Below are 143,851 nucleotides of genomic sequence, written 5' to 3' on the forward strand. Positions count from 1 at the left end.
GATATTAAAGTCTCTCACTATCAGTGTGAGAATCAATATGTGATTTAAGCTGTAGTAGTATTTCTTTTATGAACTTGAGTGCCCTTGTGTTTGGTGCATAGATGTTAAGAATTTCAATGTCTTGGATTTTTCCTTTGATGAGTATGTAGTGTCCTTCTCTATCTTCCTTCTCCCTCCCTCTCTCCCTCTCTCTTTTTTAGGTTTATTGAGACAGGGTTCCACAGTGTAGCTCTGGCTGTCCTCGAACTCACTCTGCAGACCAGGCTGGCCTCGAATTCAGAGATCTGCCTGCCTCTGCCTCCCAAATGCTGGGATCAAAGGTATGTGCTACCACCACCCAGTTTCTGTGTGTTTCTTGTAACTTGATAGGCATTTACTTCTTTAGTTAGAGAATTTTTCTTCTGTGATTTCGTTGAATTTTTTTTCTGTGCCTTTGAGCTGAGTTTCTTCTCCTTCCTCTGTTTTTTTCAAGATTTATTTATTTATTATATGTACAGTGTTCTGTCTGCATGTATGCCTGCACACTAGGAGAAGGCACCAGATCTCATTACAGATGGATGGCTGTGAGCCACCATGTGGTTGCTGGGAATTGAAATCAGGCCCTCTGGAAGAGCAGTCAACGACCTCTGAGCCATCTCTTCAGCCCCATTCTTTGTCTATTCTTAGATGATTAGATTTGGTCTTCTTATAGTGTCCCAGATTTCCTGGATGTTTTGTGCCAGACATTTTTTAGGTTTAACATTTTCTTTGACGTCCGTTTCTTCATGTCTTCTTGTCTGAGATTCTCTTTTGCATCTCTTATATTCTGTTGGTGAGGCTTGCCTCCTAGGTTCCTCTTCAATTTCCTAACTTTTTCATTTCCAGATTTCCCTCTGTTTGAGTTTTCTTTCTTTTTTAAATTTATTTTATGTGCAGTTGTGTTTTGCTAGCATATATGTCTGTGTGAGGGTGTCAGATTCTCTGGAACTGGAGTTATAGACAGTTGTGAGCTGCCCAGATGTACGTGCTGGGAACTGAACCCGTGTCCTCCAGAAGAGCAGCCAGTGCTCTTAACCACTGAGCCAGTTCTCTAGCCCGTTTGGGTTTTCTTTATTGATTCTATTTCCACTTTCAGGTCTTGAACCTTTACTCCCTTCCACTCTTTTTTTTTTTTTTTTCCGTACATTTCTTTAAGGGATTTATTTCCTCTTGATGGGCTTCTCTTATATTCATAAAAGCTATTTTAAGGTCTTTGCCTTGTGTTTCAGCTCTGGTGCAAACTGTAGTAGGGTTGCTGGGCTCTAGTGGAGACATATTGTCCTGGCTCTTGTTGTGTTTTTATGCTGGCATCTAGGCATCTGGGTTTGGGAAGATTGTAATTCTAGGTGCTGACATGTGGTTGTCTTTATGAGGTGGGTGTTTTGCGCCTTGGTTACTGTTGCAGTATCTGGTTCTTTGGAGAGTGTAGTGACTGTGTGTTGTCTGGTAGGAAATTCTTCTAGCATTCTGATAGGTGTGGCCACTGGGGGTTCCAGGTAAAACGTGTTTCTAGGTACTGGGAGCGGATACTTAGGAATGGCGATGCACTAGGAGGGGGAAGGCTGGGGGAGTTTCTGGGAGGGAGGAAAACAGATTATTCCACCAGAATTTGCTTAGTCCTCTGGGAATGGGAACAGAGAATGAAGAGAGGCCACAACTGGTAGTCTGCCACAGAGCTCATGGGACTGGGCACTGGATATGGAGGAGAGTGGGGAGAATGGAGATATGAAGATCTTAGCTAACATGCTTTGCTGGCCTGTTTGCTTCTCTGGCAGGCGTGGCTGGCGTGTTCTCGGGGAATGCCTGCTGAAGTTGGGGGCTGGGATAAAGCAAAGATCCAGATTAAAGGCATGTGCCTTCCTGTCTCAAAGATCCAGATTAGAAGTGGATTGACCTACTTCAAATTAAGCAAAAACCCCTCACAGGTGTGTCCTCCACTTTTGGATTTCAATTAATTCCAGATGTAGTCAAGTTGACAAGAATAGCCATCACACTTTCCTTCAGTTTCAAAATCTCAGGCAGGTTTATTGTCCTGGATGGAGAGATAGCTGCTCTTCCAAAGGAACCTGGTTTGATTCCCATTGCCCACATAACCTGCTAACAGCCATATGTAACTCCAGTTCCAAGGGGATCTGAACCCTCTGCTGGCCTCCATGGGTACTGCATGCACATGGTACACAGACACATGCAGCCAAACACATGTACACATAAAAATAAATAAACCTCAAATTTTTAAAAGAAAATTGTGGCCGGGTGGTGGTGGCACATGCCTTTAATCCCAGCACTTGGGAGACAGAGCCAGGCTGATCTCTGTGAGTTCGAGGCCAGCCAGGTCTACAGAGCGAGATCCAGGACAGGCACCAAAACTACACCGAGAAACCCCGTCTCAAAAAACAAAACAAACAAAAAAACTAAATAAAATAAAATGAAATTGTGTTATTTTTAGTATATTACTATTGAGGTTTTGGAGGTTTGTATATATTTTAGATGTTTGCCCTTGTTTAAGGTGTGATTTGTAATTACATTCTCCTGTTCTGTAGGTGGTCTCTTCACTCTGTTGACTGCTTTGCTATCCGGCAGCATTTTTAGCTTTGTTATCCCCGTTCCTCTCTGTTAGCATATTCCCTGGAGAGGAGGATTTTTGCCTTCTCATCATTCACAGGTATTATTCATTTAATTACCATTCATGATGTTCAATGAGTATTGATGGGAAGAAATTCTTCAGTGAGTGAACAAACATGACTTAGTTCTTATAAGCTTAAATGTTTCCTTAAGCTCACATGAATCATTTGATCAAAACACCTTCCTAAGCGGGACTTGGTGCACACCTGTAGTCCTAGCACTTGGGAAGCTAGGGCAAAGAGGACTGTGAGGTAGAGGCAGGGCTTGGCTAGAGAGTTATAGCAAACCCCTGTCTCAAAAAACAAAGAAACAAACATACACTCATAAATCCTGAAGTAGTCACTTACCATTGCCATCTCTGTGACCTTGCTCGTACAAATTCTGCAGTCTGTAGAATACCTCATATCTGCCCCCCCTCCGATAACAACACTTCCCTTTAAGGATAAGACCCACTGTCAGTGTGAGCACTTTCCTACTTCAGTGTGAGCATTTTCCTAATCAACCTTCATGGCCTACTGTCATCTTCTATGATTTTTGGAGTCTGTGCCTATTTACTACATTTTTTAAAATAATAACAACAGGTAACTTGTTTGTGTTTTGAGAAAGGATTCTGAGATGTGGCCCAGTTTGGCCTTGAGTTCATAGGCTGGGAAGACCTTCCTGTGTTAGTCTCTTGAAAGGGGGACTAGAGACTCAAACCACTGTACCACAGAGAAGTCCTGTTTCATGTGTATTTTTCTATCAGCTCCTCATTTTATACTACTAGAAGCCCTCAATAATTTCTACCATTGGTTAGATTTTTAACTTTAAAACCATCATTATCATCATAAAAATGTAAGGCACTCTTTAAAAACTGATTTAGATTGTAATTTAGTTTTTAAAAAAGCAACTAAAATATGAAACCCGGGGCTGGAGAGATAGCTCACAGTTAAGCTCTTGTTAGCTAGGCATGGTGGCACACATCCTTAATCCCTTCACTTGGGAGCAGAAGTAGGCAGATCTTTGTGAGTTCCAGGTTAGCCTGGTCTACACAGAGTTCCAGGATAGCCAGGGCTACACAGAGAGACCCTGTCTGAAAACAACAACAATACTTGTTATTGCTCTTCTGTAGGACCTAGGTTGGCCCCCCAGTACCCACATGAGAGCTCACAACTATCTGTAGCTCTAGTTCCAGGGGACCTGTCACCCTCTTCTGGCACCTGGTGCACAGACTTATGTGCACACAAAACACTCATGTACAGCAAATAAATATTTTTTTAAATGAAAGTAGCATCTCCATCAAATTTAATTGTAGAGTAGCATATATGTTTGTATGTCCCTGTAGAAGTTTTCCAGTGTAAACAAAGCTGTACTTGTGGACGGTGCCTTGTTGTCCTGTAGTGGCTTGGTCTGTTCTCAAAGGCAAATGTCATAGTGCACTCCAGGACACCTGTGTTCACACCATTGGTTCTTTGAAACTATATTTGGATGTTGAAGCTATTAAAAGCTTCACGTACTTAGTGACCTTCCAGGCAGAATTCAGATAGGATGTTCCCATTGCTGCTGCCTATTGCGGAGCGGAAAACCGCAGCTCTCAACCTCCACAGGGTTTTCATCTTGCTTTGTTTCCTTTCCCCTTCCTAAAGAAGATGAACCATGAAAGCACAACCCTGATATCCTTGAAGGAAGCAATGAGAAGGTGGCTCGGGGCTCCAGGGAGGGAACAGGCCAGGGTCTGCTCTTCTCACAAGATGGGGATGAAGAATGAAGAGTAGAAATAAGCAGGGAACAGCAGCCATACGATAAGAACTGTGTTTGCTGAAGTGGTTGGAGTCTTGCAGGTTCAAAAAACATGTAAACTGATAATAAAGAAAAATCTTGGGGGTTGGGATTTAGCTCAGTAGTAGAATGTTTGTGTAGTTGAAAGGCCCTGGTTTTTAAATCCCCTGCATCTGCATGTGCATGCATGTACACACACACACATACACACACACACACACACACACACACACTCACTCACATGCATGGAATCAAGAAAAAAATCTGCTTTATTACGCTATAATTCCATTTAATTCATGCTAGATTCACAGACATAAGTAAAATGTGACTATTTCCCTTGAAGAGCTCATAGCCTACAGGAATAGTAGAATTGTTTTTTAAAATACAGTTTAATACACGTGACCTTATACAAGTGATGTTCCAAAAAGGCCAAAGGAACATGAAGGAGGAATCAATCCATTTGGCCTAAGGAAGCGGCTCTTTACAGAGGGATACTTTGCCGGATCATAGCATCTGAGTGAGTTTATGAGGAAATAAATAGGAGGAATTTTATAGTGAGGAAACTACATTTTGACCTCATAAAAGATTGGAATTACAGATTAGCAACTAGAATGTGTGAGAAGACTCAGAAAGGCATTATGCTTCTTGGTGAGGAGATCCAGTTCGTCTCTTAAAGTCAGGTGGCATAAAAATACATTTTTAGCTGAGTTAAATGATCACAATAGGGCTGGAGAGATGGCTCAGTAGTTAAGAGCACTGGCTGCTCTTCCAGAGGTCCTGAGTTCAATTCCCAGCAGCCACATGGTGGCTTATAACTATCTGTAGTGGGATCTGATGCCTGTTTCTGGCATAAAGACATACATGCAGATAGAGCACTCATATACATAAATAAATAAATCTAAAAATATGATCATAACAGTATTTTAGAGAAATGTGTGAAGGTTGAATTGGAGGCTGGAGCAAGGGCCCAGTAATACTACTGTAGTTCTAGGACCAGGGTAAAGTTGATGGACTTGTTTACTGGGTATGACAAGTGGGAGATGGGTTAAATAGATATCAGTTGTGGGTGAGGGGTTGAGAATTATTTTTAGATTTCTAATTCAAACAATTGAATAAACTGTAAGGCTGTTAACTGAGCTAGGGGATTGTGGTAGGAAACATTACTCTCAGATTTACATTTTTAAATTTAAAAATTCTTTTTAGAATTATTTATTTTATGTAAACCACATTATTTATTTTATGTGTACCACATGTGTGCCTGATTCCCTCAGAGGTCAGAAGAGGGCATTATATCCCCTAGAACTGGAGGTATGAGTCACCATGTGGGGGCTGGGAGTCAAACCCAGGTCTTCAAGAACAAGTACATTTATCTACTAACCCATTTCTCCAGCCCTTTTTTTGTCTGTTTGTTTTTGTTTTTGTTTTTTGAGACAGTTGTGTGTGTGTGTGTGTGTGTGTGTGTGTGTGTGTGTGTGTGTGTAGCCCTAAGTGTCCTGGAACTCGCTCTGAAGACCAGGCTGGCCTTGAACTCACAGAGATCTACCTGCCTCTCCTTCCCGAGTGCTGGGATTAAAGGCATGCCCCCCACCACCGCCCAGCTCTAATATATAATAAATATATTTATTTATTTATGTGGTGGGGAGGGGTTGTGCATGCCACAGGCACCCATGTGGAAGTCAGAGGAAAACTTGAAGAAGTTGGTTTTCTCCTTCCACCATGTGGGGCTAAGGGATGGAAGTTAGGTCACCAGGTCAGCAGTAAGCACCTTAACCTGATGAGCCATCTGTACATTCTTTTTAAACATTTATTAGAGTGGTCTGCATGTCTTTTGGCGGGGTATTCCAAAGAACTTCTGCAATTATAAACTGTTATCAACAAGCTACAGCTCATCTCTAGAGTTCAAACTAGCAATGATCTACAGCACTACAGCTTCAAGTCTAAAGTTAAAGACTGTCAGGTGACATAGTTTTGACTTGAAAACAGAGGTTGCTGCATATAAGCCTCACAGGCTTCATACTCCTATAAAATACACATTTCATACCAACTTTTATCTAGGTGTAAATTGGTACCAAAACTGAGAGAAAATTCCTCCATCACAATTTCTGAAGGTGAAGGAGAGAGTTCATAAAGTTAAGCTGCCGGGCAGTGGTGGCGCACGCCTTTAATCCCAGCACTGGGAGGCAGAGGCAGGCGGATCTCTGTGAGTTCGAGGTCAGCCTGGGCTACAGAGTGAGTTCCAGGAAAGGCGCAAAGCTACACAGAGAAACCCTGTCTCGAAAAACAAAACAAAAAAAATAAATAAATAAAGTTAAGCTTAGGACAGTTGGATTTGATGTCTCCACCTAGGGAGAAATGCACGTAACAGATGAGAATATAAGTCTAAGACAAAATTGGTACCTGAAACTCAGTTACTATTGGGAGAAACTGAGGACCAAGAGAACAGGGTCAGGACATAATCTTGGGCAGCCACAAGTGTTGAGGTCACTGGAGAGATAACTGTATTTTCTTATCCCTTCTTTCATTAAAGACCATGTGGTGTTTTCAGGCCAGTGAGTTGTCACCCTAGCTCTTTGTGGCTCATTTAGGTGCAATCTCAGTGCTATGGTGCCTCTGGTGTTTGGGGCTACTCAGAGGTACTTCAGTCCCCTTGTGACTGCTCAGCAGGTCATTCTTTCTCATCATAGGTGTGAGCTGTATGACTCGGACATAAGTTACCACTTCTCTATAATGCCTCTGCTAGTTATTGGGAGACAGGAATAAAATGTCTAAGAAATGGCCACTCATCTCCTATATAGAATTTATACTTTACTTCATGCAAAGCAAACTGAAGCAAGAAGTATTGCATGATAGAGGCAAGGATTTCCCAGAGAGTGGGTTTAAGAAGAGTATGGAGGGCTGGACATAGTTCAGTGGTAGAACTCTGGCATAGAAGGTATAAAGTCCTAGGTTCAGTCCCCAGCATTACCATCACACATGTGTACACACACACACACACACACACACACACACACACACACACACACACACACACACAGTGGAATTTGAGCTGATCCTTGAAGTAAAAATGGATCTGCAAAGTCCTAACAGGGTAAAGAAAGCCACTTTATTATGTCCACTGGTTCTAGCGCTAGTCACTTAAGTGATTTGGTCTTTTTCAAACTTAATTTCTTTATCTATAAAATGGCAAAATCAGGCTGGGCAGTGGTGGCGCACACCTTTAATCCCAGCACTCGGGAGGCAGAAGCAGCGGATCTTTGTGAGTTCAAGGCCAGCCTGGTCTACAGAGCAAGATCCAGGAAAGGTGCCAAGCTACACAGAGAAACCCTGTCTCGAAAAACAAAACAAAAAACAAACAACAAAAAGAGGCAAAATCAGGACTTTTACAGCTCTAACAAACTTTCCCTCACTAAAAAGTGAAAATGGGGCTGGTGACATGGTTGAGCTGGTAAAGGCACTTGCTGCCCAGGCCTTACCACCTGAGTTCACACCCCAAGACCCACATAGTGGAAGGAGAAAATAACCCCTACAATTACAATTGGTCCTTTGACTCCCACATATGCACCCGACCCCTCCCTCCACACACAAAATAAATCCGTCCTTAAAATGCAACAACTGACAGCTTCACTTCTTAGAGTCATGAGAAGTGATGCTTGTTGATAGTCTGTGAAGTGTAAGTGTCGAACGAGACACAGGAACAACCAATTAGACAGCCAGAAGTCTGCCAACATGAAGAGCAAGGGCAGCAGAGGGCTTGGCAAATGGGAACCCTGGTCACATTTTAACTTTAAGTACCTATCTAAATTTGGCAGGGGTTGTAAATAATCTACTAGTCTTAGGTTTACCCTGGCCTGAACTTACCTTTGATTCTTTAATCCTGTAGAGTAGAGAACAAGCTCCAAGCTCTAGACATTCAATTCAGAGAACTAGACGTCACCAAGGATAACCTGACACAGCAATTTGAACACCACAGCAAGACTTTGGCAAGCCAAGCAGCCCACGATGAGATATGGACAGCAGTTCTGGCCCTCGGGTGAGCAACAGTTGAGAAATCCTGGCTTTTGTGGCTTTGTGAGAGTTTTCGGTGGCCATTCTAAAACTATGTTTAGTATGTCCCAGCGGCATTACTCAGGCTTGGCTTCCTTCATTCAGAAAAGGTTGATCTGAGCACTTGTGTTGATGCCAGGCACCACAGTACCCACCCTGTGAGTCTCTTACCGGCTGGTCTTATGGACGGGGATGAGTAACAGAACTCCCTCACCATGGGACGCTCATCCAATGAGTGGCCTGAGAACTCAGCTACGCAGTTTGGTGCAGGCCGTACTTCTGAAATACATAGCTGGTTTCCTAGTGGGTTTACATTGGGTCAACCTAATCAAATGTAACTTACGTTTGTACACAGACTATTCCATTTAAGGAGCTTTCCACATTTCTCATAGGTTCACCTCAATGGAACTGAATATTTTATATAGCTATGTCATTGAAGTCCTTATCTGTTTGCACACCCGAGTGCTTCAGAAGCTTCCAGACCTGGTGAGAAGTCTCCCAACCTTAGCCTCCGTCCTTAGACGACAAGTCAAGAACAAGCATGTTAGAACTGTGTGGGAGTCTGTCCTGGAGGAATATGGGTTGCAAGAGAGAGATGTCACAGCACTCTGTACCTTCTTCATTGCCCACGGCAACAAAGCAGAACACTATGCTGCTAATGTAAGACGGATGTACATCAAAGATGTCACGTTCATGATCACCAACATGGTAAAGAACCAGGCTCTGCAGGATGGTTTGCTGCGAGCTGTTCAGGTCATCGAGAAGGGGAAAGCAGTGAGGACCCCTGAACACCAAAGGGCATCCCTAAAAGAATTGATACCATCAATCAGAGACAAACCTGTTACCCAATAACTCAGCAATCCCACTTTCAGCCATTTGTATTGCAAAAACAAAAATGAATAATTTAATTACTGTAGGCTTATTTTATAAGCAAGAGTGGAAAGAGCATTAAAGAAATTATGACAAATTGGCACAAGGAATATTTTGTGTGTGTAGCCATATTAAAAAAATAGGCAAATGTTTTATAATGAAATAGTCTGGGGGTGTAGCCAAGAGTACATGCTTTGTATGCAGGAGGTCCTGGTTTCAATCCCTAATACCATAAACATAAAAAATAAAATAAGTTTATATGGAATCATCACTCAGATTTGGTGGTGTTTCATTTAAATATTTATCTAATGGTAAGTACAAAAGGGGGCAAAACCAACTATATATACATATCTATGATATTTTTAAAAGATACTGTATATTAGTGTAGATATCTACACTTCTACAGTGATACTTAGGAAATATTATTTTAGGGGGAAAACAAATAGGTTAAGAGCCAAAAGGAAAGAAATTCTTTTCACTGGATGGTGGAACTTGCTCTCTAGGTGTGACGTGGCATCCCTGTCTTTCATCAGAGAAGCTGGGATCAGCCACAGGACATGGTCATGAGATAGGGCTATTGTCATTTCCTCATTGAAGGGAAAGGGAAATGTTACTTTCCGCTGAGATTCCAGCCCCAGCCACAAGCTGTACATAATCTTGCTCCCCCTGGTCTTAGGGGATGCTAGAGCATACAGGAGGTGGACAGTTGACTGTGGTTGGGAATCTAGTGGTGAAGCTTTTGTGGGTCATCCCCACACTAAGGTGGGAATTGTAGGTGGTGTGGCTTGCCTTTGAGTCAATCCATGCTTCTGTAAGCACTCAGTTCCTGTAAGACTAATGGACTCATTGGTTCCCCAAGCTGAACTGGGATGGAATCTCTTCTTTGGATTATCTTTGGTGTCTGGGTGAAATAGATATTTCTTTAGTTTCTCTAGAAAGAGTCAGAATGTTCATTTCAAACATTGTGAATTTTGAATGCCTATTAAAAGGCAATTACTCAATAAAAAAAAATAACATATTGGGGTGGAGAGATGACTCAGTGGCTAAGAGTTCCATTCCCAGCACCTATGCCAGGTGTCTTACAACCACAGCTCCAGGACAGAAGATAACGACGGCTCTTTCTTTGGTCTGCCAGCTCCCAAATAATGACATGGAGACTTTTTATTAATTCTGAAAGCTTGGCCTTAGCTTGGGCTTGTTCCCAACTAGCTCTTAAAATTTAAATGAACTCATTTATATTAACCTATGTTTTGCCACATGGCTTGTTATCGCTCCTCAGTACCATAAGTCCTATTTCCTCTGATTCTCACTGGTGAATCTCTCACACCTCAGATTCTTTCCCAGAGTTTCCGTCTCTCCCTGGAAATCCTGCTTATCCTTTCTTGCCTAGCTATTGGCTGTTCGCTCTTTATTAAACCAATCAGAAGGTGCCTTAGGCAGGTGAGGAAGGACAGAGACACTTTTTCACACAGTGTACAAAAAAGATTATCCCAACAACAGATAGAGTCTTGATACTTCTTGCCAAGCTTATGGGCCTTAAGTCCTTAGAAAGGAAGGCTGCAGACACCAGGGGGCTGTGCCATAGGAGGAAGTGTAAATGTCAAGTTGTCACAGGTCTGAGGATTCTCTGGCCCAAACTTGCAACTTCCTGGTGAGAGCAGCCTTCTTACAGATTTACAGGAGAGTTGAACCAGAATCTCTTAGACCTAGAACTCTCGGTTTCCCAAATGGACTCCAACTCTAGATCCCCTTGCTTCTTCTGTCTTTGCCTTTACTACCTAAATGCTGGATTACAGGACACGTGTGACCACACCTAACTCATACTTTTTTTTTTTTTTTCTGAAAAAGGGTCTGTTTGAGTAGTACTGGAACCCACTGTGTAGACCAGGTTGACCTCTAACTCACAGAGATTCTCCTGCCTCTGCCTCCGAAGTATTGGGATTAACTGTGCACCACTATGCTTGGCCATAGACACTTTTCTAATATTATATAAAATATAGGCTATTGATGAGGATCCAGTATTGACTGACTGACTGACTGACTGACATTTTTTTTTTTTTGTTTAATGCAGAATGTCATTTATTGAAGGAGGGAGGAGGTCTTAAATACAGGCTTACAGCACAATGGGAGAACCCCGGAGGGCATAAGTTCGATACCGATGTTTTACAATATTACCTCTAAGCTGTTAACGCCCAATATGCAGGAAACACAGACAAAGAATGTCCCTTAAGCATTCAGGAGGGTGAAACCCAGGAGGGAATTAGCATAGGGAGGATATCAAGGTCAAGGTCAGCAAGCAAGGCAACAGTTACCCAAAACAGGGGCCAGGGTCCTACAGGTCCCCATTTTACTAGAAAATGAGCTTCTGACTTAGGTTGTGTGGGACAGACTGATTGACTTCTTGAGGCAGGGTCTCATATAGCCCAGGTTAGCCTGGAACCAGTTACGTAGCAAAGGCTAGTTTATAATAATCCTTTTGTGACTACTTTCCAAGGGCTGGGATTACAGGCATGTGTCTCTTTGCTTAGCTCTTCAGATTCTGATAGCAAACTCAATAGGCATTTACTCATGCTGAAGTTTCAGGGAACAGGGCCCAAGCTAAGCATCCAAAAACCAGGAGGGAGAGAACAGGAACAGACAAATCTCCAAACTGCTGAGCTCCAGCCAGTACCATAAGGATACTTACCCACTTCAACCTTTACAAGGATTCTTAGAAACCATCAGTTCAACTTTTTGTTGCTGTTTTCCTTGAACATTACTTGTCTATAAAGCCAATATCTGCTCGTCCTAAGACACATTCTATAGAACGTCAGTGTTGCAAATAAAAGCCAACAAAAATCTTTCAGCTGAATTTGTTGCGATTTTTTCTTTTGGCACTAAAAACTGTTCCAGAAGACCCGGGTTCAATTCCCAGGCCAGGTGTCTGATCAAGCCAGTTTAAAAAAAAAAAAAAGAAGAACTCACATGGCACTAAAAACTTTGGAAAGCTTTGTTAGGAGAAACAAAAAGTAGTTTAAGTGAATAATTATAAAAAAATCACTGTTTGGAGCTTGTTTAGAGAGTTTAGTTTTTAGCCAGTGACTAGCCAAGTTTCTGTAGCCTACGTTAGCCTCAACTATAGCAGACAGGAGGAGCTGCGACTGGCAGGTGGCACGCGACAACGCGCACAGCTCCCGGAAGTCCCGCCCAAGTGGGCGGTTCCTTGGGTGAGAAGTGCCGTTCTTGGCGGGGAAGTGTGACGTCAGTAGGTCGTGTGTCTCTGCTTCGGCCGCCGCCAATACACTGGCTGGCGGGACTGCGGGTCTGAGCGGCTGGGTCTCGGGCCCCTGGGGAACCGCGAGGCGGCCAGAAGCTGGAGCGCGGGGACGGAGGGCTGCCACCGCCGCAACGGCGAGACGGAAGTCCGGCGGCGGCCCGAGCCCGGCTTCCGGGCGGTACGGGGTACTCTCGGAGCGGCGGACTCCGGGCTTCCGGCCCTGGCAGGCCCGGCGACCTCGCGCAAAGAGGCGGGTCCTCACCAGGTGAGAAGGGGAGCTGGACCCGACTGTCGGCGGCGCGGGGCGCCAGAGCCACTCCCCGCCCCGAGGCCGCCGGGCTCCCGAAGGAACGTTCATTCATTCCCTTGCTGGACGCGGGACATAACTGTTCGCCTGACAGCACAGCGCCTGTGTGCCTCGGGCCCGTGGAAGGTTCGCCTGCCCGGATTCCAGTACGCTGTTGTCTGTCGGAATAAACAAACCGCTCGCTGACTTTCTCCGGACTGCGTCGTTAGCCGAAAGACGAATCTGGTTTCTTCCAGGTGTTGACGTTGAGTAGGCCTCATTAGCATAGGAAGATGGCTGCTTCCAAAGACGCCATCCCTTCCTTAGCCGAATGTCAGTGCGGGATCTGTATGGAAATACTACTAGAGCCGGTAACCCTTCCTTGCAACCACACGCTCTGCAACCCGTGCTTCCAGTCGACTGTTGAAAAGGCCAACCTGTGCTGTCCCTTCTGTCGCCGCCGGGTCTCTTCGTGGACTCGGTACCATACCCGAAGAAATTCTCTTGTCAATACAAAACTGTGGGAGATGATTCAAAAACACTATGCAAAGGAATGTAAGCTTCGAGTTTCTGGACAAGAATCAAAGGAAATCGGTGAGTGAAAGTCAACGTGTTTATTGAGTTAAAAAAAAGAAAAGAAAAGAAAAAAGGCCCAAAAACCTTTAGAGAAGGGACCGTTATTTTTCTATTTTAAAAAGAAGACTAAATAGTTTAAATTGATCTTGATTTGTGGTTTTATGAACCCCGCCCCCAGGTGGGATAAAGTCAAGGGCAAATTTTTTACCGCATGTAGCTCAAGTTGTGTTCACCAGCTGTGATTGAGTTTTTAAAACTGCAACAACCAAAAAAATAGAGTTGTCACTTTCGAGTTGTCTAAAGACTTGCGGTTAAATTCCAAAGTTCTTTGGCTTTGCGCTACTTTCTCTGACCTGTGGTTCTAAGTATGCAGCAAGCCTAAACTAGCTTCCCATTGCCAGTTCCATCTAGTTCAGTCATTTTTGGTTGACCCCTTCCAGTCTGGGGGTGCAAAGAGCTATAAACTGGTCCCTAGTCTTTAGCAGTTTGCCTGTATTACAAACCATTCAGTATTTCCTTTTAAGCCTTGAATGTGGTGTTTGTGGTGTACTTGCCTTTTATGTGTTGAAAAAAAAAAAACAAAACAAAACCAACCCCAAAATGTGGCCAGCCATGCCTTTAATCCCAGAGGCAGAGACAGGTGGATCTCTTGAGTTCAAGACCAGCCTGGTCTACAAAGCTGGTTCCAAGATAGCCAAGGCTATAGGAAGAAACCCTCGGGCTCCTATTTGCTTGCTTGGTCCCCAGTTGATGAACTACTTGGCAGGATTGGGTGTGTCCCTGTTGGGGCCCTGATAAGGAGCTTTGAGGTTTCTACAGTCTGTGACTGGTCCAGTGTCTTGCTTTCTCCTTGCTGCCTGCAAATCAGGATGTAGTACTTACTCAGTTGCTTTCCCAGCATCATACCTGCTTGCCTGCGGCCTCACTCCTTCCCATGATGTGAATGGATCAAATAAGCCTCTTAAACCCTAAGCAAGCCCCAAATGAAATGGCTTCTCTTAGAGTTGCCTTGGTCCTGGTGTCTCTTCACAACATTAGAACAGTAACTGACAGTGGGTTCAAGTATTTGCCACACAAGCCTTGCGACCTGAGTTCCGTCCCTAGAGCTTAGGATGGAGAGAACTGACTTTGAAAATTATCCTCTGTCCTCCACGTGTGTGTGCCAGTCACTGCTCACATTTGTACTCGCCCCACACCCACTGACCCATGTCTTGGGCCCCTAGTTTTGTTTTGAGATAAGGTTTCTTTAGGTAGCCTGGGGTAGCCTTATCCTTAGAAATTCTGGACTTGCAGGTGTGCAGGAGCACACCTGGCTGGAAGCCATCCTTTATTATGTAGTATTAATGAGGGCTGACATACCTTTTCTGTAAAGGTCAGAATAGTGTTTTAAGGACTGTATAGTCTGTTGAAGATAGGTCTGCCGCTGTAAAAACAAAAGCACCATAGACATTACATTAGTTTACATTGCCCTTTGTAAATGAAGGTAGTGCCTGTGTTTTCATAAAATTTCTTTAGGAAAAAAGAAAAGATAAGGGCCAAACTTGGTCAGAGTAGCCCCTGGCTTAGAATATCCCTATTAATATTCTTAAAAATTCTTTATCTGTGGAGGTGGCAGAATTAAGCGATTGCAGATGCTTAGGAAGGGAAAACTTGAGGTTTCTTTTTTGTTTGTTTTTTTCCAAGACAGGCTTGTCTGTGTAGCCCTGGGCTATCCAGGAACTCACCCTGTAGACCAGGCTGGCCTTGAATTTAGATATCCGCCTTCTGAGCCTTAGGATTAAAGAAAGGTGTGACCTGGGTTGTGGTGGCGCATGCCTTTAGTCCCTTTAGAAACCCTGTCTCTAAAAAACAAAAAAAAAACAAAAAAAAAAAAAGAAAGAAAGAAAAAAAAAGAAAGGTGTGAGCCACCACCGCCCAGCTGAGATTTCTTATCTTTTAAATATGTATCTAATTGTGTGTGTGTGTGCGTGTGCGTGTGCGTGTGCGCGCACAGAAGCCCTTTGAGGTCAAAAGAGGCATCAGATCCCCCAGAACTGGAATTACAGATAGTTGTGAGCTGCCACATGGGTACTAAGAACCAACCAAAGATCCAGGTCCTCTGGAAGAGCAGTAAGCATTCTTTTTTGTTTGTTTTGTTTTGTTTTTTTCGAGACAGGGTTTCTCTGTGTAGCTTTGCGCCTTTCCTGGAACTCGCTTTGGAGACCAGGCTGGCCTCGAACTCACCAGATCCACCTGCCTCTGCCTCCCGAGTGCTGGGATTAAAGGCGTGGGCCACCACCGCCTGGCGTAGTAAGCATTCTTAACTACTGAGCCATCTCTCCAACTTTCAGAAATTTGTTATTCTTAAAAAAAAGTCCATTTGATAAATAAAAATAGCAAAGCTATCAAGAGAGCAAAAGACATCTCACAAAATAGAAAATATTTTTAAATCATAGAAAGTAAGATAATACCCAAATATAAGCTGGAGGGTCACTGTAAATTCTAGGCCAGGCAGGGCTATGTTGTGAGACCCTGTTACAAAAATAACTCATCAGGAATCTCTCCATCAAAGAGTCCCAGTCTAACCAGGACTAGTGAGATTCTGTCTCAAAAAACTTAAAAGTACCCAATTCAAAGTGGTAAAAGTGGTCAGGTAAAGTGGTTCATTTCTATAGTCCTAGCACTCAAGAGGCTCGATTCAAGGTAAGCCTGAGCTATGTAGTAGGTTCTGGGACAGCCTGAGTTATAGTGATGTCTCAAAGAAAAGAAAGGGGTTGGGCAAAGAATTTAGATATTACTTCATTAATGATATTTAGGTGTTTAGCTTACCAGTAAGACATCTGAATGTCATTAATGGAGTAATGGTCCATATCACTAGTCATTAGGAAAGTACAAATCAAAACCAAAACCACCGAGATAGAGGCACTACCACTGCTTTCATACTCATTTGGATGACTTGTGGAAAAGAAGCGTTGGGGAAAAGATCATAGAGGGTCAGCAAGAATCCCTAGAAGGAAGTCTGAAGGGAAGGAGACCTGCCTATCCTGGGCCACCCAAAGGAAGAGAGGACAGGTCCAGGGAAGGGAATAAGAGATGGTTGAGGTACAGGACCCATGAGAAGAGCAAGAGATGGAAGAACTGAATCAAAACAAGAGGATGTTGTTGGAGACAGCTAACTTAGTAAAATGAACATTTTTATCTTAGATTTTAAGCTGCCTTTTATTTCTTTTGGTTTTGCAAGACAGTTTCTCTGTGTAGCCCTGTGTAGACCAGGCTTGCCTCGAACTCTGAGATCAGCCTCTCTCTGCCTTCCAAGTGCAGAATTTATCTTTTTGTTTTCCAAATGAAAGTTTTTAAAAAATATATAGTTCTGTTTTCAGATGACTCAAATAGGAAAAGGAAGGTTTTTCCTCTTCATTGCCTTTATAATATGAGACCGTATTAGTAAAAACTTGTAAAACATATAAAAATAATGAAAAAGTAGACAAGCCCAAATGTCCTCAATGGATGGATGAACTAAATGTATATATGTCTGCAACAGAATATACTGTTCACCCATTGAAAGGAATTGTTCAAGTTTAATGTGGGATGAAGACTTTGTTTCAGCTGTCCTTGCTGAGATGATTGTAGCAGGGGAGTACTGGCTTCATCAATGGGTCAGTCCACTGATGAATTCATACTAAATGGGCTGGTAGGAGAAAATACACTGGTCACTGGGGAATGGCTTTGAGAGGTGTGGATTGTTCCTGGTCCCTGCTGGGTTTCTTTGCTTCTTGGCTGCTGTTGAGGTAAGCAACTCTCCCTCAGCAAGTCTTTTCACCACCATGTTTCTACCTTGCACAGGCATAAAAAAAAAAACCCATGGCTGCAAACCTCTGTATGAGCCCAAGGTGAACCTTTCCTCTCTCAAGTTGTTTGAGGCATTTTGTCATAGCAGTGGTGGCTAACAGGAACAAAATTGGCAAATTCTAGAACGTGGAGTTAGAGGCATGCTTTTGTCTTTTTTTCTCACATTCAGGTTATGCCTTCCACACAGTATATAGTAAGTACATGATGCTAGGTTGTCTCATATATCATATTCTGACTCATAATGGCAGACTTCTCAACTGTATCCCTTGGAATTAATGTAACTATGAAATGATACTTTGAGACTGATTCTCCTACAGATTTTCCAGCAAAGGATTTAATACCTATTTATCACTCTTGCCTGCATTGCTTTCTGCAGAATGACAGTTGCAAATAGGAAATTTGGATTTTCTAAGGATGGTTCTTCAATCCTGGAGCAACCTTTTTTTCTAAGAAGTCTGTGTGTAAAACCCACACACTTCTCGCTCTTCATCAATTCCCTTTCAAACCCTTCCTCTTTACCTTGCCTGTGTTACTACTGTCTGAGTGTAGACACCAAAGTGGAGATCAAAGGACAACTTTTGGTTGTCTGTTCTTTCCTTCACCATGTAGGTCTTAGGGATTTAACTCAGGTTGTCACACTTGGTGGCACTAAGTCATCTTGCTGGCTGTCCTGGAACTCACTCTGTAGCCCAGGCTGGCCTCAAACTCACAGAGATCAGCCTGCCTCTGCCTCCTGAGTGCTGGATTTAAAGGTGTGTGCCACCACCCAGCCTAGCTCTTCATTTTTAAAAGCTCTGTGTGTGTGTGTGTGTGTGTGTGTGTGTGTGTTTGCGCACATTCACGAGCACATGTTTGTATATATGTATATCCAAGGCTCTCTGCCACTGACTACATCCCAGGCTAAACCTTGGGAATTTGATGAAGAATTAAAAGTTCAGTAGTAGCGGGGCCGTGGTGGCACACGCCTTTAATCCCAGCACTTGGGAAGCAGAGCCAGGCGGATCTCTGTGAGTTCGAGGCCAGCCTGGGCTACCAAGTGAGTTCCAGGAAAGGCGCAAAGCTACACAGAGAAACCCTGTCTCGAAAAACCCAAAAAAAAAAAAAAAAAAAAAAAAAGTTCAGTAGTAAGGGTTGACTGTCAGGAAAGCCAAGGAAATAGTTGAGTCCTAAGGTGGAGCTAGGCGTGTAGCAAGCATCTCTAGGCATAGCTTGAAGGAAGCAGAGGCAGGCAGGTTTTTGTGGGTTCAGGCCATCCTGGTCTGCATACAAAAAGTTCCAGGAAGGCCTGGTCTACATAGTGAGACCATGTCTTTGGGGAAAAAAATGTGGATGCATTGGGGCCGGTAAGGTGCTCGTTGCCAAGTCTGACAACTGAATGTGATTCCAGGGAACCCTACACGGTAGAAAAGAGGGCAACCTTCTGAAGGTTGTCCTGTGGCCTCCACTCGCAGTCCATGGTGCATGTCCCCTCACCCCAAAGCAATTAAATGTAATAAAAATAATAAAAGCTGGATGCAGACAGCAGACATTTGTAATCCCAACACTTAGAAGGCTGCTGCAAGTTTGAGACAGCCTAGGCTATGTAGCAAGACTGTCTGGAGAAAGCAGAGCAAGGGGCTAAGAGATGGCTCATCAGTTAACAGTACTTCTTCTAGAGCATCTGGGTTCAGTTCCCAGCACCCTCACCAGGCACCTACAACCCCTTCTAACTCCAGTTGCTAAGGATCTGAGGTCCTGCCCTCTTCTGGTCTCCATTGGAACTGCATGCCCATGCTGCACATAAAGTTTACAGGCATACACACATATGGACAAAAATTAAAATTATAAGGAAAAAAACAAGCTGGGGGGGTGGAGTGGGATGGTGACACATGCTTTTAATCCCAGCATTCATTTGGGAGGCAGAGCCAGGCAGATCTCTTAGTTTGAGGCCAGCCTGGTCTAAAGAGTGAGTTCCTGGACAGCCAGGGCTACACAGTGAATGAACGATGTCTCAACACCCCCCCCCCAAAAAAAAAAAAAAAAAACAACCCAGAAAAAGAAAGGAAAGAGAACAAATTTATATATTTGTTTCTTTTTTTTTTTTTTTTTTTGGTTTTTCGAGACAGGGTTTCTCTGTGTAGCTTTGCGCCTTTCCTGGAACTCACTTGGTAGTCCAGGCTGGCCTCGAACTCACAGAGATCCACCTGCCTCTGCCTCCCGAGTGCTGGGATTAAAGGCGTGCACCACCACCGCCCGGCTATATTTGTTTCTTAAGGCAGAAAGACAAAGTACCACAAGCTGGATGAGTTTAAAAAATGAACATTTCCTAATAGTTTTAGAGGCTAGAAGTCAAGATATAACCAGGGCCCTTGACTTTTGAAGTTGGAAGTAGAGCTCTTCCTCACCTCTTTGTAGCTTTTTGAGCTTTTATGTGTATTGGTGTTTTGCCTGCATATGTGTCTGTGCCATGTGCATGCCTGGTGCCTGCAGAGGCCAGAAGACCGTGTTGGCTCTCTTGAAGCTGGAGTTATAGATGGTTGTGAGCCACCATGTGGGTGCTGAGAATCCCAGGTCCTTTACAAGAGCAACAAGTGCTCTTCACCACTGAACCATCTCTCCAGGCCCCCTCTCTGCATGTCTTTTTTTTTTTTTTTTTTTTTTTTTTTTTTGGTTTTTCGAGACAGGGTTTCTCTGTGTAGCTTTGCGCCTTTCCTGGAACTCACTTGGTAGCCCAGGCTGGCCTCGAACTCACAGAGATCCGCCTGGCTCTGCCTCCCGAGTGCTGGGATTAAAGGCGTGCACCACCACCGCCCGGCAAAGATTTATTTATTTATTATGTATACAGTGTTCTGCCTGCATGTATGCCTACAGGCCAGAAGAGGGCACCAGATCTCATTACAGATGGTTGTAAGCCACCATGTGGGTGCTGGGAATTGAACTCAGGACCTCTGGAAGAGCAGTCAGTGCTCTTAACCTCTGAGCCATCTCTCCAGCCCCTCTGCATGTCTTGATACCATCTCCCATCTGTGTTTGTCTTTGTGTCTAAATTTGTCCCATATTTACTAGTCATAATTAAGATTCACCTCAATGACCATACTTTAACTTGCTTACTTCTGAAAGATCCTATTTCCAAATAAGATCCTATCCTGAAGCACTGGAGTTTAGAATTAGAACTCAGCTCAACACAATATCTAATGCTTCCTCTCAGAAAAACTACAAAACATTACTTAGAGAAATCAAAGACTTAGCTGGGCATGCTGGTTCTAATTGCAACACAGGAATCTGAGGCAGGAGGATCTCAAGTTGGAAGCTTGTACTTGTCTCAGTTTTTTTAAATTATTTTTCCCTCTTAATCTCAGTATACTATTGGGGTTACTTTTTTTTCTTTGTACTCTGTTAATGGGCTTTTATGACCCAGGGCCTGGTACATGCTAGATATGAGCTCTGTTACTGAACCACGTCCCTAGCTCTGTCTTTTACAGGTGTTTTGGTTTGGTTTGGTTTTTTGAGACAGGGTTTCTCTGTGTAGCCCTGGCTGTCCTGGAACTCACTCTGTATACCAGGCTGGCCTTGAACTCAGAGATCCACCTGCTTCTGCTTCCCTAGTGCTGGAATTAAAAGCGTGCACCACCACCACCCTGCTTGTTGTAGTTATTTTTTATGGAGTCTAGGAAGTGTATGTGTGTGTGTGTGTGTGTGTGTGTGTGTGTGTTGTGTTCATTGAATTTTAAAGGGAGGCCAAAGTCAGTCATAAAGTTCTGCTGCCCTGATACTGTTTTCTTCCCCATGTGAAACAGTTGATGACTACCAGCCAGTTCGTCTGTTAAGTAAACCTGGGGAGTTGAGAAGAGAATATGAAGAGGAGATAAGCAAGGTAGGTATGAAATAGTTTAGTTTTTGATTTTTTTATTTTGTTGAAAATGTCTTTGCTATGCTTTCAATCTTAGAAATCTCAAATTTATATATAACTATCATGGACTGAAATGTTAGTAACTTTAATGACTTTATAAGCCCTACCCCCACCCTCAATTAAGATAGTATCATGGAACTCAATCTGGCCCAGGATGACCTTGAACTTGACTGATCTTCCTGCCTCCATCTCACAATGATGGGGTTATTCAAATAGTGATGTCACACCTGGTTTTAAAAGTTGTTTTGTTGTTTTTTTTAAGACATGGTCTCACAGAGATCCTATCTCTGCTTCCCAAGTACTGAGATTAAAAGTGTGTGCCACCTAAGCACACCTAGAGGTCCCATTTTTGTTTACTTTTCATTTTTATTTTATTTTATGTATTTGGGTGTTTTGCCTGCATGTGTGTCTGTGCATCACTCATGTGCCTAGTGTCATTCATTAGAGGCCAGAAGAGGGCATACATAGGATTCCCTGAACTATAGTCAACCACCATGTGGGTGCTGGGAAGCAAACCTAGGTCCTCTAGAGAGCAGCCTGTAGTCTTAACCAGTGTGCCATCTGTGTGGCCCAAGGTTTTTAAAGATTTATTATTATGTGTAGAGTGTTCTGTCTGCATGTATACCTGCACTCCAGAAGAGGGCACCAGATCTCATTACAGATGGTTGTGAGCCACCATGTGATTGCTGAGAATGAACTCAGGACCTCTGGAAGAGCAGCCAGTGCTCTTAACCTCTGAGCCCTCTCTCCAGCACCCCAAGGTCCCTTTTTAAATATTCAATAACAACAATAATAATAAATTAGCCTCTATTACATATATATCATCAATGAGGGGTGCTTTTGTTTTTAGATAGGATCTTTCTGTGTAGCAATGGCTACCTTAATACTATGTGATTATTAATTATTATAATGCCTAAGCATTTAAGTGTAAAAATGTCTTTGATTTTTCTGGAGTTTTACCTTAAAAAGGATGATGGTAAAGAAGTGGTAGATTGTGGGTTTAGCGAGGAAAGTGTAAGGGGTGACTGGAAACACAGTGGGCAGAGGTTCGGCTTCCAGTGAGGCATTTGAGCTTCACTAGTATGGCACTATTACTAGGAGGACACTTACATTTCTGAAACAGAGTCTTGCTCTATCCCAGGCTGCCCTGGAACTCACTGTATAGCCTAGGCTGCCCTCCAGCTGATGATCCTCTTGCCATAAGCCTCCTCAGGGCTAGTATTATAGGCGAATAGCTACATTGGAGTTAGTCATTGACCTTTCCTCCACCAAGAAAATAGCTGATTCCCGTGTCCTGGAAGTTCCTTTAGGAGTTTGAATTATGACTAATTGAGAAATAACAAGAGTCCACAGGCCAAGGCCTGGAACTACTCCACAGGCCAAGGCCTGGAACTAAAACACACCAGTTGAAATGAGTGCTTGGGGACACCTTGCTGTCATGGAAGCAAGCCTAGTGCTTCTCTTCGTTACAGGGAAATCTGAATTTCAAGAGTATCACTGGGGGCTGCTTTTCTAACCCCAAATCTGTGGGGGTGACCCAGCTAAATTTAAATTGGGCATGTATTTATATTTAGCTCAGCACCAATCTGCTACAGAGGAGCACAGCAGCTGTGTATACCATCACAAAAGAGGGTGACACTTCAGAAGCAAACAAGCCCTGATAGGGTATTAGCTTTCTAATGAATGAAATGAGGCTGATCTAGCAAATGAAAGAGCTGTTGACCTACAGGAAGCACAGTTCTATGCAGATGACAAGTTGTTATTCATGGAGGCATTATCTAAGACAGGAGTGAAGGAAGGGAGATTCCCAGCGAGCTTAGAGTCAGAGCTGCCAAACAGTGAACCACAGAGTTCAGGAGTAAATTCCTGGCTGCAGAAACTGCTTCCTAAATGCTAATAGAATTGGAACATTTTACTCACCCAGTATGACTTCCAAAAAGATTTCTTATTTGATTTAGGAGAAGTGGGAGAGGTTTGGAGATAGGGTCTCATGATCTAACCCAGACTGGCCTTGAACTTGCAACAGTCCACCTACTTTAGCTCTCAAGTGCTAAGATTACAGGTGTGTATTACCACATCCAGCTAACGTCAAATGTTTGGGTTTTGCTTTTTTTGTTATGTGTATACATGTGTGCCCATGCATGTAGAGTCCAGACATTGACATCTGGTATCTTTCCTGATCATTCTCAACTTTGTCTTTTGAAGCTCAGTCTCTCATGGAACCTGGAGCTTATCAATTCAGCTAGACTGGCTAACCTATGAACACCTGGGATTTAGACGGATGTTGACACACTGACTGTTTTGTTTGTTTGTTTGTTTGTTTGGTTTGTTTTTTCGAGACAGGGTTTCTCTGTGTAGTTTTGGTGCCTGTCCTGGATCTCACTCTGTAGACCAGGCTGGCCTCAAACTCACAGAGAGCCTGCCTCTGCCTCCCAAGTGCTGGGATTAAAGGCGTGTGCCACCGCCGCCGGCTACACACTGACCTTTTATGTGCTGCTGGGAATCCAAACTCAGTTCCTTACGCTTGTGTAGCACGCAGTTTACCACACTGAACCATCTTCACAGCCACCGAATGTCAAGGTTCTGTGTGTTAGTTATAAAGATAGTGTGTGTGCACAGAGGGAGTTGGGTGTCCTCTGTCATTCTCCACCTACTCCTTTTAGGCAAAATGTCTCCTGAACTTGGGACTTGCTTTTTTTTTTCCTAATCAGCTAGTCTGGAAGCCAGCAAGCCCCAATGATCCTGTTTTCACATACAAATAATATTTATAAATTAAACAAACAAATGCCAGGCATGGTAGTGAATGTATTTAGTCCAGCACTCAGGAGGCAGAGGCATGCGGATCTCTGTGAGTTCAAGGCCAGCCTGGTCTACAGAGTAAATTCCAGGACAGCCAGGGCTACATAGTGAGACTCTGTCTTTAAAAAAACAAAAGAGGCAGCAGCAGCTAGCTCTAGGGCATTCCTCCTTTGGCTCCCCTTCTCCTCAGGAGTTCTTTCTCTTTCCCTTAGTAAATCTGTGTGCTCTGCTAAAGAGAGCAGCAGCAGAGGCAGCTAGGTCTACCTTAGTCAGCACATGGCTTTCCGTGAACCGAGGAAGCATTGCGTGTCTGGGTCGTACTGCGGTGGAAACTGGTAAGGACAGAGGGCACGAGGTTGGAGTCTTCAACCAAACCTTTGTTGGGCTGACTGGGGTGGGCTTCTTGAGGTAGGACCTTGAACTGCTGTACACAAGTTTCCCTGTGGAGATTTGAATTTCATGGAGATAAATTCTTGCCAGTTTTCACTTCTTGTGAAAATTACAATTTTTACAATTATTGTGAAATATGAGTATATTAAAAATTTCAGAAAAGGATATCCTTTATTATTTTTAAGGTGGAGGCTGAACGACAAGCCAGCAAGGAAGAAGAAAACAAAGCCAGTGAGGAATACATACAGAGATTGTTGGCGGAAGAGGAGGAGGAGGAGAAAAGACAGACAGAAAAAAGGAGAAGCGAGATGGAAGAGCAGCTGAAAGGCGATGAGGAGCTGGCGCGGAGGCTCAGCATCAGTATTGTAAGTGTGCACGCTTGGGGGTGCCCCATCGCTTTGGCTTTCCTGAAGAAGGCGTCACAACGGTTAGAGGGGTTTTAGGATATCGTTGTTCTACTTAAGGGGAAAAACGACTTTATTTATTTGCTTATTTATTTACTTAGCTATTTATTTATTTATTGTTTTTGTTTTGTTTTTGTTTTTCGAGACAGTTTCTCTGTGGTTTTGGTGCCTGTCCTGGATCTGCTCTGTAGACCAGGCTGGCCTTGAACTCACAGGGAGGCTCTGCCTCCCAAGTGCTGGGATTAAAGGCGTGCACCACCACTCCTAGCCCAACAAACTTTTATGAATGAAACATTTTTGTGTATTGTTACTTATTTCCTGTAGCTGGGGACATACTTATCAATGGTACAGATCAAACCCTGTACCTTGGATATGCTAAACAGGTAAGCTGTACCTTCATCCTGGTCCTGTCTTATTTTAACATTTAGCTTATTTATTTAGTGTGTGGGCACTACATGAGTCACAGTCAAAGGACAGCTTGCAAGAGTTGGTCCTCTCCTTCTATGTGGGTTCTGGGGATCGAACTCAGGTCTCCAGACATGGTGGCAAGTGCATTATTTCTGAGCCATCTCACCGGGCCTCCTAGCCCAATTCTTAAATATATTGAACCTGGATTTCCTTATCTTACTGTTAAATTATTGTTCATAAAGAACAATGAAAGGCAAGATGGTAAAACATACACTAAAACCTAAGGGTTCTGGAACCTGGTGGCTTAAAAGAGCCTGGCAGACTGAAGCCAAAGCCTTAGCACAAGCTATAGCACTGAGCTACATACCTGAGCTCACTTAGGCTTCCTTTAAAGTACAAACTCTCGGGGGCTAGAGTGATGTTTCAGCATTAACAGCACTGGCTGCACTTTTAGAGGACCTAGGTTTGATCCCCAGTACCTTACATACATGTAGTGCATAGACATACACATAGACAAAACAACCATACATGAAGAAATCAATAAAATAATTTTTGTTTTGTTTTTTTTTTTTTTTTTTTTTTTGGTTTTTCAAGACAGGGTTTCTCTGTGTAGTTTTGCACCTTTCCTAGAACTCGCTTTGTAGCTGAGGCTGGTCTAGAACTCACAGAGATCCACCTGCCTCTGCCTCCCAAGTGCTGGGATTATAGGCGTGCGCCACCACCACCCGGTGAATTTAAAATATTTTTAAAATAAAGTGCAAATTCTCGTACCTACTCTAAACCAAACTGACTTGGACTCTCTGGGGATGAGCCTTAGTGAGTACTATCTCCAGTGAGATCTAGGGTGTCTGAAATATTGAGGATACAGAGCCTCTGAGAATTAACTCCCCTACTTTTGAAAAACACATCTGAGAATATATTTCACCAAATGAAGTATACCTAGAATTTTTTTTTTTATGAATCTTACCATTAATAATATAATCTTAAGCTCTGTGATATCCCCCCCCCCCCCCCCCGTTGTATATCCTTTTCTCTGTTTGTGTAGAAATTTTGGAAAGATATACAGTCTGGAAATTTAAAAAAATTAACCAGCTGAGGGTTACCCCTTGCACTTTGGGAGGCTGAGGCAAAAGGGTCACTGCAGTTTCAAGGCCAGCCTGAGCTACATAGTTGGAACACTGTCTGCAAACAGCAGAGAGAGATGAGAGGAAAGGAAGAGGTTGTCCAGTAAAATCAGTGAATAGTGAGTGGAGTCAGATGGAAACGTTGGAAGAGGGGAGTTTGGAGTCACCTGTATCTGACTTTCAGTCACACGAGGTCCGAGTAGAATTACTGAAATTTTAGGGTAATCTTTGGTTTAATGTAAATTTTGGAGATAGTGAACAATTATGGTTTATTTCTGTGTAGGAACTTTTGCTCCAGATATACTTTGTACTTTTAAGTACTTTCCTCACTAGAATAAGGTAGCTGCAATTGCATGAGACTGTCAGGAGCTGGTGAAATAGTTCAGTGGTCAAGAGTACTTTCTATACTTGCAGAGAACCTAGATTTGATTCTCAGCACCTACATGGTGCAGCTTACAACCCTCTATAACTACAGTTCCTCTTCTCAACTCCTGGGGCATCCATATGTGCTGGTAAAATAAGTAAATCTTTTTTAAAAAACAAAAGGATGAAATTATCAGCTAGGAGATTAGTTATCATTTCTTTGAAGGAGTGTATTTGTGTGTATGTGTTTGTGTGTGTGTTATGCTTCATTTTATATATACAAAAATATAGTATAATTAGATGTATATAGTAATGTATTTAATTTAGGCAAACTTGAATGAGCTTAATTTTGTTTATATAGGCATCCCTTGGTATATAAATTAGTTTTGGGATCTTCCATGTATATAAAAATCTAAAGGTAGTCAAATGTTACATAAAATGGCACGGCTTTGCATATAACACAAACATATTCTCCTGTATATTTATTTTTATTGCATTTATGTGTTTGATGAGTGTATATGTGTGTGTATGCACATGTACCACAGCATCTTGTGTGGAGGTCAGTGGACACTTGTGACGGTTGGTTGTTTCTATCATATGGGTCCTGAGATGGAACTCAGGTTGTCAGACTTAGCATGAGCACCTTAGCCACTGAACCATCTCGCCGCCCATGGACTTTAAATCATGTCTTATGATCTGTAATATGATGTAAATGCTATGTGGATGCCTATTGCAAAATAAAGTCTAGGTAATGAGAATGAAGTGTGAACATGCTCAGTATTCTTCAAAGAACTTAAAAGAATTCAATTTCTGAAAAAACGTTAAGGATTTTGAGTTCATAGAATTCAAAGCTTTTTATTTTTTATATAAAGTTCTCTTTAATAATGTCTTTGTATGTTTTTCTTGTGACCGAAGAACAATAACTACGAGAAAAATACCTTGGCTTCTCCTTCGAGTTCCAGAAAGTCAGATGCAGTCACAAACAAGTCACAAAAGAAAAATACAAACAAACAAAAAAACTTTGGAGATATTCAAAAGTAAGTGAACATAACTGCCATTTATCCATTGATCATCTACTGTATGCCTTTGGGTTTTGTTTTTATTGACCACCAATTCTTCAAGTTTGAATGTTTTGCCTGCATGTACATAAGTGCACTGAATGTGTGCCTGGTGTCATAGGCTGCCAGAAGAGGGCATTGAATCCTCTGGAACTAGAGTTATGGATGGTTATGTGTTGTAGTATAGGCGCTGGGAACTGACCCTGGGTTGTAAGCGGAGGTTTCCTGTTCCAGCAGCTGCTTCCAAAATAACCACACAGAGACTTAATATTAATTATAAATGTTCAGCCAGTAGCTCAGGCTTACTACTAACTAGCTCTTACAATGTTAATTAATCTATGTGGTGCCTCACGGCTTTTACCTCTCCTGCATGTCCTGCTTTCTCTCCATCTGGCTTGTGACTCCTCTGACTCTGCCGTTCTTCCTAGCTTTGTCTCTGCCCCAAAAATCCAATCAGCTTTTTATTAACAATGAGAGCAGCACATTTTCACAGTGCATAGAAGGATTATTCCACAGCACTGAGTCTCCATCAGGCCTGGTGACAAGTACCTATACTTCCTGACCCATCTTTACCAAAAAGCTGTTTTAAAAATTAAGAGCTGGAGGGATGGTTTAGTGGTTAAGAGCATTTGTTGCTGTTTCAGAGGACCCAAGTTCAATTCTAGGACTCAAATCAGGTGAAGTGTCTCATAACCTTCTCTGGGGTTACCATTCACCTTTCTGGCCTCTACAGACCATACATATATATAGCATACAATCATGCAGACATATTCATAAGTAAAAATAAAATGACTCTTTTAAACAATGTAGGTTTGCAAAAAAAAGATGTAGAAGGTCTGGAGGTGATGGTGCATGCCTTTAATCCTTGAACTCGGGAGGAAGAGGTAGCTGGATCTCTGTGAGTTCTAGGGCAGCCTGTTCTACAAAGCTAGTTCCAGGATAGCCAAGGTTACACAAAGAAACCCTGTCTCGAAAAACAAAACAACAACAACAAAAAAAAGATAAAGATAAATCTTAAAAATGAAATGAAAGAAATCTCCTTTTTTCGAGACCAGCCTGGTCTACAAGTTCCAGGACAGCTAGAGCTGTTAACACAGAAACCCTGTCTCAAAAAATCAAAAAACAAAAGAAATAGGTTGTTATACCCTGTCCATTGTGTGTTATAGGAAGGAGAGATATAACATTTATGGGTCCAGAAGTCTTTAATAAATCACCACATAAGCAGGGTCACTGCAGGACAAGGACTCAGGAGCCTTGTTTCTCATGGCAGTCCAGAGCAGGGGCAGTAGTGAGGTCTATAAGCACAAAACCAAAACACCTGTGCCAAATTACAGTTACATTTTTCACCAGTCAGGAGTCAGAGAACGGGATCTTTCCTTGTGTGTTCCATCATTGTCAACTGACAGAATATAAGTCTTTCCATCCAACCAATCGGATTCATTTGTTCTTTCTGTTGTTAAGAATAGGCATAATGTCTTAGAGAAATAAGTGGCATGATAGACTGTTTCTGTTCCCTTCAAGGAGATTCACTCCTTCCTTCCTTCCTTCCTTCCTTCCTTCCTTCCTTCCTTCCTTCCTTCCTTCCTTCCTTCCTTCCTTCCTTCCTGTTTTTGGTTTTGATTTTTTGAGACAGGGTTTCTCTGTGTAGCCCTGGCTAGCCTTGAACTCTGAGTGCTGAGATTAAAGGTGTGCACTACCACTCCCAGCCTCAAATGATATTGTCATTAATTTTGAGAAACTTTGTAGTCTTCAATTGTTTGGTCCTATCAGCCTTTTAAACTCTTTTCAAGAGTTGTGAGATATTTAATGTGACCTTTTCTTCTTTTCTATTTTTACACTAAAATACTGTACTGAACACCCCCACATCCACCCCTTGCAGTGCTAGGCAGTAAGCTAGGCCCTCCAGCTGCTGGCCAGGCACTCTCACTTCCTGAAATACTCAAAGTTTCAGGTTGTGTCTTTTTTTTTTAAATTAATTTATTTATTATATATATGGTGTTCTGTCTCCATATATGCCTGCAGGCCAGAAGAAGGCATTCTTCAGATCTCATTACAGATGGTTGTGAGCCACGATGTGGTTGCTGAGAATGAACTCAGGACCTCTGGAAGAGCAGTCAGCGCTCTTAACCTCTGAGCCATCTCTCCAGCCCCCAAGTTGTGTTTTAAAGTTGACCTGAGACTTGGAGATGAAATCTGCTCCAGTGGGTTAAATAGCCACCAGACATACAACCTTTAGGCATAAGTGATTCATCTACTATTAGCATATCGAGGTTTTTCAAAGCATTTGAGTTTTAGTAAACTTAACTTTCGGTGGTTGTTGTTTAAAGGTATTTGTCACCTAAATTGAAGTCTCGGTCAGCATGGCCCTGTGAAGCTGTACCTGGAGAGGATAAAAGCGGAATATCTAAGGTATGTTGGTGCTGAAGAAGCTCTCAGGGGCATTGAATCCTGTTCTGGGTACCTGTGAGTACCTGTGCCGTCCTCAGCTCACTTTTTCTTGAATGGGCCAGGGACAGATACTTTAGTCTTTGTTATCAGAGGGCCTCTGCCATTGCTGCCAGTGGATGCCTCCTTAGTATGTAGGCAAACAAGTTAGCTTATCTGTGTCCAGGGAAACTTTCCCTTTCCCACTCCACCCAACCCACAAACAGGCTCTCTCTGTGTAGCCCTGGCTGTCCTGGAACTTGCTCTGTAGCCCAGGCTGGCTTCAAACTCACAGAGATCCAGCTCTGCCTCCGAGTGCTGGGATTAAAGGTGTGCCCCACCACTCCCAGCTCTAATGATTGATTTATTTTTATGCTCACTGTTGGTTTGGCTGCATGTTTGCCTGCATGAGGGTGCCAGATCCCCTGCAACTGGAGTTACAGACAGCTGTGAGCTGCCATGTGGGGGCTGGGAATTGAACTCAGGTCCTCTGGAAGAGCAGCCAGTACTCTTAACCACTAAGCCACATATATCTAGCCTCTTATATATAAGTGTTTTGCTTGTATGTGTGTATGTACAACGTGTAGATGCCTGGTGTCCAAGAAGGTCATAAGAGGGCATATGGCTCTGGGACTGGAGTTACAGATGGTTGGAAGCTGCCATGTTGGTGCTAGGAGTCAAATCTGAGTCCTCAGCAAGAGCAACAGGTGTCCTGAACCACTGAGCCACCTCTCCAGCCCAAACTGTTTCCAAACATAGGCAGCAGGATGGACTTGGTTTCTGGCCCTCGGTTTCTAATCCCTGACTAACGTGGCATCATTGACACAGCTGAATAGACCACATCTGCACCAGTTTACCTAGAAGACGTTAAGATGGGAAGTCCACGTTAGGAGGGGTCCTCACCACTGAGATCCTCAGCAGTAGCCTAAAAGTAACACCAAGCAACACTGTGCTGGCACTCAAACTCCATGTCAGAGTGGCTTCTGGGCAGGGTGCTGTGGACCTATAATCCTTTCACATAGGAAGATGGAGGCTGTGCCCAGAAGACTGCAAATTGGACTCCATTGCAAGTTCCATGCTAGTCTGGACTGCATAGTAAGACTCTTGTTTCAAAAAAAAGCCAATTCTGGTAACATCTCTAATGTACAGCTCTCAGGGGTATTGGTAAGGAACAAGCCTAGTCAGAGTTATAAGTCACTTCAAGCTTTGGCTTTTTTAAAAAATGTGTTTATTTTGTTAGGTGGTGGTAGTGAATGCCTTTAATCCCAGCACTTGGGAGGCAGAGGCAGGCAGATCTCTTTGAGTTTGAGGCCAGCCTGGTCTACAGAGCAAGTTCCAGGACAGCCAGGACTACACAGAGTAAAACCCTTGCCTAAATAAATAAATAAACAAACAAACAAATTTTAAGGAACTTGTATGTTTTGCCTACAAGTATGTCTGTGTACTTGGTGCCTGTGGAGGCCAGAAGAGGGCGACAGATCCTCTGGAACTGGAGTTATAGGTAGCTGTGAGCTCTCATGTGAGTGTTGGAAGTTGAATTTCAGTCCTCTGGCTTGGGTCCTCTTGCTGTGTAGCCAGTTATCTTAACTACTGACTCATCTCTGCAGCCTTGCAAATTAAGTTCTTTACCTAAGGGCTAAGTAAAAGAGTATGTATTTTTTTCTAATCTCTAATTTAGTGTTTCTTTTCATGTTTAATATAGAAAACAAACCATGGTGCTGGTAATGGTATTTGTGACTGTGTCATTAGAGGAAACACAAGTATTGGATAGGAGTGGTGGCATATGCCAGGGCTTGGAAGACTGAGGCAGGAGGATCTTATGTTTGAGGCCAGCCTGGGCTACATGAGACCTTCTCTCAAACAGACATGTTCATAAAGGATATTAAAATGAATCTGTGTGCCTGTCAAGAGCCTGAGAAACAGAATGGGGCTGGAAGTGTAGATGAGTAGTACAGTGTGCACATAAAGTTAGGCCAGATTTGATCCCCAGAAGCAAGGAGAAAAGGGGTAAGGAAGGGAAACAAGTCTTATACTTTATATACATTTTTTAATAATCATCTCTTCTTTGAGATACAAATGATTCATGTTGCTACTATATCTTAGTTTATCAATAAATATCTTCTGTGGATTAAAAACAAAACAAAACTGGATCTCATGTAGCCTAGGCTAGATTTCAACTTGCTATGTAGCCAAGGATGACCTTGAACTACTGATCTTTTTGTTTCCATCTCCTATGTGTTGGATTTTTGAATATACACCACCATGCCTGGTGTTATATGGTGCTGGGGTTTGAATCCAGGATTTCTTACGTGCTAGGCAATCTTTTTGCCAATTGAGCTACATCCCCAACTCTTACACATTTGTTTTTTGCTTTGAGTTTTTTTGTTTTTAGGCAAGGTCTTACTCTGGCTGTCCTAGAACTCACTATGTAGACCAGGCTAGCCTCGAACTCACAGAGATCCACCTATCTCTGCCTCCCACTTCCTGGGATTAAAGGCGTGTAACACTACTCCCAGCTCACACTTTTGTTTTTTAAATACTATAATAATCTTGTTACAATTCCTCTTGTAAGACCATGTTATCTCAAGTTTTACATTTAAAAATACTTTCTGGCTGAGCAATGGTGGTGCACGTCTTTAATCCCAGCACTCAGGAGGCAGAGCCAGGAGGATTTCTGAGTTCAAGGCCAGCCCAGTCTACAAAGCCAGTTCCAGGACAGCCAGAGCTGTTAGACAGAGAAACCCTGCCTCAAAAAAAAAAAACAAAACAAAACAAGGGTTGGGGATTTAGCTCAGTGGTAGAGCGCTTGCCTAGCAAGCATAAGGCCCTGGGTTTGGTCCTCAGCTCAAAAAAACAAAACAAAAAAAACAAACAAACAAAAAAAACAAAACTTCTGGCTGTCAGTAGTAGAACACTAGCCCAGCATGTGGCAAGGTCCCAAGTTTGATCCCAGCAACACCAAAACCAAACCAAAGGCCTTGAAGCACAGTGCCATATGCCTGTAGTCATGGCCCTTGGAAGGCTGAGGGGGCAGAATCTCTTGTTCTAGAGTTTCAGATCAGATTGTACCAAGGAAGGACTGGAGAGATGGCTCAGTTAGTTCCCAGCATTTCCATCAACTGACTGTAACTCCAGCTGCAGGGATTCAGTGTCTTCTCTGGACTCTGTGAACATTTGCACTCATGTCCATATGTCCCCTGCCCCTCCCACACACATGTATACACATAATTAATTAAAAATAAAATCTTTAAAATGTCAGAGGAGGAAAGGTGGGGGAGCAGAGGTGATGGGAACACACTTATTAGTACTATGTGAAGGAAAGGTGGGGGAGCAGAGGTGATGGGAACACACCTTATTAGTACTATGTGATAGTGTATAGTGGCTGTTCACCTCTGGTGTCAGTGTATCAGGTGGCTTATATAATGTTTTCCCTTTATATAGTCAGTAATTTTGTTCTCTACAGGAAACTGACAGTAGTGACCCAAAGAGCCCTGTGTGGCAAGACACAGAAATTGAAGAAGATATGCCAACACTTTCTCCGCAGATATGCCTAGAAACTCAAGAACAAGGTTCAGAGTCTTTGAGAGAATCACCTGTGCCATGGTTATTTGCCAGGGATGCCAAACAGTGCCTTGAAGGAACAGTTGAAACACTGTCAACCAATCCTGATGATTTATGTGTTGTAAATCATGAGGGACCTAAAGCCAAAGTTTCCTACTCTAACGAAGCTACAGTTAAGCCTTCTGGTAAAATAGAAAATGAAGAGTGCTCTGTGTCAAGTGTGACCCAGTTAGCTGGTGGTAACAGAGTTCCAGAAAGTAGAGTGTATCATCTAGTACTTGGAAAGAAGATTTCTGAAAGAGAAAACCAGGAATCTGTGTTGGAAGCAGTCATGGATCCATGCTTTTCTGCAAAAAGGAGGAAAGTTTTCCTCAAATCCTCAGATCAAGAAGAATCAGAAGGGAATTTTACACAAAAACTGATAGATTTGGAACGTATGCTTTTTGAGAGACATAAGCAAGAAGAACAGGACCGGTTGTTAGCATTGCAACTTCAGAAGGAGGTGGATAAAGAGCAAATGATGCTAAACCGACAGAAAGGGTCCCCAGATCAGTACCAGTTGCGCACATCTTCGCCCCCAGACAGGCTGCTGAATAAACAGAGGAAGAATTCCAGAGATAGGAACTCCGGAAAGCAGACTAATTCAGAGTGTTCGAAATCTCAGAGGAGCACAAAAGATGAATATTGGCAACCCTTTAAAAGCACTTGGAAGGATTCAGTTAATGGAAGAAAGATGCCAGGTCCAGCTAAAGATGATTGTAGTAATGCATCCAAGAGCATTTATTCCCAGCAGCCTAGTAATTCACAGAAAAGTATTATTCAGATGTTTCAGAGATAAACCAAGCAAAGCATGAGTAAAGAGAGTGTTCCGTAATTAGTAAAGCTGTATTATAAAGCTAGCTCTTTTCAGTCATAAAATCTTAAGATGTGCCATTATTTCCGCTCAGCAAGCACACTTACTCTCCTTTTTTTAAGGTATGGTTACACAGGAAGAGTCTACAAATATGTTTCTGCAAAAGTCAGTGATAAGGAAAGGTCCTTAATTGTTTCCGTTGTCAATAACTGCTGTGTTCTAATTGTGACCATCTTTACAGTTAGCTATAAAAATGCCTAGGTCAGGACATCTTCAGGTACCATTCCCTTTCCAAAACTCCCATGTTTTATGGCCTTTCTTTTGTTTTGAATGGGTAAGGAATCCACATGGGTGGCTTCCATAACACTAAAGTAGTTCATTCCCAGACCTGCTTTAATCTAAGCATCCCAGCCTTTCCTTTGATTGAAGATGGATTAGGATCTACGTCAACTAGTTGACTAAAAGGATGCTATGTTGTTAACACAAAAGGGTTTAAGAGTGGGATGGGGCTGAGTGGCGGGCTGGCAGTTAGGGGTCACTGGAACTGTATTAGAAACTGGGTCCAGAATGGGCACTGAATTTCTTGTGGCAGAACATTCTCTTTCATCCCTTCTTTGTTAAGTGACAAAATATTTTAGGTTCACAGCTTTTCACACTGTGGTATCTTTGTAAATATTGGGATATATTTTTACTGATCTCTTCTAGAAAAAGGACTTTACTGTCGGACTGTGCATTCCCATCCTTATTGCCTACTGGCTCAGACTTTTATTTGTGTTTTTGCACAGAGATAGAAAGTGGTATGTGGTGTTTGCCCATGCCTGCCCTGAAAGGTAAATCCAAAGGAAACTGACTTTATCTTGTGAAATTGAACTTGTACTACTATCTTCCCTTTCATTAAGACAAACAACTTTTAGCAAACCATAGTTCCAATAGTATTTCTTCTGGTGTCCTGGCATCCATTTATTGTTAACATAATGAACTATCCTAGTGCAGTGTTTAGCTTGAGCTTTTTCTTCCATTTTTGAGATTGTTTTTATGTTTATCTTGGCATAATTTTTTTCTAAGAGCAATTTACCTTAATGCTTTAAGTGTTGAACTCGAAATTAAAAGTTATCACAGTGAATCTTTCTGGGATAGTTAATGACCAAAGGGAAGAAGAAAAACAGTCCATGAAGTGGTATGTTAGAGTTTATATACTTCTCTACCTGCTTGTCCCTGGGGACCTCATCTTGACTGGAGTTGGTTTTGAAATTTATAGTTTCTCTTTTAGCCTTTCTGTTATTCCTACTGTTTATACCTGTGTGTTAGAGAGTGTTACATTTTCTCATTGGTCATTAGTGAACTGTTTTTTCCTCATTTTTGTGGGAAACATTTAATTTTCTCAGAATATTAAAGCTGTGCAGATGTTTAAAATAAAATTAAAAAGAGGCCGGGCATGGTGGTACATGCCTAACTAATTCCAGTACTTGGGAGGCAGAGGCAGGGGCATCTCTGTGAGTTCTAAAACATATATAATTAATTAATTAAAAGAATGATTAGTAAAAAATTGGCTCTCATGTTTATTTTACTACACTTTAGTAGAAAAAAAAAGGCTACAAACCAGGCATGGTGATACATGCCAATCCTATCGAAGCTAAGGAGGATTTTGATATAGTGGCCAAGCTGGGCTGCATATTAAGACCCTGTTTATGGTACTAGAGAGGAAACCCACAGCCTCACACATGCTAGGTAAGCATTCTCTCACTGAGTTACATTCCCAGCCCAAGTGAAACTCTATCTCAAAAGCCAAAACAAAAATTGGTTACATAAAAATTAGATGCTACGCATTATAACAAAACTCCCATAAAACTTAAGAACATAGTTGCTGGGCATAGTGGCACACGCCTACAATCTGAACACTTGGGAGACAGAGGCAGTCAGATCTCTTCGAGTTTGAGGCCAGCCTGGTCTACATAGTTCCAGGACAGCCAGAGCTACATAGCTACATACAAAAAAATTACTTTGCATTCATTTATTGTGAAGGCTGGCAGCTATGTGCCGCAGCATGCTTGTGGAGGTCAGAGGGCAACTTGGAAGAGTTGGTTCTTAGTATGAAGTTTCTGGAGACTTGTAGTAGGACAGGCCCATAGAGTCGAGGAAATTGGCTCAGACCAATTGCCAAGGCATGCATATAACGTACCCCATATGAGCCAACCTGGAGTCTACCTGAGGGCCTAGCAACAGGAGCTGTCAGAGTTCCTGGTCATGCTGAGTCTGCCTGAGGGCCTAGCAACAGTCACTGTTGGTTCCTGATCAATGTCAGAGTTCCTGATTGTGCCCAGTCAATGTGGGACGACCACACAGAGTGGGTGCTGGGAGGACAGTATATAAGGCCTTCCCTGTTATTGAATAAATGAGTTTGTTATTGCCTTCAATGGACTCCTGGTGTCTGTGTCATTGATGCTGCGCCTTCTCACCCTCTCCCCAGAGGGAGCCACTAGAATCCAAGCAACAGAGACTGGACTACTAAGCCATCTTGCATGTCCTACAAGGCTTTTTTTAATTAAGATTTTAAGCAGGAGAATTAAGAGAAGAAAGGGCACAACAGAGTTTCTCAAAGAGACATCTTTAATACTTTGGAATTCTGAATCATGCTGAAAATAGTCGAAGTAACATTAAATGTTTTTAAAATACTCCATGGTGTTTATAAAGCTCAGTTTGTACTACTACACGTGGCTGCTTTGTCATGTTTAGCATTTTAATTTTGTATTAGAATATACATAATGGTGTAAGACATATGCCATTCTCATATGTGTGTAGTGTATTTTGATCCTGTTCCTAGACCCCTGCTACTCTCTTAACTGTGAGGAATAATCTGGCCTTGAACTTGTGATCCTCATATTTCTGCCTTCTCAGTATATGTGTAACAGCACAAGCCACCACAAACAGCTAGGGTTTTTTTGTTTGTTTTTTTTTGTTTGTTTGTTTCTTGTTTTGGTTTTTTGAGACAGGGTTTATCTGTAGCTTTGGAGCCTGTCCTGGACTAGCTCTGTAGACCAGGCTGACCTTGAACTCACAGAGATCCACCTGCCTCTGCCTCCCGAGTGCTGGGATTACAGGCGTGCGCCACCACCGCCCAGCCTACAGCTAGTTTTTTTTTTTTTTTTTTTTTTGGTTTTGGTTTTGCAAGACAGGGTTTCTCTCTAGTTTTGCGCCTTTCCTGGAACTCACTTTATAGACCAGGCTGGCCTCGAACTCACAGAGATCCGCCTGGCTCTGCCTCCCGAGTGCTGGGATTAAAGGTGTGCGCCACCACCGTTTCAAATTAGGAATTTTTTCAGCAAGGAAGAAATGGAGCATTGAAATTTTTTTTTTGGATTATTTTGTTTTGATGTATTTTTAAATCATTGGAACAAAATTTAGGCTTTCCAGATAGGATAGTGGCAGGCCTACAAACCTGCTGTGAACAAAGAACAGCTGGATCAAAAATGATGCTAGGTGGTGGTGGTGCACACCTTTAATCCCAGCACTCAGGAGGCAGAGGCAGGTGGATCTCTTGAGTTTAAGGCCAGTCTATCTACAGCTCTAGGGCAGCCAGAGCTACACCCAGAAACCATGTTTCAAACCACCCCCTCCAAATAAATAAATAATAGACTTGAAATAGAACAAGTTGAGTACTTGCCTGACAGCCCCAAGGTCTTAGGTTCAATACTCAGTGACACACGCACAGTGGGTGGGGTGGGGAGAGAGTGTATGTGAGACTATTATCCGACCACTTTGAATGGGCAGGAGGATCAGGATCCCTCAGGTACACAGGGAATTAAAAGCTAATCTGAGATTTACAGCTGCTCTGCCCTGGGTTCTCTTTAGACCCTGTCTCAAAAATACAAACTGAACAACCTCCCCAGGGTCATATAAACAGTAACAACTGCTAGAAGAGAAGATTCTTCATGAAACTCCTGCAAGTTGCATGGGGAGTTCCTTGGATGCAGCTTTGGTAAGTGGTACCCATTCTGGAGTGGGCTTTTCAGGAATTCAACAGCTGCCTTGTCACCATGGGCCTGTAAGCAACCTCTCCTCACCCATGCAGCAGGTAGTCTCAGAAAGCGCACTGGTTAACAAAACAACCTACAACAGAGGTCTACAAGAAAAAACATTTTGATATAGCTGGATGTAGTGGCTCATGCATTTAATTCCAGCATTCTGGAGGCAGACGCAGGTACTTCTGAGTTCCAGGTCATCCTTGTCTCCATAGTGCTACAAAGTGGAGACCCTGTTTCAAAGAAGCAAATAAAAGCAGGGGCTGGAGAGATGGCTCAGCAGCTAAGAGCAACTGGCTGCTCTTCCAGAGGACCTGGATTCAATTTTCAGCACCCACACGTTGGCTCACAACCATCTATAACACTTCTGGCCTTCTTGGGCACCAGCCACACATTTGATGCACAGAGACACATGCTGGCAAGACACACTTATAAAAGAAGTCAAAGAAAGTGAACCCGCAAGGACCATTTCAACAGTGGGTACTGAATATGGAGACTGGCTATCCAGGTGATCGTGAAGTGAAGGTGTGTTATAGCTCTGAGGGGGAAAGTATCCTGGCAGTCTGGAGCCAAGGAATATCACAAAGTCACTCTGCACAACTGAAGGAGACCACCCCCCCCCCCCCCCACACACACACACACAGCAGAGGTTCACTCCTGGGTCCTTGGATTAGGCACAAACCACAAACAAGCACCTGTTTTCGCAGAGAGATCCTTTATTAAGTGAGGAAGAAAAATTAAAGTGGCTGCTTTCTGACCTTGCAGGTGTAATTTTTAAGGTGAGAAAATCTACCACCACATCCTAGTCCATGCTTACACAAGGACCAGGATGTGGTGGTATATTTTGATTGGGCATGTTAATTACGTGAACCAAATGGGGCTTTTGATTGCTGGACCTTGGTAGTCCCAGGTAGCCTCAGGAGGAAGAAGTGGGCAAATACGGGACTAGACCTTGATGGCTGGCTTTAGAAGTGTAATCTAATGGTTTTTAGCAAGGCAGAGGGAATGGGGCAGAAGGGCAAGCCAGGCCTGCCAGAGCCACATACTCCAGTGGACACGAGATCTATTGGGAGAGACACAAGAGGTGGCTGCCTCTGCTGGGGCCAGCAGCAGCAGCAGCAGGGAGCTAACTGAGCAGGAGACAGGCTTACACAGGGTTTCTTGGGGGGCAGGATTTTCAAGGGTGGGAATTGGTGTGATTTCAAGTCCTGAGCTTGGGGTGAGCCCCGGGGATTGGTGGGTTTTCAAAACCTGGAAGTGAGCTCAGACTTTTTTTTTTTTTTTGGTTTTTCGAGACAGGGTTTCTCTGTGTAGCTTTGCGCCTTTTCCTGGAACTCACTTGGTAGCCCAGGCTGGCCTCGAACTCAGAGATCCGCCTGGCTCTGCCTCCCGAGTGCTGGGATTAAAGGCGTGCGCCACCACCGCCGCCCGGCGAGCTCAGACTTTTTACCCTACAGGAGAACACTGAAGCAATCGAAGCATAACTGAGGACGTTAGTTAGGACACAAAAGGCCCGAGTGTTCAGGTTGACCAAGACTAGAGCTGCTGATTCAAAAGGATAAGGGGTGTGCCCCACTCCATACACAGGCTGTTAACTGAGTCCTTACAAGTCCCTCCAGCCTGTACAATTCCTCACTCACGAGGGGGCCAACAATTCCTCTTTGAAATTGCCTCCTCATAAAATTAAGCCCTTAGACATAATCATTACATTCCCAGTACTGCTAGCAGGATACACCCTAGAAATAACAGAGTCGGGCTCCTGGATAAGATCAGATGTCTCTCTTAAAAGGAGGGCACATGAACCAGTGGAAATGGAGCCTAGTGAAGTAACTCTCGAGAGTGAGCCTGAATTATAGAGAATAAGGCTAGACTAGGAGTAACACTTAGCAAGAGGCACTGACATCAGATCACCCACACACTTAGAGCAGGCAGCTTGCTTCCCACCACTGGTGAGTGCTTAGCAGGCTTTGTTTTTATAAATCTAAAAATCAATAGTTCTGAACCTGTGGGTTGAGACCCTTTTAGGGTCAAATGTCCCTTTTCACAGGGCTTGACTGTTAATCCTGAAATGCGCCAGAAAACAACAGTTCTACCATTTTGGCTGAATTTAAGCAAGCTTTTATTAAAAATACTAAATACTGACCAAGATGGAATATGGCCAGGATCATCAACTGGAAACTTTCCAGGTAAGTGGCCCCAAGACACTGTTGGTGGAGCTTAATATGGGCAAAACCCACAGGCCACCATACTTTCCCATGAGGCTTTGTTGTCAGTTTCCAAGAACTACAATTCCTAGAATCTCAGGAAGTTACCTGGTCCTTGGGCAGGTGGGGCTTAATTTTGAATCTAACATTGACTAAGACCATCTGAATATCAGATATTTATATTACAATTCATAACAGTAGCAAAATTACAGTTATGAGTAGCAGCGAAAATAATTCTATGGTTGGGGGGTCGCCACACATGAGGAACTGTACTAAGGGTCACAGCATTGGGAAGGTTGGAACCACTGCTCTGAATCATTCCACATACTTCTCCTTGCACTCTCAAATTCATGGCCTCTGTTTTCATTAATATATGTATATATATGTTTTCAATAATATATGTATATACGTACATACTCCTAAATACAACCTACGCAGTCTATAGAGTGTTGTTTGAATTTTTCAGGGCTGACCATTTGGTATTGGATAACCAATTGTTGTGCTCTTCCTTGGGGAGACGATTGGCTCTCAGCATTCCTCAGTTGCCTGTGGTTCTTTGTGAAGGATTGATTATGCCTCCTGGACATAAACACATATTTTTAAAATTGGGTGGCATATGCATTAACTGTCCTTTGATATTGTACCTTAATTTCTGTTTTTGTTTTTTGGTTTTCAAGACAGGGTTTCTCTGTTTAGTCCTTGCTGTCCTGGAACTCACTCTGTAGACGAGGCTGGCCTCGAACTCAGAGATCCGCCTGCCTCTGCCTCCTGAGTGCTGAGATTAAAGGTGTGCACCACCACCGCCCGGCATTGTACCTTAATTTCATGGCTGTGGTTTGTGCTTTTCTGAAGGACCTTGCACATGGTTGTTAAATAAAGCATTAATTTACAAAAGAAGTTGAGAGCCTTTGAGATGTTTCAACGGGTAGAGTTGTTTGCCTGATGACTTGAATTTGATCTCTGGGACCCACAAGATGGAAGGAGAGAATCAACTGGAAGCTGTCCTCTGACCTCCACACCTATGCACATATACATGAGAGACTGCACATTATACATACACTGTATGATATACACAAGACACCACAGTTTACACGAGACACTGTATGATATAGACACTGCACAAGGTCAATTTCAAAACAACGAAGAGGTTGAGGTGCTTCTGTGTTGGTGCTGAGGATGAACCCAGGGCCGTATTCATTCATTCAGCTAACTACCACTGAGCTACCAATGCTCCAGAATAAAGTTAGTTGTTCTTTCAACATTCTGGACCATTTGTATTTATTTTTCTGTTTGAGTTCTTTCTGTTGAGATGTTGGTCTTTTTTTCTCAATTTCCAGAGAATTCTTCATACACTTGGAAAATTGACTTTTTCTCTGTAGCGAGTTACAAAAAAATTCCCCAGGAGAGTAAGACTCCCCATGCTCCTAGGAAAACATTGATTTTTCAGTCTATATCCATGGTAACAAGAACAGGTTATAAACCTAGCTAATCAATCAATGACAGCTTGGTTCATTGAATACACTCTGAAAACTGAATGAAAATTAGGACATGACCACTCCAAGGTGTGTTTGAGGAGAAGGATTTTACTGTAGATATGAGTAGAGGACAGCCAGAGGCATCTGGAGGAGTCTAGACTGAACAGGGCCACGAGTGGAGGGGAGGGAGAGGAGAGGAAGAGAAGAGAGAGAGAAAAGGGGGGTAAAAGAGAACTGAGAGCACATGGCCGCCAAAAGAGCAGGTTTATATAAGAAAGAGAAGCTGGGGGGAGGGAAGGAAAGCCCCTAGGCTGGAGAGGTTTGGGGGGATGGGCAGAATCTACAGGTACTGAGTAAGCCTAGAAGCCAAGCATGCACTTTGGTATGCTAATGGACACCACAGTTAGATGTCAGGTCTTGTAGTTACAGTTATTAGCTGCCATGTGGGTGCTGGGATTTGAACCTGGGTCCTTGGGAAAGCAATCAGTGCCCTTAACCGCTGAACCACCTTTCTAGCCCCACAATAACACAATTTAATGCTTTGCTTTATGAGAGTTGCCTTGGTCATGGTGTGTCTTCACAGTAATAAAACAGTAACTAAGACAGAGAGCCATGAACCTTTGGGGACTAGAGGAGCGATGACAGACTGTGAGACAAACCATTACTCCTTTCATTGCTCAGGTACTTTGGTCATAGCTCTAACCTTTATCCAGGTCTTATCATTACAGGGAGGGACTTCTCAAAACCGAGAAATGTGCTTTGTAATCATGTCCTCTAACATAATCATAGTCAATGGGAAAATGCAGAAATCTGATGTGGGAATCTAATAATATTTGCCCTTTTCCACTTTTTTCCTGCCTTAAATCTTTTAAGTCATGGGATAGATGCTTGTTGTAATAGCTGGAGCTACAAAAGCTATCTTGGAAACATGTGCAAAAGGCAAAGAGATCAGTTCTGACTTCACTGAACAAGTCCATCTCTGCCTACCTTTTGATTAAGAGAAGCAACTCTCTAATACTAAAGCCACTGGGAGTGTGTGTGTGTGTCTGTGTTCTGAAGTAGGTTCTCACTTTGTAGCCCTGGCTGGTGATGAAGCTGGTCTTGAACTCAGATCTGTACACTTCTGCTTCCTGAGTGTTAGGATTAAAGGCATGAGCTACCAAGTTCAGACAAGTTTTTTTGTTTTGGTTTGGTTTTGAGACAAGGTGCCACTATATAGCCTTGCTGGCCTGGTGCACACCTTTAATCTGTGGTCTAGAAGCCAAGTGCCACCTTTCTCCCTGACTTCTGCCTCTTCTCTGGAAATGCTTAGGAAACCAGATCCTGCTAGGTTATGAGCCCTGTGGCAGGGGACAGGGGATGATTTGCAGAGAAGATGGTGACCTGAACACATCGCCACAACATAGGGAGGAAGTCAGTGGTTACTTGGAGACTGTCATTAGACGGCTCCTGTGTCTGTGTGCAGATGCACACGTTTAAGTTCTCTGGGGGAAATTAACTGCAAGTCTCCCTTGGGGGTTCTGGTTCCTGAGGAGATACAAGTATGAAAACAACTATCTAATCAAGTGGCTGATAGCAAGCCTGCTCCCCACTGGAGCTCATGTATGCTAAACTGTGCTGGGCTCCACGGCCAAAGCTCAAGAAACTTCCTGTCGTGACCCTCAAACAGAACGGCCTTCCTTCAGTAGAAATTCAGATACTACCCAGATGAGATAACGGTGTCATCAGTACCCAACACTTACAAGAGTCGTGGTACTTAGTGACTCCACCGTTACCTCACCGAAAGTGAACTTGTTAGAACAAGAAACAGCCATCTCTGCCGTTAGTGCCTGGGGTCTCATCTGTCCCCAGAGTCCCACAAAACCATTCTTCCTCCCTCACAACTCATCTGTTCTGTCCTTGTCCTTGGCAACTGGCTTAGGAAAAGGGGACATTTAACTGTTTACTAAGGGCTCTGCAATAAAACACCCTATTGCTCTCCATGGGAATAAATACTTCAAAAAAAATCATCATTACATTTATGGCGGTTTGAATGAGAATGGCCTCCACAGGCCTGTATATTTGAAAGCTTGGTCCACAGCTGGTGTAACTGTTTGGGAAGGATTAGGAAGTGTAGCCTTGGAGGAGGGGTATCACTGGGGGTGGGCTTTGAGGTTTCAAAAGCTGACTCGCCCGCGCCCACGCCCGCTCCTCTGCCTGGTGGTTCTGTCTCAGGATGTAAGTTCTAGCTGCTGCTTCAGCACCATGCCTGCTTCCACACTCCCCACTATGATGGTCACGGACTCATCCTCTGAATCTGTGAGCCTCCAATAAACTCTTCCACAAGTTGCCTTGTTGTGTGTACGCACTCACACATACCACAGCAGGTGTATGGAGATGACTTGTGGAAAGTGGTTCTCTCCTTCCACCATATGGGGTCAGGGATCTGTCGTCAGGCATGGCAGCAAATGCCTTCACCCACCGAGCCATCTTGTCAGCCTGAGAATAAAATATTTTGATGGTAAAATTAATTAACTATAATAATGTAGGTGATTATTCACCATCCTACTCCATCCATGGTTTTATAACACCTTCCTTGCCTGGAAGTAATAAAAATTGAATTACAGAAAAGTAAAGTTATACTTATTAGTATATGACTTTGTAGGTTAAGAGTTATATTTAATTTTACAACTTGAACTCACCTGTCTTTCGCCTATCTTAGTTAGGGTTTCTACTGCTGCAGTGAAACATCATGACCAAAAAGCAAGTTGGGGATGAAAGGGTTGATTTGGCTTACACTTCCACATCACTGTTCATCATCAAAAAAAGTCAGGACAAGAACTCAAGCAGGGCAGGAACCTGGAGGCAGGAGCTGATGCAGAGGTCATGGAGGGGAGCTGCTTACTGGCTTGCTCCTCATGGCTTGCTCAGACTCCCTTCTTACAGAACCCAGGACCACCAGCCCAGGTATGGAACCACCTACAATGGGTTGGCCTTCCCCATCAATCACTGATTAAGAAAATGGGCTACAGCCAGATCTTATGGAGGCATTTTCTCAATTGAGGTTCCCTCCTTTCCGATAACTCTAGTTTGTGTCAAGTTGACATAAGACTAGCCGGCGCATCACCGTTCCCCCTCCCCAGGGGTGAAGCCTTGAGGCTGCTCTTGACTTTGACCTCTTCTTTAGCCCCTATGTCCCTCTACCTCTGTTTCTTGATTTTCTTTCTTCTCCGGAGCCACATCCTTCCCTCTCTCCTGGAGGGCTTCCACGATCGGAGCTAATGGAGTCTTTAATGCACTATCACCTCACCACAATGCAGCTGCGGCTTCTGCAAAGCTCTTCTGTTGGGAGAGTCACTGGATAAAGACCCCAAACCAGCCTCCATCCTCTTGCATTGGTCTCTCTGTCTAGGCTCACAGACACGTCACCACGCTCAACACAAACTGTTTTAAGTGACCCGGGCAGCTGTCTTGTGACTGCCAATCTTCGGGATTGTCTAGAGGGGTTCCTCTAGCATCTTTTAACTCATCCCCTATCTTCCTGTATTTTTTCTAGTTCGAAAAGTAGAACTCATAAGTTTAACTGGTAACAATTTTGCCAAGAATATGTCATGGGTGCTACTTGGCACTTCCTAACACATATCATTAGGAATACAAAATATTGTCTTTTCTTTTTCTGAGTGTGTGCTATTAGAGATTGAACGAGGGTCTTGCTCATGTGAGGAAAACAATCCATAGCTATCTTTAAAAAACAGCAAAACTATCTTTTTTTTTTTTTTTTTTTTTCCCAGACAGAGTTTCTTTGTGTAGTTTTGGTGCCTGTCCTGGATCTCGCTCTGTAGCCCAGGCTGACCTCAAACTCACAGAGATCCACCTGGCTCTGCCTCCCGAGTGCTGGGATTAAAGGCCTACGCCACCACCACCCGGCTGCAAAACTATCTTAATATAGGCTTTTGCCAGGGGTGTGCCTAAGCCTCCAGAGCACCTGGGATCACAGCTTACACCACCCTGCCAGGCTAAACCGTTCTAACGTTAGTAATGTTAAGTTCTATCAGTTGGTTAAAATGACGACTGCCAATTAGCCTTCTCCAACTGAAATTTAAAACCACAAGGAAGTTTTCTGGGTCCTTTAAAAAAATTTAAAGATTTTGTTTGATGTGTTTGACTGTTTTGCCTGCACATATTTTTGTGTATAACATGTGTGCCTGGTGCCCTCAGAGGTCAGAAGACAGCATCGGATCCCCTGGGACTGGAGTTATGGATGGTTGTGGCCAACCACGTGGGAAATAAACCCAAGTCCTCTGCAAAAGCAGGAAGTGCTCTTAACAACTAAGCCGTCTCTCCAGCCCCATGTTTTCTGGCTTTTTATAAAATCAAACATAAAGTGGCTATATAAACCAATAATTCTATATCTCACTATTTTCCTCCAGAGCAGTAAGACTTGTGGTCATACAGACACAAGTTCTTGTATGTGGCACTATAGTAGCTTTAATTCTTGAAAGACTAATATTTAATTGGCTCTAAGAGCATTGCAATGTACAAATACATGTCACAGTAAAGCACAGTTGTATTCAAAAAGGGTGAGGCAAGGAGAATTTTACTTTTGAATCAGGGTCTTGGTATGTAACTCCAGATTGACATGGAACTAGTAATCCTCCTGTCTCAGCTTCCTGGGATTTCACTTCCCGGGATTTGTGCCACCAAGCTTGCAACAAGAGGAATATATAAACGTGAAATGCAAAGGATTACGTAACGTATTCTGGGGCTATAATCGCTGGCTACAAGTGTCTATTGTATGATGGCTTTGGTCTGAGATTAAACAGACAGGTGCTGGGCTAACATCCGCACTGGGGTATCAGCTGAAAGGTATAATGGCCCTTGTGTACGGCTGTGCTTGCAGAAGTCTTCTGTGAACAAATCCTGCTCTCCAGCCTACGCAAATGGGATTCTCTCCCTCATAACCTCTCAGCTTTGTTTATTCCTTATGAAGGAAGGCTTGACAAAAGCGACTTTAATTCTGACTACTTTTACGATATCATTTTAAACATTTTTAACCTTGATTTTTATTTTTTATGTGTATGAGAATTTTGCCTCTGCCTATTTCTGTGTACCACCTGTATGCAGTGCCTGAGGAAGCCAGGTATTGGATCCCCTGGTATTGGTATTACAGACTGCTGTGAGCTCCCAGTGGGTGCTGGGAATTGAACCTGGGTCTTCTAGAAGAGCAACTAGTGCTCTTAACCGCATAATATCAATGTTTAAATTTCACTTTGAGAGGTGGAAGTTTCTAGTGATTGTTTTCCTGGTATTAAAGAACCTGGAAAACTGTTACTCAGAAGGATTCTGGGTAAAAGGAGAACCAGAATAAAGGGAAGTGGAGGGGAATTTCATCATGTTCACAGGGAAGTTTTATGAATGGAAAAGAGTCCGTTTGTTGCCTAATTAACATCAATGCCTCCTCCTCCTGTCTCCTTTTCAAGTACCACATTCTGGTGCTTTAAAGCACCTTCCTCCACAAAGCCATATGCTATACTAAACCAGTTACGTTTCTCTCCCACCCCCGGCCTAGGGACTGGCTCAGGAAGGGAGCTGGAACTCAGTTCAAACCAATGGACTCTGAAGGAAAGCCTCCAAAGAGACTTCTAGAAAACGGTCCCTTTGTTAGCAGGAAAGATGGTGCTTCTTCCTCTGCCTGAGGGACCTCCATGTGGTGTTGCAAAGTGCAGCAGCCACCTGGCCATGAGCCTGGGACAACACTCACATAGACAGGTGTGTCTGCAGAGTTAGACGTGGAGCTGAAGCCCTGCAGCGCTATGCATAAACTCTCCCCTCACTGTCCCTGCTGTTTGAGCCGGCTGAGATGGGCTTTCCTGATACAACACAGCTGAATGCTGTAAAGGAATGTTTACTCCACATTTTTTTTTCTATGTGCTGGGATCAAACCAAAGTCACAAGGGTCTTGTGAATGCTTCTCCTCCACTGAGTCCTAATATTTGTTTCTGATGGTGGGAACACTGGGTCTACCTAAAAGACTGGCCAAGGGGACTGGACCCAGGCCGGCAGGCTTGGCCACGTGCTTTTATACGGAATCATCTCCCTAGCCTGGCCCCAATAACAGAGATCTTCTTTTATTTCTGGACTTTCTTTTTGCATTTGCTGTATTCCATCCCCCAATCTTGTTCGCTTATTCTTGTCTGGGTTCAAAGCCCAATTTTATTCTTTTTCCTTTCTTCTCTGCCTGCAATTCCCTACGTCTTTTTTCCTTTGAGACAGTCTCACTATGTAGCCTTGGCTGGCCTGAAACTCACTCTGTAGACCAGGCTGTGACATTATAAACTCACAGAGACCTACCTGCCTTCCTCTGCTAGGTTTTAAAGGGATCTTTCTCTTTCTTGATCTGGACTTTTTCTTTCTTTCTTTCTTTTTTTTTTCTTCTGAGACAGAGTTTCTCTGTATAGCCCTAGCTGTCTTGGAACTCACTCTGTAGCCCAGGCTGGCCTCAAACTCAGAGATCTACCTGCCTCTGCCTTCTGAGTGTTGGGATTAAAGGCAGAGCCACCACTGCCCAGCTTTGATCTGGACTTTTTGATCTATAACTTTAGGACCATCCAATTACATTGCGTCCTTTTTTTTTCATTCTACTTTTTATTTTTTTATTTATTTATTTTTTTTTAATTTTTTTTTTCGAGACAGGGTTTCTCTGTGTAGCTTTGCGCCTTTCCTGGAACTCGCTTTGGAGACCAGGCTGGCCTCGAACTCACAGAGATCCGCCTGGCTCTGCCTCCCGAGTGCTGGGATTAAAGGCGTGCGCCACCACCGCCCGGCTCATTCTACTTTTTAAAAAAGATTTATTTATTATGTATACAGTGGTCTGTCTGTCTGTATACCTGAACACCAGAAGAGGGCGCCAGTTCTGATTACAGATGGTTGTGAGCCACCAAGTGGTTGCTGGGAATTGAACTCAGGACCTCTGGAAGAACAGTCAGTGCTCTTAACCTCTGAGCCATCTTTCCAGCCCTTTTTTTCTATTTTTAAAAATAATTTTTTTCGTTTTATTTTATGTGTGTGGGTGTTCTGCTCTGCATGGAATACTTGTGTACCACATGTGTGTGGTGCCCAAGGAGGCTCTCAGATCTGCTGGGACTGGAGTTCAGACAGTTGTGAGCTGCACTGCAGTTGCTGGGAACTAAATCTGAGTCCTCTGCAAAAGCAACAAGTGCTCTTAACAGCTGAGCCATCTTTCCATCGTTTAACTTTTTTGGGGGGTGGGGCGGTGTTGAGACAGGGTTTTTCTGTGTATCCGTTGCTGTCATGGAACTTGCTATGTAGACCAGGTTGGCCTCCAACTCAGGCCTCCACCTGCCTCTGCTTCCCAAGTGCTGAATAAAAGATATTCTTAATAACTGAGACATTAGGTATTTAGAATTGTGCAAGTTACATACTATTATCTTATTTAAAAATAAAGGATAAAAACCAAGCTAGACGTCTCTTTCATCATTGCCTCTTTCTTTTTTAGTTGTAATCATTATCAGTGTTTTCAGGACCATTTTTCAGTGTTCTCCTTATATATTTTATTTATTGTATCTACATATATACCTATCTTTGTTTTAAAAAAAAACCCGACACCTCCTCATTTTTATCTTAAGAAAATAAGAATGACCCTTAGGGGAGACATACTGCGACATTTGTTGAAGGAAAACAGAGTGAACAATCATTTATTAAAGTCTTCTATGGATTGGTTCTTTCTTTCTTTTTTTTTTTTTTCGAGACAGGGTTTCTCTGTGTAGCTTTGGAGCCTCTCCTGGAACTCACTCTGTAGCCCAGGCTGGCCTCGAACTCACAGAGATCCGCCTGGCTCTGCCTCCCGAGTGCTGGGGTTAAAGGCGTGCGCCACCACCGCCCAGCGGACTGGTTCATTTTTGCCTAATTTTTAAATTTACACTTTAGAATTTAAGAAACGCACTAATCTCACAGAACAACAAAATACCTACTTAGATGTGAAACCCTGCGCGTAGCATGAAGGTTTTGGTATTTCAGCTCTGAAGCTTCTTTCGGAATACTGGGCTTCAACACGGTATTGAGGAGGGCATCTTCGGAGCTCGAAGAAGGCGTGCAACGTTTCAAAGACTACGAGGCCAGCAGGGCAGCAGAGCGGGAATCACACCACGGCTGGGCGCGCAGGCGGCGGGCGCAGAGTACGCCTGCGCGAGCCGCGCGCAGGCAGGAGGGGGGCGGAGCCTTGGGCCGGTCAGTGCGCCTGCGCGCAGCACGCAACGGCGTAGGGGCGGGGAGGCCCGTGCGTGTGTATGTGTGTGTGTGCGTGCGTGTGTCTGTGTTGTTGTTCCGCGGCGGCGGCGGCGGCGGCGGTAAGATGGCTGCCCACGGGGGCTCCGCGGCGTCGTCGGCGCTGAAGGGGTTAATCCAGCAGTTCACGGCCATCACCGGTAAGAGATGCGGTTACGGGAAGGTGAAGAGTCGGGGGGGGGGGGGGGACCGGGAGGCTGTCGGGGCTGCCCCCGGCTTCACCTCACCTTCATGCCTTCCTCCCTCGGGCTTTCCCCTCAGCTCCTGTCCTCTCTCCGGAGGAACAGGCGACGACGGCGTCCGGGGTCTGCGGTTCGGGCGGGAGGTTGCTCCCCCCCCCCATCCCGCGATTCCCCCCTGGTCCCTCGGTTCGGTCTCCTCTCAGTTCCTAGACAGGCCCCCACGCCCCCTGCCAGCCCAGATCAGGGGATGGGCCGAGTCCGCGGTCCCCGCGGCCGGGGACCCGCGGGCGGGAGGAGTAGGGGGCCGCACCCGGGCCACCGCCCTCTTCCTCCTTCATCACCTCCTGGGGCGACCGTGCGGCCGGCGGACGAGGGGGTGCCGTGCGTCCCCTCACGCTGTCCTCTCTTCCCGGCCAGGTCATCGTCCCTCCGCCCCTGCCTGCCCTTCCCCTCGCGGGGGCCCCCCCCGGAGCCTTGGCGGTGGCCCTGGCGTGCGAGGGCCTTCTCGCCTTAACGGCGTGGCCGGGGGGGGGTTCTGCCGCGCCTTTGCACATCCCGGGGGACTTGCCGCCAGGAACAAGGGGTGCGGAGGAGTACCTTACGGACGGAGGGTTTAAGATAGGAATGAGGGGGGGGGACCCCTAAGCTTAATGGGGGGCGGGAGGCCTAGAGTAATCCTGGGTGGCCTTTTCCACATCCTCATAATAAAATCAAAGATCGAGACGATGGCGCCTGAGCGTTTGCTGATAAAATAGGGATGGCGGCAGAAACTTCTTGCAGAGAAATCTGTTTCTGGTGTCAGTATCCGCGAGACCTTAGGCCTAGGTTTTTCTTTCCCTCCGTACCCCGACGAAGGGCAGACGCAGGTTCTCTTAGCCCGGAGGAAAGGCTCCAAGCCATTCTATGAATACGCTGTGTCTTGTTTCTCTCCGATGGTGCTCAACTTTTTTTTGCATGAGTTATTAGAGGGCGGAGCAAATGATGAAGTTCTCTGTGGAGTGATTTGAGAGAGGAGTACTCCATGTGCCTGAGTGTGATTTTGCTGTTCTAGTTTGTCATTTTGAAAAGAGGTCAGAAAGTTGGTTCTCGCTCTCAGCAGGGCTTTCTTTTCTTTGGTGATAATTTGTTAGATGTGGAGAATATTTCTGGTTTATGTTTGACGTGTCAGATCTGTAAGACATGGTATTTTAACCAATACACGTTGTTTGCAGTTTTAAAATTGAAGCTAGTTTTATTTTTTGATCTGAAACGATAATTAGATGGTTGATGCATTGTTTTTTGTCTTGTCACATGAAGTATATCAAAGCTGGTAAAATAAGATTTGTAATAAAATTGAGGTGAAAAGTAAGATAACTGAAAATATTGTTAAGCTTTGTGGTCAGATTATTGTAATTATATGTGGATTTTCTAGTGTCCAACATTATGGAAAGAAATTAGATTTCTGTGTATAGAAGTTAATACTGCTGCATTGTTTGCATAGAAAAATAACGAGTCACACAGAGAAATATTACTAATCTTTCTCTGGGTTTCCTAGAGATAGTTTAAGGTATCACTGTTTAATTTTAGGTTATTGGGCAGATTGCTACCATTTCATTTTTCAGAAACTCAATCCCCCCCCCCCCCCCAAAGGGTTTCTCTGTGTAGTTTTGGTGCCTGTACTGGATCTCGCGCTCTGTAGACCAGGCTGGCCTCGAACTCACAGAGATCTGCCTGCCTCTGCCTCCCGAGTGCTGGGATTAAAGGCCTGCACCACCACCGTCCAGCGAGAAACTTAATTGTTTTAACCTCACATTATTTCCTGTGCAACATTTTCAAAACATATACACAGAAACCAGAATGTGCTGAAATAAATAAGACTCAATTGCTTTAATACTATTTTTGTCTGCCAGTCTTGTTTCTGGCCTAAGCCTCTGTGTTGCTGGATCATATTGGAGTCCCCTGGTACATAGTGGTTTCTGAAAATCTACAGAAGAAAAAATTCCTTTTATGGGGCAGGTTCTGACTTTATAGTTCAGACTGGCTTGAATTCTCTTGCCTTGGCCTCTGCTGCATTTACAGGCATAAGCCACTATGCCTGGCTCTTTAGACTATTGTTAATTTCTTTCTTTTTTCTTTTCTTTTTTGTGCTGAGGATTAAATTCAAGGTATTGAATGTGTTAAGTACCCACTCTGCCACTGAGCTGTACTCAAAGCCCCCTAAAAGTTACAAATATTTTGGGGGAGTCATTGGTGGGGAGTGAATGCTGAATGCTGTTAAGCTTCTGAGCTACAATGTCAACCAGACTATACACTAATTTATTTTTTTTTCCTTTTTTCTTTTTTTCTTTTTTTGAGACAGGGTCTCACCATATGACTCCTGACTTAGGTGGATTAGGCTGGCATTCAACAGAGAGATCTGCCTGCTTCTGCCTCTGCTTCACCAGAGCTGTATACCAGCCAGGCTTTGAATTTCTATGGATGAATTTTAGGACTCTTTAGAAGATTGTGATGAACTATTTGAAACTTGATTAAACCTGATGTAGTGATATGCAGTTAGTTCTCCTTAGGTTGAGGCAGGAAATCTTTGTTTTGTTTTGTTTTGTTTTTGAGTCAGTCTCTTTGTCAAGTCCTGGATATCCTGGAACTCACTATGTAGACCAGGCTGGCCTTAAACTCACAGAGATCCTTCTGCCTCTGCCTCCCAAGTGCTGGAGTCGAAGGTTTGTGCCACCATGTCCAGCTTGAGGAAGATTTTGATCGTGTGTGACATAGTGAGACCCCTTCTTACGAAAAAAGAAGGCAGGCAGGCCCACGTGATGACTTACAACCATCTGTAACTCCAGTCTAAGGGGATCCATCACCCTCTTCTGGCCTCTGATGGGACCAGGAATGTATATGTTTTGTGAGCAGACATACATATAGGCAAAACATTCATACACATAAATTAAAAATGACTAAATCTTCAAAAATTATTCAAAAGATGTATGACACTATGAAGTAGTTTTTGGGAAAATGGAAGGCATTACTTCTCCAGTATCACCACAGCAGTATTGTATATTTTACATGTTCTTCCTCATTTGTGTATCCCAGCCTGGCCTGGTACTTATAGTCATCCTGCTTCTTCCTCTCAAGTCTGGGACAAATGCTTTATATACTTTTATATATTTGACGCTGTGCACTATGGATCATGGTATATGTATGTAATACAGATTCCAGACAACTTCACTTAACAATTACATCTTCAATATTTTGGTAGTCTTTGATGTGAACTTATGAGGAGCCTACCTTCATTGTCTAAGGCTAGGTAAGAAACTAGGGTGAGTGAGATGGCTCAGCAGGTAAAGGTGCCTACTCACCTTTCCATTCCCTACATGGTGGATGGGAGAGGAGCTCTCCTTTGTGTACACCACTGCGCGCACACACATAACCCCCCCCACACCCCTTCACATTCTTTCTCTAAATGAGGTAAAAACATTAAAAAAGAGAGAAGTAAGAAAATTAGTCCTACTAAATTTTGTTATTTTTGTTTTGAGACAGGGTTTTGTGTAGCTTAGGCTGGCCTCAAATCCATCACAAGGAGATTATCTTGAACTCCTGCTTTCCCTGTCTTCACTTCCCAAATGTTGGAATTACGGTTGTGTGCTACCACATCTAATTTATGCCATGTTGGTACTTGAACCCAGGGCTTTGTGCATGCTTGGGAATCACTGGCAATTGATCTATATCCTCTGTTCTTTTTTTTTTTTGGTTTTTCGAGGCAGGGTTTCTCTGTGTAGCTTTGCGCCTTTCCTGGATCTCGCTCTGTAGACCAGGCTGGCCTCGAACTCACAAAGATCCGCCTGCCTCTGCCTCCCGAGTGCTGGGATTTAAAGGCGTGCACCACCACCGCCCCGGCTGAGACCTTGTCTTTAAAAAGGCTTGGAGGGCCGGGCTGTGGTGGCGCACGCCTTTAAATCCCAGCGCTCGGGAGGCAGAGGCAGGCGGATCTCTTGTGAGTTCGAGGCCAGCCTGGGCTACCAAGTGAGTTCCAGGAAAGGCGCAAAGCTACACAGAGAAACCCTGTCTCGAAAAACCAAAAAAAAAAAAAAAGGCTTGGAGGGTTCTCTTCCAGAGAACCTAGGTTTTATTCCCACCACTCACCTGTCATTTATGGCTGGCTATCTGTAACTCCAGTTCCACAGGATCTGACACTCTTCTGACCCTTTAAGGCACTAAGCATGCACATGGTACACAGACATGCATACAGGCAAAACACCCATACATACAACTTTTTTTGTTTTTGCTTTTGTTTTTGAGACAGGGTCTCTATATAGCCTTTGCAATCCTGGAACTCACTATGTAGACCAGGCTGTCCTTCAGCATCACAAGGATCTACCTGGCTCTGCCTCTAGAGTGCTGGGATTAAAGTCATGTGTCACCATGCCCAGCCCTGTAATAAACTTAAAAAACTGGAGGCTGAGAAGAATTTAAGAAGCTTTTAAAGTTATTTACTTAAGTATGTTTATGTACATGCCTGTATTTGTGTCTGGAAGGCAGAAGAGGGTGTCAGATTCCCCCGGGGCTCAAGTTACGTGGTTGGGAGACTCATGATATGTATGGGTGGTGGGAACCAAACTCCAGTTCTCTGCAAGAGAGCAATAGTGCCTTACCCTCAAAGCCTTCTCTCCAACCACAGAGATTTTCATAGAGTTTTCTGCATGGTAGGTATTGGTCTAGTTCAAAAAGTTGTAGACTCCCATTGGAGAAGAGATCTTAGTTTACTGTTTCTCTAAAATTTTTGAATGAATGGTTTATTAGCGTTACTATTTGAGATGGGATCTTACCGTGTGGCCCTGGCTGTCCTGTAACTCGCTATTACATCGGACTGGCATTGAACTCAGAGATCTGCCCAAGTGCTGGGAGTACAACATCATACCTGGTCTGGATATTTATTATAACATTAGAAATATTGGTGTGGGGGTTGGGGATTTAGCTCAGTGGTAGAGTGCTTGCTAGGCAAGTGCAAGGCCCTGGGTTCGGTCCTCAGCCCTGGAAAAAAAAAGTATTGGTGTGTGTAGTATTTGGCTTTATGGTCAATTTCCATTTCTATTTTCTGCATATTTCTCTTGGATTGATATTAAACTGTATTTGAGAGCATTAGGTAAGGAAACATTGCCATGATCTAGGTATTAAAGGAAAACCCCTGGAATTTTAGTAACAATTTCAAAAGATGGTAATAAAGTTTAACAAAACAATTCAGGTGCCAGGCATGGTGTCTTATACCTTTAATCTTGACACTTGGGAAGCTGAGGCAAGCGGGTCTGAATTGGTTACAGGGTGACACCTTGTGTCAAAAACAAAAAGAAAATCAACCCAAAAGCTAATGTGAAAACACAGGAGGAGATAAAGAGATTTCCCAGAAGAAAGAATTTTCTATCTGAACCTGGAAGACATTTCTGACAGGAAGAACATATGTAAAGGCTTGGAGATAAGAGGGCGAGCACACAGTGAGAGAAGAGACAGTAGGTCTAGGGAGTTGGTGAGAATTCCAAAAGAATAAGAGAGATGCAGTGAGTGCAGCTAAAAGAGCCATTTCAGGAACCTTGGCTATTATGTGCTTGGGCTTTTTAAAGAAAGAGCTTCTTTGCTACAGTAGAGAAGAGATACTTTAGTCACCTGTTGGATAATGCAAGAAAGTTTGTAGTAAGGAAGCAGAGAAAAGTGAACTTCAAAAGATAAAGAAATCTGGGAGTCAGAATTCAGTTTAAGATCTACTTTGTGCATCTAGATGTATAACAATACTGTTCATGAAGGTATGGGGTTGTAGAAGAGGTTTGGGAGAGGTTAGGTTCAGTTTTGGATAAGTAGGGGCTGCCAGTAGGTATTTCAAATGGAGCTGTTTAGTAAGTCAGTGAATACTTGGATCTGTAGGGAAGACAGTCTGCCATATTGGTTGCTGATGAGGCTCTAAATAAAACAATAAGAAAGACATTTTAAAGGAGAGAAGTGTGTGAGGAAATGTAGGCTCCAGGGCATAAAGCACCTGGGGAAACTACAGAGAAGACTAAACCAGAGATCTGGGAGTGAAGTCAGGAGTGTGGTGGGGTATCAGATGTCAGATAAGCTCTGCAGGAAATGAGAACTCATGGAGTTGTGCTGGAAATGGGTTACATGCCTGGAATCCGGCATTCTGGAGGGCTGGAGTAGGAGGATGGCTGCTGGTTTGTAGCCACTTGGCTCAGTAGCCAGTACCAGGTTATCCGGGATTATATAGTGAGACTTTGGCTCCAATAGAAGAAACAAACAAAGGTTGGGAGATAGCTCATTTTTGAAAAAACTTGCTTCATAAGTATGAGGAGCTGAGTTCCATCCTCAGAATCTAGGACCTAGGCAAAAAGAAAGTGGGCATGCTTGGAATGGGATGGGAAGACAGATAGGCAGATCCCTGGGGCTTGCTGGCCAGCCAGCCTACCCCTCTAAGCTAATCAACGAGTCTAGTGAGAGTCCCTGTTTCAAAAAATAAACAACAAAACCAGGCTCCCACAGAAGATCAAAACCTAAAGTTGACCTCTGGCTTCCACACACATTCATATCACTCCTTTTTTTCCCTCTCTCACTAGAAAAGAAAGAAAATAATAGGTTTTGTTGTTGTTAAGAGTCTGGAAGATAGCCGGGGGGTGGGGGGGGTGGGTGGGGGGGTGGGGGGTGGCGGGTGGCGGCGCATGACTTTAATCCCAGCACTCAGGAGGCAGAGGCAGGTGGATCTCTGAGTTCTAGGCCAGACTGGTATGTTCCAGGACAGGCTCCAAAACTATACAGAGACTCCTGGTCTTGAAAAACCAAAAAAAAAAAAGAAAAAGGTCTGGAAGATCTTAGAAAATCTTGATCCATTTCTACATTATATAAACAAGAAAACTATTCAGAGAAGTGAACTGACTTGGGTTATATATGCCTAGATCAATTTGTTTTTGTTTTTGTTTTTCAAGACAGGGTTTCTCTGTGTAGTTTTGGTGCCTGTCCTGGATCTCATTCTGTAGACCAGGCTGGCCTCGAACTCACAGAGATCTACCTGCCTCTGCCTCATGAGCGCTGGGATTAAAGGCATGTGCCACCACTGCCCGGCACCTAGATCAGTTTTGAGACAGGGTTTTACTGTTTTGCCCAGGCTGGCCTTGAACTTTCTATGTAGTTGAGGCTGGCTTCAAACTTAATCTTCCTGCCTTAGCCTCCTGAATAGCTAGAGTCTAAGTCTGTGCTACCATGCCCAGCTAGTTCTGTAAGTTTGTTTGAGAGGGGTGGGAGAGGGAGGGAGGAGAGGAGAGGAGGTATGTGTGTACATACATTCAAGCATGTGGAGGCCAGAGGCCAGAGGAAGTCAGGTTTCCTTCCACCATGTTGGTTCTAAAGATCAAACTCAGATGACAAGTGCTTTTACCCAGTGAGCCATCTTGCTGGCCTATTCTGTAAGTTTTGGTAAATGCATAAATTCTATAATTATGACCTATCAAAATGCAGAGCAAACCAGCCATGGTGTTATGTACCCACCTACTAGTAGTGTCCCAACTGCTCTGAAGCCTAGGTAGGAAGATTGGTTAAGGCCAAGAGTTCAAAACCAGCCTACACAATAAAGTGAGATTCTTAAGGAGAAAGAAAATTGCAGAATAGTTCCTTTTGCTCCCTCCCTTGTAGTTGCTTCTGTACTTGGAGCCTAATTTATTTCACTCTTGTTTTCAGAATGTCACAAATGGAATTATGTTATTGTAGTGGTGGCGCACGCCTTTAGTCCCAGCACTCGGGAGGCAGAGCCAGGCGGATCTCTGTGAGTTCGAGGCCAGCCTGGGCTACCAAGTGAGTTCCAGGAAAAGGCGCAAAGCTACACAGAGAAACCCTGTCTCGAAAAAACCAAAAAAAAAAGAGTATGGCTTCTTAGCATATTACATTTGAAAATCATATTTTGGAGTATCAGTGGTTCATTCCTTTGTTCCTTCCTTCCTTCCTTTTTTTTTTTTGGACAAGGTTTCTCTGTGTATCCTGGCTGGCCTGAACTCTAGACCAGGCTGGCCTCAAACTCAGAGATCTGCCTGCCTCTGCCTCCCAAGTGCTGGGATTAAAGGTGTGAGCCACCACTACCCGTCTCAGTGGTTCATTTCTATTACTGGTAAATAGTATATCATTTTATGATTCCACGCTTTTGTTTATCTATTTACTAAGAGAAGGACATGTATGCTGCATATGGTGGCACAGGACTGTGGTGGCTGAAATTCTAGTATTTGAGAAGAGTTAAAAGAGGGAGGCACACTTGTTTCCAGTTAGAAAAATTACAAATAAAGCATATGAATACACATTTTCCTTTGTCTTTTTCCTTTCCTCCTTGCTGTGTTGGAATACCTGACCAAAGCAGCTTAAGGGAGGAAGGGTCTGTGCTGGCTCATAACTTGAGGGTACAGCCTATTGGGATGAGTGTAAGTCAGAGCTGGATCCTCAGGACTCTTCGCTTTTTTAATAATTTAGTCCAGGAACTCAGCCCTGGCGTGGTACTACCTACAGTTAGGGTATGTCTTCCTGCTTAGTTAAACTTCTCTGGAAATGCCATCAAAGATACCTAAAAGTATGTCTCCTGGGTAATCTAATCTAGTCAAATTAGCAATGAAGATTAACCATCACACCTTACACTGATTCCTACAGGTTTACTTACTGGCTCATTTAATACATGAATAAATGTAAGATGCTGCCAAATGGTTTCCCAAAAGCTACCGTGCTATTTTGCATTCCCCTGAGCAGTTCAGGAGAGTTCCAGTTCTCTGCATTCTGTGAGCCCTTGTTATTTTAAACTTTCTTTAAAGCCTTTTCTATACGTGTGTATTAAGTGTAATACAGTTGTGGGTTTAATTTGCATCTCCTTAGTGACAGTTGTTACTGACATTTTTACATATAATAATTTACCATTCATAAACCTCTCATGCCCCAACTTTTGTTAGTTTGAAAAGACAATGCGGGCTGGAGAGATGACTCAGGTTAAGAGCACTGACTACTCTTCTAGAGGTCCTGAGTTCAATTCCCAGCAACAACATGGTGGCTCACAACCATCTGTATTGAGATCTGGTGCCCTCTTCTGGCCTGCAGTCATACATGCTTTATACATAATAAATAAATACATTCCAAAAAAAAGAAAAAACATTGCTTTGTCAGACAGCAAAGGCTCTTTCAGCCATTGTTTGTACATTGGGTATCTCTGGTCAAGGTAACTGCAGAACAGGGAACAGAGCTTGAGCTCTTTATTCCTTTATTCTTTAAGTTTCCATGGTGTTACTTTCTAGTCACTGGAGTTGTGCTCCTCAGTGCAGTGAAAGATTGGCTTTTTCTAACCTGATTTGTTTCCTTTCCCTAAACTTACTAAGTGCGATTTTGGTGCATACATTTTTTTTTTTTAACAAAAGCACAAATTCACTTGTTTATTTTTTATTAGTTTAAATCTGAGAGGGGTACAGCATCACACAGATTATTTGTCCATTGGTCTTTGCAAGAAGGTTGCTTCGGAATTTGGTGAGAGCCATGCTACTGTTTCATGGGCCTGAGTTACCTTTCCCAAATTACTCTGCTTCTGTTTGGTTTGCCTCCAGAATGCACTGTATTGTTTGTTTTTTTTCTTTTCTTTATACACATAAGCACATCTCTTGCCCACGTAGAATTCAGTTTTATCTCGGGCATAAACACCTTCAATTTTAAGAAGAGCTGTGTGCTCTGTTTGGTTCCCAAGACTTCATTTATAGCCAGCAAAAATGGCCTTGAACCACAGCCTTCTAGACATACTTTTCCTTTTAGATATTCTCTTCCCAGCAGATCTCCACAGGTGCCAAAATGGTGGAAAGAGCTGGTGTATGCATTTAAAAAAAATTTTTTAGCCAGTATTGTGATGTCATCTATAATCCAGAACTCAGGAGTCTGAGTTAAAAGCTAGTCTGGACTACATAATGAGACCTTGTCTTAAAACAAAGCAATGAACAAAAGCTTTGTACTGAAGTTGAAATACTCCGGGATTGAAGACTTTTGAGGTTAAGGTTTGAATTGTTAAGGTTTCAGTTTCTCACAGCCATCACCCACTTCTTTCATTTTCATTGGTAGATAGTCTGACTTACCTTTTTTTTAAAACTTTTGCTGGGGTGAACTTGGAACCAAAAAGTAACCCCTCTAGGCTGCTGATGGTGGTTTCTCTGTTTAGCCCTGGCTGTCCTGGAACTCACTTTGTAGACTAGGCTGACCTCGAACTCACAGAGATCCATCTGCCTCTGCCTCCTAAGTGCAGGGAGCTGGGATTAAAGTCGTGCACCACCACGCCTATTTTTTTTTTTTTAAGACAGAGTTTCACTGTTATATCCCAGGCTCACCTCAAATTTTCTATCTTCTTTCCTTTGCCTCCTGAGAGCGGAGATTATAGATGTGAACAACCTTGTCCCACAGTTTTCTTCTTCAATATTGTTTGTTCCTCAATGATAGTTAAGTCCTTGTATTGACACTAAAAGTAATACAGCAATTGGCATAAGGACTATACATTCGGAATAACCCTTGATTCTACTAGCTCTGGTGGAGATGTGAACTAGACTGTGTTATAGGTTTGGAGCTGTTTCCTCATAGATGGAGAAAGGGTGTAAACTCAGAGACAGCAAGCATCAAGGAAATCACTTCTCATAAACTGTGTGCCCCAGGCTAGGTTAAGTAGTGCCCTGTTTTGTTACTAGCAACCTTATTGTGGGAAGGAGGAAAAGATAAGGGGATAAATGGGAAAAAGATACACTGGTGACAAGCTGTAGGGTGTAAATTGTACCCTAGATTATATATAGACTCCTGGGTGAGATTAAGCTATTCTGCTGCTATTTATACTACTAGGATCTCAAATAAATGTAAACAAGTTTATAGATGTTTTAAATCCTCAAGTTTATTATATTCGTGTCATTGGAAAGCATGATTTTTGTTGTAAAAATAACAAGAGTGATTTTTTTTTTTTACAGCTGATCCACCAATTATTATTAGGGCTTGAAACTGAAGACTTCACTAAGTGTGTTGCACTATCCTTTATCACGTAGCTCCCCACCATCCATCCCCATCCCCTTTCAGTTAACCTTACTCCCTCCCACTTATTTGGGGAGGAAACTTCTATTGGAATTTGACGGATGAATTTCTAGTGGTGCAGAACTGTTCAATCTATTACAAAAGATTTAACTCTTGTGTTATTGGTTTCCTTTGGGTAACAACCTACTGCAAATATTTCAGTAGTTTAAAATGGTTTAACATGCCTTATTTTTACAGTTCTGTTTTTGTTTTTGTTTTTCCAGACAGTTTCTATATGTAGTCTTGGCTGTCCTGAACTTCACTATGTAGACCAGGCTGGCCTTGAACTCACAAAGATCCACTTGCCTCTGCCTCCTGAGTGCTGGGATTAAAGTAGCCACCAGGCCCAGCATTTCTGTTATTATCTAAATGAGTATATAACATGAGGGAAGTATATATTCATAGTATCAGATAGACAAGAGAAAGAAAACTAAGACCTTACTTGGCCTGTATACTATGTGACAAAATGGTTCTCCTTAAATGGTTTATATAAGTATTTACATTGCATACTCTGTATGTTATTCGTTGGTCATTTGCATATAGCTTTAGGGCCATACAACCTGGACATTACATTTAGTAACAACTAGCTGTTTGTTGGTTAAGAGCTGTGCTGGGCTAGGGAGCCAGCCCAGTCTGTAAAGTGTTTTCTGCCCAAGGAAGAGGAACTTATTTGTCCCCAGAAACTCAAATAGAAAAGGGAGTTGTAGTAGGTCACACTCTTAATACAATGTCAGTGCTGGGGAGGTAGGGCAGGAGAAACCTTCAACCTTCCTGTCTTTGCCGGAGATCAAACGTAGGATTTCATACATGCCAGTCCAGTACTCTGCCACTGACCTATACCCCATACCCTTATGTGCGTTTCCTTTTTCTTTTCTTTAATTTTTGATGATTTACTTTACTTTTATTTGTGTTAGTGTTTGCCTGAATGTATTACTCTGCACTGCATGCATGCCTGGTACCTGTGGAGGTCAGAAGAGAGCACTAGAGCCCCTGGAACTAGAGTTAGGGTTGGTTGTGAGGCACAGTGTAGGTGTGGGGAACTGAACCCAGGTCCTCTACAGGAGCAACAAGTGCTCTTAACCAGCAAGCCATCTTATATCTCCAGCCCCTCAAATGCATTTTCTTAATTCACATAGTCCATGATGTTAGTATTTCCATCTTATAACTGAGAGAACTAAAGCTTAGAGACATGAGTAAGTTACCTAATCATACAACCAGTGGACGACATGACTAGGATTTGGAACCAAATTTATCTGAGGAGTGTCCAGGATCTTTATCTGTGTTGTGTACATTCCTTTGCCTATGTGCAGAAAGGAATGTGCAGAATGTTTTCTCATTATTATTGAGTATAGAGGCTGGGCATGCAGTTTTTATAGATCACTTGTTTGTTTGTTTTGTTTTGTTGAGACAGGGTTTCTCCGTGTAGCCCTGGCTGTCTTGGAACTCACTTTGTAGACCAGGCTGGCTTCAAACTCACAGAGATTACCTGCTTCTGCCTCCCGAGTGCTGGGATTAAGAGCGTACACAACCCCTGCCTGGCTTGTGTCTAACTTTTTTTTTAAATGTGTACTGGTGTTTTGCCTGTGAGAGTGTAGAATTCCCTAGAACTGGAGTTGCAGACAGTTGTGGGCTACCATGTGGGCGCTAGAAATTGAACCCAGGTCCTTTGGAAGAGTAGCCTCTTACCCTCTGAGTCTTCTCTCCAGCCCTGATTCTAACTTTTTTATATCTCTCCATCCCCAGGTACATCAGTTTTTTTTCAGTTTGTTACCAGGGCTTAAATTTTTCACAATGGTTAAACTCCCTCCCCTTTAAAAAATTTATCTTAGATTTATTTTATGTGCGTGAGTGTTTTGCTTGCTTGCATGTATTTATGTGTATATGATCTGCATGTGTGCCTGGTGCTTTTGATCAGAAGAAGACATCTGATCCCCTGGAACTGGAATTCCACAGATGGTTGTGAGCTACCATGTGGATGCAAGTCCTCTGCAATTGTTCTTAACTGCTGAGCTATCTTTCTAGCTCCTGGTGACTCCTTTTAGTTTGACCCTAGGTACATAGGTACCTAAAGTAGTATACATAAAACATTTATTGCTAATAAATCAAATTTATTTATTGAGACAAAAGTCTATATAAATCCATGCTGACTTTGAATCTGATATATAGCAGAGCATGTTCTTGAATTTCTGATCCTCCTGATCTAACCTTCCAGTGCTGGGATTACAGGTTTATGTTACTCTATTAGTTACTTTTCTATTGCTATAATGAGATACCATGACCAAAACAACTTATTTACCATAAATAAACAAAGAAAACATTTATTGGGACTTGAGCTTTAGTTTAGTCCATGACTATCCGGGTGGGGAGCATGGGGGCAGACAGGCATGATGCTAGAGCAGAAGCTAAGAGCTTACTGGGTATGGTATGGGCTTTTGAAACCTCAAAGCTCACCCCCAGTGACATACCTCCTAATCTTTCCCAGACATTTCTACCAACTGGAGACCAAGCATTCAAATATCTGAGCCAGTAGGGGCTACTCTCATTCAAACCATCACAGTTACAATGCCCAGTTTGATGTGGTGCCAGGTATCAAACTCAGGGTTTAGTGCCCGCTAGGATGCTTTCCCCTATGTCTGCAGCCCAAGAATTTTAACTTAATTATTATTTATTCATTTATTCATTCATTTATTCATTTATTTATTTATTTATTTTTGTTTTGTTTTTGTTTTTCAAGACAGGGTTTCTCTGTGTAGCTTTGCGCCTTTCCTGGAACTCACTTGGTAGCCCAGGCTGGCCTCGAACTCACAGAGATCCGCCTGGCTCTGCCTCCCGAGTGCTGGGATTAAAGGCGCGCGCCACCACCGCCTGGCTAATTATTATTTATTATTATTGAGACTTTGTAACCCTGTCTGGCCCTAGGCTTACTGTGTAGATCAGGCGGGTCTCGAACTCACTGCTGAGATTAAAGGTGTGCAACACCTGCCTAGTCTTTGTGTGTCTGTATTGGCGGGGAATTGGTGGTGCATGCAGTGTGCTTGAGGAGGACAGGTGATAATTTTCAAGAATTGGTTTTATCCTTCCATTGTGGGTTCTAGGGTTCTCTCTCCGGCTTGCTTGACAAGTACTTTTACACACTGAGCCATCTTGCTGTGCCAAGACATTTATTTTAAAGCAGTTCTTTGGTATACGTATAATTTTTCTATTATTAAATACAAAAACAAATTTGCATAATAATATGCTTACTTTTTAAATAAAGAACTCTTAGATGAATATTTGATACTATAGGATGTAAACTATCTTCAGTGCTTTTCAGAGTTTGGTCAGTATTTTGATTTTGTAATCAGTGTGCTGCCCAAGTATATCATGATGGCAGAAGTTTGTATAGTGCCACTTTAGAAATTGTTGGAAATTCTGCCAGGCGGTGGTGGACAGCCAGGACTGTTATACAGAGAAATCCTGTCTTGAACACCCCCCCCCCCAAAAAAAAAAAAGGAAGAAGAAAGAAAGAAAAATTTTTGGAAATCTTATCCTGATTTCAGGCCAAATTTTTTTTTGGGGGGTGCGGGATAGGCAATTTGTTAGAGGATTGGCTTAACAACCTCCTCGTTTTGTTTTTTATTGTTTATTTTTTGAGACAGGGTGTCACTGTCTAGCTCAGGCTTGCCTCAAAATGTGTAATCCTTCGTCCTGCCTCCCAGATGTTGGGATTACAGGTGTATGTCACCGTGCTTGCTTACACTATCTTATTTAATTCACAGTTCACAACAGAAGTGTCTTCGGAGTTCTGGTAGGATGAGGTGGTGGGAGATGACAGTAAAGATTTGTGTGCAGTGGTCATATGTCACTTGAACTGCTCTCTTTTTTCCTTTTCTTTTGTGAAGTGGAGTTGCATTCTGTAGTGCAGGTTAGTCTTAATCCTGCTTTAGCCTCCCGGCTAAGGTCTGTCTTATAGATCTTGTATGTAGCTTGCTGTGGGATGTTCTGTATGTCAAATGTGTTGCTGATTGGTCAATAAATAAATCACTGATTGGCCATTGGCTAGGCAGGAAGTGTAGGCGGGACAAGGAGGAGAATAAAGCTGGGAAGTGGAAGGCTGAGTCAGAGAGACACTGCCAGCCCCCACGATGACAAACAGCATGTGAAGATGCCGGTAAGCCACGAGCCATGTGGCAAGGTATAGATTAATGGAAATGGATTAATTTAAGCTGTAAGAACAGTTAGCAAGAAGCCTGCCACGGCCATACAGTTTGTAACCAATATAAGTCTCTGTGTTTACTTGGTCAGGTCTGAGTGGCTGTGAGACTGGCGAGTGATAGAGATTTGTCCTGACTGTGGGCCAGGCAGGAAAACTCTAGCTCCAGTAGCTCAAGAGAGACTGATTGTTTTCAAAAAGGAAATGGAAGAGAATCACATGTTATTTTGCTATGTAAAAAGTGTATCAAGGGTACTGGTGTGATGTTGACTCAGTAGGTAAGGCACTTGTCCTGATGATCTGAGTTCAATCCCTGTGACTCACTTGGAGAGAACTGACTCCTGCAAGTTTGTGACATGCACACACCTCATACACCCAATGTAAGTTTTAAAATGTGAAAAAAAAAATAATAGAGCTAGGCATAAATAAATACAATGTAAAAAAAAAAGCATATCAATGTGTTTTTCCCCGGGAACCCCTCTCTCAGATGTTATTTCTCACTTTTCATTAATAAATCTACATTCACTCATTTAAATGTTTTTTAAAAAGGAGCATGACAGGTCTGTAGTAGGACTTTATTCAACTTGGAAAGAGTTGAGTAGGAGTGATGCTCCTTAAGATGGGACTGTATGACTTGGCTGCTTGATGGTGTTCATAGGTGGGGGAGGTGAAGAGTCTTGGAAAGCTTCTCAGATTTACCAGCCTCTTGTTTCTTAGGCTTAATTGATTTCCTGAGTAATTCTTGATCTTGGAGAAACACTTGTTTTCCAGATTATTACGAAGGATATTACAAAGAATACAGGTAGATGTATAGGATGAGTTCTGGAAGGACATGGAACTTCTAAACTCCCTTTGTAGACATGCCACCCTCCAACAACCTCACATTTGATTTTTGAGCTCTCTGAAGTCTGTCATTTTTATGGAGATTTCATTCCATGTGTGATTGATTAACCTTTAATATTTATACCCTTACTTAATCTGCCTTGGTCTTTCGGTTGATCAGCTTCCATCCTGAACGCCGACATGGGCTTTCAGCCATCAGTCAACCCCAATTGCATGCTTTCAGATACTTTTTGGGCCCACACCTTTAATCCCAGTACTCAAGAGGCAGAGACAGTCCTGGTCTATAAAGTGAGTTCCAGGACAGGCTCCAAAGCTACAGAGAAACCCAGTCTGGAAAAACAAAAGAGTGCCATTTTGAGGATTCCAAGGATTTTTGAAATTGTATGCTAGGAAATAAGACTGAAGACCCACATATTTCATGTCATGCCACATGAAAGATAATTTTATATTCATCCAATTCTCTCCTCCCCCACAAAAGATTAATTGAAATTAATTTCAATAAAAAATTACCCTTTTTTTCCTTTTTAGTTTTTCAGGAGAGGGTTTGTTTGTGCAGCCTTGGCTGGCCTGGAACTGTTGGCCAGGCTGGCCTGGAATTCACATAGATCCGCCTGTCTCTGCCTCCCTAGTACTGGGATTAAAGACATGCACCACCACCACCGGGCAGAAATTACTTTTTAGCTTATTTATTGTGTGTATGTATGTTTGTTTGTTTGTACATCCATGCATCATAGGACGACTTGAGGGAATTGGTTCCCTCATTTTACCATGTGGGTCTCAGGCATCAATCTCAGACCATTAGGCTTGGCCCAGATGCCTTTATCCACTGAGCCATCTCATCGACCCTCATGAAATAATTTTATCCACTTTCTTTTTCATTTATTTATTTTAATTTACTTTTTTGATTTCTCTGTGTAGTTTTGGTGGCTGTCCTGGATCTCGCTCCGTAGACCAGGCTGGTCTTGAACTCACAGAGATCCGCCTGGCTTTGCCGGGATTAAAGGCGTGTGCCACTACCGCCCACTAACTTACTTATTTTTATGTGCATATATGTTTTGCCTGTACGTATGTCTGTGTGAGAATGTCAGATCTTAGAGTTGCAGACAAGTGTGAGCTGCTATGCGGGTGCTGGGAATTGAACCTGGGTCCTCTCTAGAAGAGCAGTCAGTCAGTGCTCTTAACCGCCGAGCCATCTCTCCAGACCCTCTTTTTTCATTTCTATCTTAGATGTTTATCTTCATAAGCTAGGAGAAAGAGCTATAGCTATTCCTTGACATCTGACAGCTTATTGGATAATGATCTTTGCCATTTTTACTTCTTATATTGTTTGAGATACACCCTTTTAAAAATTTGTGTGATTCTCTTTATTGGAAAGTTTTGTCAGATTTATTTAACCCAGTTTTCCACATGCTATTTATTATTTTAGTTTAAGTAAATTGCTTTTATATTAAATTTGAATCAAATACATGCATACAATACAAAATTCAGAAACATCGAAAAGGTTTTTAGTGGTTCTGGTTCCTTTTTCTTTGTTGTAAACAGCTAAAGTGCTGTGAAATAGTTCTGTTTTTTATTTTTTGAAACAGGGTCTCTGTACGTCTTCCTGGCTGTCCTGGAACTTTCTATGTAGGCCTTGAACTCACAGAGATCCACTTGCCTTTACCTCCCAAGGCTACCACGCCTGGCCTCTCTCTCTTTTTTTAAAGATTTTATTTTTATTTATGTGTATGTGTCTCTGTGAGTGTCTGCTACATGTGTGTGGGTTCCCTTGGAAGCCAGGAGAGAGCGTCCGATTCTCTGGAGCTGGAATAACAGGTTGTTAATGAGCTTTGGGATTTAGGTCTTCTGGACGAGCAACAAGTGCGCTTGATGGCTGCGCCCTTTCTCCATTCCTTGCTATGAAACAGTTCTAAGTGAGCTCATCGATAACATGCAAGTACAAATGTGAAGCCACAATTCTTTCACGAAATTTTTACTGGGTAGATTTGGTGGCACACGCCTTTAATCCCAGCACTGGGGAGGCAACAGCAGGCAGATCTCTGAGTTCAAGGTTAGCCTGGTGTACAGAGTTCCAGAGTTCCAGACAGCCAGTGCTACATAAAGTGTACATGTGGATGTGTGGAAATTCCATTTCTCTTTTCCCATAAGACACATACAAAGGCAAACACATGGTGTACAGACATGCATGCAAGCAAAACGTTCATACACATAAAAATAAAAGGTGTAGGATTTTAAAAATCTTTTATATTGATCATTGTGCTGGCGTAAAGGCTAAAAATGAAATTAAATTGGGAATGCCTGTCTTTAAAACAAACAAACAAACAAACAAAAAATTATTTTCATTGTGTTGGAGCAAGAAAATAAACCAGCATTTACTCCTTAGTGATAAGTCTGTGGATAGAATAGACAGATTAACACTTTTGATGATTCTCAGGATGCCTGAACTACATGGGAGAGGTAGATATAATGGCATCCCAAGTATTTAATTTGTTTTTGAGTTTAGTAAATTTTATAGAATGGAGAAGATTGGCAAAGCAAGTAAAATAAACAAACTGAGACCTTATCATGAAAGACTGACTTTGAAGCTTTGGGATTTATCTTGTAGCTGTCAGGAGAAAGCCATTAAGGAAGTCTGGGTGGGTGGTATAATTAGCCTTGTATTTTGGAGCATACTCTAGCAGCAAAACAGAATGATGCTCTTTTAGGGGCCTGTTGTAGTAATTAAGTAAAAAGTGTAAAGGACTTGAGGTAGTAGTAACTGAAGTAGTTATAGAGAAATGTCAGGAGTAGTACACACCTTTAATGATAGCACTTAGGAGGCAGAGGCAGGAGGCTCTCTTTGAGTTCACGGCTAGCCTGTTTTACATAATGGGTTCCAGGCCCTCCAGGGCTACGTATGAGACCCTGTCTTTAAAACATACATGCACGTATGCGTGCGCACACACACACATACACAGTATGGATACACACATAAAAGCCAAGTGTCGTGGCACACACCTTTAATCTCAGGCCTACACAGTGAGTTTCAAGCTATCCAGGGCAACAATAAGAGACTGTTTCAAAACTGTGTGTGGGAGTGAGGAGGAGGGGGGGGGGAGGAGGAGGGGGAGGAGGAGGAGGAGGAGAATGAGAGATATTAGGATAGAGCTAGTACTTCCATTTTTCATAGTTTGTCTAATGTAATATCATGAATGATTCCTCTTCAAAGAAAATTGCTGAATAAAATGTGTGGTATTGGGGACTGGATCCACGGCATATCAATTTCAGAGCATTTAACTGCACTTTTAGAATACCTGGGTTTGGTTCCCAGTATTCATATGTTGGTTGCCTACTGTCTAACTCTAGTTTCAGAGGATAGCAAAGCCCTCTTCTGACCTTTTTGTTACCAAGGCACACATATGGTACATATACATGTATGCAATCAAAATATTCATACGCATAAAATAAAAGTGTATTTTAAAATCTTTTATAGTCCATCATGCTGCCAAAAGGTTAAAAATGAAATTAAATTGGGAATGCAGATGTTAGCTAGCTTCTTGTTGTTTTTGTTTTTTGAGACAGCTTTTTTCTCTGTAACAGTCCTGGCTGTCTTGGAACTTGCTCTGTAGACCAGGCTGGCCTTGAACTCACAGAGATCCACCTGCCTCTGCATCCTCAGTGCTGGGATTAAAGGCATTTGTGACCACCTGGCAATCTTTCATCCTGTGGAATCTGCCCAAATTGTTTTTTGTTTGTTTGTTTGAACTTCTTTTCATAGCATAATGGAGCCCAGCAAACAAAGCCCAAGGTTTGAAAGAATCCAAAAGGACTCCTGCTCAAGGAAGCTGACATTTTGATATCAGTCTTGGCAAGGAGTCCTATGTATGGAGAAGGATACCATAAAGCTCTTGCTGTACAGTCAGAAGACCAGAGCTTTACTCCCACCATCATGTAGCAAGTTGGGCTCCCTGCAAATACCTGGGATTCCAGCTTTAAGAGGTTCGAAGACACCATACAATGGCCTCTGTGCTTTTGGATGTGTGCAACTGCACAAACATGTACATACACTTATGCAGATACACAATACAACTAAATAATGAAAAGAATAAAAATTACAGGGCTAGAGAGATGGCTCAGCAGTTAAGAGCACAAACTGATCTTGCAGAGGACCCAAGCACATGCATTGACTCAAAACTACCAGCTTGAGAGAATCTGATACCCTCTCTGGATTCATGTGTATATACCCACCTCATACACATATATTGAAGTGTTTACTTATATTGTTCTATTATTAAATAAAACTCAGGAGTCAGATATTGGGCTAAAAACCTGATTGATCAGAGAAGTGGCCAGTGACCTCCACCCTCTCTCCTTCCCTGATTCAAAAAGGCCTGCAAATCTTTCTAAATCCCTCCCTACTACTCCTGTCTCTATATATGTATCCTGGGTCCTCTAAAACCTTTATGGCTAATTCTGGTCAGCTAGTTGCTGACTCCTCCCCCGATTCAAGGTTAAATTTATTGGCAGTCTTGGAGTGTCAATGTGAACAAAATCCTGCAACAATATATATACAATGAAAAGATAAAAATTTTAAAATAACACAAAAACATTGGATAATGAGTGAGAACCAGGAAAAAATAAGAGATAGTGATGCATAGATATTACAGGAAGTTTATATTGTAGTGGTATATGTTTTATATTATAGAGGTTATTGAAATTAAAGGTTGAAATAGGAATGTGAATTAAGGCTTTCTTAAAACATGGTCAGATGAAGAACAAAGCAAAAATAGAACTACTTATAAAGGATTAAATCATGTTAAATCAGTTGGTATATCTAAAGAGAAAATATGTGAACTAGAAAATATGTGAACTAGAAGATAGCAGTGAAGATATCACCAAGTCAGGTGAGCTGCCATGTGCCTGTAATTCCAGGGCTGGGAGGCTGAGGCAGGAGGAGGCCAGCCTGGGCTGCAGAGCCAAACCCTATCTCAGAAGGAACAAACAAACAAGATACTGCTAACACTGCAACATGAAGATATAAAGAGGCAGCATTAAAAAAGATTGATGCCAGGCAGTGGTGGCGCACGCCTTTAATCCCAGCACTCAGGAGGCAGAGGCAGGTGGGTTTCTGCGACTTCGAGGCCAGCCTGGTCTTCAAAAGGAGTTCCAGGACAGCCAGGGCTGTTACACAGAGAAATCCTGTTTTGAAAAAACAAAAAGAAAAGAAATCCAGTGAACCCCAAGGAATAAGTAAGATTAACCTTAACAAGTCACGGTGGAACTGCAGGCCAGTGACAGAAACCTTAAAAGCTCTAGAACCAACAGACTGCTATAAAAATAATTTTCTTTAAGCTGACAACTGATTTCCCAGCTGTAGCAACAGAAGCCAGAGGACATTGGAATTCTGTCTTGTGTACTGAGACAAAACAGCTGTCAGCCTTGAAATGGCATACTCAGTAAAATGCTTTCACAATAGACATTTCAAGACAAAAATCTTAGTGCATTTGCTACCAACAGAACGAGATTCCAAGGGATATAATTCAGATGAAGAAAACTTATGCCAAATAGAAAGCTCAAGGTGATTTTCAGTGGCCACATAATATTTAAATCAAATACACACTATGATTCACGTTTACCATTATAGGATGCTTTATGTTTCAAAATTTGCTTCATTAACTGAATCTACTCTGAACATATTTCTGGACATGTTTGTGCATATAGTATTTCATGTTGATTTGATTCTATAAGTCTGTACAACTGTGTAAAAAAGAATTTCTTGGTACATGTAAAATTGTTTTTAAGAGGACTTACCAATTTACATTTCACTCAACAGATTGTGCTGGCTTTATTTACAAATGATTGTTTGGACCAGTTTTAAATAGCAAAGATTGACATTTCTTACCAGATATTTATATCTTAGACAAAAATGTCTCGTTTACTTCTCTTGGTTTGATATTAAAAATGTGTTCTGAGTTTGAGCCCTAGCCCAGCCCCTCCTCAAAAACTTTTTGAATACATAAAAATGTTAATTGAATTGCAATCTTTCTAACAGGAAATATTTCTAACTTTCTAGAATGTAGTCTTTAATTTTTCTTTATCCCATTTTCAGTTTATTATTACTAAAAGATAATATATTTATCCTGTTTTTTTTGTTTTGTTTTTGAGACAGGGTTTTACAGTATAGTCCCAGGCTGGCCTTGAACTCAGAGATCCGCCTGCCTCTGAGTGCCTCTCAGGTGTGCTTGTATGTATTATCACACTGGTTAATTTAGCCATATAAAGAAATTGTAAATAGGGGCTGGAGAGATGGCTCAGAGGTTAAGAGCACTGACTGCTCCTTCAGAGGTCCTAAGTTCAATTCCCAGCACCCACATGGTGGCTCACAGCCATCTGTAATGAGATCTGGTGCCCTCTTCTGGCCTGCAGACATACATGCAAGCAGAACACTGTATACATAATAAATAAATACTTCTTAAAAAAAATTTAAAAAAAAAGGAAATTGTAAATAGAGCTGAGGCTATGCAGGCATGAGGATTTGGATTCAAATCCCCAGAACCTACAGCCAGTTACTGTAGCACACATCTGTAATCCCAGTGCTCCTATATTGAGATGAAAGGCTAGAGAATCTCCTGAAAGCTTGTTAGATAGCTAGCCTAACGTATGTGGTGGCAGATAAGAGACTGACAAGGTAGAAGCAAGGAACAGTACCAGATGTTGTCCTTTGACCTCTGTGCATGTGCCATGGCATACTCACATGTACATACATGCATATACACACATATACGCAAAGAAATGGCAAATAGCCAGGCGTGGTAGTGGCTGATTCTTGTAAGCCTAGTATTTGAGGCTGAGGCAGGAGGATTTCTGAGTTGAACACTTGGCCAAGCTACAGTGTAAGACCTGTCTTAAAAAAAAAAAAAAACCCACACATACACTTAACAAACAAACAAAAAAACAAAAGAAGGAAAAGAAAAAGAAATGCCCATGTATGTATGTATGTATGTATATATCTATATCTATACATACATATTGTTATTATATTACATATACATATTATTGTGAAAGAGTCTGTACTGCTATGGTGCTGTTGTGTTGTTTTCTAGCTCTGTGTATTTATACCAGCCAGCCAGCAGGACAGAAGTAAACAAATGCGTTTTTGTAGAAGTCATTTTAAAGGGGGAAGGACTGTTAATCTGTTTGGAAGTTCTATGTTTTAACGTGAGCTTGAATGTAAGATACCATTTTTAACTTACTTTTCTGTTCCTTTGCTGTTTCAGGTGCAAGTGAAAGTGTAGGAAAACATATGCTTGAAGCTTGTAACAACAACCTGGAGATGGCGGTCACTATGTTTTTGGATGGTGGAGGAATTGCTGAGGAGCCCAGTACCAGTTCTGCAAGTGTCTCTACTGTCAGACCACACACAGAGTATGAATTTATTATTTATTGTAGCAGTTACTCTTTGCCTAAATTAACTAGTTGCATTTTTATCAAAGTTAGGTCAGTTTTCTAATTTTGACAGACATTTAAGGTTGAAAGCCTCTGAAAAATACTATGTGGAAATGTTTGTATTTACTATACCTTAAATTCGCTAGAGCATGCCGTCTTATCTATTTAATCTTCTCTTCTTTTCAGTCCTCAAGAACTGTGTGGGTTAGAGGCGGGCAGGCAGGTGACAGAGTACAGGGTGCAACTGCTTGATTATAACTGGCCTAAGACGGGTTTGTGTGCCTTACAGCCACCAGCTATATGACAAAAAGGATTTTGTTGGCTGAGGATTTAAGCTCAGTTGGTAGAGTATTTGCCTAACATTCCAGAAGTTCTGAGTTTAAGCCCTAACACTGAATAAACCAGACTTAGTGACACATGCTTGGAATCCAGGCACTTAGGTGGAGACAGGAGGATTCAGGCTCATCCTCAGCTACATAGCAAGCTTGAAGCCATTTTGGTTTTGGTTTTGTTCTTTTTAAGAACTTTATAGATTGGTACTATTATTTTGCCTCTGAGGAAACTAGAGTATGGCCATTTTTTCCTAAGCTACACAGCAGTTAAAAAACAGATACAGTTTAATGAAATTCATATTTCCAAACGTAGATTTTCGTAGGAAAATGAGTTATCTTGAAATATTTTTGAAAACTAAGGTTGAATGTATAGTTTAGTGGTAGAATGTGTGATTAACATGCATGGGAGCTGAGTTTAAGATGTAGCACTAAAAAATAAATAAAGTAATAAATATATAAACAAAATTCTAGTTAGGGGCTGGAGAGATGGCTTAGTGGTTAAGAGCACTGGCTACTCTTCCAGAGGACCTGGGTTGAGTTCCCAGCACCCACATAGCAGCTCACAGCTGTCTGTAACTCCAGTTCCAGGGGATCTGACACTCTCACACAGACATACATGTAGGCAAACATCAATGCACATAAAATATATCATTAAAAAAAATTCTAGTCTTTTATTTGTTCGTTACCTACCTAATCACTAAAGACATCCCCACTGTATATAGAACTGTATATATTTGATTTTCTAGTCCTTTATATTTGATTAATGAGAGTTTGCGATAAATACCTAACTCTTGAGCAAAATTTCATCAGGCTTTGGAAAGTATTAGACCTGAACCTTGTTGGGACTACTATAGGCACATGCCTCTGCACTCAGTTGAAAAACAAAACCAACAAAAAAACGCTTAATTTAAAAGTCCTTAAGTAGCCGGGCGGTGGTGGCGCACGCCTTTAATCCCAGCACTTGGGAGGCAGAGGCAGGCGGATCTTTGTGAGTTCGAGGCCAGCCTGGTCTACAGAGCGAGATCCAGGAAAGGCGCAAAGCTGCACAGAGAAACCCTGTCTCGAAAAACCTAAAAAAAAAAAAAAAAAAAGTCCTTAAGTACAACAGGCAAAGGGACAGGGTTTTATTTTTATTAAATCAAACATAATTTAAGAACCAGGTCACTTGCAAGAATAATTGCTCCTTTGTTGAGTTAGTTTCAGATTAATGGAATATTGTTTCTACATGAGTTATGAACTTCAGAAATCCTATTAGTAGCTTACAAAGTTTCTACTTGTTTGTTGTTTGTTTTCTGTTGATCACTTGTCTCAAGTGTGATCCCGTCCCCACATGGCTTAAAGCTTTAATGGGAGTCAGTGCTGAGTCACATACGTTATGCACCTGTAATCCCAGCACTCTGGAGGCAGATAAGTGGGTCTCTGTGAGTTCCTGGGCCATTCTTGTCTACATAGCACATTCCAGGCTAGCCTGTTCCAATAAATAAATAGACAGACTGATAGTTAGATAGATAGATAAATAAATAAATAAATAAATAAATAAATAAATAAATAATAAATAATAAATAAATAAATAAATAAATAATATTGAAAAGTGATTTAGTTGATAAAAACTTTAATAGTAGATATTTGCGGTTGATATGGGGGAGCACATATACATGTAAATGTTTCTATTTATTTGTTTGTTTATTTATTTATTTTTGATTATGCCTGAAATATTAGTTTTTGTTTTGAGACAGGGTCTTAGTGTATATTGCTGGCTATCCTGGAACTCGCTATGTAGATCAGGACGGCCTCAAACTCAGAGATCTGCCTGCCTCTGCCTCCGGGTGCTGGGATTAAAGGGATGTGCCACCAGTTTGGCTTTTTTTTTTGTTTGTTTAATGACTCTGACAGCATTGTGTGTGTGTGTGTGTGTGTGTGTGTGTGTGTGTGTGTGTGTGTGTGTGTGTGTGTGTGTGTAAGATGAATGAAACCCAGGGCCTCACCATTCCTGGGCAAGTACTCTGCCATTGAGTTAAATCCTAGCACTGTAGCATTTATTTTTACCTTTTTGAGATAGGATTTCATTGCTTTGTCTAAGCTAGTCTCAAACACCTAAGCCCCAGAGATTCTTTTTACTGAGCCTTTTAAGTAGCAAATATTTCTCATAAATGAGTATCTTTTCCTACTTAGTTACATCATGATTTGGTTAGATTGTTTATATGCTAACAGATGAACATTTAATAGTATCTCCTAATTCCTTAACTAGAATTTCCCTTCCAATTCACCTTCTCCTTTGTCTTTCCACTCATTGTAGTTAACACTGCCAAGTATCTTCAGATGTACAGTAATTAAGTCTTACCTTATAGGGACATTAAAATTTTTTTTTAAAGATTGTGTATGTTTGTGCTCATACCTGTGTGTGTGTGAGTGCCCATGGAGGCCAGGAGGGAGTGTTGGATCCCTTGGAGCTAGTTACAAATTTTTGTGAATGATGGGACCTTAACTCATGATTGAGTGAGCAGCAAGCCCCCTTAGCCACTGAGCCATCTCTCCATCCCCAAGACTATTAATTTATTCAACTATTAATTTAATTAATTTATTACAGTTTAGTGAGTAAATTGTCTTATATTGAGGCAATTTTACACATACCCTATGAAGTGCAGTATATACCAATTAAGAAAAGATTTATTTGGATAAAAGATATTTTTTAAAGCTTGGCATGATAGTGCACACCTGTAATCCTAACACTTGGGAGGTGGGGACAGAAATATCAAAAGTCTAGGGCAGCTTTGGCTGCATAACAAGTTCAAGGCCAGCTTGGGTTACATGATACTCTATTGTAACAAATTTTTTTTTTTTTTTTTTTTTTTGCTAAATCTTTTAAAGGTACTTCAGGGACCCTTCTTTACCTTCCCCTGCTTACTCTCCCTGAAATGGAGTCTTTCTTTGTTTCCCCTGGCTTGGGCTCAAGTGACTGCCTGCTTCAGCCTTTGAAGTAATTAGCACTATAGGCATGGGTCACCAAAACCAACTGGCTTGTTTCTTTTTGATTGAAGTATTTACTAAACTTCCTTCTACAGATACATTGTCTGTTCCTTCAGGTTATTGAAATCTGCGTATGAGCAGTGACCTATGTCCAGTAGGAAAGAGCAGCTGGGTGTGGTGGCACATTTCTATAACCCCAGCACATGGCAGGTGAGACTTCTACCACTGAACCACCAAGTTAATCCCAGCACTTGGAAGGTTGAGACAGGAGAATCTTGAGCTTGAGGCCAGCCTGGGTTATGTAGTAAGACTTGTAAACAAAAAGTAGGAAAGAATTCTTGACATAGTCTTGAATTATTCTTCAATCATTTGTCTTATTATAGATTTGTCTAACTGGTGGTTCTTTAGTTATAGAATGTTAGTGTTCATCGGCAGATGAATATTCGTAGTTTTTTAAAAATATATAAAGTATGTCTTGGAATTCCAAGTGTTAGATAGCGAAATTCCAAGTGTTAGATAATGAAAAAATAGGGCCCCATTAGATTTGATGACACGTTTGTAATCCCAGCATCCTTTGCTGTATTTTTTTTTTTTTTTGATCTTATGTAGATCAGGCTGGCCTCCTTAGTGCTGGGATTAAAGGCTTACATTAACACGGGCAGTGCATCCCCAGCTCAGTTATGAGGATTGAAGTTTGAAGCCAGCCTAGTTAGACCCTGGCTCAGAAATGGGCTCAGAAAAAATGTGTGGTGGGCACGGGGTTTTGCAGGACATGAGAACACATGCTAGAAATCATTAGGCCTAATTTAAACTGATCTTTATATGTTTATACCCCCCCCACCCCCCACCCCCACCCCCACCCCCCACCCCCACCCCCGGTGTCTGGGTGGCCATATCACTTCTGGGACGGTCGGAGGACAACTTGAGGCCGTCAGTTCCCTCTTCGGAGTATTGGTTCTGGGGAATCCAGTGAGGTGGTCAGGCCTTGGTGGCAAGTGCCTTTACCTGCTGAGTCATCTTAGAAGTCTTATAAGTTACTGCTGTTCTCTATGACAATTAAGCCAAAAAATATTAAGCACTTTTATTATTTGGTTATAACTTTAAATAAACTGATTTTAAAGGTAAAATGCCACTTATTTTTTAATTTTTTGTTTTTTTGAGACAGGGTCTCTGCGTATCCTTCACTGTTCTGAAACTCACTATGTAGACCAAGCTGGCCTTGAACTTGCAGAGATTCACTTGTCTCTGCCTCCAAGTACTGAGACTAAAGGCATTTGACACCATGCCCAGATCCCATTTGTTTGTATTTTTAAGATTGGCGTTACAGATTGTTATGAGCCACCATATCAGTGCTGGAAATCAAACCTGGGGGAACAGCTAACTCTCTTAACCACTGAATTATCAGCCTTGGTATAAACCATTTATCAAAAATGATTTAGGTTTCACCTTCCTAGAAAAAATAAAGCTTATAAAAATAAATATTTTTACTGAGTTATTAGTGAGTAATTATATTGAGTGTATGAAAGTAAACTTTGACAAGAATGTTTTTTGTTTTTATTTTTAATTTATTTCCAGTGCTGGGGATCAAATATAGGACCCCAAATTCCGTTTTCTCCTTCTATCTTGTGCATGCGAATCAAATTCAGGTCATTAGACATGAGGGCAGGCATCTTTCTCCACTGAGCCCTCTGCCTACCACCAGAATAATCTTTTAAAGGATGTGTAATCACTGGGGCTGCAGAGATAGTGCAATGGTCGGAGCACTGGCTGCTTTTCTAGAGAACTAAGTTCCTAGCACCCACATGGCAGCTCCCAACGGTTTGAACTCCAGTCCCAGGGCATCTGAGGACATGCATGCACATGGTGTAAAGACATATATTGAGGCAAACATTCGTACACATTAGAAAATAAAATCTCAATGGGTGATGGTTGCTGCACATGCCTTTAATCCCAGCATTCAGGAGGCAGAGGCAGGCAGATCTCTAAGTTCAAGGCCAGCCTGGTCTACAGAGTGAGTTCCAGGACAGCCAAGGCTGTTATATAGTGAAACCTTGTCTCAAAAAAAAAAAAAAAGAAAGAAAGAAAAAAACAGAAAGAAAAAGAATCTCAAGAAAAGTAAGAGTTTATATTTTATTATATATTTTTATACATTATTATATGTTTATTTTTTATATACAATATTCCTTTTATGTATAGTAGGATCTGTTGAGTAAATACTTTTAAGATTATACCTATGATAGCATAAAATTTATTACCTATTGTTAAAGTTTACTTTAATATATCTTTGTCTTTTAATTATTATGTGATAGAGCAGTAATTATATTGATTCTAGTAAGCCTATATTTTTCCAATCTTTTTTTTTTTTTTTTGGATAAATTCCTTATCTTTAAGAATTCAGGGAGGCTGGGTGCTGGAGAGACAGCTCCACACAGCCTGTAACTCTAGCTCCAGAGGGATATGTTACCTATGGCTTCCAAGGGCCTACAGTCACATACACATAATCCCACACACATAATTAAACTAAAAATAAAATCTTAAAAGAAAAAAAAGAATTCAGGGAGGGTTGGGGGTTGGGGATTTAGCTCAGTGGTAGACAAATTGCCTCACAAGTACAAGGCCCTGGGTTCAGCTTTTAGTTGGCAGTGGGGTGTGAAAGGCCAAAACAATAACTGTAGCCTAGATGTAGTGTAGAACAAGCTTTAATCCCAGCACCTGGGAGGCAGAGGAAGGTGGATCTCTGTGAGTTCCAGGATAAACAGAGCTACATAGTGAGTGAGACTTTGTCTCCAGAGAGAGAGAGAGAGAGATTGATTGAAGTTAGGTTGAGACGCACAGATGGCTCAGTGGTTATGAGCACATACTGCTTTTGGAGAGGACTTAAGTTCCGTTTCCAGCTGTTGGGCGCTCACAGCCACCTGTAATTGCAGCTTCAGGGGAAAATGAAGTTTCAGCTATGCATATCTCTCCCTTATCCCCCATAATTAAAAATTAATGTGTAAGGGACCTGAGATGGAAAGAGATCTTCTTTTCTGTCTGTTCTTTCTTTGTAAACTGTTTTTGCTTTCTGTGCTAGATATTTTATTCTAGTTAATCTCTGTAGAAATCATTTACAACTTCTTTATTCTGATTACTATAGTTTCTAAAATAGCATGCGTTTGTTTCACTTGTTAATTTGAATACATTCACAATTTAGAAGGAAAATAGGTGTCACAAAAAGTTTTCATTTTGATATTTTCGTACTTTTTTCTAACAGAGAAGAAGTTCGTGCCCCAATTCCTCAAAAGCAAGAAATATTGGTGGAGCCAGAACCTTTGTTTGGTGGTAAGTTAACTTTATTTGACTTTGTTATTGTCCAGGATTTTAATAAAATGAACTGGAGATCTGAGGGCTTACTCAAAGATTGTCTCATCATTTATAGAATCAGTTCTTTTCTTACATGTCTATATTTTCCCCCAGGTAAGCTGCATTCCTTAACAGGGAATAATAATGAGGAGGAGGAAGCTTACCAAAAAGAAAGGCTGTCTTTTTTGTAAGGGAGGGTGTCACTGTAGCCTTAGCTGGCCTGGAACTCAGAGACTGCCTGCTCTCCATCCTAAATTCTAGGATTCAAGATGCGCGCTACCATGTCTGCCCCACCACACACATCCTCCCTTTGGAATCACTGCATCTTGTGGAAACCAATGGCATTATATTAAAAAGAACTCTTAATTTTATGCTGTGTCGTCTTCTGGATATACATAGGACGGATAGCTCAATATACACTTGACTTACAGCTCTTTATTGTTTTGTGTGCTTTGCCTTCTCTCATTTTAATTTCTCCAAGTGTTGTTCTTGTTTTGGACAGAAGAGAAAAATAGTTCTTATTCCATGACCCCCCCCCCCCAAAAAAAATTAGCAGTCTGGGTGAATTCAAAATATGCTAAATTATGGGGTATTTAATCAGTTTTTTTTTTTTTTTTTTTTTTTGGTTTTTCGAGACAGGGTTTCTCTGTGTAGCTTTGCGCCTCTTCTGGAACTCACTTGGTAGCCCAGGCTGGCCTCGAACTCACAGAGATCCGCCTGGCTCTGCCTCCATAGTGCTGGGATTAAAGGCGTGCGCCACCACCGCCCGGCTTAATCAGTTTTAAAGAACAGTAATAGTAATAGTTTAATAAGTACCTACTTCCTTTTATGAGGCAAATATTTTTAGGTATTAAAAAATAGGTGAATCTTAACTGTGGTAGGACAAACAGGTGGTGAAATGTATATGAGAACACTAGTACAGAGAACTGGTTTGAAACAGGAGGATAAAAGACCTATTTTTAAGTTTAGTGGAAAAACTAGAATAGGGAAAGAGAAATAATTTTTTAAATTTTTATTTATTTACTTATTTGAGACAGGGTTTCTCTGTGTGTCTTTGGCTAGTCTGGAGCTTCTTATACTCTTAAACTTACATAGATCTGCTTGCCCCTGTCTCCTGAATTCTGAGATTAAAGATGTGTGCCACTATACCAGGCAAGAAGGGGCACTAGTTTTTTGGGGTTTTTTTTGTTTTTTTAAAGGATTAAAAAGTTACCCATTAGGTGTCAATACTTACTTCGTAAGTAGAGCACTTGCCTAGCATGTGTGAGGCACTAGGTTTTACCTCTAGCAGTGCAAAAATTCCATCTGTATTGAACATAGACTTTTTTCTTGTCAGCATTCCCTAAACAACAGAACAGTCATTTAGAAAGCATTTATATTATATTAGGTGTAGTAAGTAATGTAGAGATAGTGTAAATTATAAAGTACATTGAAAAATGTGCCCATGTGTGCATGTGCATGCATGTAAAGGCCAGAGCTTGGGATCGTCCTCGATTGTTCTTCTACCTTATTCATTGGGGAAGGTTTCTGAATCAAACCCAGAGCTCTCTGATGTGGGTTGCCAGCTTGCTCTGGGGATCCCATTTTTGCATTGTATTGTGTGACAAAACTTTTCCTGGGAGGCGCAAAACATACGTAACTCACATCAGATGGGGAACTTATTACAGACCAAAGTAGGGATACCATCAAAGTCCAAGTTGGTGAACTGAGGAGTTTATTGGGTTACTTAGGAATATGGGTGAGGGATCTAAAAGACAGCACTATCACCAAAGCCCACCCAGCATGAGTGACAGCTCACAAAAGCTGGGAATCTGGAGCACAATGCACAGCCTACAGGCATCTCAACAGGTTGGAGAGTGTCCTTTCCAAGTACCTCAATTGGTCTAAACCTTTTCCAGGCAGCTCAGCTAATTTTCTTCCAGACAGTGAGTCTGATCTGAGAGTCTTTGTAGCTTAGCTTTTATTGCTAACTCTTTCAGGGAGTGGCCTAATGAATCTGGTCAGTTTCAGGGACTTCCTGAAGCTGTTTTGAGATGTTTACCTTCCTGCTTAAGGAGCATCCTGCAGGATGGAATATTTTAATCTGAGGAAATTTATACAACACCTTCCAAGGCTGGGATTACAGGTGGGTTGCTGTCTTAGTTAGAGTTTCTGTTGCTGTGAAGAGACATCACAACCACGTCGTGTCAACTCTTACAAAGGAAAACATTTAATTTGGTGACTTACAGTTCAGAGGTTCAGTCCATTATCATTATGGTAGGTTATGGTGGTGTGCAGGCAGACATGGTGCTGGAGAGGTAGCTGAGAGTTGTACATCTTATTCAGGCAGCAGGAAGTGGTCTGTCTCACTGAGTGTGGCTTGAGCATATAAGGACCTCAAAGCCCGCCTCCACAGTGACATACTTCCTCCAACAAGACCACACCTATCTAATAAGGCCACGCCTCCTAATAGTGCCATTCAGTTGCTGAGCCCACTGGGCATTTAACCTAGATTCTGGGGGTCCAGACTTAACTCTTCAGGTCTGTACAGCAAGTGCTTTTGCTGCTAAGATGTCATCCTACCCTGGATATTCACCTACAGGTTGTGGATACTTAGAGATGGGGATGGGTTAGACAGCTTCATGTTATAGTAATAAGATACTTGAGTTAGTTATCTTGAAAAGAGGACACTTTTAGTTCACTTTTGGGGGTTTTAGTTAGTCCCTTTGCTTGTGGCAAGGTAGTGTATATCATAGTGAATGTGTACGGTAGAAGTTGCTCAGTTCTTGGCAGCCAAAAAACAAAGGATAATAAAAGAGACCAGGGTTTCATGCCCTCTTCAAGGGCATAACCCAAAGTGACCAAAGCTTCTCTGTTAGATACTACTTCTCAAGGGCTCACTACCTACTCATAGTGCTATGGCGGGAACCAACCGTTACCACAAGGGCCTTTGGGATGACACCCAAATCATAGGAAGAAGGGTTTCCTTCAAAGCTGTTGGATAGAGATGCTGTATCCTCAGTACAAAGCAAGTGAAAGAGCCAAAGTCTGTGACGCTGCCTAAGACTCAGAACAATGAATGTTATTGAGACGGAATATAAAGAACCAATTAGATTTTAACTTGCACAAACCATTTTCAAAAGATTATTTACTTATTACTTGTTTGTTTGTTTTTTTGGGAGAGGGTTTCTCTGTGTAGCCCTGTCTGTCCTGAACTCACTCTCTAGACCAGGCTGGCCTTGAACTCAGAGATCCGTCTGTCTCTGCCTCCTGAGTGCTGGGATTAAAGGTATGCACTCACTGCTGAGCTCAAGATTCATTTCTTTTTTTAATTTTTAGCTGTGTGTGTGTGTGTGTGTGTGTGTGTGTGTGTGTGTGTGTGTGTTATCTTGGAGCTGGCATTTACAGGTAGGAGTGTGTATATCTGTCCAAGGAGGCAAGAGGTCATTGGATCCCCTGGAACTGGAGTTAGAAGTACTTGTGCACCGACTGATGTGGATGCTGGTGACTAAACTCAGACCCTTTGGAAGAGTGCTACATTCTTTTTAACTGTTGAACCAACTCTTCCAACCCCAGTTTATCACAGATCTTTAAGGAATCACCACTACTTAAATTTTGGAATATCAAAGAATATTCATATTTATCTAAAATGATATTTCTTTACTGCTATATTTCTGTGTGGGGCTGGATTTTAATGTTCTTCCTATACTTGAATTTAAATTAAGCAGTTGATTGTAAATTAATGCAGATGAAATGAAAACCTAGTTGTTTTTCTCTTAAGCTAGATATTAACAGATTTGTGAAAACAGTGCTGCTCTGCTCACTGTATTGTTCTTCTCTGCTAGTCCTTGTCTTCCTCTATGATGTATAGGACTTTACTATGTGTGTGGATTTCTTTTAGCTTTTTGTAGCTTAGTCTTTTTGGCCTTGATGAATATCATACCTACTGAGTGGATAGAAGGATGATTACAGAGGAATGGTGTTTGCTTATAGTAACTGGTTTGCAAGAGAAAGGGGGCACTTGGAGAAAAGGTCCTAGTGCGAGAAGTGCTGTAGCTTGAAAAGAGGCTCTAAGTGAAGGTCTGATAAATGAGGAGGGAGCAAATAGGAGCTGGTGATGAGCCCGAGAATGGATAAGAGCTGGGTAGAGGGCTAGTGATAATGAAGGAGTAGTAAAGGCCTCAAGGTGATGAGCTGCTTCACAAAGGGAGAAAGAGTGGTGACATGAAGTGTGGCGGACTATCGGCGGGCTGCTGTTGGCTAGTTTAGAAGTAAGTAGACTATTGTCTCTGGAACCCCTGGTTGAAGGAGAGGACCAATTCCTGAATGTTGTCCTCTGATCCATACACATGGGCTGTGGCAAAGCACACAATAAAATAAAATGAAAAACCCTATCATGTAACTAGTTTTCAGAAGACATTGTTTGGGGACCAGGTATGGTAGTACATGACTGTAACTCTAGTACTTAGAAGGCTGAGGTAGTAGCAGATGTTGAGCTCCAGGCTAGCCTGGCCTAGATACAAGACCTGTCTATAAAAAACCAAAGCAACAACAAAGGCATTGAGCCTAAAGTATTTTTGCTACAAACATACATTTTAAATAGAAATTCTTGATTAAAAGTAGTTCAAAGATTGAAAAGAATCACAATTCTTCAACTTTTTTTTTAAACATGAAAAGGGAACAGAATGAAAAGAATTAGGTTTAATTTTTTTTCAATTTGGGTTAACTATTTAAAAATTTAATACTAACCATTTTTTTAAAAAAAACTTTTTTCCTGAAGATAATTGTGATTCTTTTGTTTTTGAAACAGTCTTGTAGCAGGAATCTTAAAAGGTCTTACTAATAAAAACAAGCCCGGAGTCAGGTCTTGGGGTGAATGCTGAATGATCAGAAAAGCAGAACAAGCCACAGCTAACTTTACTTTGCCAATTCCTCAGCCGGTCTTGTTTCCTCAGACTGGAAGCCTCTGTGTCTTTATCCAAATGGATCTCAGCTGAACTGCTGCTCAAAAGCCTAAAGGCTCTGCCGGGCGGTGGTGGCGCACACCTTTAATCCCAGCACTTGGGAGGCAGAGGCAGGCGGATCTCTGTGAGTTCGAGGCCAGCCTGATCTCCAAAGCAAGTTCCAGGAAAGGCGCAAAGCTACACAGAGAAACCCTGTCTCGAAAAAACCAAAAAAAAAAAAAAAAAAAGCCTAAAGGCTCTATCTAGTTCCTTGTTTTCACGCCTTATATACCTTTCTGCTTTCTACCATCACTTCCTGGGATTAAAGGCATGTTTCACCATACCTGGATGTTTCCAGTGTGGCTTTGAACTCACAGAGATCCAGATGGATCTCTGCCTCCTGAATGCTAGGATTAAAGGCTGTGCTACCACTGCCTAAGCCTATGTTTAATATAGTGGCTGTTCTGTTCGCTGACCCCCAGATAAGTTTATTGGGGTGAACAATATATCAACCACACAGTCTTATGTAGTCCAGCCTTGAACTTACTATATAGCTCATTGTGACCTTCAACCTCCTGTTCATACTGGGATTCCAGGCATGTAGCACTATGTGTGGCTTTATGATAGTTTAACATAAATATTGGTGGTTGTGTGTGTTTATATGAATGGCATTTAAACATAGTATAAACAGTGAAGTTCTCATGTGGTCTTCATTTATCATGGTCTCTCATTCCTTGTTCTCCCTCTCTGTTGTTGATCCAGCTGGGATCTCCCGCTCCCCTAAGCTCTCTTTCCCTTGACCCTTGCCCTTCATTACCCCCACTCACATCCATGTTGTTCATGTAGATCTCATCCATTTCTCTGTCATTGGGTGACCCCTGTGTCTTTCTTGGGGTCCTGTTTTCTAGGTAGCCTCTCTGGAGTTGTGAGTAGCAGTCTAGTCATCTTTGTTTTACATCTAGTATCCTCCTATGAGTGAGTATATACCATGTTTGTCTTTCTGAGTCTGGGTTACCTCACTCAGGATTTTTTTCTAGATCCATCCATTTGCCTGCAAACCTCATGATGTCATTGTTTTTCTCTGCTGAATTTTCACAATTCTTCCATTGTGAGAATAGGAAGAAGCAAAGTGCTAGAGAGGTCCACAGAAATCCACAAAGATACCTCCACAATAGACTACTGGCAATGGTCGAGAGAAAGCCCGAACTGACCTACTCTGGTGATAGGATGGCCAAACATCCTAATTGTCGTGCTAGAAACCTCATCCAATGACTGAGGGAACCAGATATAGAGATCCACGGCCAGGCCCCAGGTGGAGCTCCAGGAGTCCAGTTGGCGAGAAAGAGGGGGGTTTGTATGAGCGAGAATTGTTGAGACCAAGATTGGAAAAAGCACAGGGACAAATAGCCAAACGAATGGAAACACATGAACTATGAACCAATAGCTGAGGAGCCCCCAACTGGATCAGGCCCTCTGGATAAGTGAGACAGCTGATTAGCTTGAACTGTTTGGGAGGCATCCAGGCAGTGGGACCGGGACCTGTCCTTAGTGCATGAGCTGGCTGTTTGGAACCTGGGGCTTATACAGGGACACTTGGCTCAGCCTGGGAGGAGGGGACTGGACCTGCCTGGACTGAATCTACCAAGTTGAACTCAATCCTCAGGGGAGTCTTTGCCATGGAGGAGATGGGAATGGGGGGTGGGCTGGGGGGATCGTGTGGGGGGGGGGGCAGGAGGGGGGGAGAACAAGGGAATCCGTGGCTGATATGTAAAATTAAATTAAATTATAAAATAAAATTAAAAAGAAACATCCTTAAAACAAAACAAAACAACAACAACAACAAAAACAGTGAAGTTCATTTTGGGTTCTTATTTTTTGAGACATGGCCTTGTGTAGCCAGCTCAGGTTGGCTTTAAACTCATGTAGTCAAAGATGACTTTAAATTTCTGCTGATTATAGGCATGTGTTAACCACACCGGGACTATGAGGTGCTGGGGATGGAAGCCAGGGCTTCTTGCATGCTGGGCAAGCTCTACGAACTGAGTTTTACTATGAGCCCTGAGTTTTTAAGTTTTGGTTTAGATGGCTCAGAGGTGGTTCTTCCAGAGGTCCTGAGTTCAATTCCCAGCAACCACATGGTGGCTCACAACCATCTGTAATGAGATCTGGTGCCCTCTTCTGGCCTGCAAGGATACATGCCAGAACACTGTATACATGATAAATAAATCTTTAAAAAGACTTAATTTGTGGTGTGTGTGTGTGTGTGTGTGTGTGTGTGTGTGTGTGTGTGTGTGTGTACACGTGTGTACGCGCGATCATGCAGAGAAGGAGCGTGGATCCCATGGAGCTGGAGTTGGAGTGGCTATGAGCTGACCCATGCGGTGCTGGAACTGAACAAAGCAGCACTTGCTTCCAACTGCTGGGCTGTCTGTTTTGTAGTTTCGTTTTCCTTTTAACTTAGTACTTTCTTTTTTTCTTTTCTTTCTTTTTTGTTTTTTTTGAGACAGGCTTTCTCTGTGTAGCCCTGGCTGATCCTGCTCTGTAGACCAGGATCACAGAGATCCGCCTGCCTTTGCCTCCTGAGTACTGGGATTAAAGGTGTGCGCCACCACTGCCGGCTGACTTAGTGATAGCATAGTTTGTAGAAAGTTGCTTTGATGTGGGGTAAGAGACTTTTGGACTCTCTATCTTATCTTCTAATCATTAATGTGGGACATTGTTTTGGTTATATGCTGGACAGGCTCACCATATATAAGTCAGTTTAAACTGTTACACTGAAAGAATTATTTAAAATCTCCATTTTCAGTTGGCCATGGTGATACATGTCTTTAAATCCCAGCTCTAAGACAGGTTGATCTGGTGGTCAGCCTAGTCTACATAGTGAGTTCTAGGACAGCCACGGCTGTATAGAGAGACCATGTCTCAAAAAGCAAAACAACATCAACAAAATTCCATTCTCTATGATGTGCATGAGTAATTTGGTACATTTTTTTTTTAAAGTTTGAGAACATTTTTCTAAGAGAAGGTAACATTTCATTTAATGCATTCTAAATCTTATGTACAATATTTACAAATTGAATATAGGCTCTCTACAAGGGTAGCAGAAGAACTTTGTCCTGTGTAATCATGGGAACACTTCAGAAATTTACAGTGTATGTTTAGTGTTTATTATTCTTTGTGTGCATCCATTAAGATAGAATTTTTAAATCCTAGGTTGTAGAACTTATGTAGGGGCTGGGGCTGTAGGTAGATAGAGCACTTGCCTAGCATTTTTTTCCTCCCAAGACATGGTCTCACTATATAGCTGTGGCTGTCCTGGAACTCACTATGTGGAACTCACTATGTGGATCAGTCTGGTCTTGAACTCACAGAGATGTGTCCACTTCTGCCTCACAAATACTGAGATAAAAGGTATGTAACAACATGAGGACCTTTCTACAAAGAGAAGAATTTACAGCCAGGCAGTGGTGGCTTACACCATTAACCCCAGCACTCATAGGCAGGTGGATCTCTGAGTTCAAGGCCAGCCTGGTCTACAGAGCGAGTTCCAGGACAACCAGGGCTACACAGAGAAACCCTATAAATCTTCATCTGGTCTCTCTTACCTAGTTCTGATTTTCTTATTTGTATGATAAGATGATTGGGTCATAACTTGAAAGACTTGACTTTTTTGTTTGTTTATTTTGAGAGCAGAACATGGACTTTACTGACTGAGCTATTTTGTTTTTTGAGATGAGGGCTCTTGCTTTGTAGCTCAGGCTGGCCAAGAACTTGCAGTGATCCTCATGCTGCAGGTGCTGGGATTACAAGGGTGCTGCTATCACACCAAGCCTTGACTTAAAAATGTAAATATATATATATATATATTCTTCCCTCTTTCTTTCTTTCTTCTTTTTCTTTTTTTCTTTTCTTTTCTTTTTTTTTTGACAGTGTTTATCTGTAGCGTTGGAGTCTGTCCTGGAACTCACTCTGTAGACCAGACTGGCCTTGAACTCACAGAGAACCACCTGGCTCTGCCTCCTGAGTACTGGAATTAAAGGCGTGCGCCACCACTGCCAGGCTTCTTTTTTTTTTAAGTGATTTTTTTTTTGGTTTTGTTTTTCGATACAGGGTTTCTCTGTGTAGCTCTGGCTGTCCTGGAATTTAGTAATTTATTTTTATTTTATGTGCATTGATGTTTTTGCCTTCATGTATGCCTGTGTGAGGGTGTCAGATCACCTGGAACTGGAGTCACAGACAGTTATGACCTGCCACGTGGGTGCTGGGAATTGAACTCAGTTCTTCTGGAAGAGCAGTCAGTACTCTTTAACTACCAAGCCGTCTCTCCAGCTCTTTTTTCTTTACTTTTTTTTTTTTTTCTGAGAGAAGGCACTGTTAGGAATATGAGCGTTCTAAAATACATATGGGGCTGGAGAGATGGCTCAGTTAAGAGCACTGACTGCTTTTTGAAAGGACATGGGTTCAATTCCCAGCACCCATGTAGTGGCTCATAACTGTCTATAACTCCAATTTCAAGGCATCTGACACTCCTCTGGTCACATGGTGCACAAACTTACATTGTAGGGAAAATATACATACACATAAAAGAAAACAAAATAAAAAAAAGAAATGCTTATGTGAGGAATATCTTGAGAATTTTCAGAATTAATGTTTTAATTTTTTAACCAATTCTGTTTTTCTTCTACAGCCCCTAAAAGACGAAGGCCTGCACGTTCAATATTTGATGGTTTCCGAGATTTTCAAACTGAAACTAGTAGGTATTTGTGAACCAGTCTGACACCTCCCTCTTCCACTTCCTTTCTGTTAAAAAGAAAAAGATGATTAGTATTAGTTCTAATTACTGTGAGGATTCACCGGGTTTAAAAGGTGATATTATAGAGACATTAAGATTTGGGTAAAGATACTGGCTGTGAAGCCTGAGTTTGATCCCTCAGACCCACGTGATGAGAAGAGGGAAACTGACTCCACATGTGTACCCTGACATATGTGTACACACACACTGCCCTCATTTGGTTACTATCACTGTGACGAAACACCATGACCAAAAGCAACTTGGGGAGGAAAGGAAGTCAGGACAGGAACTCAAACAGGGCTGGAACCTGGGGGTAGGAGCTGATGCAGAGGCCACGTTGTGGTGCTGCTTACTGGCTTGCTCCTCATGGCTTGTTCAGCCTGCTTTCTTACTGCACCCAGGACCACCCCAGCCCAAGGGTGGCACCACCCACAATGGGCTAGGCCATCCCCCATCAATCACTAATTAAGAAAACGCCCTACAGCAGTGTTTCTCAAGATGAGGGACACAACTGTTTTTCTTTCAGGGGTGGTCAAGTGACGCTTTCACTGGGGTCACATATCAGATCTCCTGTTTATCAGATATTTGCATTACAATTCATAACAATAGTAAATAATGGTTATGAAGAAGCAGTGAAATAATTGTATAGTTTGGGGGTCACCACTACATGAGGAACTGTATTAAAGGGTCACAGCATTAGGAAGGTTGAGAACCACTGCCCTACAGGCCTGCCTGTAGCCAGCCTAGTGGTTATGGAGTCATTTTCTTAATTGAGTCTCCTTCATCTTTGATGACTCTAGCTTGTCAAGTTGACATACTAGTCAGCACAGTTCATACCTTTCTGTGGTGCAGCTCAGAAGTATCTTGGCCTCACACTTTTAAAGAGTTCTAAAGAAAGGACATTTTTTGTTTATTTTGGGGGGGTGGTGTATAAGCCATGATGTTCATGTGTCCTCTATCAAGAGGACAGCTTATTGGAATTGATTCTGTCCTTCCATATACAAGTGCCCTGACTTACTGAGCCATCTAGTTGGCCCAGGACAGTTACTTTTAGATAATACATAGGAAATGCTTTGGTCTGTGTCTAGTTTTGTAACTTATTTTTCTGTGCCCCTTCAGGATACAGGTCCTGTAACTTTGGAAAAAGTTGAAAGAGAAGGCTTGAGTTTTCAAAGGAATCTGTGCTCTTCTAGTAGATGGGTGTCCATACCCTCTATTTCAAGAGTCATTAAAAATGGGAGCTAGCTACAATAGATTGGTTAGAGTCACTTTTAGAACTAGAGAAATGATTCTGAAAGCTTTCTTCTTTGTTGCTTATGAATACGTGAAGGAATTTATTTTGGTGAGTGAGTGAGTGTGTGTGTGTGTGTGTGTGTGTGTGTGTGTGTGTGTGTGTGTGTGTGTGTGTGTGTGTTTTGCTGGGGACAGACAGGGCCTTGAATATTCTATACATGACTATTGTAACTAATTTAATTTTCTACTGTTATCCTTTGGCTAGTAACCACCACCAAATCCTAAAATGTTTTTTTTTTCTTGCTTCTTTGTATTTTTTTCAGTCATTAACTTTTTGTGTTTGAGACCAAGCAATAATTCTTTCAGTCAGTATAAGGCCTTTTGTTTTATTATGTAATTTAACACTTCTATTCTATGGCTAATTAAAACTTTTCCATCCTTCTGTATTGTAGTTAGGCAAGAACAGGAATTAAGAAATGGAGGAGCAATAGATAAGAAACTAACAACCCTTGCAGATCTGTTCCGGCCCCCAATCGACTTGATGCACAAAGGCAGCTTTGAAACAGTAAGTTGTTGAAGATTCTGTACTGTAACTATAAACGGGTTTACAATTTGTGTCTCCTCCCCACCCCCTTTTTGAGACAAGGCCTTACCATGTGGCCTGGACATATTATATAGACCATGCTGGCCTCAAAAATCACAGAGATGGGTCTGCCTCTGCCTCCTCTGTGTCCTCTATGCCTTTCATTTTTTTTTGAAAGATTTATTTATTACATATACAGAAGAGGGTGCCAGATCTCCTTACAGATGGTTGTGAGCCACTATGTGAGTGCTGGGAATTGAACTCAGGACCTCTGGAAGAACCACTGACTTATATTTTTACTGGCAGTAAATGAAGTATATTTTTAACAACAGTGTATGAGATTGGTTATTTTGAGAGCCTTTGATTAGCCTTGTGTGGCATCAGTGTAAAATCTTTACCACTTTGAAAGCTTCTTTTCAAAAACTTAGTTTTGAAATTGCCAGGTGGCGGTGGCACACGCCTTTAATCCCAGCACTTGGGAGGCAGAGCCAGGCGGATTTCTGTGAGTTCAAGGCCAGTCTGGGATACAGAGTAAGTTCCAGGACAGGCACCAAAACTACACAGAGAAACCAAAAAAAAATTTAGTTTTGAAAATGTGTGTATCTTTTACTACTGCTGGGTATGTAGTGTTATATTTATTAACCATTTATAAATTATTTGTATTCATCTTTTGCCTATGTTGTTGTCTCCTCATTTGCAGTTTTGCTTAGGTTTAATTTATATGAAGTCTCGCCGGGTGTTTGGTGGCTCACGCCTTTAATCCCAGCACTCGGGAGGCAGAGGCAGGCGGATCTTTGTGAGTTCGAGGCCAGCCTGGTGTACAGAGCGAGTTCCAGGAACGGCGCAAAGCTACACAGAGAAACCCTGTCTCAAAAAACAAAAAAAAAAATATATATGAAGTCTCAAAATATTAAATGGAAAGTTCCAGAAATAAAAATTGATATGTTTCAAGTTATGCACTGTTCTAAGTAGCGTGATGAAATCTCACCATCCACTCAGGACAGTATATCTATATAATATCTATTACCTACCTGTTTATTTATTTTTATTTTATTTTTTTAAAGATTTATTTATTTATTATGTATAGTGTTCTGCCTGCATGTATCCCTGCAGGCCAGAAGAGGGCACCAGATCTCATTATGGATGGTTGTGAGTCACCATGTGATTGCTGGGAATTGAACTCAGGACCTCTGGAAGAGTAGCCAGTGCTGTTAACAGCTGAGCCATCTCTCCAGCCCTACCTACCTGTTTATTATTTAGTTAACTGATCTGGGGTAATATAAATTGATCAACTTGCTGGGGTGGTGGTAGTGCACACCTAGCACTAGGAAGGAGGAGGCAGGTGGATCTCTGAGTTCAAGGCCAGCCTGATTTACAGAGTGAGTTCCAGGTCACCTGGTGCTACACAGTGAAACCTTGTCTTGGAAAAACAAAAAGAAAAAACATTGATCAACTTATAATATCTTCATTTTACTTATTTAGTTTTTTTTGGTTTTGAGACGGGGTCTCACTATGTAGCTCTGGCTGTTCTGGAACTCATTATATAGACCAGACTGACTCTGAGATTAAAGGTGTACACCACCACACCCAACTCAATTTTTTAACGTCTTAAATGCTTGTGCTTAATGCTTTATGTTTCCTTCATTGTGACCCCAAATTTAGCTAGTGATATTGGTAATTGGGTATATCACAGGAAGACTGTGAAGTGTTTCCTTTAAGTAAAAGAGTGGTAAGTCTTGGTCTGTAGTAAGAATGAATTATCCATGAAATTGTGAAGAAGGAAAAAGAATTTTTTACTAGTTTTGCTGTCATATCTGACGTTGTAAAAGTTCAGTCTTGGTGGGGCAGTGCTTGGTTAGAGTGGACAATACATTAAATTTGTGTATATTTGTTACTTGTGGTTTCAGACATGTCCTGGGAATATTGGAAATAGGTCTGAATCAAATTGCAGAATATATTCTCCCCCTAGTTCTTCCCAGCTTTATCTTTCCTAAACCCAGAGGGAAACTTCCTGGGGCAGGTTTACCTGACCGTCTGTTAACTTTTAAGCAAAGCAAGGGGAATGTGTTCCCTTCTCACCACAGCAAAAACAACTGTCATCAAGAAAACAGCAATAGGGGCTGGAGAGATGGCTTAGCAGTTAAGAGTGTTTGCCGCTTGTGGGGCGTTTACCCACCACCCCCACAGTTCCCCAGAGTTTTCTTGAGTTCGAGCAGCAGGAAATATTAGATAGAAGGATTTATTGCGGAGAATATCGCGGAGATAAACAGATAGAAAATAAAGGATAGCCTTGAGAGGGCCTGGAACCTATTCCAACGGGCCCCGGCTGTCTCTGCCCCAGGGTTTTTATAGAGACGCCAAGGGGTGGAGCAAAAGACCTCCTCCCACAGCCAAGTGCAGACCATCTCAGACACCTGCACTCAGGCCCGTGGTCCTAATCATCCTCTATGCGGACCTGCTGGGTAAAGCCACGATGAACCCGAGAATGGGCTCCCACAGCCGCTCTTGCAGAGGATCCGGGTTCAGTTCCTAGCACTCACATGGTGGCTCACAACTGCAGTTCTAGGGGATCTGATGCCCTCTTCTGGTCTCTCCAGATAGTAGGCATGCACATAAACTCATAAACATGCACTCAAACAAATAAAAACAAATAAGCCTTTAAAAACAAACAAAAATTAAAACAAAACTGTCACGTTGTCAAGATACTTGGAATTTCCAGAGAGGATTTGCTGAGGGGTAAGACTGTATTACTGAAAGTGGGCAGCACCATTTCTTTTAGGTGAGGTTCCAGCAGCTAGCTTAAAGCTAACATTCCCTTTTCTCTGATTTATAGACTACTGAAGTTCTCTGAAGGAGCAGAATCAAGACTGTTGTGCATATTATTATTAAAAAAAAAGGGATTTATTAGGTTGCCTTAATGATACTGGGTGGTAGTTAGTTCAGCAGTGGCCGCCTGTATACTTGAGCTGCTCAATCTAAGAAGGTGGGTGCTTCAGCCATCCCATCTGGTGCTCAAGTCCTAGAAACTTCCTGGAGAGGTGGAGTCTGACAGTGGCAATGGCCACATGTGCACATTGAGAGGGAACGGGGCTTGCAAGTGTGTACATACATACTTCCTCCAATTTTCATTCATCTGGTGGCTGGTGCCAGCTAACTTCTGAGTGGGCCTTTCCTCCCAGTCACTATCCTAAACGTCTGTGCTCTGTAAAGTGTAATTTCACCAGTCTTGATTTCTCCTAATCCACTCGTTGATAGCTATCACAAGGATTACGTATATGCAAAATATTAATGTATAAATACTGAGAGCTCTAGATTAAAGATTTATTATTTATGTGTATGTATGTGCACATAAATGCATATGCATGAAGTTGCCCTCGGAGGCCGGAAGAGGACATCAGATCCTTTGGAACTATGAGCCACTGAGCATATTCGAATTTGTTACAGTGTATTTTAATCATATTCATTCCCTGTTCTCCTAACTCCTCCCAGATTCACATCTCTGACCTGGGAGAGTTGACTCCCTCTCAACCTTTGTTGTTTGTTTTTTGTTTTTCGAGACAGGGTTTCTCTCTGTAATAACTCTGGCTGTCTTGGAACTCTCTTTGTAGACCAGGGTGGCCTGGAACTCACAGAGATAGATCCACCTGCCTCTGCCTCCCAAGTGCTGGGATAAAGGTGTGTTTCACCACTGCCTGGCCCCTCTCAACTTCTGTAGCCTCTGTCCCTGCCTTGTCTAAAACCATCGAGACTAATTTGCACTACCCTTATACTGATGGTTCAGGGGACATCCACTGGAGTATGGTCATTCCTACAGGGATGACACTCTTAAGATGGACTCTCTCTGTCCTAGAAGCCGTCATCTGTCAGTAGCTCCTCAGTTGGGTGTGGGGGGTTCATGTCCTTTTCTCCATACTCCATGCTAGAATGTTGACTGACTTGGTTTTGTATAGGCCTTGTGCAGACACTCAGAGCTGTTGAGTCACGGTCAGGAAGACACTGTTGCAATCTGGTCCTCTCCAATTTCTGGTTCTTCAAATTCTTCACCCTCTTTCATGATGGTTGCTGAGCCTGGGGCTATTGGGGCTGTGCACTCCTGACACTTTTCTCTGCTCTTGGACCACTTGTGAGTTTATGCAGTAACCATTGTCCTCTGCACAAAGAAGTAATGAGTCATCGATGTCAATTTTAAAAGAATGCTTAGTGTTCACATGGAAAGGACAGCACCTGAATGCTGAACTACACCAGGGACTAAATAGAAACTTCGTTTGTTTTGTTTTTCAAGTCAGGGTTTCTTTGTGTAGCTCTGGTTGCCCTGGAACTGGCTCTGTAGACCAGGCTGGCCTTGAACTCAGAGATTCGCCTGCTGGAGTGCTGGGATTAAAGGTGTGATCCACCACTGCCTGGTTAGAAACTATTTTTTAAAAATATTTAACTTTATTCTTATAGGCCAAAGAGTGTGGCCAGATGCAGAATAAGTGGCTGATGATAAACATTCAAAATGTACAAGACTTTGCATGCCAGTGCCTCAATCGTGATGTGTGGAGCAATGAAGCTGTGAAGAATATTATCCGTGAACATTTCATTTTCTGGCAGGTGAGAAGGACAGTTAATTAAAAACTTTGTAATATTATCTATCTATCTATCTATCTATCTATCTATCTATCTATCTATCTATCTAATCTATCTATCTATCTATCTATCTATCTATATCTATCTATCTATCTATCTATCATCTATCTATCTATCTATCTAATCTATCTATCTATCTATCTATCTATCTATCTATCTATCTAATCTATCTATCTGGGGTGGTTTTTGAGACAGGGTTTCTCTGTGTAGTCCTGGCTGTCCTGGAACTTGTTTTGTAGACCAAGCTGGCCTTGAACTCAGAGATCAGCCTGCCTCTGCTTCCTGAGTGCTGGGATTAAAGGCGTGCACTGTCACCACCTGGCTTGTAATATAGATAGATAGATAGATAGATAGATAGATAGATAGATAGATAGATAGATAGATAGATAGATAGATAGATACATTTTTTTTTTAAGTGTAGCATGTTGTGGAGGAGGAATGGGGTTATAAACTGGAAAAGTGAATTCATTTATAGTATAAGTTCCCTGTCATGGGTAAATAATAAGGATAAGGGCAGCAGTGAAGAACTAATAGAAGGAGCAAAATGAATGGAGTCATGTGGTACTTAGGCTTCAGGAGCATCTTGAAAGTCTACAGCTGGATAGTTCAGTAGAAAGCAGTGTAAGCCTGCGCAGGTTACATTTTTCTAGAAATACCATCTGAAAAGGTTCAAAGGAAACAGGTGAAATCAATAGATGATATAACATTAACATCATAATGCCATGATCTGTGTGTGTGTGTGTTAAAGTCTCAATGATATGGCATGTATTTCATGCTTATTGCATGAATTAGTCAATTTCTACTGTTTAATAGCCATGCAAGGTGAGTAGCCACGTGGAAAACACCTTAGAACGTTGGAGAAATGTTGTTTAAATCTTAGATGGTCTTTTAATAAAAAACCCAAAGCCAGATATCAGGGTGAAAGCTGAAAGATCAGAGAAGCAGCCACTAGTTCTTAACTCTATGAAATCCTCAGTCTAAAGAGAGTGAGTTCCTGTTTCCTCACGCCTTGTATAACTTTTTCTGCCCAGACATCACTTTTTGGGATGTGTGTGCTTCCTAGTACTGGGATTAAAGGTGTGTGCCACCACTGCCTGGCTTTGTTTTCTCTCCTAGACTGAGTCAATCTCATGTAGTCCAGGGTGGCTTTGAACTCACAGAGATCCAGATGGATCTCTTCCTGACCTCTATGTCTAATCTAGTGGCTGGCTCTGTCCTCTGATCCTCAGGCACATTTATTAGGTACACAATATATCACCACAGAGAAACATTAAAACTTGTGTTTTAGCTTGAGTTTGTTACTCTTTGACAGTGTGTTCTTGGCTTAGTATTCCTGAGCGTTCCAGTTGTGATATCTTTTTGTGTAAATTATCTAGTTAAAAGTAGGTAGCCTACCTTTACTTTCCCTTTTGTTTCCTTCTTTTTGTTTGGTTGGGTTTTGTTGGAGAGGCTTGCTACTGGGGATTTACCCTGGGGCCTCCTGCAAGCTAGGCAAGTGCTCCACCATTAAGCTAATCTCCATCCTCCTTTTTAGTTTTTTTGTTGTTGTTGTTATTTTCTTTTTCTTTTAATTTTTATTTTTTTAAGACTTTTTTTAAGATTTATTTTATTTATTATGTATACAGTGTTCTGTCTGCATGTATGCCTGCAGGCCAGAAGAGGGTACCAGATCTCATTGTAGATGGTTATGAGCCATTGTAGATGGTTATGAGAGATGGCTCAGTGGTTAAGAGCACTGGCTGTTCTTCCAGAGGTCCTGAGTTCAATTTCCAGCAACCACATGGTGGCTCTCAACCATCTGTAATGAGAACTGGCACCCTCTTCTGGCCCGCAGGCAGAATACTGTATGCAAAATAAATAAAAATAAAAATAAAAAGCCGGGCGGTGGTGGCACATGCCAATAATCTCAGCACTTGGGAGGCAGAGGCAGGTAGATCTCTTGAGTTTAAGGACAGCCTGGTCTACAGAGCGAGATCCAGTACAGCCAGAGCTACATAGTGAGACCCTGTCTCAAAAATAAACCAAATCAACCAAACAAAAAACCCATTGATGGACAGATATTGAAAAGGAAGAGTTAGTACCTCTTCTGAACCGAGAAGGGAGGAGGAATAGGTTGGTGTGTTCATGATGAGTTTTCAGACGGGGCTGAGAGTAGGATGTCAGTCTACCTGTTCTTACTTCCCCTTTCACATGGGAATGAGAACCTAACATGTTTATCAAAGGCTTATATGAAGAGTCTATTGCTGTTAGTAGATAACATTGCAGTCAACCCTTTTTAAAGAGGCTTTTTGTATCACTGGCTTAACAGGTTTATCACGACAGTGAGGAAGGCCAGAGATACATACAGTTTTATAAACTAGGGGATTTCCCCTATGTTTCCATCTTGGACCCACGGACAGGTAAGTTACATCAAATTATAGCCTTAAACCTATTATTTTTTTTCCACATACCTAAATAGTTGATTAATATTTAACTGGATCTGGTTTTAGCAATGTAATAGTTAAGGAAAGTTCTTTTGTTTATTACCATTATAATTGTGTAAACATCCTTGAATGTGTATATTTAGGGAATCTATTTCTAACAACTTGAGGGGCAACAGCATTTTGTGTTTGAACAGTTCTGTTCTTTCAGAGGAAAACAGGTGCGATCATCTCTTCATAAGAGTCTCCTTAGGTTTTCTATTATTAAATCGTTCAGATTTTTTTTTTTTTTTTTTTTTTTTTTTTTTTTTTTTTTTTGGTTTTTCGAGACAGGGTTTCTCTGTGTAGCTTTGCGCCTTTCCTGGAACTCACTTGGTAGTCCAGGCTGGCCTCAAACTCACAGAGATCCGCCTGGCTCTGCCTCCCGAGTGCTGGGATTAAAGGCGTGCGCCACCACCGCCCGGCTCAGATTATTTTAAGTACTAGTTGTATTCCTCTAGAGCACTAGAGGGTGGGCTGGTTTCATTATTAATTATATTTTATTTAAATTTTGCTTTGTTTGAATTTCTTCTTCCTAAATGGCTGTAAGTGGTACCAGCAGATAATTTTCCTGTCATGATGGGTAGGAATCTATCAATGAGTTATAATTGATGTTGTCGGTAGGTTATGATGATATTGTGTGACTTTAGCAAGTGAGAGATGGGGATATGAATTTGTAGCAAATTTTAATTATGCATATTGCAATTATTTAATGAGCATGGTTAGAAATTATTATTGATTTTTATGTTTACATGTCCTGATTTTTTTTTTTTTTTTTTTTAGGTCAGAAGCTTGTAGAGTGGCACCAATTAGATGTATCTTCTTTCTTGGACCAAGTAACAGGGTTTCTGGGTGAACATGGGCAACTGGATGGACTTTCTAGCAGCCCTCCCAAAAAATGTGCACGATCAGTAAGTATAAGTGATGGGCGACTGAATGGACTTGTGTGTCAGCATCTTATATAAAATATTTGGTGTTACAGTAGTACTTAGAATAATGTAAGTAGTGAACAGTTAGAGTTTCTGGCTGTACTTCTTAGATACTTTTTTTTTTTGATAGTTTTCTACAGAAGAATTTCATCTACTCAATGAAATCATAATATATATATATATATATATATATATATATATATATATATATATATATATATATATATATATATATATAACCCCCACATACATACACAATTGGAGAATAAAAATGAGACCTAAAAAGGAAAAATATAAATATGTAGAGCAGGAGAATTGATGTGGCCAGGCTGCTGGTAGAGGCATCTTCTTCCTAGGGCAGCTCTGGGAGGGCTTCTCATGCCAGACTGAAGTAGCAGTGGTCGTAAGGTTTTCACTTGGGATAGTAGTTGGCATTATTACTGGTTAAATAGCTTTAGGTCCTGGGGTTCTGGCTCTCCCAGAGGTTTTTTTTTTTTCCCCAAGACAGGTGCCTGTCCTGGATCTCACTCTGTAGACCAGGCTGGCCACTGGCCTTGAACTCACAGAGATCCGCCTGGCTCTGCCTCCTGGGTGCTGGGATTAAAGGCGTGCACCACCACTGCCTGGCTCCCAGTTTATTTTACACTTAATCTCTATAATATGTTATGCAGACATCTTTGCTAATTGACATCACAATTAGTTTCAAGTAAAAGATCTTCAAATGTAAGGCAGCCTCGCTTTGGTTATAATTGCTGTTTGCGTTTTTTTGTTTTGTTTTGTTTTGTTTTTTTGTTTTTCGAGACAGGGTTTCTCTGTGTAGCTTTGCGCCTTTCCTGGAACTCGATTTGGAGACCAGGCTGGCCTTGAACTCACAGAGATCTGCCTGCCTCTGCCTCCCAGTGCTGGGATTAAAGGCGTGCACCACCACTGCCCAGCTCAGCTTGTTATTTAATACAAGAAAAAGTGCTAGAATTTTCATTGGAATTGCACTGGTTCTGTGGACGTCTAGTCATTGAATCTTGAGGTCTAGTAATATGGAATAATCTCCCTACTTCTGTGTCTTTAATTTCCCCCAGCAGTGTTTTCTCCTTCTTTCGTACTGACCTTAGAGTGCAGCCTCAGTAAACACATTTATTAATTTGAATGGCTGATATGACACAGCTTGCTGCTAGCTGATATATACATATGTATGTATGTATGTACATATGTGTATAGATGTATGTAGATAGAGTTTTATATTTTTATTCATTTATTTATTTTTGTGGTCCAAACTGACTTGTAGAAGCTTAGGTGAGAAATCATTTACAGGAGCATTGGCACCTTACCAGTGGCTACACCCTGTTCCCAGTGACCATTAACTGCTTAGAGTTATCTTAGAGAGGTTGTACCCTTGTGAGTCCTTCTCATGGCAGGTGGTGGTGGGTCACCTTGTACAGGATTTATACAGGTGATCATAGCCACTGCATTTAGGAGTTCAGTTTTGTCATGCCCAGAAAATACTGTTCCACATCCCTCCACCCCATCCTTCCCATCTTACATTCTTTCTGTCTTTTCTTCTACAATGTTCCCTGAACCCTGGAGAGGCTTCTATGAATGCTGTAGTCCCATTTATGGCTGAACATTCAACACTTATTCTCCATATTGTAACCACTTAGGAGTCTTTGCAGTTACCATTGTCCACTGCAGAAAGAAGCTTCTGGAACTAAAACAGCAGAAGCACTAATCTGGCTGTTGAAGTCACTCAGTGCTCCTTTCCTAGCTCTTGGAGGCTTGTCTCACTGCTAGAAGTTCCTCTGTCTGGTTATATAGCTCCTTTTTTAATTTGTGTGTGTGATGTGTGTGTGTGTGTATGTTCCTGTGTATGGGGCATGTGGGTGTGGCTATGTAAGCCCAAGGTTGACATCAGGAGCCTTACTCAATTGTCTTCCTTGCCCTCTTCCTTATTCATTGAGGCAGGGTCTCAGCTGAACCCAAGGCTCATAAATATGGCTAATCTGGTTACACAGTTTGCTATGGGAATCAGTCCCCTGTCTCTGCCTACAGAATGTTGGAATCATAGCCTGGCTGCCACCCACTGAGCATTTATAAGGGTACTGGGGATCTAAGCGATGGTCCTCAAGCTTTTGAAGTAAGCTCTTTAACTACTGATTGTCCTTCTAGTCCATATATTTATTAAGATGTACTTTATCAGGTTACTGAGGTTTCCTCCTTGTTTTAGAGACAGGTTATGATCTTGTCCAGCTGGACTCAGACTCTCTATGTAGACGAGGATATCCTTGAATATCCTTGAATTTCTGATACTTCTGCCTCCACCTCCTACCTGTATTCCTTTTATTCTTAGTTTGCAGGGTGTCACAGGTCTGTGGTCCCAGCACTCAGGAGGACAGTGTGAGGACAGTCAGAGCTGTCTAATGAATTCTGTTCTAGTTCAGGCTGCAGAGTGAGACCTGTCTCAAAACAAGTCATAGACAAAACAAGCAGATAAATACTATAGGGCAAGTTGTACATGGACTTTCTTAATTAGACATTTTTTTATTTAAAAAAAATTTTAGTTTTTATTCTATGTATTTAAGTGTTTTGCCTGTATGTGTGTGTATGTCCTACATGTGTGCACTGCCCTCAGAGGCCACAAGAAAGTGTTGGATCCCCTGGAACTGAAGTTATGAATGGTCATGAGCCATGATGTGCGGTCTTAGGAAGTAAACCCATGTCCTGTGCGAGAGCAGCAGGTGGGGGGCTGGAGAGATGGCTCAGTGGTTAACAACACACTGGCTCTTCTTCCAGAAGACCTGGGTTCAATTCCCAGCACCCACATGGCAGCTCACAACTGTCTGTAACTCCAAGATCTGACACCTTCACACAGACATGCATATAGGCAAAACATCAATGCACATAAAATAAAGATAACTAAATTATTTTTAAAAACATTTTTTAAAAAAGCAGCAGGTAGGCCTGGAAGGATGGATTAGTGGGAGCATGTACTATTCTTCCACAGGAACTGAGTTCAGGTCCAAGTACCCCACATCAGGTGCCTCATAGCCAGCTCCAAGTCTGGTATCTGAGCACCTAATGTGCATATACCCCCCTACACACATATACATCATTAAAATAATAAAAATAAAATTCTAAAAAGAGTAGCAGGTTATCTTAATCTGAACCAACTCTCTAGCCCCCGATGTTTTTGTTTATAACCATAATTTGGGTTCTGTAAGTAAGGAATCTCAGGGAAGAGTGAGGATTGGCTAGGAACCTGGTGCTGTCTGCTGTCTTCCTGCTGTACAGTGTTACTGCAAATCCAATCACTTAAGCTAGTGCATGTACCATAAATAAGTCTTACCTGCTTTATGTGAATGGTAAATTAGACTTAAGTTATTTTTTGTTTATTTTTCAGGACAAGTTTCTATTATGTAACTCTGGCTGTCCAAGAACTCACTCTGTAGACCAGGCTGGCCTTGAACTCACAGAGATCCACCTGCCTCTGCCTCCCAAGTGCTGGGATTAAAGGTGTGTGCCACCATGCCTGATTAATTTTTAAAAAATTATTAAGTGGCAGTAGGAAAAGGATTGAGAGTTCTAAGACCATCCTGAGCCACATAGTGTGATTTGGGCCAAGCCGGACTATATAAAACTCTATGTTAAAAAAATAACACAGGGCTGGAGAGATGACTCCGTGAATAAGAGCACTTACTTCACTTGTAGAAAACCCTAGTGTAGTTCCCTGCACCCACATGGGACAGCTCACAACCACCTGTAGCCCCAGTTCCAGGGGATTCCCTGTCTTCTTCTAGACTCCATAGGTGCTGGGCATGCACATGGTATACATGCATAATTAAGTTCCATTCAGGTGGTCCATATTTTGTGACTTTTAAAAAATGAAATCCAGCTGGCCAGTGGTGGCGCACGCCTTTAATCCCAGCACTTGGGAGGCAGAGCCAGGTAGATCTCCGTGAGTTCGAGGCCAGCCTGGTCTACAGAGCGAGATCCAGGACAGGCACCAAAACTACACAGAGAAACCATGCCTCAAAAAACTGAATGAATGAATGAATGAATGAATGAATGAAAGAAAGAAAGAAAGAAAATAAAAAATGAAATCCGTGACTGGGCAGTGGTGACACAGGCCTTTAATCCTAACACTTGGGAGGCAGAGACTGGCCGATCTCTGAGTTCGAGGCCAGCCTGGTCTACATAGCGAGTTCTAGCCAGGGCTACACAGAGAAACCATGTCTTGAAAAACCAAAAAAAAAAAAAAGGTGGGGGGCACTCTGTGATGTTCAAAACTTTAACAAGAAAATATTAGAAATTTGCATATCTGTTTGTCAGATGGCTCAGTAGGTAAAGAAACTTTCTACCAGCCTTGACAACCTGAGTCTAATCTCTAGAACCCACGTGGTGGAAGGAGAGAACAGACTCCTGAAAGTTGTCCTCTGACTTACATGTGTACACACTGGCTGTGCAGCCATACACATACATACACACAATATAAATAAAACAAATTTGTATTTCTCATTATCATAATGAAAATCTTCATTATAATTACTAAGCTTTCGAGAATTTAATCTACGCACATAGACCCCGAATGTTTTCCCTTTGTTTTTGTTTGTTTTTGAGAAAAGATCTCACTGCATAGTGCATGCTGGAAGTCAAACTTGCAAGCTTCCTACCTCAGCCTCCCAAGTGTTAAATCTGGGAGGACTGGTGTGGCATACACCACCATGTCATATTTTGGTGATGGTATTTTCTTGTTTTGAATGCTAAGAATCATTGCATTTAATGATAAGCAAAGGAGACGACTTCTGATGTTTAATCATTTTAAAGAATAGTAGTTTAGCTTTATATTTAAAACTTCAGTTCTTTTTCTAAACAAAAAATAAGAAGCTATTTTCTTGGCTTTGTTCATTTTGATGCCAAAAATGCCTGGGCTTAAAACACCAGTGTACTAGGTACTATGAGATCTTTGTGTTGTTTATTTGTGTTTCAAACAGTGTCTCACTGTGTAGTATAGGCTAGCCTCAGACTTTGAGCAGCCCCCCACCTCTGCTTCATGAATGATGGCATTATAGGTATGTGCCACTATATCCAACTTAATGGATATTTAACTTTTTTTTTTCCTTTAAAATATCTATTCCAACTTGGCTTTCTGATCCCATATTGTACAAGAAACAGATTCTGCTTCGACAGACAATCATAGTGACATGTTGACTGGGATGTTATTTATATCCTGTTTGAGTGAGTGGTTTTGGGTTTAACTGTATTCTTTCCACCTGTGTTTTGACTATCCCTCATAGGAGAGCCTCATAGATGCCAGTGAAGACAGCCAGCTAGAAGCTGCCATCAGAGCTTCCTTGCAGGAGACACATTTCGACTCAGCCCAGGCAAAACAGGATAGCCGCTCAGATGAAGAATCTGAATCGGAACTTTTTTCTGGCAGTGAGGAATTCATATCGGTTTGTGGTTCTGATGAAGAAGAAGAGGTAGAGAATCTTGCTAAGTCCAGAAAGTCTCCTCATAAAGATCTAGGACATAGAAAAGAGGAGAACAGAAGGCCACTGAGTGAGCCTCCAGCCAGAACTGAGCCCGGCACAGCCACAAACCATCAAGGATTGCCAGCCATGGATCCTGAGGTCTTGGAGATGTCACCCGAAAAGTCAGATGGAATGGTGGAGGGGATAGATGTAAATGGTGGGTTCCAGTATAGACCTGCTTTACTTCCTAAACTTGAATGTACTGAATGGCTTGCTTTAGTTAATCTCCTATATTAAACACTGTGTGTGTATAACTCTTCCTTAGGACCAAAAGCACAGCTGATGCTTCGGTACCCAGATGGGAAAAGGGAGCAGATCACTCTGCCAGAGCAAGCTAAACTGCTGGTAAGTTTATCTCACTGAAACATTTGGTTGAAGCAAAGAAACTGATGGTGGTGCTAGAGATTAAACCTGTACCCTCACGTAGAGAATGTAGAAAATGGAAGTCAAGTAGGCATTGCTCGACTCTCTGACATAGATGTAGGATGTCTGGTGTCTAACTCGAAACCTCATTGTCAAGAGTCTTAGTTTTTTTTTTGCCCGGGGAGGTGGGGTGGCTATTGCACAAATCCTAATTGGTCTTATTAATAAAAACCCAGAGACACATATTGGGGTCAATGCTGAAAGATCAGAGGAAACAAGCCACAACCACTTCTTGCCTTACCAACTCCTCAGCTGAAAGGGGAAGATCCTGTCTCCATGAATCCTCAGACTGAATGCCCGAGTCCTCAGCCAAAAGGACTGAGTTCCTGTCTCCTCCCATCTTAGATGCCTTTCTCCACCCAGCCATATCAGTTCCTGCCTCAACCTCCCTAGTGCTGGAACTAATGGCATGTGTGCTTCCCATGCACTGGGAGCAAAAGCATGAGATCCCAAGTGCTGGGATTAAAGGTGTGTGCCACCACTATCTGGCCTCTGTGTTTAATCTAGTGGCTGGCTCTGTCCACTGATCTCCAGGCAAATTTTTGTACAAACAAAATATTACCACATTCCTCCTTTATTGTCTAAAATAATAAAAGAAGATTATAACTAATGTAAGAAAAACTATGTACAATAAATACAATAATTATATACAGGCAAGAATTACAGTAACAATGTCCAGTCCATTAACATTTGACAAATTCAGAGAAAATGCTCCATTATCTATCCTATTTTGGTGAGTCCAAAGTGTTGTACCTAATTCACTTTCTATCCTAACTTGTATTACCAACTGAAAAGTTATCTTTTGATGTCTTCCAAATTTATATACTTTCCACCTCTTTAGTGAGTTTCTTTTCTGAATTTGTTAACAAGGAGAACTATAACTATCTAGTCTTCAACTCCCATCAGATACCCCAGAAGGAAATAATATTAACTGAGTAAACAGGAAGTGCAAACAAGCAACTTCCAAAAAATGTGATAAATGACAGAAACATCTGGCTGCCTGGACAATCACCCAAGGCTCCTTTGCAATGTTAGGGCTTACATCTTTGGCCTACAGGCCTAGAATATCTGACAGACTTATCTGTGAAGCAGAATTTTCTGAAGGGCTGTCCTACCATATCTTGGCAAAGTTCTGCAGTCCTTTCTTTTGTATCCTGTTTGTCCCATTTGGACAGCATACTGTCAGCAGTTGAGGCAAGGGCATTTTATTGCCTAGTGGCTAATTTTTGCCACAAACAAAGTAAATTCCATAGGGAGTTTATTCGATGCCCATCATCTTCTCTGAAGTAGATGGTACTGCCAGGAGCAGACATGTCTCGTTGTCATACAAAAAAAAGAACCTATGTTATTAAAAAACCTTAAATGCCATATTCTGTAAATCTCTGAAGTGTTTGAAGATGACCTGTCTATCTAAAATATCTCTTTGACCTTGAAACATACCTAATATGTATAAGTACAATACCTTGAACAAGAGTAGAAATATGTGTATAGTATGTTTCAACAAAAATAATCTCAACTTTGTATCAATATACACAATTTGTATACAATATACAAAAATCCAATCCAGTGTAAAATATTTAAAACTAGTAGTTGCTTTTTAAAAGTAGATTCAATAGTCTACCTTTTAAATCTTATGAGGGGGGTTGTTGTGGTTTTTTTACTTGGTTTTTGTTTTTGTTTTGACACAGGACATCACTGTGTAACCCTGGCTAGTCTGGAACTCAAAGATTTGCCTACCTCAGCTTCCCAAATGCTGGAATTAAGGCTGTGGTAGTTTTTGAGGTGGGGTGTCACTTAATAGCCCACACTAGCCTGGAACTCAAAACAGTCTTTCTGCTTAGCCTCCAAAGTGCTGCCATTATAAGCATGAGCTACCATGACTGTCTTCTTTTTAATTAGTTTATTTTCTCCTCATTCTTTTAGGCAAGTCACAGGCTAACCAAGGCTTTTCAGATCTGTGTTTGTGTGGAATACACTGCGTTCTAGAAAAGAAGTGGTGGGTTTATCTGAAGACGCTAGTGGGGGTCTTGGGTTTCTTTTCAGATCTGTGTGTGGAATACACTGCGTTCTAGAAAAGAAGTGGTGGGTTTATCTGAAGACGATAGTGGGGGTCTTGGGTTTCTTAGTAGCTGTTACTACAAAGTAGTTAAGAACCAAGGTTCTTCTGTATCTCTTCTGTGGTCTGGTAGAATTTTTTCTTGTGATTCTCTATTTTATTCCATTTCCTTCTTTGTTTACCTGTAAGTTTTGTTTACTCCTTGGTTTGCACATGACATCACCTGTCATGGTGCTTTTAAGGGCCTAACTGCTGGAAAAGGAAATTGGTCTAACCAGCATAGCTTAACCTATGGGTAGCCCCTCCCCCTAGCCCCACTTTGGTCCGGTACCTATACCTGGCCTGTCACTATGACTGGGGTCAGTCACTCTCCTCATTTCTGCAACAAAATACCTGACAGGAACAACTCAGGGAGGAAAGGGTTCTTCTGGCTTATGGTTTCCAAGAAATGTCTTCCCAGCAGAGCGGGATAGTCATGACAGTGAGAGCATGGCAGAGGCTCCCTCTCTAGTGATGGGAACTAGACCAACCTTCAGAGGCCTGCCTATGGTGACCTACTCTGCCAGTCAGGCCCCACCTCCTAAAAGCTCAGAACATGAGCCTTTGGGGACATTGAAATTGAAACCAGACAGCTGAAGATACTTAGGTTGAAGACTGAGACAAGAAGAAGTTGCTGGCTGGTGCCAGACTACCAAGCTACTACTGTTTAAAATGGGACAGAGGCAAGAGAAAGAACAAATATGATAGGTGCGCTTTTTCTCCACCATTCTAGTTCTGATAGCAAACTTTGGTATAGAAATGTTAAGTGGAAAATTCCAGAATCAATTCCTAAGTTTTAAATTACATATTACTCTGAATAGCACAATGAAACCTCCTATCATCCTACCCTATCACCTTTATCCCTTTATCCAGAATAGCCAGGCTGTGTATACCTAAGAGGCAATAGCCATCTTAGTTACCAAATGAATGTTATAGTTACCACAGGGTTTCTGGTCAAGGAACTTCAAAAAACTTTTAAAATCTGTATTTTAAAAAAATATTTTTGATGGGCTTGGTGGTGCATACCTTTAATCCCAGCACTTGGGAGGCAGGGGCAGGCGGGTCTCTTGAGTTTAAGGCCAGCCTGGTCTATAGAGTGACTTCTAGGACAGCCAGAGCTACATAGAGAAACCCTGTCTTAGGGATATATAGACATACACACACACATACACACTTTAAATGTGAGTATGTGTAATTTTGCAGCTTTTTAGTGACTCTTAGTTACTGATGGTCCCGAAGCTTAAAAGAAGTAATGCTAGCATTTATACATACATACATACATACATACATACATACATACATACATATATATATACACACACATATATATATACACACACACATATATATATGCATGCATAAAAATTTATATGTATATATAGTGGGGGTTTTTGTTTTTTTTTTGAGCTGAGGATTGAACCCAGGGCCTTGCACTTGCTAGGCAAGCACTCTACCACTGAGCTAAATCCCCAACCCATAGTTGTAGCATGAATCTTAAAAAGTTCTTAATAATAAAATCAAACCTGAGGCCAGTTATTGGGGTGAAATGCTGGAAGATCAGAGAGACAGAACAAGCCACAGCTTCCTCACCTGGCCAGTTCCTCAGGTGGTCCTGTTTCCTCAGACTGGAAGCCTCTGTGTCCTCATATCCGAATGGCTCTCAGCTGAACTGTGCTGCTAGAAGCCTGAAAGCTTAACCAGGCCAAATGCTTAACCAGCCAAAATGCTTCTAGTTTCTGGTCCTCACGCCTTATATACCTTTCTGCTTTCTGCCATCACTCCCTGGGATTAAAGGCTCGCTTTCTGGGATTAAAGGCGTGTGTCACCATGCCTGGCTGTTTCCAATGTGGCCTTGAACTCACAGAGATCCAGAGGGATTTCTGTCTCTGGAATGCTAGGATTAAAGGTGTGAGTGCCACCATTTTCTAGCCTTTGTATCTAGTGGCTTTTCTGTCTCTGACCCCAGATAAGTTTATTAGGGTGCACAATATTTTGGGGAACACAATACCACCACACATAGTGTTTTATTATTAGTTGTTGTCAATATACAGAGGTCTGTACTATCTATATCATTAGATATCTCCCAGGGGTCATGGTACGTATTTCCTAGGGACAAGGGTTACTACTGTGTAGACCACTCTTTTGAGAAGTTTAGTTGCAAAACTCAGTAGAAAACTAGACAGTAGGTAAAGGGAAAAGGTGACTGGAGAAAACTGGCCATGTTTTTCTGATGAGAAAGCATTTGTAGAGAAGAAAGTGTTGAAATTGTAACAGACAGTTCTGTGGTCGTGGTTGATCGTAGACAGAATGAAAGGACATGTTCCCTGATAAAGAAGAAAAACAGTGCTGTATTCTATAAATACTGACTGGGTTTATTTATTAGGAAGATAGCAATGACTCTTTTAGTATCACATAGTAGCCCTAAGTTACTGGATATAGATTTATCTTTCTTATCCAAAGAGCTTTGATTATCTGAATAACTTACTTTATCTAATATGATAAAAAGTGAGTACTCTTATAAATTTGTCAGCATGGTGTTATTTCCAGCTAACACTTGTCTTACTCTTGATTTTCATAGGCTTTGGTGAAGCATGTTCAATCTAAAGGATATCCAAATGAACGTTTTGAACTTCTTACCAACTTCCCTCGGAGGAAGCTCTCTCATCTGGACTATGACATTACCTTACAAGAGGCGGGCCTCTGTCCTCAAGAGACTGTCTTTATACAGGAAAGAAATTAACACCATGGCCTGACCTCTCTCAGCTTACCCCTTTTTCCCTTTTCCTGTGAGATACCATGTCACTAAGTATGCATTTTGGCTCATAGGACTATAAAGCCAAAGCTGGGCAAGCAAGTCACCTGCCTTTCCTTTATTTCTTTCTGTCACCTGTAATTAGTCTTTTTCCTGCTTATCTCTTTCTCCTCTCTCTCTGTGATTTTCTTCTTTTTCTCACTTTGTTTCTTTCTTACCAAATGTGGTGACCAAATGGAAGTGTAAAGATAAGAATAAGATCTCTCTTAGTACTGGCAGCAGGAAATGTGTGTTCTAATAAGTGGTCTCTTGTGTGGCACCTTTTTGGGATCTAGTGATGTTAACCCTAGACTCTTTTGACAAAGAATGGCTAGAATCAGAATTAAAAACAACCTCCATTTTTGTAAGCCCCCATTATTGGTAGAGAAAAGAAATTCTCTTTAACATGCATTTGAATTTTTATGTAGGAAGATCTCTTGAACTATCCAGGCTTTTGTTTATGTGGGGAAAGCATCCCTTGTACTATTGCTCATTGTATTTTAAATTTCCCTCAAGGATTCCCATCTTCCAGTTACAAGAGTTATTTCCATGATGTGTGTTATTGGCAGAATGAGTGCTCAGTGTATTGTGTGTATCGCAGGGTGGCTTTCAATGTCCTAGCCTGAGACAGTTTTCTCTATTATTACTCTATTAGTTATATTCCTCTTTTCAGTCCTAGGATGGACCTTTAATGACCATCTTGTGTCTGGTCTAGGAAGGTGCTTGCTGTTTCTGCCTGCACAGCAAATTAGTTTCTTTGGCTCCATTGTCTGAGTCTATAGTGTTCTGTAGGAAGGCAGGTGTTCAATAATCATGTAGTACAATGGCTTATAATTGTAACTATGGTTATTGATTGTCCCATGTGCTTAAGGCATACTTAGGTATGTCCCAGGGTGGGGTGGGTGGGTAGGGTGGGGGGGGGGGGCTGCAGCTGAGATGTTCTTTTGGTTAGAAATGGTGATTTCGTTTTGTTTTGTTTTTTTTTTTTTTTTTACCCCCAATTGGAATAATCTCTAAAATGCTCTGGTAACTAATTGACTTCAATTCCTCATGCTGTTTTATTTTAGAAAATATCAAAACTGAAAGTCTCTGAGAGGAAGACCTTGAAACTTGGTTCATAAGACAACAGTTAGTAAGAGGGACATTACCAGTAACCATCAGATGTGAGTCTTTTTCTGCCAACAAGTCACATTCAAATTGTATTTGGTGAAAGCTTTTTTTCAGTATTAGAAAAGGCCCCCTGAGTCTATATAGTACTAGCCTTCAGCTTCACTATGTGCTCAGTTCTTTCCTTGAGCTTTCAGATGGAGTGCTCTAGCAGGGCAACAGTGATTTGGTGGGGAAATCAAAACTTTAAACTGGTTATAAAATCGTTTCAATAGAATGATCTATCTTGTCAATTGGAAATTTTGATTGATTCTTATACTTGAGGAAATTGTGGTTGCTCAGAGACCTTTGGGTTCCTGTGTATTTGCAGACTGTTCTCTTGGCAACTAGGGGATTAAAAAGATAAGCTAAAGAGATGTGCTGTGTTGCTAGTATGTGATGATAGACTATGGTTGTTAATGGTTGGATTTTGAGGGACCTCCCTAAAGAATGGGTTATGTATCTCCTCAAGGAAATCATGGGAAATTCTGTTATTTTTCAGTGAGTCCTATTGAATTAATGTTCTTACATTTTTTCTAAGTCTGTGTAAGTGCTTATGTATAAGTATATAATTGTATAAATATTTATAAATATATTTATATAATTACAGTTTCATTTTTACTTTGAGTCAAAGTTCTCTCTTTAGATTGGGGACTGAATAATACCACTTGGTGTTTTTCATAGCGCTTGAGGCTTAACCAACAGTTTGGATTGATAGAGCAAGCGTGATAATTCCTCAGTTGTAGCTCTGAACGTGAATAAAAACTGGCTGTCTGAGGAATAGAGCTGTGTACTTTGAAATGTACAGTAGAAGGTTTTACAAAACTAATAGTCAAGGTCAGCAGCCTAAAGCCTCCGGAGTCACAGGGTAAAAGTGAAAGAGAGTCCTTAGCTTTGCTGTGCGGGCACCATCTCCACTCCCAGCACAGGCCCAGCTAAAGCCCAGACCAGTCAAGGTTTCCCCAGAGGACTCTGTTGCGTCCTCTTGTCCTGTTCGGCTAGGTTCTCTATCTAGTAACCTGTCTTGAGAACCTGAGACAGGATGTTCAGAGTGAGAGTGCGTATGCAGTGCTTTTTATGTTCTTGGCACTGGCAAATCCATTCATGAGAAAGCAAATTAAGATGACTGAGCATATGTGTGAGGTAAGAGACAGGGCATTGTACATTTCTCAAGCTTAGTCAGGATGGTGAGCTGTAGGGGATTTTACTTCATTTTGACCAGGAGTGTGGTTATCAGGGTTGGCCCATGGGAGGAAGGGTTATGGATTATACATGAGAAAAATAAATGGGAATATTGCCTTGCTCAAATATTTAACCTACATAAGGGTTCGTCTTAGTTCTTCTGCAAGTTATTTGTCTTTCAAGGGAGAGCTTTTATTGGACAGTTAAATGAGGTCTGTGAGGTTAGTTAAACATAGTGATTCCCTGTAGGTAGTAGAAACAGCTCAGAAGTTTTTAAAGTAAGGAGGAAAGGGACAAGACAGACTTGGGAGTGACATATAAAGAAAGGGAATGAAAACAGGTGAGCAAAGTGAGAGCAATGCTGTCTGGACTTGAGAACGTACCGGGTGAGGCAAGAGCAGGACTGGTTTTGAGTAGCTAGCATGTGCTATGTGTACTGTGTGTGTGTTTCCTCCTCTGTCTTCATGCATTCCCTACACAGTATATTCTACTCATTTGTGAATGAGGAAGAAAACTGGAATCATACAGCTTGTTCACTGTGTCATTACTAGTAAGGGCAAATTAAAATTAAAGCCCAGAGTCTGTTCTTCACCCTTGGTGGTGTGTTGTCCAACATCAGTTAGTTACTCGAAGGCCATCTTATTGTTTGGCTTTGTAAACTAAGGGGTTTTGTTTCCTTAAAGCTGGAAGGAGTAGTTGGAGGGTCAAGACTGTGGGATTTGTGCTATCCTTATAAAATCTTAATTATGCCTTTGTTTGTTTGTTTCTGAGACAGGGTTTCTCTGTGTAGTTTTGGAGCCTCGAACTCATAGAGATCCGCCTGGCTCTACCTCCCGAGTGCTGGGACTAAAGGTGTGCGCCACCACCGCCCGGCAATTATGCCATTTTTAACTGACGGTTGTCCATTGTTGTTTTTTGTTTATTTTTTTAAATAATCCAGTAAGGAAAATAATTGCATCATTATTTGCCAAGAATAGATGGAAGGCATAGAAAAGATTTTTTTAAAAGGAAGATACGACTATCTAGGTATTGAACAATCCTCTTTGTTTTCTCCTGTCTACAACTCTACTGTATTTGCACTCTTGAGTCTGTAGTCAGAAGTTAGAAATATTTTGAGAACTAAGACTGTTATATCCAATTATGGAGTCATCTATATACATGGATAACAGCAGGAAGATGAATGTTACCCCTTTCAGGGTTGAACTGTTACTATATTAGGAACTCAGAAGGGAAGGATAGTGTAGGTTTAGTTAGGGGTGTTCTCACAGAGAAGAAAAATGGATGGTAGCAAGCTCTGTGCCTCAGTCTTTGACTCCGCCTCTTGAAAATACTAGATTTGGCATTAAGTTTATCAGTAAGTCAAGACCTTTGCCCAAGTAATAAAGAATTTTAAACTCCAGTACTAAAAACTCTTTAATTAGCAGGAATCTCACTTGAACACTTAAGAAAAATACCAGAGGGCTCCTGAAAAATGAAGGCAGGATTTCTCCCCCTGGGTACAATACATGGTGTTTGATCCTGGGACAAAGAAGGGTGCCTGGAGGGTTCAGTGCACTTGGATAACAGCTTTGCTTCTCGGCGGCGGCTTGGCAACTTCCTTCCTTCCTCTGATTCTCGAATTTCTTGTTTGAAAAACAGAGTCATACTAGATTAGTAGTTCTCTATCTTTTCAAGTCCAAGGACTTTAGATGTTTTTAAGTTTTAACATGAGTGGGGAAGGATAAGGTTAACTACTAATAGAATTAACCTCATGGAGGAAATGTGCACCTGGAATCATAGCCCTTACAGAAAAACTTATATCCACCCAAAAGTTTTATGAATCTGGTCTCTCCCTTTATTTTATATCATTCTCAGACTAATTAAAGTGTTAAAAGTGTACTTGTTAATAAGTTCCTTTCATTTTTTTCCTGTGTCCAAGTATCTATGACCCAATCTCTTACAGACCTCACTGTGATGACGGAAATCCCTCAAAGCAGTGTACAGTAGTTACAGATCTAGTGATCTTTAAACAGCTAATTATTTTTTAAAAATTCAGTGCTGTAAGCCTAATGAGTTTTAAGAATGACTGAAATGTAATGAGTTGCAAAGCAGATGTCCCCAACACTGAAGCTGAATTTGTGTGCTTTAAGCTAAGTACTGGCTCAGCAGTTGTGAAGTTAATTTATTTAAGTTGTGAAATTCACACTTGGTTTGGACAGACGTGACCTTTTCAAGATTTCCATTAAACTGATGTTTAAAAATAGTTCTTGTCCCATAGAGTGGATCTTTGTGGTGTCACACCTTTTAGAGATCTTTCATTTATGTACTTAATAGTAAATTACGGAGTACAAATTTATAGTGATGCCTTGTGTAAAACCAAAACTTGAAAAGTACTGAGGATAGGAAGAGCCAGCCACTCAGGAGCTCACTTTTCCAGCAGCTTAAGCCTTAATGAGAAGACTGCTTTTAGGCAGTCACTCTACTGTAACCTGAGTTACTCCCCTGTCCTTGAGCAGAAAGGTCCCGTGGGCAGTGAACGATTATTATTGGTTTGCCTTACTTAATATTTCAGTTGTTTTCTGTGAAACTTAGAATCCCTGGTTCACATTTTAGAATGGGACAGGAATGTTCTTTAGAACTCAAAATAACCAAAGACTATACCATTCTAATAGATTGATTTCTCCTGTAAATACAGTTTAGTATTTCAGTGATGAGTGTTTGGATTTTAGATTCAACCTTTGTGTTAGTGATGATAATGAGACAGCTTAGAAATAAGAGTTATGTGGTTTGCTTATTTTTAAGAACAGAGATTATTGTAGCCTTGGTTAGTTTCCTCATTAAAGAATGAGGTTACCTAGGTTATTGGAGATGATGAAACCCTGAAGTGAAACAACCTTTTAATCTTTCTTCTCCATTCCCTCTCTCTCTCTGCCTGCGTGTCTGTCTGTCTGTCTCTCTCTCTCTCTCTCTGTTTTTTGTTTTGTTTGTTTGTTTGTTTTGTTTTGTCTTGTTCAGGCTAGCCTCTTTTCTTTCTTTCTTTCTTTTTTTTTTTTTCTTGAGACATGGTCTCTGTATGTAGTCCTGGCTGTCTCCTTGGATCAGGCTGGCCTCTTAAGTGACTGTGTAGTTGAACATGACCCTGAACCTCTGGGTCCTTCTTGGATTACAGTGAGCCACCATGCCTATCTCTTCTTCATTCATTATCTAATTTCTCAAAAAATTAGTCATGCTATTTAATATATTTGGCTGTTTTTTGAAATTCTATTTCTAAGCTTTAATGTATACTATTTCTCATTTTTTGTAAGTTAACATAGAAGGGTACATTTGGAGGCAAACATCCTTTTTACCGCTTGTTTCCTCCTAAGGAGAATTCCCATTCAGTAAGAGGATGGCTGGCTCTGAGAAACCCCAAGGCAGTGAGTTAGTTTATAGATTGTTGGTTGCCCTACTTAAATCTCACCATTCTCATAAACGTTTGTTTTTTAAAGACACAACTGCTGAACCAGTACTTAGTTTAAAGCACACTCAGTAGCCCAGGCCGGCCTGGAACTCACTAGCCTACATTGGTCTTGAGCTTTTCTGGGATTATAGGTACAAGCCACTACACCTGGCTTAACCTGATTACTTTTGACTCTGTTTTTAATATGGCCTTTCTGCCATATAATCCCAAAATAGACTTGGGTTATCCATGTGAACTAACTACGTGATTAAACATAGTGAAGAAGTTTACAAAAAATTTGCTCATGGGGCTGGAGAGATGAGCACTTGTTCTTGCAGAAGTCCTGGGTTTGAGTCCCAGCAACACATAACAGCCCACAACTGTATAACTCCAGTTGTAGAGGCTCCAACTCTTCTGAATCTGAGGCTACTAGGCATGCACAGGAAGCTGAGGCAGGAGGATTGCTAGTTCCATGTCAACCTGAAATTGTATACCAAAATCTTGACTCAAAAATAAAATTCTCCTTGCCTTACCCTTTTGAATATACTGGTAGTTTACTGTGACGTGTATTTGTACATTGCAATGCTCTTATAGCCCCAATTAAATATCATTATTCTTTCAAGAATTATAATTAAAGCTACTATAATGCCACATACAAGTGTCTGTATGAACACGAGTCTCATTGCTCTGGAGGAAAATAGTGAGATATATAGAATTACTGGTTATATAGTGAGTTTATGTTTGATTTTATAAGAAGCCAGAAAATATGGGGCCAGAGATATGGCTCAGCAGTTAAGAGTACATGCTGTCCTTGCATGTACTTATTTCTCCGTACCTACATGGTGGGCCACAACCATCCATAACTTCAGTCTCAGGGGATCTGATGCCCTCTTCAGATCTCTGAGGGCACTAGGCATGCATGTGGTACACAGATATACATGCAGGCAAAACAGTCATACACACAAAATAAATAAAAATAAAAAATTTGTTTAAAGATCTGCTCACATAATTAGAGATGTGAATACCAATGATAGTATTTTGCCTAAGAACAATCACATTATAAATATGGGAAGTTACATCCTTGCACTTAATTCTTTGACAGTAATCAGTAGATTTTTATTATGTAATGGTACTTCTTCTAGCAATTAAATTGCTCTAAGATTTTATATGCCTTATAAGGTGACTTGGTTCTCAATGGGAAGAAGAGTCCAGCTAAACCGGAACAACAGGTGACCCCTGACCACCTGTCTCCACCAGAAAGGGATCTCTAGGCTGGTGTGTACTCAGGACCTTGGGTTGGATCTCCAGCATGACCACGAAGACCAGCTTTTCAACTAGGATAGCGAGAGTCACTTAGTGATCATTAAAAACTGGGGACTGTTTTAAGTGAGATAAGTTCTGACCCGAAGTTGAATTTTTCCCTTTCTCAGAATCCGTTACTTTTTTCATGGGCTCCTGTGGGACTCTTAACTGATAGGGAACCGTTCACTCTTGTCCTGGTTTCTTCCTTGTGTGTTGCAGTATGTGTCCCCAGGGTTAATTTCAAGCTAATGACATTAGAATATTTTTATTCAGTTGGATACCTTGTTTTCATAAAATGAGTTTATGGTGTGCTTTTCTCACAGCTGCTGTTTTCTTAACAGTGGAAAATATCAATAAATGCTAAGTGATATGATTCAAAATACAAATAGGCTCATGAAACTAATCAAATACCCTTAACTGTGTTGATGTTCTGCTGCCTCCAGAGAGCCCCCTGCTTTACCAACTAATTAGTGAAAGTAGCCTGTGGCCTCCACCTCTCATTCATGAGTAACAAGCCTGTGGTGGGAGCTGTTTGTCTTGCCCTTTGCAGACATGGACCTTATTTTCTAGGTCTACTCCTCGAGGTCATAAAGGCTGTTTGTAGCGCCTGGGAAGCAGACAGGACAGCTGTGAGGTAGCCGCAAGCCTCAGATGTGGAGAGATGAGTGCTGTTGGATACTGACGTGAGATGCAGACTTTGGGGGCTTCTGTCCAAGTTTTTACATGAATATTGGACATAAGTTTTTCACTCTTGAGAATTTTTTTTTCCAAACAGTTTTTCTGTTGGTTATTAACAAATTCTAAGCATCTAGACGTCTTTTTGTTTTCCTCCTTAACTATTAAGCAAGTCCTTTTTCTAGAAAGTGTTGTTCTGTGGAAACTTGAGGAGTGTTTGTGAGCTTTGCATGTTTTGTATGAGTTCAGTTTGAACAATGCATTTAGAGTCATCTGGGTGCCCAGTTCTGGCACGTCTTCACTAACTGTATTTTAAACATGTCTCTCATGTCTTTTTCCAAACCTCACTTCTTGTCTTATCAAGAGGTAACTGAAGTCAGTTTGGGGTATTTGCTTTACAAGTGTTTTTCTAGCAGTTCTTAACACAGTGTGTAGGTATTTCCTGGGCAGTTTGTGTGCTCAGTTTGCCCTGGACACAGTGGTGGTCTTACTGAGATTTGAATTCTGAATAAAGAACAGGCTCTAAATTTAATCTGTAGTTCAGCTTGTTGCTGAATCCAAGAAAATAGTGGACAGAGCTACTTCCTGTGGTGTGTTTCTGGCCAGTGCTCCCTAATATGCCTGGGGAGTGTTCAGGTTTCTGGGCATTGATTCCACAGTACTAGGAGATCATTTATTGTTAGAATGCTTCCCCAAATTGGAATGAAGGTTTTGAGACCACTGAAGTGTTTGTGAAGGACCCTCCCGAATATGTGGTGATTGTAAAGGTGCTAGGGGAAGTCTGAAATCAGAAGGCATGTGGAGGCAGGAGAGCTCTAACTGCTGGCGAAAGCACACGACTCCATGTGCTCTGAGTGTGGGGCATGTTAGACACCTGGCTGTGATGTTTCCATGGACACACAGAGGCTATAGGCAAATGCTTTCTGAAGTCAGGATTTCTCTGTTGATGATTTCCTGGTTTGGGCTGTACCAAATTGTGAATATTCGATGTGTTGTACCCAGTTGCTTTATATTAATATTGCAACTTGAGTTCGGGTGGGGGGGTGGGGCAGTGGTGGGGGGGAGGGGAATGAAGAAGTCTTGAAGACATCAGCTCACTGTGCTGAGAGAGGGACCAAATTCCAGGAAACCTCTGATCTAGAAATTCAACTGCTGCATTTTTTATAAATACATGTAAATGTCCTGTTGTAATATTTGATCTTGGAAATAAAAGCAAAAACTTTTCAGTATTAGTTTTTTGTGTCATTGTTTTTGTCAAGTAACAGATACTACTTTTCATTCATATAATTCAGATTACAAAAGTTTGTCCTTAAATTCTCATGTTTGAGGCACTTAAGTTATATATATATATATATTTTTTTTTTTTTTTGGTTTTTCGAGACAGGGTTTCTCTGTGTAGTTTTGCGCCTTTCCTGGAACTCGCTTTGGAGACCAGGCTGGTCTCGAACTCACAAAGATCCGCCTGGCTCTGCCTCCCGAGTGCTGGGATTAAAGGCGTGCGCCACCACCGCCCGGCCCTTAAGTTATATTTTTAAAACTTGGTTTCTCAGTACTTTGAGGCAGGAGGATCAGGTGCTCAAGGCCAGCCTGGGCTACATAGCAAGTTCAAGGTTAGCCAGGACAACATGAAACCCTCTCTCAAAAAACAACTGGGCGTGGTAGAGTATGCCTTTAGTTCCAAGCTGGTCTTCATATCAGATTCCAGGACAGCCAAGGCTACATAGAGAGATACTGTCTTTAAAAACCAAACAAAAAAAATCAACCAACAAATAAAAAACTAAGACGCTTAGTTTTGATTGACAAAGGTCCGTTTGTATTTGTCAGGTGCTCTTTGCCCTTGTTTCTGCTCCATTCTTAGTAATAGAGTGAACTCTTGGATTACACTGTTAGGAAAGCATTGGGTTAGCTATGAGCCTTGAAAGTACAATTATATATTTCACAAATTTGGGCAATGAAGCGTTTACTCTTTCACACCAGTAATAATGACTAAAATCAGCTAAGGTGGGTATGTATGGTGTCTGCTTGTAATGCCAGCACTTAGAGGTGGAGACATCAGTAGTCCAGGGTCATCTTTAGCTACATACCAAGTTTGAGGCCTGCCTGGGCTCCATGAGCTCTTACTTCAAAAACAAACTAAGGGGGCTGGAGAGTTGGCTCAGAGGTTAAGAACACCGGCTGCTCTTCCAGAGGTCCTGAGTTCAATTCCCAGCACCCACATAGTGGCTCACAACCATCTGTAATGAGATCTGGCTCCCTCTTCTGGCCTGCAGGACACATGCAGGCAGAACACTGTATACATAATAAATAAATCTTTTTTAAAAAAAGTTGTTTAAAAAAAACAAACTAACTAAAAACTCCATTTAAACAAATGAAGGGAAAACAATTACTAAATGGGCAAAAAGTCAGGAGATATGATCATGTTGTACAATAGGCATTGTGGTTTTGCCTAACTCACCAAGGGTCAGTTTGTACTTCTCCTTTATTTGGACTGTTAGTGTCGCTAAGCGCCAGACTTGCCATGTTCCAAAACACCTGTGATCCCTGCATTTTGAAGCTGAAACAGAAAGATTGCTGTAAGTTGAAGGCCAGCCTGGGCTACAGAATGAAACCTTATCTCAAAAAGGGAACAGCAAGGGACTGGAGAGATGGCTCAGTGATTAAGAGCAGCCAGTGCTCTTAACCAGGGGACCCCGGTTCAATTCCCAGCACCCACAAGGCAGCTCACAACTGTCTGAACACAAGTTCCAGGGGGTCTGGCACCCTCACACAGACACACATGCAGGTAAACACCAATGCACATAAAAATAAATCTTTAAAAATGTGAACAGAAAAAAAAATGTATGAAGATGGTAAAGTAACATAGTCCCTGTCCTCAAGGAGTGGGTGAAACCAAAGATTTTACTAAGGTATGAAAAGGAACGTGGGGCTGTAGAGATGGCTCAGGGGTTAAGAGCACTGACTGCTCTTCCAGAGGTCCTGAGTTCAATTCCCAGCACCCACATGGTGGCTCACAGCTATCTATAAGGGGATCTGATGTCCTCTTCTGGCATATAGTTGTACATGCAGATACAGCACCATAGATAATAAATCTTTAAAAAAAAAAAAAAAAAAAAAGATAGAAAAGGAACCAGTTGGGGGACTTTGTTTTCCCTGGAATATTGAAGGATAGGGTATTGGTAGAGTTCAATCTACCCTGTTGAAGGTTTAGTATCCAGTCTAGGAAAGAGGGGTGGGGTAGATAGCATGTTGGCAAATTCATTTTCATACTGAAGGTTGACAGCTAATCTAGGAGCAGGAGAATAAATGCAGAGACTGTAGAGAGGGGAAGAGAGGTTGAGGTTCTGAGAGCTAGGTTTGTGGCATTTGAGTGTAGGGGGTGGGTTGGAGAGTAATGTGTAGTTGAGAGGCATTGGGAGGTAGAAAATGGAGCTTGCAGTTTGATCTGGGATGATGGGAAAACCTAAGTTTCTGGCAGGTGGGCACCTTACTGAATGCATCAGACATGATTGGTAAGAGCAGGCGTTAACTTCTGATTATAGGCATAGCATAGGAGGCCCTGGGTTCGATCCTCAGCTTAAAAAAAAAAAAAAAAGGCATAGCATAGGAAATTGGACACAGAATGAAGCTAGAAGGAGAGGTGAACTGGAGTTAGATCCAAGAAATGCCAGTATAGGTGGAGCTCAGTGCTGAGAGTGAATGAGGTTCCCTGAGGGGAAGTCAAGAAGGGCCAAAGCCTCAGGGTCACCCTGTAAAGAGAACTGTCCAGGAGGGAGGGGAGATGCCAGTGAGGTGCCAGGGAACTGAGGGAGGATGTTCAAGAATCAGCTACATACAATGTCGAGAAGAAAGAGACAGGTATTCATTAGAGTCAGCCCCTGACAACCAAAAGCAGTTTCAGTGCGCTGGAAACGAAGCCTAGCTTGAGTGGGCCCAAGTTTTCAGTATTTTTATACCAAGGAAGGAAAAAACACCCACACTTCCTCTCAGGTGACTGGTGTCTCGTTCAACCCTTGAGACTTCCTTCTTTCCATCCTTCAGTTAAAAGACAGTGCTCTGTTCTGTCAGTGGAGGAGGATTAGTCAGTCTCTCTAAAGAAGACTGGAAAACAGCTGGCCTGCTGGGCCTGTCTTCCCCCTTTCCCTTCCTTCAAATCCTGTTGTCATAACTTCCTTTTCTGTCTCAGGATCCCACCTCCGTACCCCTGAGAATGGAACATCTGTCCTGTTTTTTTCCGGGCCTTGCAGCCTGATGTAGCCTTATATGGCATTAACCTGCCCATCTCAGCCGATTCGTAATCTGATTTGCAGATGCACTGGTGAGGTGAGATCCAGATCGTGTCTGTAAGAACCAAATTCTGAGGCTAACAGTCTGAAAGGATGGTGGGCAACGCTCTGTTGCTTCCCAGAGCTGAGCTCCATGAGGAAACGGACCTCATACTGGCCTTTGTAAACCTGTTGGTTGCAAGTATGTATGTAGTTCCTTTATAAAAAAATTGGCCGGGCGGTGGTGGCGCACGCCTTTAATCCCAGCACTCAGGAGGCAGAGCCAGGCAGATCTCTGTGAGTTCGAGGCCAGCCTGGGCTACCAAGTGAGTTCCAGGAAAAGGTGCAAAGCTACACAGAGAAACCCTGTCTCGAAAAGCCAAAAAAAAAAAAAAAAAAAAAAAGTAAAAAAAATTGAAAAGTTACATTTATTTCGTGTGGGTGTGCAAGTGTCACAGCACTTGAGTGGGGTCAGAGGACAGCTTGGAGGAATCCATTCTCTTCCTCCAAGTCTTGAAGGCAGTACCTTTTGCCCACTGAGTCTCTTGATTGTGTTGTTTGTGAGATTAATCATTGAGTTGTCACAGATTGACCTTAAGGAGCAGTGACCCAGCTGCCATTACAGGTTCCCCGCTCAGCTCTGCTCTTTAAGATTTAAAGCTAGTTACAGCCCCTTCCCCTATTCCACAGGCCATGCTTTATTTCTCCACATACAAGCCAGGCAGTGATGGCACACACCTTTTTTTTTTTTTTTTTTTTTTGGTTTTTCGAGACAGGGTTTCTCTGTGTAGCTTTGCGCCTTTCCTGGAACTCACTTGGTAGCCCAGGCTGGCCTCGAACTCACAGAGATCCGCCTGGCTCTGCCTCCCGAGTGCTGGGATTAAAGGCGTGCGCCACCATCGCCCGGCCGATGGCACACACCTTTAATCCCAGCACTTGGGAGGCAGAAACAGATGGAGTTCGAGGCCAGCCTGGTCTACAGAGCAAGTTCCAGGACAGTCACGGGTACACAGAGAAACCATCTCGGAAAAACCAAAAATAAATATACTTCCCATACAAAATTGTCAGCTATTAAGTAAGCCTGTGAGTTAGAAACAATGATACTAAAAAACTGAGTGATAACTGGCAATTGGCATTCCAATTATACTAATGGTCTGAATATAAGATGTTCTAACAGAAACCACATACATAATTCCTACTGCTATGCTGAGGTCCAAGACTAGAAGGAAAGAACTAAAAAGATGTGCTTTGTATCTTATTTAAAAATTTGTGAGGGAGGCATTATTTTATAACAGAAAAAATGGGGGCTCAATAAACTGTGCTGGTTAGTTTTCATAAACTTAACACATATAGAGTAACCCGGGAAGAGGGAACCTCAGTTGAGGAACTGCCTCCATCATATTGGCCTGTAATCATGTTTGTGGGGGATCTTCTTGATTGGTGCCTGGGAAGATCCAGTTCACTGGTAGCGGTGCCATCTCTGGGCAGGTGGTCTTAGCTTGTATAAGAAAGTGGGCTGAGCAAACCATATGTAGCAAGCGAGTAAGCAGCACCATTCCATGGCCTCTGTTTCAGTCCCTGCCTTTAGGTTCTTGTCCTGCTTGAGTTCCTGCCTTGACTTCCCTCAGTGATGGACTGTAAGCTGAAATAAACCCCTTCCTTTCCAGTTGCTTTTAGTCAGTGTTTTATCACAGCAAACTAGAACACTACCAAGTTCACACAGCTAATGGATATTCACAGCGTGTCTAAGACTCAGGTCTTCCAGTGCCAAAGTGTCACTGTTGCCTCCAGGAAGAAACACCTTAACATAGAGTCGGAGCTGGAGGGAAAATACCTCGGCCATCAATGTGCGGACTGCAGAGCATAGAGTCAGGACATGGATCACTTTTTTCAGCCTTACTTCACCGTCAACTTGGAGCAGGCCATATCCCACTGGCCTGTGATCTCCTTATCTGCAGAATGAAGCTAACAGAGTTCTTTTGCATACTTTGGACTTGTCCAATAAATTAATTTGTGTGTTTGTTTTTAAATTTGTATGTGTATACATATATATGTACACACACACACATACACATATATGTATAGGGTTAGGGATTTAGCTCAGTGGTAGAGCTCTTGCCTAGCAAGCACAAGGCCCTGGATTCAGTCCTCAGCTCTGGGAGGAAAAAAAACCAAACACATATATATGTATATGTATATATATACACACATGAGTGTCTGTGTGTATGTATGACTGTGTGGAATGCCCATGAAGATCAGAAGAGTGAATGGATCCTCTAGAGGTTGAGTTAAAGGTGCCTGACATGGGTGCTGGGGAACTGAGCTCAGGTTTTCTGGAAGAGCAGTAAGCAGCCTTTACCACTGAACCATCTCTCCAGCCCAGCTTGTGTGTTTTGTAAGTTAGGGGGTTCTTTTCTTTTCCTCTCTCTCTCTCTGTCTGCCTCTCTCTCTCTCTCTCTCTGTCTGCCTCTCTCTCTCTCTCTCTCTCTCTCTCTCTCTCTCTCTCTCTCACACACACACACACACACACACACACACACACACACACACACACACAGCCCTGGCCGACCTGACATTCTCCATGTAGAACAGGCTGGCCTCGGAGATCGGCCTGCCTGTGCCTCCTGAGTGCTGGGATCAAGAGCATGTGGGGTCGTTCTTATAACAGCCCTAACCAGCCAGGCTTGGCACTCATCATCATTAATGGGCTGAAGTACTAGTGAAAAGCAAAGCAGGGAAATACCAACCCCATCCAACCCCCAAGACCCTCTTCTGCATCCTAAGGTGAGATTTAGGTTTCAGGAGAGGGAAGGAAGTGAGCGTGGCTAAGCAGTCCCGGTCAAGGGTTCTTGTTTCTGTTCCAGCCACTTCTGCAAGTGGTCAGAAAAGTTGTGAGAACTTTATAAAATCTTTCCCAGACAAATTCTTCATCTAGCTGGCACCAAACTTCAGGCTTTTCCTCATTCCAGCGTGAGATGCTTGGGGGAAATAATGACTTTTTTTTTTTTTTTTTTGGTTTTTCGAGACAGGGTTTCTCTGTGTAGCTTTGCGCCTTTCCTGGAACTCGCTTTGGAGACCAGGCTGGCCTCGAACTCACAGAGATCCGCCTGGCTCTGCCTCCCGAGTGCTGGGATTAAAGGCGTGCACCACCACCGCCCGGCGACTTTTTTTTTTTTTTTTTAAGATTTATTTATTATGTATATAGTGTTCTGTCTGCACATATCCCTGCAGGCCAGAAGAGGGCACCAGATCTCATTACAGATGGTTGTGAGCCACCATGTGGTTGCTGGGAATTGAACTCAGGACCTTTGGAAGAGCAAGCAGTGCTCTTAACCTCTGAGCCATCTCTCCAGCCCATAATGACTTCTTGAGTACCATTGTTTCAACAGTCTGATAGCCAGAGCTGGACCACAGTGCCTCCTTAGGATGTCCTCATTCTAGCTGGGTGGTGGCCCACACCTTTAATCCCAGCTCTCAGAAGGCAGAGGTAGGTGGATCTCTGTGAGTTCAGGGCCAGCCTGGTCTACAGAGAGAGTTGCAGGACAGCCAGGGCTGCTACACAGAGGAACTGTCTTTGGTGGGGGGAGGGGGTTGTTCTCATTCTTGCCAGGATGGTTATACTCAGACTGGTATCTCTATTGAATTTCCAGTTTCTGGGAAGATGGGCAATTCACTTAAGCTCTAAATTATTGTCCCTTATAATGAAATGAAAACTAAGCCGTATTTAGCTTTTGAGTGATCGTCTCACTGTGTTGTCCAGGTTGGTGGTCCTCTCACCTCAGCCTCTGTGTGCCAAGACATACTATCCTTCATACCCAGCTTAGATTCTATTTAATGAAAATTTCTGTAGGCATGTGCACATTTACATATATAAACATGCCTACATAAGGCTGGGCATGGTGGAGCACACCTTAATCCCAGCACAGAAGAGATTGAAGCAGGAAGTTGCCCTACTTCAAGACCACCTGGGAAACATGGTGAGTACCAGGGTGAGGAAGAACAAAACCCAGCTTGTATACAGTCTAAAAGACTCAGTTGGAAGTTGTTGGGAGCACAAGACCCTTGTGCTCACAGGTTAGCACTGGGGAAATCAGGAATGTTAAACATGCAGAACTGTCTCTTCAACAGGAAAGATAGATAACCTGGTTTTCCACCCAAAACCCTGTACAACCAAACCATACCAACCTCCCACAACCAGGGCCAGGGGGCGGCTAATAGGTTAGGTTATCTGTATGGCCAGAGGCTCCCCTAACCAGGACTGGAGGTTGCTAATAGCCTAGATGATCTCTACACTATCTGTATGACAGAGACCACTTCCCTTGGGCTCTTAAGATATGTATAGCTGGAGAGATGGCTCAGTGGTTAAGAACACTGACTGCTCTTCCAGAGGACCCAGGTTCAATTCCCAGCACCCAACATGGCAGTTCACAACTGTCTGTAACTCCAGTTCCAGGGGATCCAACACCCTCACACAGACATACATGCATATAAAATAAAAATAAATTATAAAAAAAGAAGTATAGCCTATTTCTAGAACCCATCTTCATGGAAGAAGTGACATGGACTTTGAGAAGAGTAATTATGAAGGTAATTGAGAAGGTGATTATGCCTCCTTGTGCACAGAGGATTGTGTTACATCAGAAAACTTTTTTCCAAATTGCGCTGCACTTCAATATGCCTATTATAAACTGCTCAGCATCAGCCTCTAGAAGCTTGAGCCAACACCAGCTAACTAAGTCATGATGAACTGGACTTCCTTCTTGCCTCACATGGATCGTTATTCTGCTGACCCTGGTGTTTGTAGAGACCCCCACAGGGAGTGGTGGCATACACCTTTAATCCCAACCCTTGGGCAGCAGAAGCAGGCAGATCTATGTGAGTTTGAGGCCAGCCTGGTCTACACAGCAAGTTCCAGGATAGCCAGAGCTATACAGTGAGACCCTGTCTCAAAACAAAACTAATTAACTATATAAATAAAATAATAAAAGACTTTAACTAGAGCTGGAGAGATGGCTCAGCAGTCATGAGCACTCCCTGCTCTTCCACAGGACTGGGGTTTGGTTCCCAGCATCCCTAACAGGCAGCTAGAGTTCCAAAGGGATTTGACACCCTCTTCTGGCCTCCACAGGTACTGCATGCCTGGGATGCACATATTCAGATACATACACATAGGGTTTTGTTTTTGTTTTTTTTCAGTCATTTTGGTTCACTTTGTTTCATCAACAGAAGTAAATTCTAGGCAAAGACTGTGTGTGTTACTTTATCTGGTACATGAATTAACTCGTTAGTAAAATGATTCTTGAACTTCTATCATGTGAGTTCAGTGTATTCAGATCGGGTAAGATACAACCTTCACCCTCCAGAACAGTGGTTCTCAACTTTCCTAAGGCTGTGACCCTTCAATACCTCATGTTGCGGTGACTCCCCAACCATAAAATTACTTTTGTTGCTACTTCATGACTGTAATTTTGCTACTGCTATGAATCATAATGTAAATATCTGTGTTTTCTGCTGCAACCTCTGAGAAAAGGTTGTTCAACCTCAAAGGGGTCGCGACCCACCCATTGAGAACCACTGCTCTAGGACCAGTTATGTCAACTGAAGTTCCCAGAAAACGTTCGACAAGGCCATTTGAGTGATTAAAATGTCTGTGGTTGGGCCTCAGGAGGTGGTTGGAAGCATCAAGAGCACTGGCTGATCTTCCAGTGGGCCTGGGTTTGATTTATGGTAACCACGTGGTAGCTCACGACCATCTGTGACTCCAGTTTGGGGATCCAGTGCCCTCTAGTCTCAGCAAGTACCAGGCACACACAGACGTGTGTGCAAACAAAACTCCCATACATATTACATAATTATATTAATTTTAGAAGAGATGTGTTCCCCCTACCCCTTTTCCAGAATAGTGAGCTTAGCTCTATTTTCTAAAAATTCTTAAGCTAGCCACTACAACCAAAAACCAAATGTAGTGCATTCTGCCTCCCGTAATTATCCCTGCTAAGTATGAGAAAGTTAATTAAGGAAAAATGTTTTACCTGTATGGTTTCTAGGGGAAAAAAAAAAGACAATAATTCTTGGATATTAGTTATCATCTTTACGGTTAATATGCCACGGAATTTTTCTAAGCTGTTTGTTTTATTTTCGTTTTTGTTATATGTTGCTTTTGAGACAGGGTTCCTGCTTCCACTTCTGTCTCCTGAGGATGGCAGGGAGCTTCCACATCCGGTGGCGGGGGCAGGTCTGGAGATGCCCTCACAGGGTGACTGTGATACCAGAGGGCGGTGCCTGGTGCTTGAACACAGAAGGAAGAACAGCCCTGTGAGGCCAAGTAAGGGGCGAGAAGGAAGAAAGCGTGGGCTGTGCTCAGGGTTACTCCCACAGAGTCCAGATTCTACAAGCAAGGATGATACAGCAGGCTGGGGCAGTGGGTGTGGGGAAAGGGCGCTGGTGGCGGAGCTGAGGTAGCTCCGGCTGCCCCCGTGACTCATTGAGACCACTGAGCTCATGCAGCCATGCCTCTTGCTTCCTTCCTTGGGATCACATGAAAATGAGCAGAGAGTGGGTCACGAGCACAGGGTTCGCCTGTGACAAAATGGTCCTTCAGTGGCGGCCCGTGGGCAGCTGTGCACACACACACACACACACACACCCACTCACACATGAATTCCCCGGGGCGACCTCTACATATACAGAACCTTCCCGACCCTGCAAGCCTGGGAAAGAAGCCGGGGCTGCAGGAGCCAAGGCCCACTTCAAACAGAGCGTCCTTCACTTTCCTGGTCTCCATCCTGACTCTTGCTTCAGACACAGGTAAGCCGAGATGAAAGGGTCCAAGGACAGCAGGACCTAGGGGTTAAGAGCGCCAATCCTGCAATCCAGGGTCCCGGCTCTGCCACTTCGCCGCTGTGGGACTCAAGGCCGTCTCTAATAGTCTCCTAGGGAACTTCAGGCCTCTGTACGTGCCTAGAGTACCTTTCCCATCCAGCGTCTCCTTAACAGTCAAGTTTCTCCGGGACAGCACTTCTTCCCGGAGGCCTTGTCTTGCAGGCAAGGGTTAAGCAGTCCTGTGTGAGCTCCTGCCCTTACCACACTTCATTCTCCCCCGCTTCATGCCTGTTCCTCCTAGCTTTATAGTTCTCAAGGAAAGGGACTGGTTTTTTCCACCATTGTCTGCATAGGTGCCGGGCAAAGACTGGGCATTTGATTAATATCCACTGAGGCATGAAGAGAAGGGTGGGGAGTATGGAAAACAGACCCAGAATGTGTGCTCTCCGAGACAACTGCTCCTGTGCCCAGACAGTGGCTGGTGTTTGATTGGTTCACCCAGCCTGCCCAGGTCTGAACCCGGGCCTCCTCTACATGATGGTGCATGCCTGAGGTCCCAGCGCTTGGGAAGTGGAGGCAGACAGAGCAGAAATTCAAGGCCAGCCTGGGCTACAAGAGACCCTGTTTCAAAAACAAACCAACCCAAATTTGATCTTCTGATCCTGCCTGCCTCTACTCACATGAAAACGAGACAACCTCTTTGCTAATCTTCTGACTCACTGTATTTGGAAGGGTTTCTCAGAGTGCTGTGATTTCTAAGAAAGGTCATGGAGAGGAAGTGAAAGTCAAAACCCCTTCTTTAGACAGAGTGGGGCCTCCTTGTTCTTACTGCAGAGTCCGATGGGCAGGCCAGCTGAGGGTCAGGAGTGACTAAGCAAGGCTGGCATCTTCAGGGGCAGACTCTTGGGTTAATGCTCCTGCAGGTATCCTTTTCCTCTAGTTTAACTTAAATTTTTTTAAAGTTATTTTTTAATTAGACTCATGATATTTATTAATTGCACTCATGATACTAATTACATTTGTGGTATTCATTGATTACATTACAGTATTCATTCAATCACTATATTTATGATATTCATTAATTACATTAATTGTGTTGATTTATGACATTCATGATATTATGTCCCGATACTCCTGTCCATTTGTGGGGTTTTTCCATCACACAAAACAGAGATTCTGTACTCAGGAAATCATTGTTCTATATTCCGTTCTTCTCCGTCGTGAGATAGCATCTAGTCTTTCTGTCTCTGTGAAATTGTATATTCTATATATTTCATGTAATACAATTCTATAGTATTTGTCCTTTTTTTAATGTAAAAACATTTTATGTACAACTGCAAGAGAAATAATACTCAGATAGCCCGAACATAAAAACAGGTTATAATTCAAAAGTCCAGGGTTATTTTAAACAGTAAAATATTTTCTCTGTAGAAAATAGTATAAATGATAACATTTCCCAATAAGCCCTTTTAAGCCAAATGATAGCTGAATTATACATATAAATATTGATTCGATTCTGGGATACAGAAGAGACCTATCTGAACCTATCTGTTCAGAGAGCTATGCTTTACTTATAACTTAAAATTTTATGTTGCAAGCTGAGCATGCCCAGAGACGTTTCTGTCTATTGAGTCTACATATGTGCACTCTCCAAAATAAGTCTAGATTTTCATTTTAGGTTATGACTTAACTTGAGCTTGCTCAGAATGACAACTGAGCATTCATATGTACATAGCATACATGTGTACTTATGTACACTATGCATAGACCCCATTTGCTCTCCTTGACTGTACATGTAATACATCTCTCTTCACTCGTTTACATCTTGGCCATGCTGATTTTGGCTTGGTACTCACCAAAACATGGGGAGCCCACCGTGCTTAGTTATAGGGTCTCTGAATTCCACTCACCCAAAAGGCCACACTAAGGTTTGTCGTTTTTCCTCTAATTTGTCTAAATCGGTTTTGTTTTGTTTTTGTTTTGAGCCTAGGCTCATGTAGCCTAGCCTCAAGGCTAGCCTCCAACATACTATGTAGCCAAGGCTAGCCTTGAACTCCAGATCTCTTGCTTCCAATAACAAGGAGCTGGGATAACAGGTGCACACCACCATGCCTGACTTCAAGCATTATTCATTTGTTGATTATCTGAAGTTCAGTATTAACTGAGAGTCTTTTCTTGTGTGTTTGGTTTGGGAGTTTTTGAGACATGGTCTCTTGTAGCCACAGCTGGCGTCAAACTCACTATGTGGAGGGCAGCCTTGAACTCTTAATCTTCTTGCCTCTATTTCCCAAGTCTGGGGTTATAGGTCTGTGCCACCATGCCTGGCACAGGCTCAATAATTTTCGACCCCTTCCTGTGACTTTCCTGAGAAGAAACAGGAGAGTTTGGTTTTGCTAATTGGGGTTCTCGATACACCTCACTCACAGGTAATTATGAGCAGGTGCTGAAGGGCCAGGTTCAAAATATATTCCCGAATGGCCAGTAACATATCAGTCCTTACTGGGCCCTGACAAAATCAGTCCTCTGAGAGACAGTGGGTTAATGTCGCAAGCGGAGCACTGCCCTTAAATGGCAAGATAGTCTGAGGAGGGAAGCCTGCCTAAATCACAAGATGATGAGGAACTCAGTACAAGGGGGGGGGGGGGGGACCCAGCATGGTGGGAAGGAACGTTTTCCAGAGGGCCTTGCCTCTCGATAGCTGGACATGGGTCAGAGCCTGACAGGAGCTGGGAGGCTGAATCTGGTGCATGGGCTTCCAAAGGAGGCCTCCATCATCTTTCCTGGCTCCTCACCACTTCCTTCCCTCCAGGTTCCTGGTGTCTCTGGGTAAAGGGCTCTTCATACCCACCCCCCCAGCTCCCCTAACATGTCCCTCTCCTCTAGCAAGACCCAGACATGCTTTCACTTGGAACCCGCTCCTCCATTCAGTGTGAAAGGGTTTGGTAAAGGCCGCTCACCACACAGAACAGAATTAACAGCAGCAGGAAGGGAGGCGCATGGGGGGAGGGGAACATGGACTGAGAGGCATCCCAAGCCACCAAGGGCTGTGGGGACCCGCTGAGGAAAGAGCCTGCCTCTTCAGTGCTGTCCCTGGAAACCATCTCCTTACCATAAACTGTAGTTTGTTTGTTTGAGGTCCTTTCCTGATTTGTGTTCAGTTGTTGTTGTGGCTGCTGAGGCAGGGTCTCTCTTTGTAGTCCTGGCTGTCCTGAAACTCACTGTGTAGCCCAGGCTGGCCTCACTCTTACGTTCTTTTTGTTTCAACCTCCTAAGTTACTGGGATTCCAGGTGTGAGCCACCTGTATCATGGATCAGGACTTTTTTTTTTAAATGGCTAAATGTTCCCCTATATGCATATAAAACATATTTTGTTGATGGACACTCGGGTTATTGACATATGTCTAATTTTAGCTTTTATGAGTAGCTACTATGGACGTTCAATATCAGTGCTTGTGTGGGCAAGCATTTTCACTGCACTCTCATAAAGCAGAGGAATTACTGGTTGGTTTGGTAAGTGGATGTTTAGGCACATGACAGTACCACACTGTTTCCGGAACGGATTAACCATTACGTTCTCACCAGCAATGTGGGACCCTCCCAGTTGCTTCTCACCCTCGCCCACAGTTATATACATTTATAAACGCTAACAAGACTGGATGTCGTTGATGGTGCACTCCCAAAGGCAGAGGCAGGCTGATATCTGTGAGTTCGAGGCCAGCTTGATCTACATAGTGAAGTCCAGGTCAGCCAGGGCTACATAGTGAGACCCTGTCTCAAATAAAACAAAACAAACCTCTAACAATGGCCAGGGTATGTAGTCAGCCAGTCTGTCTCTCCCTCTCTCCCTTCCCAGGCTAGCATTGAACTCCTGGGCTCAGGTGGTCTTCCTCCTCCTGCCTCCCCTTCCCACATAGCTGGATTACAGAGATGCACAGCCACACTGGCTTGGGTCATTGAGGTCTTCCTTTTCTCCACAATGCTCTGTAATTCTTATCATACATATCCTGTACACATTATTAAATATAGCCATAGGTATTTTTGTTTTGTGCATCACAAATATCTTTCAAGTGAAAAATTCCAACTTGGCTGGGCAGTGGTGGCGCATGCCTTTAATCCCAGCACTCTCGAGACAGAGGCAGGTGGATCTCTGTGAGTTCGAGGCCAGCCTGGTCTACAGAGTGAGTTCCAAGACAGCCAGGACTGTTACAGAGAGAAACCCTGTCCCAAAAAACAAAAACAAAACAAAATTCAACTTGTCATTGTCTGTACAGGGATAGAATACAGTATTGATATTTTATTCTATGTCCTTGCTAAACTCACCTATTAGTTCAAGTAATTCTTAATAGATTGATTAGGATTTTCTGCATATATAGCCAGATTATCTTTGAATAATGTCACTTCCTGTTTATGCCTTTTTTTTTCTCATCACACTGGACAAGCAATAAGAACTTTGGTCCAGCACTTGGGATGCAGAGGCAGATAAATCTGAGTTTGAGAGCTTGCTCTGCATACTGAGTTCCAGACCAGCCAAGGTTACATAGTGAGACCCTGTCTCAAAACAAACAACAACAGCATCAAATGAATACCATTGGCTAGAAGCGTGGAGAATGGGCATCTTGACGGCACCTTTAAAAGTTTTATTAAATAGGAATAGTCATTGGGCTGTTGAGATGACCCAGCAGGTAAAGGTGCTTGCCACCAAGCCTCACAAATTGAGTTCAATCCCTGGGACCCACATGATGGAAGGAGAGAATGGACTCTTGAAAATTGTTCTCTGGGCTGGGTGGTGGTGGTGCACGCCTTTAATCCCTGCACTCGGGAGGCAGAGCCAGGCAGATCTCTGTGAGTTCGAGGCCAGCCTGGTCTACAGAATGAGATCCAGGACAGGCACCAAAGTTACACAGAGAAACCCTGTCTTGAAAAACCAAAAAAGAAAAAGAAAAGAAAACAGAAAAATTTCCTCTGGGGCTGGAGGGATGGCTCAGTGGTTAAGAGCACTGGCTACTCTTTCCGAGGTTCAATTCCCAGCACCTATAAGGTGGCTCACAACCATCCATAACAGTAGTCTCATAGGATCAGATGGCCTTTTCTTGTGTGCAGATAGATGTATGTACATGCAGACAAAACATCCATATACATAAATAAATCTTTAAAAAAAACTGAAGAGAGTTATTCTCTGACCTCCACACATGTGATGTGTCTCACAGGAATGCCACACACACACACACACACACACACACACACACACACACACACACGTCCACACAGTCTCACTTTCTCTCTCTCTAAATTAATAAAGTATAATAAAATTTTCAAAAGGAAAAAATAGACAATCATTGGTTATAAATAGGACACACACAAAATATGATGGACTGGTAATGTGTGTGGTTGATGCTTGGCAGAAAATGGAGGGCATAACTCTAATTATTGGGGAAGGCTTTGAAAGGCAGTGTGTTTTAAAAGCTCCTCAGCATAGCTGGGTGTCATGACTCACGCCTTTAACCCCAGCACTCGGGAGGCAGAGGCAGATGAATCTCTGAGCTCAAAGCCAGCCTGGTCTACAGAGGTGAGTTCCGGGACAGCCAGGGTTACACAAAGAAACCCTGCCTCAAAACAAAACAAAAACAAAATAAGCTCCTCACCTGTCCTTGATATGACCTGTTCACAGAAGCCGTCTGCGTTCTGTCTTCTAGCACATTGTGTGTGACCTCTTGCCATCGTTTCCGGGATGCTGTCCTTTCCCCCGTGTGACCGCCTGCTCACGGACCTGCTCCCGCTTCATCGGGCTGAGCCTCGGGACTGCATCCCTGTTTGCTGCTGGGGCCAACATCGTACTCCTCTTTCCTAGCTGGGATGTGACCTACCTGACGAGGGGTCTCATTGGCAAGCATGCCATGCTGGGCTCGGGACTCTGGGGAGGGGGTTTCATGGTACGTACATGCCTTGGGTTCTGTGAGTGGGAATTCCCAAAGCCTCTTTCAGGGATGGAACTAGGAGGTGGTGGTGGTCGGGGTGTTCCAACAGATTGGTATTGGGTCCATAAGCAGCCCAAAGAAATACGGGGACTTGTCATGGGTTGCTGGACCTTGGAACCAGGAAGGGCTAGATGGGTGTTAGCACCTACAGAGTCAAAATGGACTAAGTTCAACCTGGGCCCTAAGTCCATTTCAACAGCTGTGCGCGGCAGCTAGAAATGCAAATCAACCCAGTCTCTTCTTCCAGATTTATTTGTGTGTGGGTATTTTGACCCTATGTGTGTATGTATGTATGTGTACCATGTGGATGCAGGAACCTCCAGAGACCAGAAGAGGGCGTCAGATTCTCTGGAACTAGAGTAACAGAGGTTGTAAGACACTGTGTGTGCTGGAAACCAAACCTGGGTCCTCTGAAAGAGCAGCCAGTGCTCTTAACCACTGGGCCACCTCTCCAGCCCCACTCGGTCTCCTCTTAACACACTTCTCTGCTCTCCAGGTTTCTCGTGGCAGCGACTCTCATCTCCGTGACGGGCTACTTCAGCAAGAGCGCCCCCTGTCTGCGTGTAAGCACAGTGGCCCCACCTTTAACACGACTCTCACACTCTCTACCCTAGAGGCAGAGGGCTCAAGAGGCATTTTAGCTTTCAGGCTTGAAGGCAGTCCCTAACTCCGCCCTTTAACATCCCCAAACTCTTGGCAGTGCCTTAGTTTTCCGGGCTCATCTTCGGAAGGGTTAGGGCCAAGGATGAAGTGGCTAATGCACCTCAGATGTCTGCATAAGTGTGATAAGCTGTCATTTTCTCTGATACTGAGTAATCTGAATAGGATTTAAGTATACAGTAATCATATATCATTGACAGAAAATGTCCTATTTTTTTATGTATTTACTTAGTTATTTTTGGGTTTTCTTTTCTTTTTCTTGTTTGGTTTCATGTGTTTATGGTGTTTTGGCTGATTGTATGTTTGTGTGCCGTGTGTGTACTTGGTGTCTGTGGAGGCCAGAAGAGGGTGTCAGAGCCTCTGGAAATGGAGTTACTTCTGGTTGTGCACTGTCATGTGGGTGTTGTGAACACAACTCGGATCCTCTGAAGAGCATCCTTTCTCCAACCCCCATTTGGGCTTTCCTTGAGACAGGATTTCACTATGTAGTTTGGAGTTAGCTTTGAACTTGTAATCCTCCTGCCTCATCTCCCCAGTGTTGGGATCATAGGTGTGAAGCACTCTGCTGGTTCTTGGCTGGTTTAATATTTTCTTAGAGGGCTGGGGTACAGCTCAGTGATAGAGGCATTTGCCCACCATGCATGAGGTGCTGGAGTGAGTTCTCAGCACTAAAACAACCGACCAAGGAACAAAACAAACCACGTACATGTACCCCCTCCACACACACACACACACACACACACACACACACACACACACACACAGACTTTTTTCTTCCCATTAGAAATAAGCCAACCACCAGTTTATAATCTGACTCTTCTGCTCTACAGATGATGACAGGACCAGAGTCAAATTACACTTCATTAATCACAGCTGCATCGGTATAGATTTTCAAAATAACCTCAAGCCGAGTGCGGTGGCTCACCCCTTTTTAACACCAACTTTTGGAAGGTGGAGACAGGAGAAGGTCATCCTGGGCTAAGTAGTTGTGATCACCCTGGATTCCATGTATGTGTGTGTGTGTACATATGTATGTATGTCATGTACACATATGCATGTATGTTATTCTAGTTTGCTTTCTCCTTCTGTGATAAACACCATAAACAAAGCAACTTAGGGAGGAAAAGTTTTATTCCATCTCACAACTTCCAGGTCACCGTCCACCACTGGGGGAAGTCAGGGCGGAAACTCAAGGCAGGGACTGAAGAGGAGGCCATGGAGGAGTGCTGCTTATTGGCTTGCATCCAGGCTACTGGTCAGCTACCTTTCTGATACCTCCCAGGACCACCTGCCCAGGGCTGGCACCGCCCCACAGTGGGCTGGGCCCCCCTCCTTCAGTCAACCATCAAGAGAATTCCATACAGACTGCCTAAAGGCCAAGGATGGAGGCAGCTCCTCGGCTGACATTCCCTCCTCCCAGACTGAATGTAGCTTGTGGCAGGTTGACAAAAAACAGAGCGGCACATATGTACCCATTGCTTCTTCAGCCTCACATGGCGCCTCATTACAGTCACTGCACAGGAGACCTGCCCTGAGTCCCACAGCCACACGCACGCCGGGAAGCCCTCCGACTGAGTTCCGTGCTAAAACATTAAATATAAATTCACAAGCATTTCATCTACTATTCTCTGTTCTCTTTCGCCTGAGCGAGTGGCTCCCCCCCCCCCCCCCCCCCCCCCCCCGAGACAGGGTGTCTCTGTATAGCCCTGCCTGTCCTGGAACTCACTCTGCAGACCAGGCTGGCCTCGAACTGAGAGATCTGCCTGCCTCTGCCTCCTGAGTGCTGGGATCAAAGGCGTGCGCCACTACCACCTGGCTGAGTGAGTGGCTATTAATCTTGGGTGAGCATCCAATTTTCTGAAGCATTTGTTAAAACACAAATTGCTCCGTCTCACCTTGGGTTTCTGACCCAGGAAGTCTGGAGTGGGTTGGAGAGAGTCTGCATTGCAACTGTGCATTCCCAGGTGATGTGTTGATGCTGCATTAGGAGAGCCATGGCCTTGGGCTTCTGACGGAATAACAGAGTCTGAGTCCTCTAACATCCGAGCCAACTCCTCATCTGCTTCCTTCCTCCCTTTTATGCTTGATTTGAAAAGAGCTCAAGAGTGGGAATTTGAGGAGAAAGTGGACCTGCACTAAGCAGTTTGCTAGTTCACAGCTGAGTCACTGCAGTAGCCTAGCAAGGAGATATCAACCTGCTAGAGAGTCCAAAGACCCTGTGCAGTGAGGAGCTGCAGATCCATGTGTCTGTCTGTCTGTCTTTCTGGCCTTTCTCAACAGTTTCTTCTTAGACACCTCATCAACCACCCTGGGACATGTTTTAAAGGAATGTGTCACCCCGCACCCTCCCACGTAGGGTGCGAGAATGCCTGGCCACCAGAGAAGTTAGAATTGACCGTGTCACCCCACCAGGCCCCTGACCACAGCTCTGTGTAAGCTCTGTCCCCTGCTTCCTCTACAGATGCTCATCGCCCTGTTGTCAAGTGGCCTGGCTCTTCTTGGGGCTTTGGTTTGCTTTGTCACTTCTGGAGCAGCCTTGAAAGACGGTCCCTTTTGCATGTTTGATGTCTCATCCTTCAATCAGACACAAGCTTGGAAATTTGGTTATCCCTTCAAAGACCTGCCCAACAGGTAATGGTCACCCTCACAAGCACAGTCCCCTGACCTGGGCCAGGGGAGTCCCAGTCCTGTGTTTTCTATTGGAGTTCCTTGATTGGGTATTTTTGTTTATTTCCCCACCCCTGACCCCCTTATTCTTGGGTCTAGGAACTATTTGTATGACCGCTCACTCTGGACCTCCGTCTGCCTGGAGCCCTCTAAGGCTGTGGTTTGGCATGTGGCCTTCTTTTCCACCCTCCTGTGTGTCAGCCTCCTCCAGCTTCTCCTGGTGGCCATCCATCTCATCAATAGCATCCTTGGCCTGTTCTGCAGCTTCTGTGAGAAGTCCTAGGTAAAGGATGTCCTTTCAGGAACCAGTGTTCTCACTACATGCTTCCTCCAACCCTTTCTGCAAGAATAGGGTGTGACTCCCTTTGAGGCCTTCCTATAGGCCACCAGCACTTTCTTGCACATAGGGGGAATGATACAATAAAATGAAAGTCATGCTGTGTACTTTGAAGATGACACCGTAAGAGAAAGAGCAAGGTCATTGCTAGTGTATAGGGAGGAACTTTTTAACTCGTTAAAATGATTTCATTTCAGCTTCTTGACAACCCCATAAAGGTTGGCCACATATTAAGACAGAGAAGCTGAGACTCTCATACACACAACTACGTGAACCCCTTATGAACCCTGATAATAGGTTTTCTCCACTGATGCAGTAAGCCAGATCAAGCTGAACTGAAAAAGTAAAAGAACAGGTTTATTTGAGCAAAGCAACTCCTGGGTGAGTTCTCCAGTCCCAGAGAACGAGGCCAGAGAAGTCATGCACCTGAACTAAAGCAGGGAGGTTATATAGCCTGTAGATGAGGGGTGATGACGCATCTGCCACAAGCTGGGTTTGTGTCCAAGTATGGTCAAAAGCTGAGCACTTTAGGTGGGGACTTGGGCTGCTAGCAACTTCATTGGAGGAATTGTCACAGCTGCCAAGAATGCAGAACTGGACTTTTTGGTGCTTTTTCTTTCTTGGAGATTCTCTGAGAGGGTGGGGTTTGGAGAGAAGGAGATGGGGCTTCTCAGACCACGCAGGAGCAAGTTGAAGGTTCCAACTGAACACCTTCAAATTCTAAATTCAAGTTTACAACTGTAATAGACAGAATTGCGTTTCCTCAGAATCATAGATGGGAACCCTTATCACCAATGTGACTGTATTGGAGACAGGGCCTTACATGGTAATCAAGGATACATGAAGTCATAAAGGTGAGGTCCTGATCCAGTAGGATTGACATTCTTGCAGGAAGAGCAAGAAGCTGGGCATGGTGGAGTCAGGAGGATCATCGGTTCTAGACCAGCCTGGGCTACATATTGAGACCCTGTCTCAAACAAACAAAATAAACTCAGGAGGATGAGGCAGGGAGGATGGGAGTTCTGGGCAAATTAGAGAAACCCTGTCTCAAAATAATAGGGCCAAGGATGTAGCTTACTGTTACAACAGAGCAGAGTTCTGGGATCAGTCTCCAATACTGGAAAAGGGAGGGAGGGACGGACGGATGGACAGACAGATGGACGGAAGTACTCCATGAAAGAAAGTTAGAGATCACCATGCTTATTAAGCCAATGAAGACTATTAAGAGTATTCTGGGTCTTTTATTAGCTGCTGATCAAGAGCAGGCAAGTGCCTCAGAAAAACTCTTGGTAGGGAAGCAAGGATAGGGTTCTTAAAGTCTGAAGGCTGCAATCACATCCCACCAGGTGCAGGTGGACCCTTTTCCAGAAGGGAGGGAGGAAACCTTTGATTGTAAAACATCATACAGGTGTCAGTTCTTAGAGAAATGGTTCCATTGCATCTGTCCCTCTTCTAGCAGGGAAGAAGGAACCTTTGACCTATGAAACACCCTCGAGCATCCTTTATCAGAAGGAGGGAGAATCCTTTGTTTACATGCAAGATGAGACTCCAGAGAGGAGATGTGGGCTCAGGGTAAGCTGACCTTTCCTAAGCCATTTCAAAAGAGGGACCACTGAAGGTGACTCACTGGATAAAGATGCCTGCTGCTAAGCCTGAAGACCTGAGCTTTAATCCCCAGAACCATGTGGTGGAAGAACAGACTCCTGTAAATTGTCCTCTGACCTCTACACACACACACACACACACACACACACACACACACACACACACACACACTGTGGCACATGCACAACTCCTACCCCATACACAAATTAAATAAATGTAATTTTTAATTTAAAATGTGTTTTATTTTATTTGTGTACATGGATGTTTGGCCTGTATGTGTGTCTGTGTCCTTGCATGCATCTGCAGGGGCCAGATGAGGGTGTGAGATTCTTTGAAATTAGACTTACAGATGGTGTGAGCTACCATGAGGGTGCTGGGAATTGAAACCTGAGTCCTCTGGAAGAGCAGGTTGTATTCTTCATCACTGACCCATCTCTCAGCCGCCAGCCTCAATTTTTTTAAAGGATGAGAAGGAGAAGGAGGATGGTGTGTGGGTGGGGGTGGACTGAGCAAGAGTCAACCATCTGTCAGGCGGTGGTGGCCATGCCTTTAATCCCAGCACTAGGGAGGCAGAGGCAGGTAGGTCTCTGAGTTTGAGGCCAGCCTGGGCTACAGAGTGAGTTCCAGGATAGACTCCAGTGCTACATAGAGAAACCCTGTCTCAAAAACAAAACAAGCCGGGCGGTGGTGGCGCACGCCTTTAATCCCAGCACTCGGGAGGCAGAGGCCGGCGGATCTCTGTGAGTTCGAGGCCAGCCTGGGCTACCAAGTGAGTTCCAGGAAAGGCACAAAGCTACACAGAGAAACCCTGTCTCGAAAAACCAAAAAAAAAAAAAAAAACCAAAAAAAAAAGTCAGCCATCTGCAATCTGAAGAGACAAGCCTCCATAGAAATCTAATCTGCTCTTACCTTGATCTTCAATTTCTAACTTACTGAACTGCCATAAAATATGGATATGGCGGTTCATGCTTATAAGACCAGCACTCAGGAACCTGAGGCAGGAGAATCATGCACTCAAGGCCAGTCTTGGCTGAATAGAAAGTACTTGTCTCAACTGGCAACAACCACAGACTTCTGTTGACTAGTCCACCCAGACTGAGGAAATCTGTTAGAGCGGCCCTAGCAGACCAGGGCTCTTCGCAGTAGTATACAGTATTCTGGGTACCCCCTGTATGTCTGCACGGATGCACAAGCTGTCAATCCAATCCACAGGTGCCCGAGACAAACTCTTTGCCCTTGGTCCCTGCCCTGCCCTTCAGACTGATGGTCCAGTTGTCATAATTCGGGCATCATATGGTAAGAACTGTGTTAGCACTGAACACAGGTGCCAAATTGCTCAGAAGAACAGTGAGCTCCAGAGAAAGCCTAAGGAAGAGGCTTTGGTTGCTTCTGAGCTGATGGTATTTGGAAGAGTTAGTCCAGCAAAGAGGGGTGAGAGGTGTCTCAGTTATTCTCTCCTGTTGTGAAGACACACCATGACTAAGGCAATTTATAAAGTTTACTGAGGCTTACGGTTACACAGAGTGAGTCCATGATCACCATGGCAGAGAGCATGGCAGCAGGCAGGCAGGCAAGGTGCTGGAGCAGTAGCTGAGAGTTTTGTATCTTATCTGAAAGTCTGGAGGCAGAGAGAAAGAGACTAGGCCTGGCATGGGCTTTTGAAACCTCAAAGCCCACTTCCAGTGCCACGCCTCCTCCTAATCCTTCCTAAACAGTTCACCAACTTCAGACCAAGCATTCAAATGTAGGAGTCTATGGGGGCCCTTCTCATTCAAAGCACCACGGTGTCAGATTTCAAGCTTGTCTATGGAGGCAAGGCTCATGCCAGAGACAGGGCTGCTGCTGTTGAGCCAAGGGACTCATCAAGAGGCTGTGAGCACTGAGCTGGTGTGGGCTGTGTACCCTGCTGGTGGTCTTTCTCCACAGATCTCAGTATGCTGGCCAGTGCCAGGAGGAAGGCATAACCAGCCAGTCAGATCATGAGGAATGTTACCCACAGGCAAAGTAGTTTGAATGCTAGAGGACAGCCATAGGAGCCACGGAAAGATGTCATAGGGACATAGGAAAGCCACTCTGAGGCATTCCAAAGGATGGTCAGGGAAAGTGGGGTTTGGGAATTAGAACCAGGGACATCAATCTAGGCTCCCTGAATATGGTTTTTGTTTCTTGTTTTGAGACAGAGTTTCATGCAGCTCAAGCTGGCCTCACACTTACCATATAGCTGGGGATGGTCTTGTACTCCGCCTGATCCTTCTGCCTCCACCTCCCAAATGTGCCACTATGTCTAGCTGAAGAAGGAACATTTTGAACCAAAATCTGAATAGTAAAATTAGTCTCCGCTGGAACTTGTAACAGGGTATTTCCCCAGCAACTACCCCTCTGAATGTCATAAAAGACATTTTGGAACTCCACTCCACCCCCTAGACAGGGTTTCTCTGTAGCTTTGGAGCCTGTCCTGGAACTTGCTCTGTAGACCAGGCTGGCCTCGAACTCACAGAGATCTGCCTGCCTCTGCCTCCCGAGTGCTGGGATTAAAGGCATGTGCCCCCACCACCTGGCTATT

At 42.6% G+C, this 143,851-nt stretch overlaps 4 protein-coding genes and 1 pseudogene across 5 annotated transcripts in view; 4 read left to right on the forward strand and 1 right to left on the reverse strand.

Moving 5' to 3' along the window:
- Smco1 (single-pass membrane protein with coiled-coil domains 1) overlaps window positions 1-9,530 on the forward strand; it is a 9,884-nt gene extending 354 nt beyond the window's left edge. The window contains exons 2-3 of the mRNA XM_052739903.1: window positions 8,279-8,428; window positions 8,835-9,530. Of these exons, the coding sequence (XP_052595863.1) occupies window positions 8,279-8,428; window positions 8,835-9,294 (610 nt within the window). The 3' untranslated portion in view covers window positions 9,295-9,530. The remainder of the gene's footprint in view (window positions 1-8,278; window positions 8,429-8,834) is intronic.
- A 3,058-nt stretch (window positions 9,531-12,588) lies between these two features.
- On the forward strand, window positions 12,589-36,949 carry Rnf168 (ring finger protein 168). Its single transcript, XM_052740495.1, has 6 exons — window positions 12,589-13,448; window positions 21,035-21,111; window positions 24,522-24,701; window positions 27,551-27,672; window positions 30,021-30,102; window positions 33,581-36,949. Exons 1-6 carry the CDS (start codon window positions 13,148-13,150, stop codon window positions 34,514-34,516), a joined length of 1,698 nt encoding a protein of 565 aa, XP_052596455.1. The 5' UTR covers window positions 12,589-13,147; the 3' UTR covers window positions 34,517-36,949.
- Window positions 36,950-50,508: 13,559 nt separating this feature from the next.
- Window positions 50,509-111,304, forward strand: Ubxn7 (UBX domain protein 7). Of its 2 annotated transcripts, none has more exons than XM_052740497.1 (11): window positions 50,509-50,652; window positions 74,050-74,197; window positions 80,771-80,838; window positions 90,469-90,534; window positions 92,259-92,371; window positions 96,836-96,982; window positions 99,327-99,417; window positions 100,261-100,388; window positions 105,692-106,085; window positions 106,194-106,273; window positions 111,025-111,304. In XM_052740497.1, exons 1-11 carry the CDS (start codon window positions 50,580-50,582, stop codon window positions 111,184-111,186), a joined length of 1,470 nt encoding a protein of 489 aa, XP_052596457.1. In that variant the 5' UTR covers window positions 50,509-50,579; the 3' UTR covers window positions 111,187-111,304. The 2 variants fall into 2 exon arrangements, with proteins under 2 accessions (XP_052596457.1, XP_052596456.1); XM_052740496.1 differs by lacking the exon at window positions 50,509-50,652 and adding an exon at window positions 70,299-70,771.
- On the reverse strand, window positions 57,443-69,857 carry LOC128111930 (60S ribosomal protein L35a-like; annotated as a pseudogene).
- A 24,466-nt stretch (window positions 111,305-135,770) lies between the features above and the next one.
- Window positions 135,771-141,473, forward strand: Tm4sf19 (transmembrane 4 L six family member 19; the record flags this gene model as incomplete). The annotated part of the gene is made up of 5 exons (XM_052739904.1): window positions 135,771-135,975; window positions 136,518-136,582; window positions 139,141-139,310; window positions 139,446-139,629; window positions 141,140-141,473. Coding segments are annotated over 4 exons (624 nt in total), but the record flags the coding sequence as incomplete, so codon positions are not given.
- Between the last annotated feature and the right edge of the window lie 2,378 nt (window positions 141,474-143,851).

The sequence above is a fragment of the Peromyscus californicus genome, unplaced genomic scaffold (genome assembly GCF_007827085.1).
Source record: "Peromyscus californicus insignis strain IS unplaced genomic scaffold, ASM782708v3 Scaffold_16__1_contigs__length_79575227, whole genome shotgun sequence".
In the NCBI taxonomy this organism is placed as follows: Eukaryota; Metazoa; Chordata; class Mammalia; order Rodentia; family Cricetidae; genus Peromyscus; species Peromyscus californicus.

What these genes read in the sequence shown, in the direction of transcription:
- Rnf168 (XM_052740495.1), top strand. Translation starts at nt 13,148, where the DNA reads ATGGCTGCTTCCAAAGACGCCATCCCTTCCTTAGCCGAATGTCAGTGC. An exon ending in GGAGGCTCAGCATCAGTATT is followed by an intron (nt 24,702 to 27,550) that starts GTAAGTGTGCAC and finishes TTGTGACCGAAG; the next exon opens with AACAATAACTACGAGAAAAA. An exon ending in ATAAAAGCGGAATATCTAAG is followed by an intron (nt 30,103 to 33,580) that starts GTATGTTGGTGC and finishes TGTTCTCTACAG; the next exon opens with GAAACTGACAGTAGTGACCC.
- Ubxn7 (XM_052740496.1), top strand. Translation starts at nt 70,657, where the DNA reads ATGGAGAAGGATACCATAAAGCTCTTGCTGTACAGTCAGAAGACCAGA. An exon ending in AGATTTTCAAACTGAAACTA is followed by an intron (nt 90,535 to 92,258) that starts GTAGGTATTTGT and finishes TCTGTATTGTAG; the next exon opens with TTAGGCAAGAACAGGAATTA. An exon ending in CAGAGCAAGCTAAACTGCTG is followed by an intron (nt 106,274 to 111,024) that starts GTAAGTTTATCT and finishes TGATTTTCATAG; the next exon opens with GCTTTGGTGAAGCATGTTCA.